A 111,054-nucleotide genomic window follows, 5' to 3' on the forward strand; every position below is an offset into this window, starting at 1 on the left:
TCAAAATGAAAGGACTGGTTATCAAAATGAATATTAACCAACTGGGAAATGGGACATGTCATATGTTATTATATACTAGCCCAGAAAATAACATTAAAACATTTTCCATCCCATGATTTATTTTTCCTTATATGTAGAGTACTTTTTTCTTCTAAACAAAACATGAAAGTCTAATCAAGGGGTGGGAATCTTGACCCTCACCTGATTTCTACAGCCTGCTCTAGATTTCACAGTTAAATCTAGAGCCTATCTGTTTTGGTCAGGGGTGTGACTATTTTTCTTTCCACTCTAGTCAACTTATAAATGCTAGAAAAGGCCTTAGCTTTGCTATTTGCTGGTATGAAATTGTTTGGGGAGCAAGTTTAGCCTACATTGAAAAAAGAGGCTTCTGGGGTTTTTTTCCTCAGTATGAGTTCGTCTCTGTTAGAAGCTTGTTGATATTATTAGTTTAGCTACCAGGAAATCTCCATGAATTATAAACAGACTTGACTTAGTAACTTGTTGCAAGAACTAAACAAGATTTGTTTACTTTGTATCCCGAGATCAAATCTTGATCACAAAACATCAGATCGGATCAAAATAAAGGTATTACTATCTACATGATCACCAGGTAGCTAAGAATATTTTTTTAAACATAAATCTTTATTCTGCACATTTTACTTTGTGACTCCCAGGAATTAGCTACTTTAAGCAAGGAAAAATAGCATAGCACAAGTTCTTTATATAGTCATTGCCTTCTTTACCCTATCTATTACAAGCTACTGCTTGCTATCCTGTGCTGCAAGCTTTAGAGAATTCAGCTGTATTCACCCGATGCCCCAATGGCATGGAACATACACATTTAAGTAATCAGAAATTTATACAGATGCTAATATTAAGGAGGCCTGGGGTCTGAAGCCCGTTCCAATGGACATATTAAATAACCATCATCTCAGTATTTTAAAGCTAGCTGAGATGTATTTTAGAAAGTTAATCACTTACTGTGCTTGCTAATATTATTAAAGATATTTTTTCATGTGAAAGCACAGGGGCCAAGAAAAAAATTTCTTATTGCTCAGTAAGGAGGTGAATAATGAAACAAAATATTTCATTTAACTTTCCCCTGAGAGAAATACCCTGGTAGTGTGCATGATCCTCCAGTAGCCAACACACTCTGAGGTGAAAAAGCTGTTCCTGATTCACAGCTGCTGTCCCAGCTCAAGTAGAAGGGATTTGTGCTTTTGGTGGTGGTGTTGAGTGAGAGTGCCAGATTTAAGCCTGCTATTAATGCAAGATGCCTATATACACACAGACTTGTTACATTTGCCCATAGAATATCTTGAACAGAATAACATTATTCTTAGATGCACAACTTTATGAACTAACATGTTTCTCTTTAAAAATAAAGATGGGTATTTGCTATGTGGAATTGGAGAATACATGCACTTACCTGGCTACTCCGCCTTTAGAGAAAGAGACCAGAGTGTTCTGTGACTAAGAGGAAGGGAGGCCAAGGAGCTGCTGAGCCAGATAACCAACATAACTGCACTCTCCCAGGAGATGGAATACATTGCAAGTGTGGAATCCAGTCCCTAGAGAACTAGGACCTTTCAGTGCCGTTCATATAAAACATGTAGGACTTTTTGTGGAAACAAGTAAATAAAAAACCTTTCCAGCTACTACATGGAGTAAAAATATTTTGCTAATTTAGCATAAAAATGAGAAATCACTTTGCCCAGATTTCATATAAAAACCACTTACGTCAGCTTATTTTTTTAAAAAGCATATTTTAAATCTGGCAGGTTTTCTACTGGAGTACTGTACATGATGTTTTAAAGAGCTTCTAACCAGAAGAGTCACTGTTACAGAGATAAAATTTACACTGTGTTTACATGCATACTGTTAACCACCTAGATTTGACACAGATAAAAACTAAGATGCTGGTCCTTATTTTGACAAACAAGACAGGTCTACATTTCAACCCACTTGATGTACAATAAATAAAATCTCAGTATTAGAAGAACAAAAATGTTAAAACAGATTTTGAAATCAAAATAAGGCAATGCAGAACTATCAGTGCAGAGAGAAGCAGGTTCCTATACCTCCTTTTCTAGAAGAAAGCAAGGTTGTCTAATAAATTAAAGGTTGAGATGCAGCAGGTATTTTAATTCCCATTTCATTTAAAAACAAATGGAGTACAAAGTAACAGATATCAGCTCTGTTTCCTCACTGAATGTACTAGTTCCTAATAAGACCAAAGGACTCTGTGAATTTGAGATATGATCAGAAGTCCACAAAAGCCAGTCTCATCTTCCATAAAAACTGCTACGTACTTAGGAAATCTAGACACTTCCACATTTTTTTCCGTGCTTCATTTAAACTTTTATCAGCAAGACTCTGCTTTTATAAATTACCTGACATATTCATAAACTGGTTTGGGAAAAACACAGAGGTTTTGGTACAATGAAGTTTAAGATCTTACATACACCTCAGAGTCTGGAGCTATGGCATTTCTCCAAAATAATTCACAGTTCCGCAGTTAATACAGTACTGCAAAATGGCACTAAAGTGCATAAGTATCTGAACGTTTGTTGGGCTAAAAAGGTGCTGTGCAAGCTGAAGCTACTGCTTTGCCATTATATACAAGATCATTTTTCTTTGGGGAGGGGGTACTAGTTCTGGAATGCCACTGATTTTAATTTTAATGGAGGATTGTCTACCTTTCACCTTTCTAAAAGATGTAAATGTCCCCTTTCTGACTCTTCTGTTTGTCAAGAACTGTAAAAGAGAAAACAGTACACTTTAAAAATGCATTTCAAGATAATTTACCAGAAATGGTATTTAAAAAAAAAAAAAGGCAGAATACATGGTACTCCAGACGAAAAGTGGACATGCTCTTTGTAACTAGCTATGGATCTCCTGCTCAAATGAACATGCTGTTCATTTTTATCAAAACATGAGTACTAAACTACCATAAAATAAAATACATACAGTACAGAACAATTAAAACTTTTTTGTACAGTAGTTACTTTTACATTAAACTTACCATCTTTTCAGATATGTTGAAACTTAGGACTCTAAACATGATTATTTCAAAGTATCATTTTTAACAATCTTGCACAGGCCCGACAATCAAAAACACGAAGCTTTGATTCAGATAGCTTAGCAGGTTTCACATACTTTGATAAGTAGGCTACTTTGAAATATGTTGGATGTGTTTTTCACTTACAAGTTTTATTTTTATCAAAAGACAGTTTGATAATTTATATTTAAATCTTTACATGAACTGTTTTTGTGCAATACCACTGCCCGTGTAGCTTGAGAAAACAAAATGTGTCTGGAACATTGGCTGTAGTCCACGTGTTGTCTATCTCTTAAAAAGGTAAGAGTCTAGGAAATCCAATGTGAGTGCATTTTAGTACAGGAAGTCAGTCCTAGAATAATTTTAATATTAAACAGGTACCGTTTCTACCACTGGTGATTTGATGCACTCTTCGTGCAGTCTGCTCTTTTCTGGGAGGTTTAGTGAATTCTCAGCAGGGTGCTCTTGTACATGACTCTCGCCATTCAAAGCTGCAACAAAGCCATCTTGAGAAGGACCTTTCAAGTATGAGTGAAATTCCACTTGAGGGTGACTTGGCCTATGCTCAGTATATAAACTGTTACACGGAGCACTGCTATCACCTTCAGAAGATGAGCAGCAAACAATCACTGAGGGGTTTGCAGAAGGGTAATGAGGGCTGCTAAAAGTTTCCTCTGTTTGCCGCGTGTAGTCAACAAACTGTTCTGAAGTCATGTTGTAAGGCACCAGAGAAAGACTACCGTTCTTGACAGCATCCCTTTCTGAGTAAGTCTCACTGATCTGGTTAGCAGTGCCAGCAACATGGTTCTCTATTTGGTAATACAGATTTGAAGAGTTAGTATAGTATGAGGCATTTTTAGAGTGGTTTTCATGCACAGCAGTTCCATCAGAGTAGCAAAGGACAGAAGGAAGAGGCACCATATCAGCATGGGAGCCCATGCTTTCTACAAAATCATCTGCTTTTTCTTCCTCCTCATCTTCCTCATCTTCCTCTTCCTCTTCATCATCATCTGATTCACTAGGGGCTAAACTCTGTGTGCTAGAATCTGTAACTCCACTACAAAAGCTACTCCCATCTTCCTCTTCCTCCTCTTCCCCTGGGCAGTCCAAGTCCTCAGCTGCCTGAGAATGCATAACTGCAGCCGGAGGTTCGGTTTCAATCTCAAAATTTTCTGCAATTGAATATTCAACTGGATGGGGTCCTGGACTCATAGAACTAGTGTGTGCACTTATCTCACTGTGGCAGCCGTTTAGTGCTGGAACTTGCTGCTCTCTATTTTTCTCCAATTCAAGTTTCATTATCGTGTGCAAAAAGTGAGTCCGTACACGGATCGGATTAAATTCAATTCTACCTGCTGTATTGCTACACCCTTCTTTAGTGCAACCGCATGGAAAAGACATACGATCCACCTTTTAAAAAAAAGAATACAGATTAACAATATGTAGCACAAGCCTGGTGATATGACAGAACCTAGACAGCCTAGAGAAATGAAATCATGAAGTGGGAGTCACCTTGAGAAGTACTTGTAAGAATAGTCGAAGGTAACAACAATGCGGAGGGTTAGCCCTGGCATTTAGCACTACTGCCAGGAACAGGGGTGCAGAGTAGGAAAAATATGTTTCTTTTCCATAGCTGAAAGCATTACACAGTGGAACAAAAAATAGGTAGTTTTTCTATTTATGGACCTGCTACAGCTTTACTTCACTTTGTGCTCAAATCCAGGCAAAAGCATTGCCAGAAAGAGTCGTAAATTTTGGTAAAAATCATGGAAACTAGAAACCTATTGAAACAAAAATGAGTTGTATATAAAAACCTTTATGAAGTTGCCAATGGGGACACCTGACCACAGAAAGCTGGGATAAAAACTCAAGTACATTTTCAAAGATATTCCAGTCAATTGTAGATGCAATCCTGTAAGCTCAACAGACTGTGGGCAGAACTTACATACCTAATAATAGCCATCTTAAACTTCTACAAATGTGACTGAATCCACAAGTTGGATAGTTCAATCAGATAGCTTAAGGTCTATGATTTTCATCTACACTGTAATACCTAAACATCAAATATGATGCAGGGGAGAACCATGTAACACAATCATCTAGTACATCTTCCCCACGTATGAAGATGAAAACAGGAACAGCAAAGAGAATGTATTATTTAAAATAGCAGAAAAAGTTTAGCTTGGATTTAAGAAATGATGAAAAATGCATTCAGGAAGAAATCAACTCAGCTGCATAACAGCAACTCAGGAGAATTAGTGGAAACATCTTTTAGGAAACATTTTGGGACATTTACAGCTCTACATAGGACACTATGCAAATGTACAATAAGAAATACCTTTTCAGTCTGCAGAGGAAAGACTACCTGCTATATTAGCAGATGCATTTTTTTTATTGCCTACATGCAAATTTATCATGCATGCATTTTAACTATCAATCATGCATGTTAAATAACGGATGGTACCACAGAGTTTCATTTACTGTTTCACAGTGAGTTTGGACTATAACGCTCATTTGGACAGTATACGAATTGTCTCTAAAATAAAAGGTAATATCCCTTCTGAAATCTGCAGGCTACTGATTCTTCTGTTGTCTGCATCTGCGTATTTAGATGAAGGCAAAAGAGGAATATGAGGAACAGAGTATTTGTATAAGAACAAAAAAAAAAAACAAAACCAAACCTGAACAATGTATGGGCCTAAACTAATCATGAAACAAAGAAAGATGTTTAAGGAGATTGTATTACACACTATATACTCTTAAATCTGGGCCTTAAAAACTCATTTGAGATCTGCAAGTGTTATCATTCAATAATTAACCTAATTAATTTCCAGTAGTTATAACTTTAACACACCCCCCCTCCTCCCCTTGACAGTTAAATAACAACAATAATATAGACCTTTACCTGACATTTTATGCCTGCAAGACTGCAAGTGCAAGTTTCTGGATCACAGAACACACGGCAGTCACAGCCACAATCCTCTCTGGACAGGCGGATGGCCCGCAGCTCGTGTTTTTCTTCCACATCAATCTTCTTCACTCCAGAAGCTCGCAGCAATGCCCTTCGTTTTTTTGTCGGCAGGGGTTGTAGAAAGAAGTACTCATCTACTTCAGTGTTGTCTAGATCAATATCATCATCAGAAATGTCATCCAGTGTCAGGGTATTAGCTTCTTCAGATTCCACTGTACCATTCTTTGTCATCTGTGGCACAGAACAATTAACACAGTCCTTAAACTATACTCATATATATATATATATAGGTGTCATAGACACAACTATGTGTAATGCATTCTATGTGGAAAAATGCTGCTTGTAAAAATGCCAGTAAGTTCCAGAATATGACTACAGATGGGGTGAAAAGGCAGTTCTTTCACATTTAGCATGTTGTCCGGGTTTTGCAGGGATAAAATTTATAGAATCACTTTTCTGTTACATTTTGTTTCAGTTTGTGGCCAGCTGTGGTACGGTGATCAAGGCCATTAGCAGTGAGAGCCAGGGCAGCTGACCCAGGCTGACCCACAGGTGTATTCTGTAACATTAACATCAGGGTCACTATAAATGGGAAAGCTGCTGGGGAGGGGAGGGACTCTTTGCTCTCTTCTCAACGGTTGTGATCCCTGGAGGAACTTGCCACCACTCTATGGGCTGAGTATAACTTTGTGTCTTTTGTATTAGCACTGATATTGGTTTTCTTATTTTATTAAATCTGTTTAAATTTCAACCCATGAGTGTCCCTCCTTTCCCAATTCCCTTTCTTAGCTGCAGAGGAGTCTTGGGTGATACAACAACTGGTTATTGTTTAGCCCTGGGTATGGGCTAAACAGAGACACATGTGAATTAAATACACATTTTTAGTTTCATGTTTGTCACGAAGCTAATTTTTTTTCTAAATTTCTAACTTCTTATCTGTTCTTTATGTCCTTTATCCTCTGTTGTTGTTTGCCAGATCTCACGCCTTTCTAAAATATTAATCTTTTCTATATTATTTCATAAGATAATTTTTGAGCCCTTAATTAATTCTAGTTCCTGTCTCTGGGCTCTTTGAAATGTTCTTCAATATCCCTTGTGAGATAGTAACTATACTACCAACACTTTCAGATTATGATGTGTCACAGATCTGTAAAATGGTGTATTTTATCTACTATTTGCTATCCTGTTCCTCTTCAGCCTGACAAGTTGTTTGATGTTTGTACAGCTGAGACCACAAAGCAGTATTTCCCCATAATCATTTGGGCAGATGCCTATATTTGCTTCTTGAGTTGACAATTTTAAGACTAGAAGTCACTTAATTTTGCCCCTTTTTACCTACATTACTTCATGTTTCTTTGCAATGTACTTCCTAGCGCTGATGCATATAGCTCTTCTGAAGTTCTTTCTAGTCCTCTTTGGTTCTGAAAATAACCCCTTTAGCTTTGTATTGTCATAGATTTTAGTACTTCACTAACCAGTCCAGATTATTCTTAGGTAATTAATGAATATATAAACTTACAAAAAAGGAAGCAAGTTGTTAACCTGTTATGGAGGATCTTGAGAAAAGTTTTTAGAGGATTTGTGCCCCTTTCCTAGGGATATGAATTTTTGAGCCTCTGTAGATACAAGTATTCTGGCACTACATTATTACTTATCTGCAGTCTAGCTCTCAAACCTTTCAAAAATTATTTCAAAATTAAATGGCCATGAGTATCAAGCACAAACATCCAGCGCCATTTTCATAAGATAGCATACTTCTGTACCATACTCCTGTAACTCATCTCGTATAGCAAGGAGTGTATATATTCAAGCAGAAAAGAAAAAAAAAAAAAATTACTGTTTCATTTTCCCATTTATATTAACAGTTTGTCCTTTCCACAATCTTTTGGATTGTAACTGTCACTTAAGGCATTATTGAATTACTCGATGGTGAACTCCTACTGACTGTTCACTCTTTTTTTTTTGATTGCACTTTTGTGTTTATAACAACTGTCTAAGACCATCACAGAAAAAAAATCCACCTTAATTATTCCTGATGTGTAAAGTCAAGTTAAAAGCAATACTCTTCCCTCTGAAGGAGAATAGTCTCAGTGTCATGACCGGTAGTCCTTACATACAGTGTACGTGTACATATTACACTGCGCAAAGAGAAATTCTCCTCAGATCAGTAATCATCCCTTCTTTGCAATTCAGCACCGTGTATTTAGTCCATGCAGAGGTGTTCCACCACTCCACTTTACAGGCATTATTGTTTCCTTCTCTTTTCAATGTGTTCTCAGTCTTTCTCCGTACTGCAGCCTTTGGAGTTTAGTGCTGTCATTTTATTTCATGTTTCAGTTTACTTACCGTGTCTGTTATCCCTATAACATTCAAATCCCTTTATGTGCATATACTTCTAGCTCTTTCTTCATCTTAAATGCAGGCATTTTCAAAATGTCCTCTCAAACTTCCTTCAGATTGTTTTCTTACTCTATTTTGTATTATTCATTTCACTTTACAGTGGCTAGGAAAAGAGGGGTAACAGCTCCCTAATCAGTTCTGCCTGGCTCTGGGACAATGGGGAGATTTACACCAGATATTTCAACATATTAGGTCAGTAAGTTAGGAAAGACAACATTACAAGTCAGCCTTTTTCTGTATAATCTACAGTGAGAGCCAGCTAAATCCAGGGAGTAATTAAATGCATCTGGAATTGGCTGTCTGAAGCTAGTGGGAGGGAAGACTCCACTGTACATGCAACTCAGTCCGAATGTTCAAATCCAGCATGGCATCCTTGAATTTTTTTTTTATATTTTTCATTTTTCTGTTAGCTAGGTACAACTAAGTACAGTGTATTATGTTTCTTTGTTTTTTTTTTAATATAATAGGAGAATTACCTGCCTAAGAATTCCGATTTTTCTAGTTTTAAATACACAAGGCTCAAATCACTCCTTAAGCAGATCACTGTTATTTAATTGCCTATCAGAATTTAAGTTTGAAACTGGGGAAGGAGAAGAATTCTAATCCCCGCTTCTGTCATTATTTTAGTATTTTATTCAATTACTATTTAATAAAAATTAAGCTTCAGAGCTCTTACCCAGGAGGTGAATGCTGTAACTGCTCATCTTACAAAGGCACCTACGGAACCATACCAAACCTGGCATGTATTTCTCCTCCTCCTCCTGCAAATCTTAACTGCTTCGCTACACAGTGGCAGAGCACTAAGGAATGGACTCCGGTCACGTGCTGAAGCCTGTGTGCACCCAGCAGGCTGCACAGCCAAATGCCTGGGCATCCAGTGGCATTAGACAGCAGTTTGCCACTTCAAAGCACCTTAGCTCCTGACTCCTTTGCGGGATGACTTCCTTGTTGTCTCCTCTGATTTTTTTTTTTCAATTTTGTCACACAAAGAACAAATGAAGTAATGAAATGAAAGATCTGAACGTTTCTCAAACAGTAGCTGGGTAACTACAAAGGGATAAATATGCTTCTCAAATACATTTTCCAATACAGAGCTTCAGGGGAACATTAAGTTCTCTTAACTGTCATAATATTGCTCATCTGAATTAAATGTGCTACATAGATGGGTAAAATTTCTCTCATAAAGCTAAAGGTTAATGTCATAACAACAGAACAAGGCAGGGGCAATGAATATGTGAAGCCTTTGGGTGAAATTCACTTCAACTCTGTAAAACGTGAAAAATTTAGCTTAGACACCTTTGCCTGCCCTAGCTGGAAATTATCCCTTGCCATTTCCCACAAAGGAAACAGACTGTGTCCACAGACCCAGCAGCCTTAACATCACACTAGGGTCATGCTAATCATTTTAATAGATCTTAATTTGAGAGGGCATTATGAGTAAGCAATAAGGACTATTCCAGCTAATTCGTTGTGCTTACTCATAGTGTTTTCTCAAATGACAATGTATTAAAGTAAAGCCTCCCTTGTACCTTCCATCTTGACAAGATGGCTTTTATGTCCGGATTGCCATTAGAATTTCCACACTGCTGCTAACAAGTGTTTATGCCACTGCCAGCAGTGCTTACACCAAAGTGCTGGTGCTAAATGGCTAAAGTGACTTGAAGATGATTTTTAAAGTCTTTATCTGCTTTTAATTAAGAGAAGTTTCTTATTTGGCTCTTCACTTTTAGCAAGTAAAATAATAAACAGTACCTAATATTATGGAGACTCAATTCCAATATATTCCTGTCTTTCTTTTTTTTTAACAAATTCTACAAGAGAGAATACTTTCTACCTACAGGTTTGCATATTTTAATCCAATGCAAAAAATTAAAAAACGTCTGAAATTAAAAACCACATGGAAAATGTTACTTTCTGTTTGCATAATGGTTTTCAAACAGAAAAATCTTTTTAAGCAAACTCTGCCCTGCTTCATTTTCTCATTTTCTTCATTTTTTTGTGTAGATTTACAGTGATTTTGATGCAAATCCTGATTAGCACATTTTCATTAAAGATCATAATTGCTGGTATGGTCACCTTAGAATGCTAGTGTTTCCTTTTTGTGTTCACTTAGAAACCATGTGAATGACCAAGCAGCTCTTCCATCTCTGTAATGGGAAATGAGCAAGGCCCAGTTGTCTTAAGCAAATAAAACATGCTCAGTGCTTTACAGTGACTCTTCACTAATTCAGTGAGTCCTGGATTTGCTTTTGGAGGGGGAGTGATTTTTATTTTATTCTTTCACCCCAAGTGTATAATCCAGGGATGCAACTAAGCTGAGTTTAGCAGACTAGTTCAAAAGGAAGTTTTCTGTTCCCTATGTTTTTATACATGCTCTAGAGTGAAGAGAAACATTTTACTCCAGTAAAAGATTTAACGCTAGTAAGATGTTACCATTTTTAAGCCACTCTCAGGATTCTGAAGACCTAACCACCATTTCTTAATATTTGAACAGAAACTCTGGAGGCAGCTTACCAGTCTCAGAACACGCTAGTAAACTATTCCCACATCAGCTGCTGAGGATCAATGAAAAAAGAATCCCACCACTGCTGAATTACGTGTAGGGGAAAGGACTTTTCCATTTGGTAAAGGAAACAATGAAAATTAGGACAGAGGGAGGAACGCAAATCAAGCTTTCCTTATTCACTGAATCCTTAGGAAGAGATTTTGCAGGACCTCAACAGTCACAGTAAAGATTATCATCCACTCAAACAAGTGACCAGGGAGATAGAAGAACATACAGTATTTGGAAGAGGAGCAGAAAGTAGAGTCTATGTCCCAAAAAAAGAGTGGGCTCGAGTGAAGTAAGTTTAATGAAGAAAGGTGATCCATCCCAGCCAAGAGGAGAATTATAAAAGCAGAAAGAGCCAAGCTCTGCTCCATACAGATGAAGGCTAAAAGGCCTCCTCCAATCTTTAGAGCTAAATAGGATCCATGATTTTTCTTGATTTACTTTCTAGCTATAAAAAGAAAAGTGAAATATTTGCATGCCTGATTATTCTTTACTCACTCCAGTGGGGATTCCTCTCTTTGAGCTGATTCCTGCAAGTCAGCCAAGGGATCTACACAGAGTCATTGGTTACTGTCCTGGTTTCATGGGATAAAATTTATAGAATCAAGTTTCTGTTAGATTTTTGTTTCAGTTTGTGGCCAGCCATGGTGATCAGGGCCATTATCAGCTAAACCCAGGGCAGCTGACCCAGGCTGGCCCACAGGTATATTATGTAACATTAACATCAGGTTCACTACAAAAAGGAAAGCTGCTGGGGAGAGGTGGGGCTGTTTTTGCTCTCCTCTCTTCTGGCCTTCCTCTTTCTCATTCCCAACAATTGGTATTCCTGGAACAACCTGCTGCAACTCTGTAGCTAAGTATAATTTTGTGTGTTTTGTATTATCATTGATATTGGTTTCTTTATTTTACTAAATCTGTTTAACCCACGAGTCTCCCTCCTTTTCCCAACTCCCTTCCTCGGTGAGGGAAGGGACATTCAGTGAGAAAAACTGTTACTGTTTAGCCCTGGGTGCGGGCTAAACGAAGACAGTTACACTGACACAGTTCACACTTAATGCTCTGAAGATCCTGTGATGCCAGATGTTTAGAGGTATAATCTCTATCTAGTGGTAGGTCACTAACACTCTAGCCTTTGGTTTCCAACCTGTCCAAATATCCGTCTTTAATTTGCCTTTGTCCCAAGAGATTTTATGTTAGTTTGTTTTCATTATGACGGTTCAAATTTTATGAACTATTTAAGAATCTATTCAGCTATTCAAACAAAAAAACAATTAGGAGACTGAAAAAAGTAATTACAATAGTAAGGGTCATCTACATTTCTTCAGGAGTTCAGATGTAGAACTCATGAACAAAGTTCATACTATGGGAAAAATGCTGGAAGGCATTTGTTAAACTTGGAGGGTGCCACTTTGCTCTGGACAACTGTAGCAGTATCTGAAACACAGATATATCACAAAAGAAGGGGCCATGGAGCACAGCAGTTCGGTTACAATTCTAAATATTGTTCACTTTTAATTACTGGATTCATCTGAAAAAGAGCCCAAAATACATATAATACAAGCCACTATACAGGAAGTGCTTCATCCACTACAAAAAGTAACAAAACCAGAAGTTTTGCCACCAGTTTTAAAGAGGCAGAAGGGACATTTCCAAGAACACAATCCCCTTCTCTATTCTCCTCTACGCAAATACAGAATTTCTTTGCTCTCCTCTGCTATATTTAAAAAGACAGCTTCAAAACTGTATCCAAGATTTGTTCTGACTAGCTCAACTGATACAGCCGGTTAATTTGTCTGACACATTTCTTCTTTAGCACAGACATCCTTTGGTGAAATATTAAAGATGCACTATCATATAAATTGGTACACAGAAAAAAAAAAGAAAACATTTTTAGTATTACTGTTTCTTACTTTTTGCCAAATTTGCTCAAGTTGACCAAGAAAAGAAACTGTTTCACGTTCTGTACTTTGGCTGTTACCATTCCCTTGTCTAACAGGGCACTGTGCAAGGGCTCTGAAGACTCATTCTCTTCCCGGCACTTCCAGACTTCTGCTGGACACCCTGTTCAAGGCTAACTTCCACCACTCTCTCCCTTTGTTTTCCTCTCTGTAGAAAACAGGGAGTAAACAACCACCTTCCTGTAAAGCACTTTGAGGTACATATCAATAAGAGCTACAGCAGCACTTGGTAACAGCGAACAAAAATATGTCTTCAGGAAAACAAAAAAAAAAAAAGAAAAATGCCATTGTTTTGATTGAAAATGGGGTTGGTAGAAAGGAAATGGTTTTGATTAACACACACACATTGGCCCATATAACGCTGCTCATTTAAATAAATAAGGCAGGGATCAAAGTCTTGAAAACTTTTTACCTTCAATTTTAGAGAATTGAGTTTTTCCTCCCTTAGATGCTCTCTTAACATCTCTCGGTGAAGCCTCTCCTGCTCCATCGCAAACTCTCCAAGAGTGTACTGGCGCACACTGTTGTGGCGAGTAGACATTCCCAGTGTGCTTCCCCCTTGGCTGGGAACGCTGGTGAAGCCTTGCCTTCTCGTGAAGTAATACACAGTAACACAGTTAAAATGGACATTTTTTGTTCTCTTCCGCTTCTCTCTCTTCAGGATTGAAGAAGCTAGAACAGATGCAGATGACAATATGAATGATAACTTTCAGTCATATAGCAAATTCATCACTTTTGTGTAGTTCCATTTACCTTAACGATACCTATGTAACCACCAAAGTTTAGAGGTGTGCAGTCTGAATGAGGAGATAACATTACAAATATTTACCGTATATGCAAACCTAGAAGCCATTACAAACCCCTACAATCACAAACACTATTGTCTAATTTAGAAGAGAAATTCTTGTCCAGGACAGTTGTGTTTTCCCATAACATTATAAAAACGTTTTATCCTTTTATCAAGGAAGCAAATAAATCCCAGCAAAAGGAACCTCTTTCACAGCGTCACCTCAAAGACAGTGATCCACTGACTTGCTCCTCTTCTTCAAAACCCTGCAAACAAAAGTGTTGCATATGACAGCAGTGAGGAGAACAGCAGAGCCATGTCTCTCACAGGCCTATGTACACTGTTACTGTGCTGTCAGCAAGGCTTAGCCATAGAGATCTGTAACTACATCTTTAAAGCATGGGGTCACATTGGCAGAAAAGATTCCTATCATCTCTTATAATCTAAAATGTGAGAAATTAGTGTTAGAAAAACTATAAAGGCAATATGTTTAGTGTTTCAGACTGTCTCAGAAATTCGTATCATCATCTCAGAATAATACAGGAATAATGCTCATTAACAATCAGAACCAATTCCTTTCTCTACCTTCATCCTTCTTTCTGCTGCTATCCACTGAATATATGTGGGTGTGTAAATATATTCTAATGTGTAGAATTTTGACAAAAAATTAAATCTAGTCTTTTTTAATTCTTTTCTGATTCCACTCACACTCGTGTGTTTTTCTTACACACATATGCAGTATCATATGAAATGGACTTGTTTAAAAACAAATGCCAAATTTTAACTGTTAAATATTGTTCTTCTTCCTACATTTAGTAACTCCTTCCAATGATACTGATCTATTGTTTCTCACTGGTAACAATGGTGAGCCTTTAGAGAAAAAAAAAAAAAAAAAAAAGACACAAATGTTAGAGAAAGACAAGAGATGCTCCTTGATTTTTAAGATGAGCAGCCTGATTTATTTGATTTATTGCAAAATGGCAATATGATGTTGAGAATGTAGATAATAAGTCATTGCTTTGCAATTTACAGGCAACAACTGGGCAGGTGTGAATGAGGGACCTAACTGCCAGAATTCACGCAGTAAAATGATTTAAAAGGTGCCTGACCACTCTTGAAAGACTTGGAACCATTCTGTAAGAGCAGTAAGAGCAACATGGTGTATGCCGCTCATCTAAAATTGCACCGTCTCTAGAGACTGGAAGCACTTGGCCTTCAGCCTTGGCTTCGTAACAGGTCTGGTTTATTGTCACAGTTAAAACATAGTTCATTCTCTAACATTATTATGTAGTGAAATATTAATCACCACAAATGTAAAAACCCCAAACTTTTACATGAAGTACTTCAGTCCAAAAAATAGCACAATCTACCTAACTACATGACAAAAAAAGTATATTAGAAAATACAATCCTGTAACCAAATTACAGGCAGTATGTGCTGCTGACGTAATCATAAAACTATTTGGGGCTCAGTAAAACATTGAAATAGTATTGTTTTTCCTGAATAGTGATAAGCAGCTAAAAGTACGGTTTGTTGTATAAATAACATGCACTTCTTCATCTATGCTGCAGGTTATGTTAGATTATAAATATAAAACATGTAAATAAGCTCAGGTCCTATATTACATGAGCACTTACACGCCCTCAGTGAGGGGCGTTCCGAAAAAGGTGTAGGAGGTACACAGAGGAATCAAAGGACAAATTCTGTTACATTAGGCATGTTTAAACTTACACCCATGTTTAAGCAAATCTCATATCAACAGAGCCTGTCAGAAATATTTATAGGAAGCTTTTAGTGGGGGAAGAAGGTTATTTTGTTAGGAGAGACTAGTTGATAGGGGTGTGTCGATTTTGTATGATATTAAATATTGTTTTAATGTACTGTTCTTTTTCATATATGCCGCAGTTTTGAAACAAAACTGTCTTTAATAAACCAAATTTTTAGAGTTTGGAAGATGGGGTAATGTTGATATTGTGACATTCTTTTGATTTAGCATGAAAGCAAATACTCCGAGTCAGAACCTTCACTGCCTATATGCCCTTACACGCAGGAAAGTGCACACTAAACAATCCTGCTCCGGCTGAAGGAGGTATCTAAACCATTCTGGGACGGATCCAATTTCTGACATAACAGTACTGATGTTATTTGGATGTCAACTGGATCTTACCTCTATTTCGGAAGAAATATTGACAGCTACTGAAGGACAAGCAGCTTTTTTACCAAGTAAAAGAACCAGCCACAAATGGAATGAGAGATAAAACTATAGTAAAATAGTAAAACTATAGTAAAAAGGAAAGAAAAGATAGAAGGTTAATCTTAAAAATATGTATATACTTCATGAGGAAACAGAAGGTAATTGCACCTGTAAATTGCACAAGCTAGCGAATGCCTTTGAATCTTCATCTGTTAACTTCAGTATCTACCACATAACGTCTACATTTACAGTAATTTATTTTAGACCTTAGCTGTGGAACTCCTGACATGGCTGCTTACTGGCAGGAATACCAAATGCTGCAATAAAAATGCTTCCATTTTTTTAAGTCCGTCAATCTCTTTATGGAAGTTGAATCACACTACTTTCTATACATAAAGAAACCAACCTTAAGTTTTATTCACATGCTACACACTAATATTATTAGTTAAATGAAGCCAGGTAGAAGACTGATCTAACTACTTCCAGCTGAAAAGAAGAATGTCATCTATGATAAAAACTAGATTACATGAATGAGCTTTTCCACTATGTGGATTTTTGGGGAGGGTTGGGGGTGCCCCTGTGTGTGCTGTTAAAATTTAGAACGTGAATTTCATACACTGCTCTACGTTTATGCCTGCAGGTTTGGTTGGCAGGCTCTCTCAGTAAGACTGTAGTTGTCATGAGCTGTCTTAAAAAGCCCATTAATGCATTTCTTCAACTTTTCGATCATTCTTAGCACTTTTAATAATTAAATTATCAGTGCCACACCATCAGAGTCGTTTGTTTGTTTTAATATATCACTGACAAAAACTGCATTAAAATAGAATTAAGCTGAACTTCAAGAAAATGCTGGCATACTGTAATTCCAACACCGCCAGCACTATAAATCCAGCACTATGTAACTGTATTGAAGACAGCGTGAGAGCTGACGTGCATTTGTTGTAAATGTCATTAAAGTTCATGGCTGTATTTATTAACGTTATAGTTCCTAGTCAGACAAATTATATAATAATCTGTGTAAGTAAACAAGCACGTAAACATTCAGAGCCCTCAGATTCCACGCGATTATTTTTTTCTGAAACACATCCTATCTTTTGGGTTTGCTTCTGTCTCACCCAAGAGCTCACTGAAGGGAAGAGCTAGGGCTCCGTGAATAACTACAGTCATCTCTTCTATGTTACCACTAGGAAGCAGTCAGAATATATTCATACTTATGAGAATGTTGTTCACAAGAACAGATCAGACAGGAACTGCAAAAGATTACAGGATTTTATTTGATTTCCCAAAAGCAGAGATTAGAGATGTCAGTAAGGGGACTGGAGAATTGCGACCACCTCAGTAACCAAGGACACGAAAGGAAACACAGTCAGCACTGCAAAGGCACTATGTTCTTGCTCTACTATAGCTCCTAAAATCTCTGAGCAGAGGGCTGCCTTAATGACACATCAAAAAAATTATTATTAGATATTGAATGGAAATGTTGAACATTTTCCAACATCAGGGACAAAGTGCTCTATAACTCATTCAGTCCTTTTGCTTCAAGTCAACCAGAACTCAGATTCTCAGATCATCTTATCAAGAGTCAGGGGCATATGTTATTTTGCATGCACTGTACCTTTAATAGTACATTCGAATCAGTTCTAATTACTGCTAAGGACACTGCTTAACTCAAGACAGAGCAGAAGGACATACAAAATACATATTTTCTGATATATCGGAAAGCATGAACATATGCCCAGACAGAATTTACTGACATTAATCAATTAGTAAACTCATTTCAGAATGAGGGACACAGGTTGTGCAAGGCTTGCATGCCTCTCTGGAGTCAGTTTCAAAAGTTTTGCAGGGAAACAAAAGCTTGTAACCTAAAAATTTATCCATAGAGAGTGTAAACACCACACTTTTCCAGAAGAGATCCAGTAACGGCTTCCTTGCTTGGCCAGTCTCAAAAAAATATTTACAAGCCATCTGCCTGTGCAACAAGCTGTATCAGCAGATGCCAGTATCACCTGTTCTGCGCAGAAAGGGTGATACTGACTCCAGGCAGAGCCTGCTAGGCAGGGGTGTGCTGCTTCGGCGGCTGCTGGACACACACTATCAATAGGAACTAGAAGGTGATTTTTGAAAATGAACGCCACCACGTTGGGTCTAGTAGCCCATGGCGAGTGAGGATGCCACAGGGAACAGGAATATTCATCATCACCTAAACCTGTCCTATAGATCACACATGATCTTTAACACATTTATATACTACAAGTCTGATACGTTCCATGGAAGGAAAAAAATACTCCATTCTCATGTATTTAGACAATTAATATAATTTTTAGTTCCATGTTTCAAGATGGAATTAAATATTTTTGACAGATACGTAAGTACTGTAATGCATAAAATATATCTGTTATCAGAGGGAAAGATGATACTGTTAAGAAAGTAATTACCACTACAGAACTCTCTCTCAGGTCACTATGTCTGAACAGGGTCTTTGGACACAGGTATCTTCAAACAGGACTGTCAGAATTCCTCATCTGAAATAATATCAACTTGCTGAAATTTTGGTTTTTGGCATTTGACATTTGAGTGGCTCAGTTTCTGGGTTTAGCAGAGCAGAGCCCAAGTTAATGCTTGCAAGTGGCTGCCGCCTTGTGGAGTCAAGCCAGGCCTCGCAGGCTTGTCAGCTCCTTGCCATGCAAAAGCAGGTGCTGCCGATTCAGGGCTGTATCTGGACACAGCACAGCCCCACCATGCAGCACTCGACCCGAGCTAACAGCCACAGCACAGGTCAGCTGCACCACAGACCATTTATGGCAAAACTGGCAATTGTCTGTAAACAGAAGCCCAAAAGAATTAAAGGAAAACTTTTAATAGCAAACAATTGTTTAACCCAAGCATGGTTAACACATCCTGGAAACACAACCTGCTCTTTGTGCTTACCCTTTTGCTAGTGTTGTTCATGATGTGCCTGCACACGCACACAGTAGGATGCATTTATTCATCTTTTTCTCAGTTATTAACCTCTCTCCCTCGTAACAATTCTCTTTATCCACAGCAGTTATAATTTATTTCATGACTACATATGATATTTCTGCCATTTCTCTTTATGCACCATTCCTGGATATGCACTTCTCTGGCTATTGAACATATGAGGGATCTCTAAGGTTTCCCAAATTTAAGAACACCTATATGGTGAGCCAGAGACCTGCGGAATGGCGCAATGCCTGAACGCTAGATACCAAGTTTTTTTATTATAGCCTTTCAGTTTTCAATATTCCAGTAAGGTCCTTTTTCAGTCATTGACTGCCGTACGGAATGGAGATAACTGTTCAGCAGTCATGCAAGAAATTGAGATTTCAGTGATTTATTCATAAGGCTGCACATCGACATGAAACAAGCTTTGTCTAATTCAAGACAACTTTTTTCTACACATTACCGCCCCCCCTCCCCCAGCCACCACTCCTCCAAATTACACAGGTTAAGGCCTGGCTCAGTAAGACGGTCTCACCTGGCCTGTGGTTTACTAGACACTGGGAGATCAACTGTCAAAAGATTAAAAATAGAATAAACACACAAACTAATTATGATTGTTTTCATAGGTTGTAAATTACACACATAGTTGAGGACCATCTCCTACATTGGGACACTAAGTCACAACTTTTATTACCATCATTTTTATCAAAATGGTTGCAATTTAAAATGGTAACATTTTATCTATCAAAACAAAAAGTACAATTTTTATCGCCCAGTGGCTAACAGTAATGGCATACAAGATGGTTTATGGATCCTTTTCCAGAAAGACTAAGTGTTCCTTAGACTTTTTTTTTTTTAAGCTTAGAGGTACTTCATCAAGTGCATCAAATGGATTTTTCCAGACACAGTGTCCCCCGTATGTCTGCATGAAACAGCAGTCCCCACTAATTCATTTTTCAAAGATACTCTAAAAATAAAACTTTCAAGTCAAAACTGAAGAAAGTACCAATGTAAAAAAAAATACAGCTACCATGAAAATAACAATAGCCATAAAAAATAAAACTGTTCCATAAAATAACTTCCATGGCTGCTGTTCTTTCTCGCCTAGGCTGCTAGGTGCACAAATCTCCGTCACAATGACGATTAATGGGAGGAGGGCAAATATTATGAATAGCAGTTTGACAATAAAACTTCCTTGTCAGATTCGTCCTGGATAAAGTATGTTGTACAAAGCATCGATCTGTGCTGGAGTTCTGTCACCAAACATAGCAAGTGAGGAAATGCTTTTTGGGTTTGGAAAGAGCTTCCTCGACAAAGAAGGTAAGAAAAATGAGAGCCATTCAAGTCATGTGAGGTTAGAGAATGAAGAAGGGCCTTTGGGCATCAGCAGTTAATAAAAGAGAATGAAGCAATTTATATGGCAGAAAAGTCTAGAGGAACGCGTGACTAGACAAGGGTGAAGAAAGACGTAGCAATATACAGATCTGTAACAAATCAGTGTCAATATTTTCATAATATATATTAATGTAATTAGAACACTATGGTCAGAGACTGTCTCCTTAGTGTTGTAGTTACATGGAACAAACCACCAAGTCCTGCTGCTAAATTAGTTTCAAGTAATGGTTGCGATCCTTATTCCTACCAACAGGCTCATAATTATAGGATTTTTTGCACTTATCCTCTGTATTGCAAATAAAATTTATTTTTCATTTTATCTATTATTGGGAGACTGAAGAATTTTATCACTAGCTCGTTTTCCACAGGTTATTCAAAGACATGTATCAGCACCCCTCTAACTTCGGAAATGGTGCGCCCTTCTTTTCTCTCCCTACCCTACACCAAGGTATTTTCAAAGCATGGAGGGGAAAGCTAGAAGCAGAGGAGATTCCTACTGACCTCTGCACGTGGGGGTAAGCTGTTTATCTGCCAGCCCTTCCCACCCACAGGAATCAACCACGTGAGGAAGTCCCCAGCCCAGAGAGGCCAGGGGGAAGACACTGGCAGGTGCCACCGGCACCCAACATCCCCAGCCTCTGCCTCCTCCCAAACCTGGTATAAAGTTCTGCAGCTGCAGATGCCCCTTCCTTCTCCACCTCAAGCTGTATTTTCTGCTCTCTCTCCTGAGAGTAACCATTATTTACCTATTTGTGAATTTTTGAAAAATGAAAGACACAACCCCCCCCAACTCTTTCACATTTGAAAAATTCAAGCTTTATCGTATTTATTCATAATAGATTTCTTATGTCTTCGTAACAGATGTCATCATGGGCCCCTCCAACTATCCAACTCCCAAATCCTAAGAAAAGTAATTTTCCAAAGGAGAAAATGAATATTTACACTAGCAGTCCAGAGTATCCTTATGAGAAACATCCGTGTCTCATTTGCATATGAATAAATTATAACGGATGAAATAGGCAAGCAACAGTACTAATGTGCTGGCAGACTGAAACCAAGTTTTCCTGAACTGCTCTCACATACATATAATGCACTATACAGCTGCACTTTTCATTCGCCTTTGAACATCCTCATTTTGTTCTCGGGGCGGCGGAGCTACAGCAGTGTGAAACCAGTGAAAGATGGAGCGTTTCCTTCTGTGCATTTAGCGGCCAGGACAGAACCTAACCCCCCCACCTGGGAAGAGACCCCCCTGTGGCTGGATTCATCTGTGAAATGCAAAGCCTGCTTCCTAGTTTTACAAAACCCTGATAGGAATGACATCTTGAGCCCATCACGTTTTTCAGACATTTTTTACTGATAAAACCGTTAGTTCTTTGATTATGAAATAATCTCAGTTCTGGCTGAACTCCAAGACATAAGCACTTTCTTCTGCTGTCTCAGCTATTCTCCTGATGTCAAAGACACATTAAAACAAAAGTGAACCATATGGCTACCTGGCAGATTACTAGCACTCTTGCATCAATGACGGCAAAGCAATTCATTGTCACCAGAGCAGAAACACTGTAGGCACATGAAAATTTCAAAAGGCTGGAAAAAACATGTATGAAGCAGCTTTTTGGATTAAAGCTCTATCTTAGACTGGAGGAAATGCTGCTCTTCTTATACTCTACTACCCATTTGTCCGCTCTTTACATACTCTTAGTGCCATATAAACCACTACAGCAAGAAGAATTAACACCATTCTCCACTTGCTCCACAACTTTCCCACGCAGTGTTTCATCAAGTCTACCACCACAGAACAGCAAGGCTTAATCCATCACGGTAATCCAGGTCAGAACATCACTTCTAAAAGCCAGCTCGCGTCGCAATCTTCACAGAAAACAAAAACTCGGGAAAAGGTCATATTCCAGAAATTGCTTCTACCTCTGTCTCCTAGCTCTCCTTCTATCCCACTGCCTCCCAAAAGATATTTTTCTAAGAGTCTCCATAGACTACACTTACAAATTTTAAACCCTTAATGATGAAACACTTTCCCTACATGCTAGAAATCCACATTAAGAGGAAATGCTGTGACATACAATATACCCTCCCAAAGAAGCCTGTGGGCTTGAGGGCACGGAGGTATTTTCTGAAATAAATACGAACCTGGAAGTCTTGAGGGGAACTGCATACTTGGAAAGGCGTAAATTGAGTAGCGGAAATTAGACAGGACAGGGACAATGCTGTGGAACAGCAACACCTACCCTAGTAGAATTTCACTGCTCTGTCCTTCTAGTACCTTCGTCTCGGGTAAAGCCAAAGCTAAATTCACCTCGCAGGAAGGGCTCGATGGGAATGCTTGCCTAATGCTACATTCGTTTATGCCACATTTGAAAAGGTTTTTGAAAAATACTAGCTCACAGACAAGTTTGACATGAATAGGAGAGGTTTTTCATTTGTACTTTAGTTAAACATTTTACCTCACTGTCACAGTTCTGTTTAAAATCTCACAGAAATGTTAAATTCTTGGGATGCATGTTAAAAGCTGGAATTTTACTGCTAAAATTTCCGTGAAAGCTTTAAGTTTACTTCCTCAGCACCCTGAATCTCCAGAATGCTTTTCTGTGACATCATCATACTAGTCCAGTTTCTCCATTCTGTAAATACAACCAGCCCGCGGGGAGAAGTGGAGATGGCCAACTGCGCTCTTCCTTACCACTTACCCTAAATGCCAGCTGCTGTTTCGTAGATGATTATTTCTGCCCTTGGCCCCAGCTTCGAACAGGGCGAGGAGGAAAGCCGCTACCACGGATCTTTGCAGGAACATCCACGCATAACAACTGTATTTGCTGAACTCTCCTAAGACACTACAGGCAATCCTTTGTCCCATCTTATGGGTGATTTCTGTGAACAGCCATTTCATACAAATACAACTACCCATTTAGCTGCCTGTGACTTTGCATTGGTAAACATATTTTGCATATCTGTCATGAACATCTTCAACAAAAAAATTTTGTTTATATGTTATCTAAGCCAACAAAAACATCATGTAAGGCAAAAACTGTCTATCTGTTTGTATAGACAGGAGAAAACTTTTCAAAAATATAGAAGCAGAATTAGTTGCACCAATCCTAAAAACCAGTTGGAGCCTGCCTCCTAACCCCTCTTCCCTTTTTTTTAAATCTCCCTCTATAATAGTCGTTATTCCAGATGAAGACGGCAGGCGAGATCCTGTCATGGCACAGCCTGCCCTGTCATTCTGTAGGGGTATTTAAGCAAAGACATTGCAATACATTTCACTGAGTTTCTTTGCATTTCTTGGTTTTTACTGCCCTGACGAGCTGACTTATTTTAAAATTAATCCTGAGAATCTCTCAACCTGTTTGCATTTCATAACATGAGTCAACAAATAACAAGAACATATTCCTCATTAACAAGGAATTTGCAAGCCTGGTTGCAGACAATATAAATAATTGCAAGATGCCATGAAAAAAGAATGCCTGCATTTAGCTACACCTTCTAAGTGTTCTCCCATAATAAGCCAGCATCACAGATTTAACTCAGAGAATCACAGAATGTTAGGGATTGGAAGGGACCTCGAAAGATCATCTAGTCCAATCCCCCTGCCGGAGCAGGATTACCTAGATCATGTCACACAGCAACGCGTCCAGGCGGGTTTTGAGTGTCTCCAGAGAAGGAGACTCCACCACCTCTCTGGGCAGCCTGTTCCAGTGTTCAGTCATCCTCACTGTAAAGAAGTTTTTCCTCATATTTATGTGGAACCTCCTCTGTTCCAGCTTGCACTCATTGCCCCTTGTCCTGGCAATGGATGTCACTGAGAAGAGCCTGGCTCCATCCTCATGACACTTGCCCTTTACATATTTATAAACATTAATGAGGTCACCCCTCAGTCTCCTCTTCTCCAAGCTAAAGAGACCCAGCTCCCTCAGCCTCTCCTCATAAGGGAGATGTTCCACTCCCTTAATCACCTTCGTGGCTCTGCGCTGGACTCTCTCTAGCAGTTCCCTGTCCTTCTTGAACTGAGGGGCCCAGAACTGGACACAATATTCCAGATGCGGCCTCACCAGGGCAGAGTAGAGGGGGAGGAGAACCTCTCTTGACCTGCTAACCACACCCCTTCTAATACACCCCAGGATGCCATTGGCCTTCTTGGCCACAAGGGCACATTGCTGGCTCATGGTCATCCTGTTGTCCACTAGGACCCCCAGGTCCCTTTCCCTTACGCTGCTCTCCAACAAACAGGTCTGTCCCCAACTTATACGGGTACACGGGGTTGTTCTTGCCCAGATGCAGGACTCTACACTTGCCCTTGCTATATTTCATTAAGTTTCTCCCCGCCCAACTCTCCAGCCTGTCTAGGTCCCTCTGAATGGCTGCGCAGCCTTCCGGTGTGTCAGCCACTCCTCCCAGTTTGGTGTCATCAGCGAACCTGCTGACAGTGCACTCTATTCCCTCATCCAAGTCATTAATGAATATATTGAATAGAACTGGTCCCAGTAACGACCCTTGAGGGACTCCACTAGATACAGGCCTCCTACTGGACTCTGTCCCATTGACCACCACTCTCTGGCTTCTTTCCTTCAGCCAGTTCACAATCCACCTCACTACCCGATCATCCAGACCACACTTCCTCAGTTTAGCTGCGAGGATGCTGTGGGAGACTGTGTCAAACTCATTTAGATTTCTATTGTTAACCAGCAATTAAACACACAGCTTAAGCTCAAAGCTCAGGAAATGCCTTGTGCTATTGACCTCACCACAAATAAAACTTTAACCTTCACATAAAGATAATTTAAGAGCAGCTAGACCTTCCTAAGGAATTCAAAAGATTTGATACCTTCTGCCAAGTTCTGCATGGCCACGTAGATGAGGCAATCTCAATATGTTAGTGACTCTAGAATATTCAGAACAGTACTTTTAAGGGTATAAGAAAAGAAGTGCAATGGGGATTTATTTGTATTTTCAAATTCCTTGTTATCTTCAACAGTAAAATCAAAAGATGGTGAGAGCATTTAGAGACCGAACGGTTTTCTCAGAACCCTTACTGACCAGCCATGTTCATAATGAACCTAAGGTGTCCAATACTTTTAAAGATGGTACCCTAATTAGCAAAATGACTTGACCTATGATTACAGCTGACTGCAGGATAACCCTGCTGAATGTTAATGTCAAGATACAGATAATTGATGGAGGATATCAGCTAGACTGGGCAATGGTTCTACCTCCTGTTAATCACCTTGTCAGATGAGCTGGTGCTGGAGATTTCACCTGCCTCTCCAGGTGAAGAAGAGAAGCCTCTGCAATAAAGGCATTACTCTGAAAGTTTCAACTACACTACACTGAAGTTAAAATGGCAGAGGAAAGCAGCAACTCCTCAAAGTATGTTTCTTAAGAGATGCATCTGTGATTATGTGGTATGGGGAGTTTTTGAGGTCTTCCCAGGTCTTTCAGTTGCATGCAATTCTGCAACTTAAATTTGGATATTTGTCTTTATCAGAAAGACAGATCAAGCATTTAGGGGCAGGTACCTCCACATGGCAGGAAGAATCCCCCACACCTGAGCTGAAGCATGGAACCCAGCACACACAATCGCAGGAACTGTCAGGGCGTTGGACTGACAGCCTCAATGGCAATTCCAAGGACAACTGGCTGTGGAGCTGATGAAACACAGCAGTGGGGTGCCCTAGCTCAACAGGGCAATGTAAAGGAGCTGAAATGGCATTGGGTGTGCTCTCACCCTGTATTCCATGTACCTCTAAGCAAAAAGGGAAAAAATATTCTTAGTCTGACTAATGCTGTATATGCATGCTTGGACTGCTACTTGAAGATGAACACCCCTCTTCCTGATATGGAGGAGGGGCCATGAAATGGGACAGGTACGTGGCCTGGTTAGTAATATGCTTTGGCATCCACTAAGGTAAATCTGCAGTGTGACTAATGGCCTGCTGAGTCAAACTGAAACGACCTCAATAGACTGAGAAAAGTAAGTAGAAAAGACAGGGATTATATCTGCCCGTGGTAATGAAGGCACACCATCACCGTTTGATAAGAGATTTAAAAATATGCAGATATATATACACACATACCTGACCAAGAAAATACCACATTTATTTATTTTTTGGTTATGAACCTGGTAGCAGTTGTCTATGCTTTATGGACTGTAATTTCACTTCCTGACTCAGAAAAATACGTCTGTCACTTAGGCTAGGGATTTTTTTTTTTTTATTGCTGTCTTAATTTATTTAAATGGATATCTTGTTAAACTCTGTACTTATCCCTGTGGAGTGGTCACAACAGAGAGCACTTAGGGACATCTCAGTCATGTATTTTCTGCCATCACACGACAGGGTTAATTGTTGAATTCAAAGCTATCTTCTGGTGGTTCTGCCACACCTGAATGATCCACAGCAGCTGTGGGCCTGATTCAGCTGGCAGGTTAAACCCACCTTAGGGCTAGTGGAGCGGGATAGCTGAAACGTTCTTATTTATCTGACCCAACACATATTGTTTCAAGAGTTGTGTAAATACTGAGATGCATCAGCTATTCTAGATAGATTAAATGCAAACTGGCTGCTTGCCGAAGCACTGGAAAAGTTGTAGCTACAAGTGATAAAAAAATTATCTCCTTGTCAGGTCAATTAGAACGGAAAAGTAAGAGTTAGAGGGCCACGTTAGGCTTTTTTTAAAATCTCACTCAAAGAATTAACATATAGATCTCAGTGTTGACTACAGGTCACCCACAACCCACCCATTTCCAGTCAGTAGAAGAGAGTTTATGCTGAACTTCAGATTTACTTATATGACAACAGACTGGAAGGAACACAGTACACAGGATCTGACAGCGTCTCACAAAAGAGAAAAGAAAATGGTACAAAGTGTCAGGAAAGGGCTTAGAAAGATAACCTACATCAAGGAGGTACTCAGGCATGCAACAGAGGCAAGGAACCTGGCCAGCCTTTCTTCTGCACTGGCTCTTTTCAGTCTGTTTACTGAAAAAGTCTCACAGAACTCTTCCTTTCCATATGCCCTTAAAAGTACAGATTCAAATATTCAACATAGGAAAGCTCTTATCTTTTATTTTGGGAGATTAATGTGTTTAAAGAACAAACAAAACGCCTTTCAATGTATACTGTTAACAGTTTCATTACTGTACAACACATCTGCACGTAGTTTTCAAGTTAGCATCACTTAGTAGCTCTGTAAGACACCCATATTCATGAGATAGATACAAACATCGACAATTTCCACATATTCTGCTTTGACAAGACAGGCCCAAGTACCTCAGTAGGATCAGTTCATTTTTTGTCACTTCCTAGAACTCAAAATATGCTTTTTCAAATAATACTGTTTAAAAAACCTAGACGTTAAAAAGATCTAAGTACATACAAAGAAAAGTGCTCCCGCCCTGAACAGCATCCAGCATCACATACATCACTGATGTCAACTGATACAAACCAAAATGAAAACAAATCCTAAAAAAATTCACCAATTGTCCAATTAAAACATTCTTTCCAGAACCAAAGCACATAAAGACTCAAGAAAATGTGAGAAGAACAAAACAAAATAAAAACGCAATCTCAACAAAACCCGTTTTTTCTAGAGGTAGTCAGTTATGAAGTTAAAAACATCTTTCAGCCTTTGTCAAGTAACTTCACTCCTTTGCATTTATTTTAAATATCAACATGACTAATTCTAATTGCAAACACATTAACTTCTACTATCATACACCATCATGAAGACTCGTCTTTTTAGTGCAGAGTTGCTCTTATACATAGCAGATGTGCCCACACTAGCTAAGTGTCTTTTCTAACACTGCTCAATTGGTAGAAGTCAATTGTATAAACATAAGTAACTGATATGCTTTAATATTAAGAAAGAAGAAGGTGGTGCAAAATCTCACTTGCAGCATTTTGACAATAAATTAACGAGATCTGACTTCCCCATCAGGTGCAACATGGAGTGTTCTTGGTAAAGTTACAAAATAATGATGCACACTGGATGAGGGTCTGGATGCAAGATGCAAGTAATTAGGTAGGGATAAAACCACCTTTCCATTCTGTAATTCATCTGAGTATCAACATCCTCTATTTTCTTACCAATAAAAAATTATCACCTTTATCAAGCTCCTGCAAGTATGCTGCACTACAGTAAGAGCAAAGCAGAATGTTAGACACTGAAAGATGCCACGTTCCAGTGGCATAGAAACTAGCCTCCAAAAGTCTTTTCCTTGAGGACCTGGAGATTTGCCTATTCAAATGCAGCACCAAAGCCACCTGTTCAATTATTTTCTTCCCAAACCAGCCTTATATAACACTGGGATTATTCTGTATTGATTTCTTGGAATTTAGGCGGCTGCATCTACATTAAAGACAATACTTTTTAAAAAGTAGTATCAATGCACATGCAGACAATTTACTCTTTCTATTTCCATATTGCCAACTGATATACATATATGTACTTAAAAAATGTAGTATGTACTATTTCTGTGTATGTGTATGTGTGAGTGCGTGCACAGATAAACACTTACTACTCTGGCCACAGATACCTCAGTTATATGGATCGTTAAACATAACATTGAAATGCTGTAGTTTCCCTTATAGATTTTATTCAAAAACTAAACTATCTATTGTCTCAACTACAACCAAAGCTTATTGTTACATGCATGTATCACAACTTCCAAGTTTCTCCCCTGAATTATGAGCCTTCTTTGTACTATCTGTGTATTCACAATAAAACTGCTGTCTTCTATGTGGGTGGCAATGACTGTTCAATGTAAAAGGACTGCTTTCAGTCTATGAGGAATAATCATCTAAGTCCTTAAACAGATGCAAAAATTAAAAGATCAGCATGCAGATAATATTGTCACCAAGCTATGTCTTAATCCTACCAAAGAGATTTACTGGGTTACTTACTTCTTTGTGTCATTTCAGTAAAATAGGTCCCCTATTTTTGCATCTTAAATATACCCCCTAGTATTGCATCTTAAATATACCACATCAAGATTGTTAAATGTAAACACACTGGAAAAGTTGTGCCTGTGTAACCCTTTGCACAGGAGTGTTCCATACTAGAGCAAAGAGGATTTGGACCCTCACATCCAAACACTAGCTCAAACTGCACAGCAGCATTTGGTAGACAAACCAGTTATAAGAACATTCATATCACATGCTACAAATATGATTTCCAGGCACAATCTAAACCACATAGTTATAAGGATCACATTGTGGATGGGCAGTGATGAGGAGCCTCACCTACTCCTTGGTGCACAGTCTTACGAAAACAGCTTTATAGCCACTAACTCCAGTAGGGAGATCTATACGCAACAGAGTTGAAGGAGGCAAACCCCTGCTTTTTAAAACATGCAGTTCACTATTAAAACAGTATAACCACCTAAAACTAACATCATAAACTACTAATACAAACCATACATTCATTCTTCCTAGATATATATGCTGCACACATAGCTTTGCTAAGTTAAAACCGAATTCTTATCTGTACATAAAACCATTGCCTAGTACAGAGACACCCTCACCTACACGAAGAATAGAAACTATTGCAATCGTCTCCCATACACGTTCCTGAATTCCAAATAAAAGAAAGCTTACTGTTTTCTTTGGAGAAGAACTCTCACCAATACAATACTGCAGATAGCTGACAGCTGTACTACACTTATTTAAGGAAAATAAACAAACTTACCTAAAGCACCTTCCCTACAGTACCTGTTTGAAATATCTTAAGCGCAACTCCCAATGTTAACTACAAACAGCTACATAATTCAAATAGCAAATAGGTAGGGGCTTCCAAGTGACTTCAAATTTTTACAATGACAAGTACTTTTACATAGTTAACCAGAAGGCAAAAGGGTGCAAGCTTGTTAAGTCATTCTGAGCAAGTCACAAACTGAACACCACAGGGAGCCTATCTGATCATCTGTTCAGTCTAAAATCATCACGTTTAACTAACCGTACAATTTATTTTGTTTTCAGGAACAGGAAGAATTCTTTAGACACACAACTTTAGTACTTACGGGTAAAATGATTAGAAGTGGATGGATTGACACTATCACCACTGTCAGCACTTTCACTGCTAGAAATGTCATCATCTGATTCCCGCAAAGAGGAACAAGGTGAGGAGCCATCAACTTCTTCAAACTTCCTCTTTAAACTTCCACTCATCGCTGCAATGCTGTCACATGCACCTGTAACAGGAACAGAGGCAATGAGGCACTGAAACTTCCAACAGCAGTACATGCAGTCATAATTTCCAAAGTAATTTTTACTTAGAAGTACCAACAAGTTGCCACTTCTAGTCTGGAATAACCACTTAGTATGAAATTAGATACAATTGATTAGGAGACAGTGAAGCCATGGGAAAGAAAAAAAACATCAAAAGTCATACTCTAACTTGTGCATGGAGATGGTTATTTTGCTAGATTAATGTGTAACAGATGCCTTTCAGGGAGTATTTTTCCCATTTTGATGTCAATAGCATCCCTGATTTCCAGGTTACATTGTGAAATTTCAAACAAGGAAAAAATGGAGGAGTTTCTTTTCAAACATCCTCACTTGGTGCCTCCCTTGGCTGCCACGGGAGGAAGAAACGTTCACAATCAGGGATTAAATTAAATAAGAAGAAATCATTCCGAACACTACAGTTCCCATTGCCAAATATACGTGATCTAACGGGTGTTCACATCACCCCTATAAGAAATCCATCTGATAATTCCAATATTACGGACAGATAAGACAATGAAGTCACAAAGACCATATACCAATTTAGGGCTCAATAAATGCCTGGAAATCAGAAATTCCCCACTCCAGTTAGAGACACCAACTGCCTCCCAAAGTCCCTCCTTCCCATATTAAGAAATGAGAGGCATAACATACTCCTGATGTTGAGTGGAAGATCTTAAGGCGAAGTATACAAGCAGAAATTTAGCATCAGAGGTAGAAATATAGCATGAACTGCATGTAATTAAGGAGAAAGTGTACCCTTAACTAACTGAGGAGACACCAAGGACAGATGAAGCTTGCTCAGAGGACACGCAGCTGCCACCACGCCGCCCGCAGCACTGCAGAGGCAAGCGGTGCTGATACTTACTCAGGCATAAAGTTTGACTAGGATTGATGACATGCCAGACTTGCCAAGTAGGAGACACAACCTAGCACTACGGACTTATCACAGGGTTCTGCCAAATGCTACCGAAATCAAGGAAAAAAAAATTGCATTCCTCACTGAAACAGAACTTTTTAAATCCCGGCAGCTTCCTTTAGGACTCATTAATTCTGAGCCAGCTGCATTCTGCTCCATCCAGGAAGCTGGACTAGATAACCTCCAGAGCCCCCTTCCAACCAACATTTCTATGGTTATATGTTTAAAAAATAATAAATCATAGAATCATAGAATCGTTTTGGTTGGAAAGGACCTTTAAGATCATCGAGTCCAACCGTTAACCTAACACCACCAAGTCCACCACTAAACAATATCCCTAAGCACCACATCTACTCGTCTTTTAAATACCTCCAGGGATGGTGACTCCACCACTTCCCTGAGCAGCCTGTTCCACTGCTTGATAACCCTTTCCATGAACCAGCCTGGTTGGGTGGTCTGTGGACTCCCACCATGATATCTGCCTTGTTGGCCTCCCCCCTGATCCTCACCCATAAACACTCGACCCTATCGTCACCATCCTCAAGCTCTAGACAGTCAAAACGCTCCCTAACATACAGGGCCACCCCACCACCTCTCCTACCTTGCCTATCCTTCTGAAGAGCTTATAACCATCCGTTGCAGCACTCCAGTTGTGTGAGTCATTCTACCATGTTTCCATGAAAGCAACTATGTCATAGTTTTCATGCTGCACAACGGCTTCCAGCTCCTCCTGTTTGCTGCCCATGCTGTGTGCATTGGTGTAGATGCACTTCAGCTGGGCTATTGACCCCGCTACCTTTGTGGGGGGAGAAGCCCTAATTCCTACATGACCATTATGGGGCACTTCCGCGGTTTCTAAATCATCACTAACCCTTGCGTCCCTGTTGCCACATGGCTCTCCATTCCCCGCCACCACTGAGCTGGCAGACCGAAGGACCTCACTAGCACACCACCCCTCAAACACTGGTGTGCCGCCCCCAGGCTTGTCTCTAGCAAGCCAGGTTTTATCCCCTTCCCCCTTCCATACTAGTTTAAAGCTCTTTCAATGAGCCCTGCTAACTCCTCCACATAGATCCTTTTCCCCCTTTGAGACAGGTGTACCCCATCTGCAGCCAGCAGGCCTCGTGTCATGTAGATGGACGTGTGATCGAAGAACCCAAAATCATGCCAGTAACACCAGTCTCAGAGCCAGGTATAGATCCCCTGGCTCTTCCTGTTTCTTCCTTCATCGCACCCTGCAACTGGAGGGATACAGGAGAACGCTACTTGTGCCCCTGACCCCTTAACCAGTTGACCCAAGGCCCTGAAGTCTCCCTTAATTGCCCTCTGACTTCTCGTAGCTACTTCCTCACTGCCAACCTGAAATATCAATAATGGATAATAATCTGAGGGCCTTACCAGGGTGGGAAGAATCTGTCAGGAAGCTAACATATGCTGGGCTAAATGACTACTAGTAAGACAAGTTTAAGGCAGAGACTCCGGTACTGGCCATACTGTCTAACAATTAGCACATTTCAGAGTTTTGGCGCAGACCACCTCGCACTCTCCTGGATAACGTGGGATGAGGCAGGTGCCAGAACCACTCCCAGCAGGCAGGCTGGATGAGGGCACCCGGGTTTTGGCACAGGACTGACAGTTTAGCCACCGTGGACAAGAACTGTACCCTGCCACTTGGCTGCAGAAGCCAGAGAACGCTGTCCGTAGCCTGCACTTTTTTTATCTTTTCAATTAATATAGAGGTAGTCTCAGTGATGTAGCTGCTACATTCTGACACTGTAAGCACAGCACTTCAGTAGATTGTCCAGTATCTTTGCTCACACTTTGTCTAGTACCAAGTAGCTTCAATGTCTCCTATGCATCCTATAGCTTCCTTCAAGCCCCAACAGCAGTTTCCTTCCTGGAAAAAACAAAGCAACGATGTGAAGAGGTTTACAACCAACTTTTGGCCTGATTTGAAGCTAGAACAGGACAAGGGTGGGTATACGAAGCAGAGAGCTACAAAAAAAAAAATTTAAAAAACCTGAAGGGCTCAGCAGGTTAGAGAGTCTGTAGGACTAATTCAAAATCATAATTCAGCAAACATCGAAGTCTGTCTATAGGAAATCCTGGGACTGAGGTTGCAAGAATATCATGGTTTCATCCCAGTGCAACAGAAAGTTAAGTTCTAATTACTTGTTTTGCTTTGCTGACAAAGCATTTTACATTGTCTGCCAGCTCCTAACCGCAGCAGGAGGGTGTTATGGGCAGGTTTAAACTTGCCTTTGTAAGTCAAAATTATTTAATTACAAGGACTAGAACAGAAGTTTTATAACAAGGGAGCTCATTCACCTCTTAGGAAGCAAAAGCTCTGAGAAGCACATACATGATTGCACCAAGTTTAATATCCTGTCTCCAGCAGTAGTCAGTATTTGACGGCTTCAGCGGAAAGCAATGGGATGAGAAATCCAGACACAACCACTGCAGATACATGGCTCTGCTTCTTCGTCCTTGCAGTCAATTTCCCCTAAGCATAAAGCTGAAATGTTGCTATACGACAGTGCACAGCCTCTTGTAAATTCATTTGACTTCCTCTCCTGAGGCAGTAAGTTTCATATTAGTTTACTGGGGGAAAAAAACCCACAACAAAACATCTCCTGAAACTATAGCCACAGACCCTTCAAAATCACACCAGTTTCAGTCTTTACGATACTTCGGACAGTACGCACCAGTGTCTAGCAGCATGCTGTTCTAGACATAACTCCACACATATAGGTACTCCCCACCAAGTCACTGAGGTCTTCTTGCTGTTCTGTAGTGATATTTCCGTTTCAATCGCCAATAGCGATTATATTACAAGGGAGGTGCAGTGCATCTGCTGATCCTGTACGGAATTAGGAAATGCCTTTGGACTTGGAGGCGTGTGCAGGGAGGGAATGGTGATGGACACACAAATGGAACCACAGCATCGAGTTACTCACCCCAAGGCTGAGGAGCCTGTCCGACTGCTGCAGTTGCCGGACAGCACCCGGTGTGTTCCTGCCTACACTCTCAATTTCACAGCTGTGCAACCCTTAACAGCCTGCCTCTGGGGAACTCCCCAAGGCAGCATCGCCTCTTGCTGACACTATTCCACTTCTAATGTAGTAACTGAAGTGTTCATCAGCCAGAACAAGGAAGAGAAAGTGAGCAAAAAAACGTGCAGGTCTGAAAACACTTGCGCACTCAGTGACTGTTCAGATTCTTCCCAATTCTGAGTTAATGATTCCCAGAACAAGACGTGGATTCCCACCAGAAGGTATCCAACTCTTGAGAGTAACATACAGGGAGCACTGGTCCCTGATACAGCAGTCTTCAGTGTGCTCTGGGAACTGGTGTCAGATTCCCTAGGGCTGGAAAAAAAAAGCAGAGGGAGTGATGTGCAATCTCGACAGGTATGCATTGCCACCCAACACAGTACGGCCACCACCAGTCACAGTTACACCTGCTCAGTCTACCCCCTGCAAGGGCACAGGGACACACAAATGGTTCATTACTGTCTGTTGACTGAGAAACAGCTGCTTTCATTTGAGAAACCAGTAACTTTTAAATTACTCCAATGCCCTTGTCTCTGACCAGTCCTCAAATCAAAACCCCTTTCCTAGAAGGCTCTGCCCACCTGTCACCAAACTGTCTTCTTCAAAGGCATCTGAGCTTTTTCAGTCTTACTTTCTCACTTTGAAGTTCCCCTAGCATAAAGGCTGCTTCTGCACATACCCAGAAGTTATAGAGATTTGCCTGAATAACTTCATGTCCAGGTCTTCCTGGGAGCCTGAAACTTGGTGTTCTTCCAAGCAAGGTGCCTAAGAACAAAGCGAAAATGGAACAGGAGCACAGAGCACATTGAGAAGGAAAAGGGATGGAACGGTTGGGCCAGGCCCAAACCCATGAGTGACTGTTTATGTACCCAAAGGCTGGTCAATACAGTAAAGCACTTGGCATGCTACCTGTGCACACTCTCTTTGGACTATGTATCTTGGCATTATTTTCTATACAGTGAAACAGTCTCCCCATAAGCAGAGGACTAGGGAGCTCTCTGCTAAGCTATAGCTTAGAGGCAGCAATTACTGGACAACAGATTCAGCTCTCCAGCATCCTGGTGAGTTCCTTAGCTGTTAAAACTACCGTGTAGATTACAGGAAACCCACTCAGCAGCAGATCTTTACGAGACAGATGTTTTCCTCAGGAAGAGTGACCTATGCTCTGTTCTTGAAAGGGAAGGTTTATGTGCCTGCCTTCAGGAGAGGGCACTGGACTGTGACTGCGGAGCATAGGGAGCTTTGATAGCAAACAGCTGAGCTGTGGCTCCATGCTTAAGGGTAACCACCCAGGCGTTGGGGATTAGAACATTTAACTCTCAAGCATGTAACCTCTAATTGCCTTGCTACTTATTTCATTAAGGGGACGTGACTTAGGGACTAATTGTGAAACCTTACCCAGAAGTAAAAGACCTGCGGTCCTCAATGACCGTAGCCTACCCTTACTAGAAAAAAAATTAAAAAAAAGTATTTCTGCTCAAAGAGAGTTGTTGGAAGGACAGGGTGTTTTACAGCCATCTCGACACTGCTAGGGAACACATGCTCCTCCCTACAGTATGTTACTGGACCTCTGCATCCGTAACCGAGCTCTGCTGGTACTGTAATTTTGCCTTGTCTTCAAACACAATGGGATTCTGATCAATTCTAAAACACTTTAAAAGGAAAAGTTTGAAAAACAAAGCAGATGTATTGAATAATAGCATCTCTGGGGGAATCATGGTCCGTTCATTTTCAAAATTCTTTTTTCTGAACATTGATCACTCTCCCCTTCAACAAAAGGCAATTGGATTCCTCTAATTTATCTTCTGGCCACTTTAAAATCAACTCAGCTCTCTTAACACCCTTAATTATGTCTTTAAAACATTAAGTTTGCATACCACAGCTAACGTAATGTCAAGATTACAATTTAAATATTTAGTCAGAAGTTCCCTATAAGGAAATATCCCTTATACTACACAATGCTTGCTTTAACTGAGAAAGCATTAACACTTGGAATTAGAGTGACACAGTATGTAGTTGTAGACTACACGCTTTCTTTCAAAAATATTTCCAGCCATTATGACTTCAAATGCGGAGGAAGTGAAGTGTAAGTGTCAACAATGAGACTGCCAAGGGGATGGTCAAAAGAAATGGCTACAACAATTTAAATGGCTAAATAAATATAGGCTAAAAGTCAAGTCAAGGGTAAAGACATAAATTCATACTGCCTCTGGCAGGAATCAATTATGCTGGCTACTCTGACCTCTAAATATGTTCTTCTGGAAAGGAGAACATTAAAAGCTTGCTCTTATTCTCTCACTTTTGCCCATTTTCTCTCACCTCCTTTGCAAGTTTCATACATACCTTCATATATGTCTAAACTTGGTAAAAATATTTAAGAAGTGAAAAGAGACAAACTTTTATCTGTGTTTAAAAATAATAATAATTTTTAAGAATCTTGCAACTACGGTGGTTGAAAAGCACTCTCAGTCCCAAGAACTTGAAGGAAAAGACTTGAAATTTTTAGTGGAGACATCTCTCAAATGTCAGAGATGTGCCTAAACAAGTGAAAATTTGCCTAAATTAGTCAGGTTTTGAAAATTACAATAAAGACTGAGTAACAGCACAATGGAAGCCGTAAAACTGGAGAGAAAAAAAAAAGATAAGAAGGGATTGAAGGCTTAAGAAAAAGGTTATAAAAAACCTCATTTCCTACAGAAGTTGGACTCTGATCTAGAACCAGTGAGTTTCAAGTTTCCTTCACTGTTTAAGAGAAATATAAATGAAATAGCAAAGCCACGTGCTGTCTTGATGACTGGAGGCCAGTTATAAACGCAGAGGTAAACAAAGCAGATATCAAAAAATATGGGTGTCCTTGAAGTTGAGCATTATCATGCAGCAGGTATTCATCTATGCTATGTATCTGAACATATAGCTAAGGATTTGCATTAGCTCAGCTCACTTTGAACAAGCCAGCACAATCAGCAGAAGCAGATCAGTTGTACTAACATACCCAGCTTCTCAGCAGAGCTAATTTGTGAAGCAGAATGATGCCCTGCTACAGTCAGACCATTTGCAGTACCCTTGTGAAATGTATTCTTAGCTTCAAAAGCCATCACCAAAGTGTAAATATACACTGCTTTGGAGATCAAAATAAATACACAGTAAAGGGTCATATGATTGCAAAAGTTATGCTATTTGCCAATTATTCATTGCTTAGCTATGCCAATTTTGTTGCTCTTCTAACATAGATTTTCATTTGTCACACACTGGTAAAATGTAATTACATATACATGTTTAATGGAGATGTTTAATATGCCTTTAAAAATACTGTTAGTAATAATTCATTGTATAGGTAGCATGAAAAGTGGTCTTAGCTTATTATGCACCAAATCCTGAGACATTACAGCACTGCCTGTGCACAGCCAGCAGCCATTTGCCTTTTCGTATTGCTGCAGTGTTATACAATAGGCATGCTCAGCACATTCTCTAATGGAGACTGTTTCAACTTAAGGTCCTTAATTCAGCGTTCAAATTCCAGCTTGGCAGATGATTTTGTCCAACTCAATGCCTTTGTCTTGTCACATACACCCAAGAAAAGGCACAGCTGCAGGAACACCTTCTCTTGTGCCTATACAAGCACTGACGCAGATCTGGGAGCTCCAGGAGCCTCTAGGTTCTCAGTGAGGCCTGATACTACAATGGTCAAATCACATTCCTCCAACTTCAATAACAAGTAATTTTAAACTTACAGCACGAGCTTGGTTCCTTGCATCCGACAACTTACAAACAACCAATCAAAAGATTTTGGGTTGATGGGCTTTTTATTTTTTCCTTTTTCTTCTCTTTTTTTTAAATACCAAACCCATAAAAATCTCCCATAATACCTTGTTTTCTCTTTGTAATAAATGTTAAAATTAGAAAGAACATCGTCAACACAATTCTCTAGTACCCTCACAGGGCTGTGTGCATTTTTAAGACACCAAATAAATATTTGGCACTGCTATCAGTAGCAACTTGGTGATAGACTGGCATCTCTGGTAGTCCAAAACACTTCTTGAAGAGTTTACTCTGTGGCTTTCTGCTGGGAAGCTGAAAGAAAATGGTAGAAACTAAGCAGCAGCTCAAAAATACCATAAAACCTACTATTTTCTTCAGCAGAAATATTTGAGGAAGAGTATATGAATCAGGTCCCTATAAACAAATACACTTTGGGTCAGCAGGAGCCAACATTCAATTACCACCAATGAAATGAATATAGCTCCACGGCATGAGAGTAAAATCATGACTTCATTCAAGGCTTGGCCTCAAGCAAAGCCAAAATTAGTAAAAAGATGTTTTAGTGCATCTTTCTCCCTGGAGAACAGAGTCAATAAACCTATTCGTACCGGAAAATATAAATTATTAACATCTACTGGAAGGCTGGGATGTTTTGAAACTATCTTCAAAAACAGTTTTATGGCTATAATAACTCAAGCTTTCTATCTAAATCAAGGACAATGTACAACCAACATATAATGTTACAATCTGCAGGTTTAATGCACAGTCAAGACAGTTCTAAGTAGGCATTCAGGCTCACAAAAAATGACACTTAAAAATAAAAGACATAAGATTAATATTTGTTTCTATTATTTGCTTTTTGACTTTTCACCATACATCGTGTATCTATTCAACCAGGAAAAACATGTTTCTTTAAAAAAACCCTAGAGATTTTTAGCAATATTATGAGTTCAACAATAAACACTGATGCAGGAAATTCACCAAAAAAACCCCTGTAAGATGCACAACAAATTACTGAATGCAGGAAATAGTGAATTCATACACTACAAAAACTGGTAAGATTCCTCCTGCCACTGACACACATGGAGTGTTGACAATTCACCTCCCTCTTCTAAGAACAGCACAAGGTAAAAATAAGCTACTCAGTTATCAGCTAGAAAATACAAGCAGAATTTAATTCCAAGTTTACGAAAAAAAAGATTCTGAGAAACCAACCGAACTTGGTTCTTTATCACAGAATCACAGAATGTTAGGGATTGGAAGGGACCTCGAAAGATCACCTAGTCCAATCCCCCTGCCGGAGCAGGATTGCCTAGATCATATCACACAGCAACGCGTCCAGGCGGGTTTTGAGTGTCTCCAGAGAAGGAGACTCCACCACCTCTCTGGGCAGCCTGTTCCAGTGTTCAGTCACCCTCACTGTAAAGAAGTTTTTCCTCAAATTTAAGTGGAACCTCCTGTGCTCCAGCTTGCACCCATTGCCCCTTGTCCTGTCAAGGGATGTCACTGAGAAGAGCCTGGCTCCATCCTCATGACACTTGCCCTTTACATATTTATAAACATTAATGAGGTCACCCCTCAGTCTCCTCTTCTCTAAGCTAAAGAGACCCAGCTCCCTCAGCCTCTCCTCATAAGGGAGATGTTCCACTCCCTTAATCATCTTCATGGTGCTGCGCTGGACTCTCTCTAGCAGTTCCCTGTCCTTCTTGAACTGAGGGGCCCAGAACTGGACACAATATTCCAGGTGTGGCCTCACCAGGGTGGAGTAGAGGGGGAGGAGAACCTCTCTTGACCTGCTAACCACACCCCTTCTAATACACCCCAGGATGCCATTGGCCTTCTTGGCCACAAGGGCACATTGCTGGCTCATGGTCATCCTGCTGTCCACTAGGACCCCCAGGTCCCTTTCCCTTACGCTGCTCTCCAACAAACAGGTCTGTCCCCAACTTATACGGGTACACGGGGTTGTTCTTGCCCAGATGCAGGACTCTACACTCGCCCTTGCTATATTTCATTAAGTTTCTCCCCGCCCAACTCTCCAGCCTGTCTAGGTCCCTCTGAATGGCTGCGCAGCCTTCCGGTGTGTCAGCCACTCCTCCCAGTTTGGTGTCATCAGCGAACTTGCTGACAGTGCACTCTAATCCCTCATCCAAGTCATTAATGAATATATTGAATAGAACTGGTCCCAGTAACGACCCTTGAGGGACTCCGCTAGATTCAGGCCTCCTACTGGACTCTGTCCCATTGACCACCACTCTCTGGCTTCTTTCCTTCAGCCAGTTCACAATCCACCTCACTACCCGATCATCCAGACCACACTTCCTCAGTTTAGCTGCGAGGATGCTGTGGAAGACTGCGTCAAACGCTTTACTGAAATCAAGATAGACCACATCCACAGCTTTACCATCATCTATCCACCAGGTTATGTCCTCATAAAAGGCTATCAAGTTGGTTAAGCATCACTTCCCCTTGGTGAAGCCATGTTGACTGCCCCTAATGATCCCCCTATCCTTGATGTGCCTAGAGACAGCACCAAGGACAAGTTGTTCCATCACCTTTCCAGGGATGGAGGTGAGGCTGACCGGTCTATAGTTACCCGGGTCCTCCTTCTTGCCCTTTTTGAAGACTGGAGTGACATTCGCTTTCCTCCAGTCCTCAGGCACCTCCCCCATTCCCCATGACTTAGCAAAGATGATGGAGAGTGGCCTAGCAATGACTTCCGCCAGCTCCCTCAGCACCCGCGGGTGCATCCCATCAGGGCCCATGGATTTATGGACGTCCAGATTGCTTAATTGGTCCCTGACCCAGCCCTCATCTACCAAGACAGACTCCTCCTCTGTCCTGACTTCTTCTGGGGCCTCAGGGGTCCGGGGCTCCTCAGGACAGCCTCCAACAGTATAGACAGAGGCAAAGAAGGCATTCAGTAACTCCGCCTTCTTTTTATCCTCTGTCTCCAGGGCCCCCACCTCATTCATCAGTGGGCCTACATTGCCTCTAGTGTTGGCTTTACCTGCAATGTATTTGAAGAAGCCCTTTCTGTTGTCCTTGACCTCTCTTGTAAGGTTTAATTCCAAGGAGGCCTTAGCTTTCCTAGTTGCCTCCCTACATCCTCTGACAACAGACTTATATTCCTCCCAAGTGGCCAGCCCCTCCTTCCATGATCTGTACACTCTCTTCTTACACTTGAGTTTGCCCAGCAGTTCCCTGTTCAACCATGCAGGTCTCCTGGTACCCTTCCTTGACTTCCTACCTGTTGGGATGCTCTGATCTTGAGCTCGGAAGAAGCAGTCCTTGAATGCTAACCAACTATCTTGGGCCCCCTTACCTTCTAGTACCCTGTCCCATGGGATTTCCCCTAGCAAGGCCAAAGTTGGCCCTACTGAAGTCCAGGGTTGTGATTCTGCTAGATATTCTGTTCCTGCCACATGAGATCCTGAACTCCACCATCTCATGGTCACTACAACCAAGGCTGCCCTCAACCTTCACCGCTTCAACCAGGCCCTCCTTGTTAGTGAGAGTAAGATCCAGCAATGCTCCTCTCCTAGTTGGCTCATCTACCATTTGCATCAGAAAGTTATCATCAATCCACTGGAGGAACCTCCTGGACTGAGGATGGCTGGCTGAGTAGGCCTTCCAGCAAATATCAGGGTAGTTGAAATCCCCCACAACAACCAGGCCCTGTAATTGTGAGACTGCTCTCAGCTGCCTGTAGAAGGCCTCATCAACCTCCTCGTCCTGATCCGGTGGCCTGTAATAGACACCCACAACAGTATCACCCCTGCCAGCCTGCCCCTTAATTCGTACCCACAAACTCTCAACTCGCTCCTGATCTGCCCCTGGACAGAACTCAATACATTCTAGTTGCTCACTCACATAAAGAGCAACTCCACCACCTCTCCTTAGTGGCCTGTCTTTCCTGAACAGGACATAGCCTTCCATGTCCACATTCCAGTCATGCGAGTTGTCCCACCAAGTCTCTGTAATTGCCACTAGATCATAACCCCCTGACCGAACACGGATTTCTAACTCCGATGGAGTTAGAGTTATGGATTTGCCTCTTCTGTATGGCATTACCTGAGGCACAGTAGGGGGTCTGGTTCACTGAGGCTCTTCCCCAGGGTCGGGGTGTTTAAGCATTCCTCTATGGGGTTAATTTGATAATCAGGGATTTAGTCATAGTGCAAATTTTTTTCACTGATGTGAAGTAACAGTCTCTCTCTTTTCCATCTCACCACCCATGTGCACAATACTTGAAGATCTATTACTTCTCTTTCAAGCTCAGCTGAAATGAGGTAACGGGTTAAAAAAAAAAGTAATAAGGAAAATATAATAGACATATCGGACAACATGATAGGCATAGAGAAAGCATAACTGCATAAGCCTAATTTTCAAAAGAAATCAGTCAAGAAGATCAAGTACACAAAGATTTCAAATTCCCAAATTTAGTGACCACACCACCACAGAACAAGATGGTTGATTTTTATGAAGATCGACAAACCATGCATAATCAATAAACTAAAACACTTCTCTGAAAGCCCCTAGTCTTCTCAGTAGTTTCAATAACTGACAATATCAAAAAGGCAGGATTTTTAAAGTGCATATTCAGTTACGGCCAATCTTTCCAATAGTAACTTCACACTTTTGGCCAGAAAAAATTACACATAGGACCTTACTCACCTGTGCGCATGCGCCTCTGTATACTCAACACAAAGGCACATGAAGGCAGGGTATGTGGTGTTATCACAAAATGAATGTGTAAAGCTACAGACCACAATAAGACTGACCTAAAATTAGATCCCGACTGTGTTAAAATTTAACATTGACTCTCTTCTGTTTTTTGTAATACTACTGAAAATTTGGAGTTTATGGCCATAGTGACTTGGCATCATAATAAACATGTCTAAAAATCCCTTTCAGTTCACTTAATAATTTAAAGCTGAAAACTCTTCCAGAAGGCTAACAGAAGAGCTGCAGGTCTAGTAATAAGTATGTTCCCATCTAATTCCCAAGGCACTCTTGTCACTGAGACACTGATGAATAGAAACTAAGCAGCTAGCCCATTCCCATAGCATTGCCTGACTTGTAAGCACCTTATGACCATTCAATGACACCTCAGCCAGAGGACTCTGCTGGGACAAAATTAATCATATGCCCTACGCTCTCCTGAAAAGCACTGCTGTGAAGGTATGTGGCTTCCACTTCCAACTGGAGGTATTTTTTTTATTTGATATATTTTATGATATTTTGCTTTATCAAATCTCTGATTATTTCATCTTTCCACACGAGCTGAGATGAGAAGGTTAATACCCTGCAATTTTCACTTTTCCATTTTATTGTTAAAACATATTTGTTTAGAAATAAAAGTGGATGAGGCGGGCACAATGGTAAACAACTGAGTGACTTAAATGAAAGCTACAAAGTTAAACCTTGAGCTATTCTGACAGTGAATGGTTCAATGAAGACTCTGGTACTACAAGAGAGCAAAACAATGGCAGCTCTGCAAGCACTCCGAGTCCCCAGAGTCATGGGTTTTCCCTCCCACCTCATAATAAAATATTTGAAGACAAAAATATTTGCTTGAGAATAGCCTGCCCAGCTGTCGCAGTTCACGTTGGAAGGAAGCAGTGCTATCATCTGTTGTCCACACCAAAAACATTAAATACCTTTTGTGGCTTTCAAGATGTTTTTTGTTTACCCTTTCACCCCCACACAAATGGCATTTACTAGAGATTGCTATCGCTTAGGAAATACAACTGAAAACACCTGCAGTCCAGCTTACTTTTTTAACATATTCATGCTACATTAAAAGGAGACTTTCTTCAATTATACTAAAGAACAGATCTTAATCACTGAGAAGTTCATTATCAAGTTCAGATCCCTATTAAAAAAAACCCAACCTCCTCCTGAAGTCACCGCAGTGCCAGCCTATGTCACCCTCCCAGAAGTACCACAGGTGGGAGATGCCCACGGGCACCGCAGAAGCCCTGGCCCTGCTCACAGGCACCCCAGGGAGATGGGTCTGAAAAAGCAGCCCTCTTCCCCCAGCAGGGCAACGCCAGCCCCGGTGCTGGTCTGCCAGCATTCCCTGCCACAGCTCGCGTGGGAGTGCGACAGCGGTCGCAGAGACACCACGGCAGTTCCTGCTGCTTTCAGCAGACAGCACTTTTATTGCAGGGTGCTGCAGATGCCGGGCCAGCTTCGGACCAGCCAGCTGAGGCACTGCCACCAGCACAGCTGCAGCAGCACAGGGCTCAGCACAGACCCATTTATCCTGATTTGCAGCACAGATGAAAAACATGACTTATTTATAGGCATGCACAGAAATTATTTACCAGTATGAAATTAATAAATGTAACATGACCCCAAATTCCTCTCGCTACCCTCAAAGGGGGAGCAGGCTACTGAAAGCTACAATTACCACAGAGGCTTATTTACTCTGCAGCCTTACCCTACATAACAGTATCACTTGACGGCATTTCCACATCAAAATCCAAGGACTACACGGGATGGTGAAGCTACAATCAGCACATGATGTTCCAGCTCCTGCCCACATCCCTCAGAAAGACTGATGAGGGCCAGGCTCCATACCATATAGCCCATATCTCCTACTTCACGCTAAACAATAAAATAAACATGCAAATCCCTATTGCTTATGAAAGAGCAGGATACTAACCAGCCCCAAACTGATTCAGTACATCAATTTAAATATTTCATGAAATGATTTATGAAGTAGTAACCAAAAGCCATCTATCTTTTCATGAGAAAGCCTAAAAGCAAGTGGCCCAATGCATTTCAGTGTTAAGTTTGAAGAAGTATCCTTGCTTGTATTTTTGCATTTACACATACAAACTGTGAAAAACTCAAGCAGCTCCTCTTCCTTTTATCTCTAATTTTGCTCTTAGAAAACTTAGATATTAAGTGGATTTTCCACCAAATTTTTATTGTGATATACATTTATGTTCCTTTTCCCATTTTCCCTACTTCACTGTGTGAAAAAAGATACAAAGAAATGAACTGAAGCAGAGGCCCCAGAAATGCAAACTTTTTTGGAGGGTGGGGGATAAGACTAGAGGAAGGGGAGTTATTGGAGAGAATTATATGTAAATCTGAAAGAGGAAAAAGCCCATAATTTTCTAGATTTTCCTTTCATTAGTAATTATTCACAACTCCCATTTATCACAGGATTCATTAGAATACTATATCCATATTTGTGGAGAGATGGAGAAATTAAAGTCATGCTATTTATCCCAGAGCTGTTTTAACCTAATAAATATTTTTGCCTTGTGTGCGTTTGTACGTACCTGCTTCACTTCAGCATGATCTTTCATCTGCTTGTTCACAGGGAAAAGAAAAACCCTAAACTTCAAGGTTCAGTTACTAGAAGTGCCCTTTAAGAGCAAGTAAGAGTTTTAGATGGCAGAATAATCTGTTGCTATTTCAGTGAAAATATTTAAGCTTTGGAATGAAATTCCAAAATTTGCCATTATGTACCCTAAATCATGACTTATATGTCTTCAATTAATACTAAACTTAAACTTTATTATTCAACTATTGCATCTGTCCAAATCAATGTGTTTTCCAAAAAAAGTAAACTCCTCTTTCCAATAAACAAATAAGACCAAATATCGAAGATACACAATAAACATTGTGCATGCTCAAACCAAAACATTACATGTCAGACTCAGGCTTCTCAGACCTAGAAGTAAATCATAACTAGCAGAATTAACACTGAACTTCAGTAATACAGGAGATCAGAACCATGTCTCTGTCTCCAAAATGTCTGATGCATGCAGAAAGGTTTAGATCTATTTATGGTACTGAAAGAAGCTCAACATCCAGCATTCAAATTGCAGCACAAAATATTTATCTAAACCATAGTTTCAATGGAGTTTAGATGGGGAAAAAAGTGTATTTCAGAATTACCATAACTTGGCAGCAACACAGAACACCTGTTTGCTTCACGAATTCTTCGGATTTTTTTCTTTAAAATTCTTTAATTAACTTTATACTGGGAGCACTTTACAACATGACGTGCCTAATCCACAAGAAAAACATTTGGTTCTTTATTTCCTGTGTGCATATATGCAAAAAGCACATATATTTCAAAGTTGTGATTCCATTACAACAGTGAGAATGCTGTTCCATAGGAATGTTCCTATTGTTACTTTAGTGCACAGTTATCTATGTACATACTTACTGTAAGTACTTAACTGCCTCATAAATCTAAATGTAAAATCTGCTGTACTCATTTTAGACAAATATGGTAATTATATGATAATCGCATGACTATATGCTGCTTTATTTTCTCCATTTAAATTACTGTAGAGTGACACGTTCAGTGTGTCTCATCCAATCTACTGCAGGTGTTACTACGATTTTACCAGTGTTCTCTGTTAAACAAATTGCTAGTTGCATAGGAGAAGTACAATGAAACAAATACTTTACCGCATCCTTTCAAATCTATTGTCTAAAACACGAACAAGCTTGTTCTCAGAGAGATGCCAAGCTGTGTCTGTTTTTTTACACAGGATTATTTTTAACGGGAGAAATGTTTTAATACAGTGATTGCAAAGCACCTTCACTTGGGTTTTAGTAATATTTATAACTGGAAAATCCAGCACTTAAAAGACACCAGATTTCTGGCTCTGGAAGAGGGCGGGCTAAGCAGCCCCCAGCCACAGACGAGCCACCCGCAGCCACTGGCAAGGGCAGCTCCTGCTCTGCCCAGCACCCAGCGAGCCGCGGGTCCGCACTGCTCCCCGCAGGGCCCCACAGCAGCCAGCAAGGTCCGAGCCCTGGCGCTCCGCAACCGCACACCGGTCGGGCCGAGGAGCACCCAAGCCGGTGGATGGCCGCGGGGGCACCGCACAACCGCCCGCCCGCCCGCAGCCCCGCCGCTCGCCACCCTACCTGCAAGCAGCGCCGGCCGCGGGCGGCGGAACAGCCCGGCGCCCCGCCCCCTCATTTACATGGACCCGCCCCCGCCGCAGGGCATGCCGGGTACAGCCCGCCGGGACGGCAGCCCGCGGGGGCGACGGCGCTCCCCCCCACCCCCCCTGCCGGCGGCGCGGCCGGGGCCGCGGGTCCCCACCGGTGCCAGGCGGCAGCGCCCGCTTCCACCGCCGGCCCCGCCCGAAAACGGGCGAGATCCAGCCCGCCGCAGCAGCTTCCAAGGAGCCCCAGAGCCGCCCCCGCTCTGCAGGCAGAGCCCGGGCTTCCCTTGCCTTTTTTCCTGTGCTGTCGTTGCCGAGGGTGGGCAGCGCGGGCGGAGCCGCCCGTGTAGCTGCTGCACGGCTGGGGTCGGTCACCCCCGCGAGCGAGCAGCGCGCACACAATAGTACAACTGTGCGGACAGAACGCGAGCGCAGCTACCAACAGGGGTGCGGTGCCTGCGCGTCAGCCCGCGGAACGGCTACGGGCCAGGCACCCCAACCCTACCCCTGCCTGGGGCGGGCCTGGGATTCATCACCCCGATTTACACAGCAACAAAATAAATGTTCTTCAACTATTCAAACCCGTATCTATAAAGAGCGTTTGTCAGTTTAAATAATAAGTTCACATGAAAATGACATCCTGCTCTCTACATTTTATATTTAATTCCCCGATCGCTTTTCAAGGGCTCAACGTCCCTACTGCCGAAATACTGTCCAAAAATCAACAGATCTATTTCTTTGAGGCACTGCCAGTATATCTAGTTCCTGGTTTCTGAGTGCTGGAGAAGAAAGAAAAACACTACTATATAGAGATTTATGGATAAAAACTTTTACACGGTTAATTTCTATGTGATGTGGTATGACAGAGAAATTAAATGTCTATCCTCTGTAAAACAAACACAGGCCACTAAAATCTTTGGAGGCAGTTTTCAAAAAATAAAATATTATGTTTAATTAACTAAGAACTACTATGAGAAATAAATAATTGCTTGAAAAAATAATAACATTTTGCATTAACATAAGAGTGAAATAAATGCAGAGGGTTATAATGTATCTTTCCTGTTTGTATACAGCTGCATTAAAAATAACACAAAACACCACTTTCAAAAAAATAATCTAAGAAAAATGTGGAGGGGAAAAAAAAACAAATGTAAGTGCACTGTTTGACATGCTCCAATGCTGTATTATTTTTAACCAAACACAGACACTACAAATTTCCTACTGAGAAAGAATTAGTCTCAAATACATAGCAGAATAATAGATTGTTGTTACTAAATATTTTATGATATCTGTAAATGATCCATCTAGCATAAATTTAATTTTACTTGCTATCTAGTTTTTCATGCACAAGTGAAGTCTGAATTGCATAGGAATAATAGTAAAAACATTTTTACAATGAATCTGATCACAGGACTTACACAATTTATTTAGCTTGGCATCACACTGATGTGCATCCTTCCAATCCCACCTTACAAAACACAAAAACCACTGGCTTTACTAATAATAAGGAAATACCAAAAATCCCGCTTATATTTAAAACACTGAAGTGCGTGAAGAATCTATAAAACAACTGACCTGTTCAAATTGTTGTTTTTCCAATCCATGCACTGTTTTTATTAATTAGGAACCACACCAGATTGATCATCATTTTATAACGTTTGACATATTCACTGTCTTCCTAGCTCCAGCAGAATCTTCTTAAATTTCCCAGCACTGTGTTTTATTGCTGGTACCATATGCTTTATTGTTCAGGCACAAGAGCTTCGCTCTGCACAAAGACTCATTACCTACTGCTTGCTGAGCAGCTTCAGGCTCACTGAGGCTGCCTGGGTGATCACATGGGAGTTTTGTCTGAGAAAGCCAGGCATGCCACTGATTTCACCGGCTATGGATATTTTTATCAGCTGAGGTCTACTATGAGGAAGGAATAACAAATTCTAAAGCTTCTTTAGCTCATTAAGACAGCAGTCGTTATGGAAATCCCCTCAACTTTTTTTTTTTAATTATTATTATTACTTCCATTATAACACAGGTTCAAGTAAAAATTCAAAAGAGTTGTTAAAAGTAATTTTTTCTTGCGGGGAGTGGCAAAAACCGTGCATTGTCTGCATCGCTCCACACACAGCGCACACTGAAATTAATATTCTGAAGAGGTAATATTTTGCCAACACTTAATCTGGCAGTGTTTATCCTTTATGTAGAGGACGAGCTTCTGAATGAAAAATTGTTCCTAAATAGCAGCCCCTTGATTTAAATTTGTCTCATCAGTCAAGGGCATTATCCTGTAATCTTTGGTCATAAAATTAGTTTTGCTGGTTTCAGTGAGACTACTCAGGTGAATAAGAATTGGCCATTTGAGCCAGGATTAGTCTCAAATCCAAATGACAAATCATATAGTACAATGAAGTCTAATCTCTTCTTGATAATAGCTGGTGATACTCAGGGTTTTTTTGCGTGTGGGGGGGGTGTTTGTTTGGTTTGGGTTTTGTTGAGGTTTTTTTTAAAGACAAAATTCTGAATTTAGATAACATTTTATATTGATTAAAAAATTAATATTTGGCTAAGCATTTTATACTGAAGTAAGTAAATATCTGCATTCAAAATTACAAAAGCACTTACATAAGAAGATAAATATTTAATGATTTTTTTCACTGATACATTATCAGTATTGGAATATTTGGAGATAGCTTAACTCCTACCCCAGAGTGAATTCTAAGAATATTCTAATTTAAAATTCTTAACATACAGCAAGTGATTAAAAATGAACATTCCTTCTCCACCCTGAAAACTGGTACTGAACACGTAATTAACCATAATATTAACATTGCAAAGATGCTGCTATTCTATGAAATAGTCAATTATCTCTGGAATAATTCATAGCATTTTGAAAACGTAAGATGGCAAAAAGAAATTGTTTTCTCATTAACATTCCACAAATGAAATACCTACTTAGTCTATTTAAGATCTCCCTCATTAGAATAAACGACAGCTTGTTGCTCATTGTTGGCATTATTCTGGTCCTATGGAAGTCAGTGGAAGTTTTGCCACTCATCTGCATGGAAGAAGGGACAAGCGTGACGAACAGAGATTCATGCGCTTTACTGTGTCGTCATGCAAATCAATGACAAAACTCCCCGTTTCTTTATTGTTCTCCACATCTTGCTCACCGTGTATTTTTGAGGTTTTCTAACAGTTGATATGTAGTCTCTACGATTACACTGAATTATAGAAGATGAGAAATAAAGGATTCAGAATTACCTGCAACTGAATCCAGTGATGAATATCTTCTAGACTCTCACATTCATTTTGTTTAATAAAAAATTCCATTATCAAGAATGAGTGTATTTTAAAGTGCCACCATTTTTATCCACCCAAAGACACAGACCAAGCAGATGGTTCGTGGCTGAGAACCTTCTACATCTCTTAAGCAGGAAACACTACCACGTATACATCAATGAGAAGAAACGAAAGCAGGCTAGATGGGTTGCTAACGAACAGCTGGTTTAGCTACAGCTATGCATTTTTTTTTCCCCTGGCAATATCATTCATGATGTCACGATGCTAGTGTAGGAAGACATAAACAAAAGGCAGGCATTTTTGCTGCAGTAGCACTAGGGGAAAAAAGAAAAACCAAATGTTTGACAGATGGAAAGAACAAAAACTGATCAGGAAAAGAGTACTATTGTCACATTTTCTGGGTGTCGTTAGATACGCTATGGAGCGCTTCTCAAATCCTGAAAGGACGTTAGAGGAAAACATGTTCAAGGACACGATACAGTTAAACGGGTTAGCAGGAAAGTGCTGTTTCTGCAGGAGACAATAGCAGCAAGCAGTCTTCATGCTGTACAAAAGGCAGCCTCAGTTAATCAGTTCTTCAAGGTTAGGAGGGGAGGCGGGGGGGGGAAGGAGGGAAGCTTCAATCCTCTGTAGTGGAATTTGGGATTTCCTAATTCTAACTTGACATTTTTAGGTAGCTAAATTATATTCCATCTCATACTCTCTTCTTACAGGTTTACTAAATAGAAGGAAGTCTTTGTCAGAGATGTTTTGTTGAATTTCTGCCCAAACATACTATTGAGGAAGTGCCTTTTTGCCACCGTGAAAGGAGTTAAAAGATCACCCAAGAGTTTCACAGTAGCCAGCACCCAGACCTCCCTTGTCACTCCATAGTAGGAAGAGCTCCAAATGAGACAATACTTTCTGGTACCCCTCCTGTAACAGACAGGACTTCTTCAAGAGAATCCAAATTCATGTCTCTCTGAAACAATCGTAGGAGAATGATATGCAAATGCTTAGCAGTCTCTTCCACCCAAGGTCTCCCAAGGGAGTCAAGGTAAGCAAGGGCTCTCCTCTAATGAAAGGTTCCTTGTGAATCCAAATGAAAACAGAATCAAGAACCTGCTGACAAATTGTAAATAAGGGTAAACTGTCAGATCCCACATCTACTTTGTAGGAAAAGCGATTCACAGGAACATTCTTATGTTTACCCATTCCACAGAAGCTATGGCAAAAGGGCACTGCTAAGGAAATTTTGACTCTGAATCATCTCCATCATTAGTCAGGAATAATTATGTAAAGCCTGGTTTATTCTACCCTATATGCATTTAAACTTGAGTACTTTTACACAGGTTATATGCACTGAAATACAGATCTTGCACAGAATTTAAAAAACAAACAAACAAACAAAAAACCAAAAAACACAACAGCCCCAAACCAGCCATATATAACAAAACAGACTAAGCCTATGATTTGAACTTCAAATCATTCCTACCTTATACAACTAAATTATTTTGTTAGATATTGAGCTCAATCTGCTGTTCAGTATCCTGTATCACAACTGGATGAATCGGATACGAATCAAAACAATTACTGGGACAGCACCATTCAATTTCATGGAATAAAAAGGAGCAACTTGCACTCAATGCCTTGTTATTCTAAAGGCCTGAATCCTGTACCTTGCAATAAAATACAAGAGCTCCTGTTTTTCCAAGTACACCAGAAATGGAACAACTTCCACACCAGCTGAGAAAGAGAAACTGCTGACACTCTCTTTTGCTGTCTAGTGTCAAAAACGATCTGAAGTCCAGAATTTATGAAATGTGTTCAGTGGACCATACATGCTCTACTCCAGCTCTTAGAAACAGCATGGTTTGCATGCCACGGTTTGCATTTTATGAACTACAGCAGCAGCAACTCCAAATGCCTCAGCAGTGGCTTTCAGGTTTGCAAGTAGATGGTTTGTGCTCATTCCCTTGGTAAGATCTATACACCTTGCCCATGCAAACTCCTCTAATTTGCACTCAGGATGAGGCATGGCTGCAAACTTCCCGTGGAACTCTACCATTACAGAAGAAGTTCTACAGAATTAAAAATGCACACCTATGAGAGAAAACGATGTAATATTGATTAAAGCTCTCCATCTGAAGTTACTGTCAGTAACACTGGGGTTCCACATATTTCTTTCTAGACCAAATATAATTTAATCAAATAAATTTCCTCACCCTGGCCCCAAATGTTTTGCTTTCTCTGGATACATCAAAGCCACAGCTAAACTATCTTCAAGTATTGCCACATTAACTACTCAGTTCCAAATACTGGGGCTTGATGGATTTCAATAGCCTGCCAGAAAGAATAACATACTTTGGGTTCCTGAATTACACAAATAAGAAAGAATGTACTCATTCCTAAATGATGTTTTCTGCAAAGAAATACAGTCATATTTTGAAATAAGAGTCTAGTCAGTGGAACACAGGAAAACAGACAAAATCTATTTGAAAGGTAAGAAGACATCCTCAGCTCAACATATGGACAGAGAAAGCAGCTTATACCTGAAGGACAGGCCCGTGAGAAGGTGTTCTGATTTCTGGCAGCTTGGCAATCTCATCTCCGGACTTCATACAGTGACCCCTAGCATGTCAGTGTAAGGCTGCCAGTATCACCCTTCACTCCTACTTCTGGCCCATTTGCCCTGTCATGTCAATTTGAAGGACATCGTGTATAGTTTCCTTTCTTTCTGACTCTTAAAAGGTATCTCATTGTCCAGAAGCAACTTCCTAAATCATGTGGTGCAAAGCAGCCACAGGGTAACAGTGAATTCTCTTTACACATACTGTGAAGCATACAACAGCATACCACTTCCTAATGATTTTTAGCTCTTGAAAACAACCTCATTTTTAATGATACATTCTTGCTACATCTTACAATACCTGCATTTTTCTAAGATAAAACAAACCTCCTCACCAGGGTGGTATCTCAGATGAAAGCGCACTTTCCTTTCAGAAAATACCACTGAATGGTACTATGCATTAGAAGAGTTACTGTATGCAAACAAAAATACTCCTCTGTAGTGAACATACATACAGGGTTTCTTCTTTCGCCACCTTTCTCAAAACTTCTGGTTAACCACCAAAACCAAAAAACATATTAACTTTGGCACACAAATTAACATCCTGAGAGGTGTATAGCAAGTGGCAAAAGAATCTTGACTGCTGTTGCATTAGATGATGTGAATAATGAAAGCAATTAATTTTGTGTTGCTGTAATGCTTCATACAGCCATCACTAGCCTTATGCAAGGTCTAGAATGCCAGCAGAGCATAGAGTTTCTCCAATAAAACAAAGTAAGTTCTATTTTAAAGAGCAAATTGCTTGTTACCTTGTTAAAAAAAGAAAGAAAATACTCAGAAGGTGGCAGATACTTTCAGAAGAGAGATTGCCTGTGCTGTCTTGTATGTGCTTCACAAGCCAGCTTTGCTCCAGCCAGTTTCCATGACAGCTCAGACATAGCAACATGATCCATGCCGGGGAGTAATTTAGAGCTACACAGAGCTATGCTTGGTGCGGTTAGAAATTGCAAGACATAAAACAGAAGAAACAAAGGTGCTTTTTTGTTTTTAATTAACTGACGTACTCCCTACTCCATCCCTTTTCTCTTGCTTGGTTACTAAGCACACCTTTTCTCATAGTACCATTTTCCAACTTACAAATTTCAGTTGGCTGTTGACCAGAAAAAGCTTAAAAATACATAAAGCTAAGAGATATTTGAAGCAAGCATGACAGCTAGTATTTTCTCCTTTTCTCCAACTATTTGGTTCTTCTAGTCCCCCTTATACCACAGTAAACGAAAAAGAAGTTCATTGAGTCAACACAGTTGAAACAGGACTAAAATCCAGTCAGGAGGATGCAGGCCATCTTTCCTTACTGGAGTTGTCAACAGAACTTTCTAAAGCACCACTGTAACCAGCAACATTGCCGCATTTCTCGCTTTCACAATTTCCATAGTGGAACAGGCAAGCTCTTTAGTTTTTATCTTCCACTGCAAGATGACTCTTTCATTGTTACAATCTTTGAATTTGTTCCTGTCTACCATAAAGACAAGTATTTTAAGTTGAGCAGAGACAGACATAAAAATATAACAGACACACATACAGATCTAAGCAGCAATATAAACAATTTTTTACATTTTATAGCAGTTGGCAGTTTATGAAGCATCCCAACTTACAACACAAGACATTTTTAATGCACTATTTAGAATAAAATAACATGGTGGACCTTCTATTCTTATGGACAAGCAAATACCTAAATTCTAAAATAAGGTGTCTGCCTTGAATTGCTAAACATCAGTTTAGGATCTCATTCCACGGGAAGTGAATCCACTGCCAACACTTCTTCCCACCTTTGTACATCCCACATACCACCTTAGATCTGTCATTTAAAGCTTAAAAGGACACTGAATTCTAGGTTGTAGGGTAACTTTTCACTGTTTCAAATAACCTTTAAAGCCCAGAAACTGATCCTCCTTTAATAATTCTGTCCATTTCCATTTGGCCAGCATTGATTTCTTTCCCTTATGTGTATCCAGCAGAGCTTGAAAATAATTTTTGTTTACTACTTTGTTTGTGTACCAGCATCACTGATAACACCAGCCCAGCACTGGGAATTTTATTGCTTATGTTGAGTCTTCTCTACCAGCAGAACACAACACATTTTTTCCCCCATATGTTCTATGACAGCAGACTACATTAAGAAAGTAAAAGTATTTTGCAGGAGATTCCCTTCCTCATACCCTAAAAACAGGGTAATGATTTCACTTCCCCTGCAATCAGTGTTAAAGAAATTAAATTAAAAATCCTATCATATATTTTAGCATCCAAAATAAATTTCATAGCATATATACAAGATTTTCACGAAGTTAAAACCTGAACCACTATACTCTTACAGCAAACTTTTTACTATGTCATTCTAAAGTTCTAAAGCTTGAGAAAGTAAGCCCCTCCAATTCAGAAATATGCTTTCTAAGGAACACTGACTGCCATTTCTTTAATACAGGAAGAAGAACAATTAGCAGTATTTCAATAACCACATTCATATTCGCAAATCATTGGACAGTTCTAGGATGCACTGGTATAAATCCATGACTTGAGTGATCAAAATGGACTGCTGATTTACAGTTTGATTACACAGTTTTCAACTGGTGTTCAAAGACACACAGAGTTTTCGGTCTAACTTTCCAGAAGTCCAAAGGATAACTGCAGTAGTCACATGCCCTGACACTGTGCAAGGATCAACATTTCTGCAACATGCTCCAGTTTGGAAGCTCTTTTGTAGAAGCGATAATCAAGTGACTGTTTTACCTAAGAGTTTACCTAAAAGGCATCAGGACTAAATAAAGACTTTTATTAGACCAATTTTATAGCCCAAATGTCTTTCAAGACTTCAGAAACCTTCATGATCTTTTTTTAATTAAACTGCTTCATACCTACCAGCTGCAGGACTTAATGTTTCAGTTAGATTTTTGTTCAAGGTATTAAGTAGATACACCTGCCACCCCAACTGAGTACAACAGCCATGGGTTGAGTATGTTAGGCTACAGTCCCTAAAGACTGCCGTTTTTTCAGCCTCTTATGTTGTGCTGGTGCACTTTCAGTGGAGGAAAGTATCTTTTTTTTTTTTTCTTTTTTAAATCATTATTTGACATCTTTTCCAGTGAACAGATTAAAAAAAAAATTAGATTTCCAACTAGGATTATATTCAAATACTTTGCATAAGGCTCACCAATTTATAGCACAGACAAAACTTCGACTGTAGGGACCACTAATATCACCTGGTAGGAAGCTGCATCATCTGACAGTTTCCTATGTTGCAGAAAAGAAGCGATTACTGCCTCAGTGTTATTTTTGGCACCCCTGCATTGAATGTGGCTTCTCAACCAGATTTATCCCTTTGGCCCAGCATCTTTAAGCACTGACTTTAATACTGTCTCTGTTACAATATTCTTCCTTTTAGGAACACGAGAACCCTGTTTATTTCTGCTATAGTAAGTGGAGATAATACTAGTCTTGTCAGTTACAGAGAAAGAGTGTAATCAATGTGCCTGTTTTGACCTTCCAGGTTACAGCAAAGGTGTAAGCTGACAGCACCAGCTGTCATTTGCTGTTAACAGACTTTTACCAGATCAACAGCTCCAAGCTCACAGAGGAACTCACCAGTTTTGTGACTGAAGAGCAGGAAGTCAAGGTCCTTGGCTGTCTCATTCCATCTGCTGGGGTGGGTGGATTTCAGTGACCCTACCACTGTTCTAGCTGCTGCCTGTAACTGCTCTCCTCCTGCCCCGAGTCCACTGTCAGTAGCAGTTACATAAGTCCCCAGGATACAGGATCATAAATGCTGACTTCAGCCATTTCAGGTTTCAAGAAGTATAAAGATTTGCCAGGGCTAACTGTTCTACTTTTCCAAAGCAAAATACCTTCTCACTGCCCTGGATGTCTTGGATTGAGAGACAGGAGTAGCCCTACTTAAATGCAGAAAACATATTTCATGTCATTTCCAATGGCAATGAGTTCATAACTGTGCACTGTGTATCCTGCAGTTTTCTTATTATCTTCAGTACTGTAAGAATCCCTGGAAAGTTGTCATATTTAGCTTGTAACATACTTAAACCAGCAAATTGGTACATACTCCATGCTGATCTTATTCTTTTCCTGCAGTTGCAAACAACTCTTAAAAAAATTACATTCATGATCATACTGGAACAGACACAGATCAACAATTGCTAGCCTTGTCGTGACAGCGCGTCAAGCAATGACAGAGGCAGAGTTTGCAGAGAAAAGCAGTATCTTTAAGTAGACAAGCTGAGATAACTAGAAGACTGAACCCTTTGAGGACATGAGAAAGGGGTCATACACACAAAAGCCTGTCTATTTTTCTAACTGTAGAAGTTAATCTAATTAAAAAATACTCATTTCCCCACAAACCTTGCCTGGTGGTTATCCTTAGATTATCATACCACAATAATGACAGCATTAACAGCCTTAAAAGCTACACGTAGCCTGACACATAGCCTTAAGAGGCTCTCTGATATATAGCCTTAGAAGCTAAATATCTTAAGCAGGAAACAAAGATGGATTCAAAGAGCTAGGATTGCAGAGAAAACAAAGAGATATCACTTATCGTAACAGTTATTTTTACATACCAACTGAAAATTTTATACACAATGATAAAGGTGAGTTGTACAAAAGAATATAAAAACCAGTTAAATACATTTGCAGGAACGGCTCCAAAACATTAGAAACAGCATAGGAGTTGAAAATTTTTAAAGTTACCAATATTAATGAATGCTGACAGGTAAGTGGAGAGGAAAAGACCAGTAAGAACTTGCCTCTATTTCAAGAGGCAGAGGCAAAGAATATACTTTTATAGCAGTAAAAAATGTGTGATGCTAAAAGGGATACAAAGAGATGCATCAGCACGTCAAAGTTACATCACCTTTGAAGCAGCATTAGATATACATGAGGAAGCAGTAAGAAAGCATTTGTTAAGGCCAGGATTTAGTGATACTTGAGGTGGAAAATGCTAAAAAGTCTGCATAAGATTTTTTTTGTTTCACAGCAGAGTTCAGTTAACTATCTTGGAGGAGAGACAAACTGCTCACTGGAAACTGATCTTATAGTAAAACTCTAAGAGGGATCTATCTATTGTTTGCATAGAAATCATAAAAGAACTTTTTTTTTCCAGATTAGCCAGAAGAAATACAAATGGAAATGTAAAGGCCACTAAAAATATAACCTGTATAGAAAGTTGTAGGATGAAGAAGGAAAAAACAAAGTGCCTTTTCAAAAATAAATTGAGTAGCAATTAGAGGAATAGAAGAACAAAGAGTGGAAAAAAGCACAGGCAAACCAACATTTCAGAAGATGAAATATGGTAAACTCTTGAAGATGAGTTGTGGAAGATGAGGCCAAAATGTTTATGTTGAGATCTAGGAAATACATTTGTATCTAATGTACGTATGCAGAAAATAAAGCATACGGGTCCTAAAGTAACTGAATGACAGAGTAAAGTAAATGAATGAGAACACCAGAAATACCATACTGTGATGTGGACTGCCAACATCTGCTAGGAACATAATTCTGTCTATTAAAAAAGTAATAAAAAGCAATTCCCTTGCATCCAAACCCTCCAGCAAACTCGGAAGGAAAATTCACAAAGTGTAACATGAAGATACGAAAGGTATCATGGCTACACAAAATCAGAGCATTTGGTGAAAATACACCAATGACCTCAGACTACTATGGATGGGGGTGGGGACAGCCAAAACCCAAAATACTACACAGGCTGACAGCTGAGTCAAATCTAGCCTGAACCAGAACTGGAGTGAAAATTCCTGCCTGTCCACACATGCAGTGTTTTGTTCAATCTAAGCATACAAACAGGGTGGCTCTGCTAGTGCTAGGAGCACTGGAACCCTCTATCCAACACCCAATCATCAGCCAAAGCCAAACCTTCAGAAAACAAAGCCAGAAATTCAGAGGCCCACATATACATCAAGAGTCACATACAATGTATGGCAATTTTTACTAGACAGCGAGTAACCCACAAGGACTCGCGTACAATTCAACAGTAGGAATAAAAACTAGCAACAAATAGCATACATTTGTGTGAGAGAAATATTACAAAGAAACAGCCAAGCACTTAGTAATTGCTACACAACTGTTCGTTTCACTATACAGGTGTTATACAGGCTGTCTGTCAGCCTGACCTCGGTGCCAGGCAAGGTGATGGAACAGATCATCCTGAGTGCCATTACACGGCACATGCAGGACAATCGGGGCATCGGGGCCAGCCAACATGGATTCATGAAAGGCAGGTCCTGCTTGACCAACCTGGTCTCCTTCTATGACCAAGTGACCCGCTTAGTCGATGAGGGCAGGGCTGTGGATGTAGTCTATCTAGACTTCAGTAAGGCATTCGACACTGTCTCCCACAGCATCCTCCTAGACAAACTGTCTCCCGGGGCTTGGATGGGTGGACTCTTAAATGGGTTAAAAACTGGCTGGATGGCCGAGCCCAGAGAGTGGTGGTGAATGGGGCAAAGTCCAACTGGCGGCCGGTCACTAGCGGTGTTCCCCAGGGCTCAGTTCTGGGGCCGGTGCTGTTCAATATCTTTATAGATGATCTAGATGTAGGGATTGAGTGCACCCTCAGCAAATTTGCAGATGACACGAAGCTGGGTGGGAGTGTCGATCTGCTGGAGGGTAGGAAGGCCCTACAGAGGGATCTGGACAGGTTACATAGATGGGCCGAGACCAACAGCATGAGGTTCAACAAGAACAAGTGCCGGGTCTTACACTTCAGCCACAACAACCCCATGCAGCTCTACAGGCTGGGGGAAGAGGGGTTAGAAAGCGGCCCGGCGGAAAGAGACCTGGGGGTGCTGATCGACAGCCGGCTAAACATGAGCCAGCAGTGTGCCCAGGTGGCCAAGAAGGCCAATGGCATCCTGGCCTCTATTAGGAATAGTGTAGCCAGCCGGTCTAGGGAAGTGATCGTCCCTCTGTACTCGGCACTGGTGAGGCCGCACCTTGAATACTGTGCCCAGTTCTGGGCCCTGCACTTCAAGAAAGATGTTGAGGCGTTGGAGCAAGTCCAGAGGAGGGCGACCAAGCTGGTGAAGGGTCTGGAGGGTCTGACCTACGAGGAACGGCTGAGGAGGCTGGGGTTGTTTAGCCTGGAGAAGAGGAGGCTCAGGGGTGACCTTATTGCAGTCTACAACTACTTGAAGGGAGGTTGTAGTGGAGTGGAAGTCGGCCTCTTCTCCCAGGCAGCTAGTGATAGGACAAGAGGACACAGCCTCAAGTTTCGCCAGGGGAGGTTCAGGTTGGACATTAGGAAGAATTTCTTTTCAGAAAGGGCTATTAGACATTGGAATGGGCTGCCCAGGGAGGTGGTGGAGTCACCATCTCTGGATGTGTTTAAGAAAAGACTGGACATGGCACTTAGTGCCATGGTCTAGTTGACAGGGTGTGTCAGGGCAACGGTTGGACTCGATGATCCCTGAGGTCTCTTCCAACCTGGTTGATTCTGTGATTCTGTTATTAATACATTAACTAATCATTATATTTAAAAACTTTTCTCTGGATTGTAAAATGGAAAACCTGTCTAACTGCTAGTATTAGACTGGCAGCAGAGACCTGAAATCAGTTTCCATAAAGAGTTAAAACCCCAAAAGCTATTTTTAATGAGTAATTTTGTAAGACCTCGAGCAGTTTAACTGTTCCATGCATAGCTTCTCCATATTAAAAAAAAAAAAAACCCTCAAACAACATTCTACTGTTACTTATCCCACAACTGCGCTCTTAGTGATTAAAAGGTATACTTCAAGACCACCAATTAGAGGGAATCTGTCTCATTCACAAGTCAAAATAATTAGAGGAAAAAAATGAATCAATTATTTTGCAATTGTCAAAAATAAAGTAAAAAAAAAAAAGGAAAATTATAGTGGCAAGTCTGAAAATTTAAGCCTGATATGAACTTTACAATTTTAGGTAACAGCAGTAAGTGGATGGGAAAGTACTGTTTCTTCTGATACAGGGTGATATCCTGTCACTTGAATTTACAAAAAAAAATCTTCAGATAGATAGGAAAAATTTAAACTATCTAGCATTATTTTAGTACACACAAAGCAGTTAAAAACCATTTATTTCTCTTCTCAAAGATAATCCCTACTAATTGCTCTAGTCATGGAAATACATTCTGTGGGAAAGGATAATGAAGACTACTTGTCAAATTGGTCATGTCATTATTTCGCTGCACAATCCAAACAGTATATAGCCTGACCCATTCCCAGCATGCTGAATATCAGCCTACAGAAAAGGACCCATGCATAAACCATTCTGACCTTTCTTGCTAGTTTCTTCTGACCTTTCTGACCTCATTAGACTGCTACAAAGAAAATAAAGGAGCTGCTGGGTACTCTTGATGGATTAGAAATAACAAGAATGTGTCTAGGACTTACTTAAGTATTAAACTGGACCACTGAATTATAATGCTTTTCAAACAATCAAAATGATAATAGGGATTATGATGAAGAAACAGAGGTAGGGAGAAATAGATTGTTAAAATATTTAAGTGTGAATAATATGCTTTTTTGAAATTGTTCATCAGTCTTGACCTTTTATTCTGCTGTAATTTTAGACAGTTGGATTTTTAAGGCCCCAATTGAGTGAGAACAGATATTAAAAAAAAATGGTCCCAGCACAGTTATTCTCATTAAGCATGAGTATAATTTAAGCACCTTGCTAAAAGAGGGCTTTAATCTCTTCTGGCCAGATTTATTTAATGAATTCTTCAAATTCCCAAAGGAAGGAAACTCTAGAGCCTGGAATACAAGCCTCTGAAGTCCCTGTGTCTCATTTCAAACACTACATCATATTATCAACAAAATCTGTATCTTCACAGACAAAAGGGTAGAGGTGCTATGAAAGTGCATATTCTTACATAATATATGCTTTCTCCAGTGGAATTACTTAGGATTTTTAAACAGGTTCCCAGTTCTGAAATAGACAACTCGTGCATTTTTACAGCTTACATAATAAGAAGTACAAAATGTGTAATCAATTTTGCTCTCTAAATACTGGGTTTTGGCACCCCCAGTAAAAAATTTTATTTTAGTCAGTACTGGTATCTGGGCAAAACTCTCAGAAAAGAAACCACAGCCCCACAACTTACAATACAAGCCCCTAATACTATGAGAGAAATTTTGCAGCAGTTGTTCTCAGAGTTGGAACAGGGGACACGTGCCTTTTTATCTTTTTATTCTGTATTTCTAACTTTTAGGAAGGAAAGTGCTATGAAGGAATTTATAGTTACATAAATCTTCCAAGTTTCCATATATTGTGATTTCTGATTAAAAACTCTCATACTGAACTGGAAAATATTTAAGGGAAGAGAACCATTTTTCTTTATATGCTTAACTACTCCTAAAAGAAGACACTAGTAGATAGGCTAACCTCAGCCAAAGGGTTCAGGCTTTATTATGCTATGCATTAAAATGCAGGCACTATCACATAAATCTAAATTATGTACTTTTTAAAAATAAGACTACGCCATTTGTTCCTGAAATATCCTGGGTTCAGTTGTCCTGCAGTTTTATAGATCCTAGAATGGGAAAACTGTTGCATTTGTGATAGCGGGGATCATCCCCTTCAGAAATTTATAGCCTTTGGTAAATCTCTGCATGTCTCAATCTCTCCTGTGCTAAGTGAGTACACATGCTAGCACCAAGCCAGCACCACTGAAGAGGCTTGGTGTATACTGCATTTGCACAGTAACCTTCACCAGGGTTTATCCCCAACAGCTAAAACATCTTAAAGCAGCCACTGGATCCAGATACTGTGATACAGGACATAGAGCTAAGTTAGATGGCATGGTGGTTAAAAAACAACTTAATCAGGTTTCTACTACAGATTTCACAGTCGCTGTATCTGGGCAGCTGTTCCAGCACAATTAGATTAGTGATTTATGCTGTCTCTCCACTGCCCCCCCATTTAAGACAGTGGATTCAGATTTGAATAGGTACATTTTTCACCCCTATTGCCATTCAGACCTTGTAAATGCAGAGTCATTTCAACAGTAGTAGATGGGTTTTGGTTTGGTTTTTGTTTTGGGGTTTGTTTGGTTGTTTTTTTGTGGTTCTTTTTTGCCTCTTGTTGCTAGCCAGAGATTGGGGTGTGGAGATAAATGGACAGGAACCTTGTGTTTGAACATAGGGAAAAAAAAGCCAAATTGTTATCAGCTAGCAATTCTTCCCTCTTATGTAGGGTAGAGACAAAACCTGTTTCATCAAAATTGTATTTGTCATCTTACAGGTATGCAGAAACTTCTATCATTTGTCTGTCCTGTAACTGAAAGAGAAATTCAAATCCAGTAACACACAGATAGGGGAAATCACTCCAGAAATGAAAAAATGGCTTTGCTTTATATATCAAAGTGTATACCCTAATACACTTGCTCTTTTGAGGCCATGATGACTGTTGACAATTTTGAGGGCTGATCCACAGGAAGAAATTAAGTGGAGGCTGTTATGACACTGTATGGGAAGGGAGGTGTAGAGGAGGTGTCCACAAAGTGTAGAAAAGAGAGGTTACTGCCTGGTGAAGTTGGCACAGAAGTGACAAGACACTTGAACTGGCAGACTGTAGTCTGTCATTAAATACCTGCAGAATAAGCACGTCTAAAGCTACTTTAAACTTAACTGGTAAACACAAAAGCCTTTGCAAAAACTTTTCATTGTAATTCTGTGCAGATTCCACCTATCTGATATTAAATTATTAATTTTCCCAGCTTGTCCTTGTTTTGGAATTTGCTTATTCCTGTGAATTAGCTACAGCAGTTAACCTGCTGTTTGAAAAGTGCACAGAACAAAATTCCCCTTCACAAAAGGAAGGGCAAGGAGAAAAACACATCCAAAAAATAGATAACTTCTGTTATCATGTTATTTATTTATGCTATTATCTCATGTATTAGATAGGTTACTTATGTTACTTACTAAAGGAAGCCTGGAAAAGGAAACCCCTTTCAATTGATCTCTTACATCGTCCAGAAACCTAATTCCGAGTACCAGAGGGAGAAGCGGGGAGGGGGTGCTCTTATCCTTCCTCCACATCTCAAATCAGAACAATATGACAAAAGCCTGGCTTCACACTGCAGGATTACGACAGCATTCATAACCAGGAATTTGCAGTAGGGCAGTAACTGTCTTCCAGTGTCTGATGATGACGCAGAATTTTAGGTGTAATTGTATCAAGTTTTGCAAGTTCAGTAACATTTAGGCATCTAAGAAATTAATTCCAGAAATCTTACGCATGTTTGCATGCCTACTGAAATAAATGAAGCCTTTTGTTTATTAAAAAGGCAATTTTTAAACAAATCTAAGATTCTTATCAAATCACATGGTAAATCAAGAATCACATGCTCTCCTCTTATATGCATTATTGTAATTAGAAAAATTGGTAGGGAGAAAGCTGTTTTCTTATCTAAATGTTTATCCATGGCAATGAATGAGAACACAAACTCCAGTACCCAGTGGCTGTGTGTTGCTAGCAAGCAGGAGGACTAGGAGTCCAGACTGCTACAGGAATCAGGGGCTCCTCTGTGAGGGCTGCTTAAGGTCCTTTTCTTTATCCACAGATTTGGAACTGAGGGAAAGGCTCTCCCGGGTATTACCTGTACAAAAGCAGATAACAATCCTTATTCTTTGTAAATGTTTTGCAAGCAACTCCAAAAGTTCAACTCACTGAGTCGGCGACACAGATTTTCCATGTAAAATGGTAGCATGGGACCTTACCTATCACGTGCAACTGCATTTCACAAACTGTGCCCCTGTTCGCATTTGGTCTAGATTGCTTTGCAGGATTTTTCTTTTTTCTTATTTCCATTTTCAATAGAACAATAAATGCTAAAATATGAGAAGTAGGATCAGGGCAAGTATTATCTAGCAAACTGAGGTTACGTTAGACACTGGTTCCTTTGCAGTACCTCTGAGCTCTAAAATATTACTCTTACCAAGAAAAGATTGAACAATATGACACAACGTTATTTTACATAAATTTGATAAAAGTACACAACTGAATGACAAGCCTTTATTCTATTAAAAAGTAATGAGGCTTAGATTCCTAAATCATGTACTTTTAAGAAATCCTAATACATTTTTCCTTTGATATAAATATTAAAGATTTGAATTAAAATAAATTTTAATATAAAATTCTGTTAGTATGTTGACAGAACAGAACCTCATAGCACTTAGTGCATTGCTTTTGGTGATCTTCAGTGTTATGCTCTGGAGAAACAATTCAAAGGACTCTCTATGTTTGCACACCTATTAATTGCCAAACCTCTTTACAGTTTTGTTACTGCTAGCTAGTCTTGGCCAAGCCTCCTCTGACCTCTAAAACCCATTAAGAGTTAATGAAATCGGGGGCGAGGAGGAGGGGCAGGGGGTGCAAAAAGGGGGGAAAAAAATTCACCAGAACCCTGAAAAGAAAGTTACACATACAGCATTATCGTGTAGATACTAAGCCCCATTTTCAAAAGTTTTTCTTCAATAATGACTATATGATTAAGCCTTATGTTGCAAGATTTATTTATATACCATAATTCAAAAACAGTTGAAGTTATTATTATACTGCAACACAAACATAACATGCTTCTGAAGATTTTCTCAAAATTTTACATATATATCCCATCTGTGTAGAGAAAGGCACAAATTAACAGTGAGCTATTCAGCTTGCCTTAATGTAAATTACTTGCTACTTGAAAATTCCCCACAACCCCTCTCTCTGAGGCAGCCACGAAAGAAATATTGGCCTATTACCTTTCTAAACCACATTTTTAATTGCACCCAGCAGTGGAACAACGGTAACACCAAGGATCATTTGAAAAGTTTTCCTGCAGCATTTACCAGCCTAACTTAATGGAGCACCTCTTAAGTCAGCAGTACTGTTTTCTGGGATTTTTTTTTTCATTATAGTTCCACCTTACTGCACGCTAAGCACAAAAGTAAGAGGAACACACTTCATATCATTTGAGTATAGCAAAAGGAAAATATTTCAGTATCAGAAGCGTTATTCTTTCTTAAATGAATATTATGTGAAAATTCTAATGAATTCATCTTCACTGATACACTAAAGATGAGAGAAGTTGGGCCAAGTGAGCCTTCAATAAGCAGTGTGCATCCTCCACTGCAGAAACTCATCAGATAATCAAGATCAGACACAACAATCTAAAGCTTAAGCTACTGAAAGAGAATCAACTGCCAACTGCCTTCAGTAACGTGTGATAAGGATAATCCAAGTAAGGTAAAAAGAAATCATATAAAAAGTTATTTGAGTCAGGCTACAAAAACATTCAACAAGGTAAACAGGAAAAGGAGATCAGTAACTCTGTGGTCACAGAACATTGCCCTACACGTGCACGTCCACATGACACTGTACATAAGCATCATACTAGTACATTTAGACCCACAGTCTTGTTATATATCAAGCATTTTAAATTACTTTGTGATGTTATTAAAATATTACACTGATCACACGCAGTTCTCCGAACACATTTACTACTTGAGATGCGTTGGCTAGTTTTTTTGTGGTTGAATAGATCACAGCCACTACTTCTAGTGTTTGGAAAAAATAAATCACATAATGATGTGACAAATTAAAATACAAGCTTTGAAAGTACCTCTTCAGATAACTTTGTGTTTCCTTTTCCAAAATATTAAACAGCTTGTACTTTTGCATGCAAGTGAAGAAAGATGCAAGTATGTGATAATTAATTATTTACAAACACAGTCAACAAGTTAGGAACACTTTTCCTGTACAAGTCTAATTACATTGGAAGCTGCTGATGTGTACTAATCCAAGAGCTTTTAGCATGAATTTTAAGCATTTTTAAACATAAAGTTGCAGCTGAAAATTGGAATTTTTTACTAAAGTTGTTCTAAAATTGCTAATAAGATCTCTGCAGAGATGTAAAATATAACATCATGTTTTGTACTGTCAAATAGTATAAAATTGAAATTGGGCCTGCATAATTGCATAGATATATGCACATGAATAACTGCTACTGTACTATTGACCTTGTGATCTTAAAGAACACCAGTTTCTCTCAGGAGATTTTTAGACCTCTGAAATCATGTTTTCGGTCTGTAGACATTTCCTTAATCTGTCCTTAGAAAAAATGAAATTCATGTCTCATTACTGATAAAATGGTACCAACAAACTTTTGGAATTTCTATCAAAATATTAGCGATGCCTTATGCACACTCCCAGAAGAAACAGAAAATTCAGTTTCTTTGCAATGACTCCAATCACCATATTAGGGGAAAAAAAGTCAGAACAGCACGAGTCACATGTATGAGTAAGCCACAGAAGTTATTTTACCAAAATATTTAATTATTGCAAGCAATCATTGACTAAGTTACAAAACATTTTATATTTCAGAGGAGCAGACCTGACTTTTTAGTACAAATGGTCATACAACCTTTGAGCACATAGCCAGTATGCACATTTGGTTTGTGGTACACATGAGCTACTTCAGCTCTGGCACAACAGGGAGTCTGAAAACCTCCGTGGCTTTCACAAAACAGAACAAAATTCAGTAACAGCAAGGACAATTAAACATTAATCCTGCTTACCAAGGCAGGTGACAGACTTGCCATCTGTTGAAGTCCTTAAAGCAAGGTTTGATATCTTTCTAAAAGACATTTTTGGATATAGTTTTTGAAAAACACGTCTGATCCATATTACACACTTGTGGACGTAGCTGTGGTAAAGGGAGAAGGGACTGGTGGCATAAGCCAGCGACAGCTCTGGCTTTGCCATCACAGATGCCTGTTTGTGTCACTTTCCATTCTGGCCCTGAACACTCGTGATCCTGCATTAAAATAACGTCAGAATCTTATCTTGGTTCAGTATTTGAGCTCAACTTGCAGAGGATCAGAAAGGAATATTCACTTCAACATTTCTGAAGTTAGAATCTGGTTTCTACACTTTGACTGATCATTTTTCACCTTCTTCTGAGGCACTGAAAATTGAGCACAGCTGGAGACAGGCTTATGGCCAGAAGCAGTAGAGAAACACTTCAAATGTGCCTGGAAGGTATTTTGTGCTCACAGCTAGTTTGTAACAACATGATTACAAAGCAGCCTTGGGAGAGACTCCTGGTAGACCTCTGGTGATTTTCACACCCTCCTTCAGCACAGGCCATCACTCTCTGGGCACACAACTCCTACACGCTGTCTTTGCTATGACCTTGAGCATCAGTGGTGCAACACTTGCTATTGTGCATTCTCTATTTAAGGCATGCTTAAGATTTTTTAGGATCAAAATAATTTGCCAAAACAAAGTTTTTGATCATGATACAGGAAGTTTAGGTGATAATTAAAGTTTGCATCATAAAGGCAAACAAAATTAACTCCCAAAAGCATTTAGTACTGGCTGTTTTACACAAGTAATTAATATTTCTTGCCAATACTACTGCTGCTGTTTGCATGTATCACAGTGTAGGCAGATGGATACAGTGTGCACGACTCAAGCTTTCTGGAGCAAGAAAGAAGGTAACAAATGAAAACTGTTTTATTTTTGAGGTATGCAAACAAGTGAGTTGGTAGCTAATCTAATAACACACGACTGAAGTGATGAAGCATAGTATACCATGCAGCGTAGATCAAATTGAGCAGGCTCTATGAACTTCAGGGCGATAAACAGGGCTATAAAAGATGCATGGGCAGAGAAGAGAAAGTGGGAAATACAGGAGAAATGAGGAGGTGGTTCCATTACCAGCTGCAGGATGCATATGATCTCGTACATGTGAACAGTGAGGAAGGACTGCAAATATGGGCAGTTATGGATCTGTATAGTCACACCTCAGCCCCTAGAAGTCCCACCAAATGTCATGATAGACTCTAATGGCTATAGGAGAGGCTTTCAGTAATGAGCAGGTGGTCCATAAAGTAATGAGGGAAAATATATTTGGTCCCAAACAAGTCTATTTTAGCTCTTCTCTGTCCTTAATTTCTGTTAAACTAAAGATTCCTTCACACTACAAAGTACAAGAAACAATTCACAGTAGAACAGGGTTTTTATCTAAATACCAACAAAGCCACTCAAATAAAAAAAAAAAACAAACAAAAAAACACCAAAACAAAAAACATTAAATGTAAATCCTTTCTCCAAGAACCTGCTTTAACGAAATTTTACAAAAATCCAGGTCTGGCTCATCTGAAAGCCGAAGTTCTAGACAAATCACATTCAGTGATTTCTTTAGGCATGAGCTCTAGCCCAACACTTACTCTCTGTGTTAATCTCATTGTGAGAAATGTATATTTCAAAAAAACAACTCAAGCTTTATTTCATATGTCACACATTGTCCTCTCTTCTGGCTGCTCTTTTCTCTAAGCATGTCTGCGGTATATTCTCATTTTTTGAGAAAATTCTCACTTCCTTAAAGGCAATGACAAGCCAGAAGCATTTCTGATGCTTACTCAAAGTCCAATAGTTTCAGTAACTTTATTCATACAGTAGCCTACTGACTTGTATTACAAGTCAGTAATTGACATTAATCAAATAGATAAATTCACAAGGATGAGCCTTTCCACTGCAAGCCATTATAGACCATACACTGGTAGCTATATAAATAATACATTATTATAATGCACATTGTAATTAATTAAATTGTGTTACCTTCTTCCTAAGAACATACAATTAGACATGACAGCAAAGGTAACAATTTCTACTAATTTTAAATAGTAGCGTAACAATGAAATGGTATCTCTGCTCCAAGATTTTTGTATCCATTCCACACTAATCACTCAAAACTAAGAATACTACTTGAGTAAAGCAATGTGAAAACATGAAAAACCGTAGTAGAAATCTATAGGTGTGCTTCATTTTAAAAAAAAAAAATAAATCACAGGAACTTTATCACTTTTTGGTAAAATGTAGGTCACGTACAGTTTCCATAGTAACCACTGCTGAACTATAGCTCTACAGATGACCACTGCCTATGGCTGCTTTCTTTGCTAGCAGGTGATGTACAAATACAGCCCTGCCTCAGTTAAAATAAGAAAGAGCTAAAGAAGTGCTTGGAATTGCCATTAGTTTACTTCCAAACATAACTCCTGCTTTAACATTTTCAAAAGTATCCCCTAATATCCTTGTGTAGATAAACTACTCAGCTAACCGGTTGGAAACACACAAAAACTAATTTTCAGTACTAAAAATCTACCCTTTGTCTGCATCTCAAGCCTGGAGTCTCCAAAATGGAGACAATCAACTTCTTCTGAAGTTGCAAATAAGAAAAACATTTATACAGAGCTACCCACTAAACATCAGTAATACAGAAGTTCAGAAAGCACTCGGATTAGGTTAAGCTGTCTTTGATATGCACACAGCGAGCTCTGCGATGGTGTATTCGGTACATTCATTGCAAGTGGGAGTTAATGAGTTGGCATATTATTATTTTGCACACAAGCACACAGTGAAACCCAGTCATGTAACAAGGCTGGATCCACGGATAATAACAGTTAAAGCCTCACTTGGGAGGAAGTGGTATAGTCTTCACTCAGTCTGATGGTGAAAATCCCTTTCTCACCACTATTACTCTGGGGCACACCTAGTTGATGATGAATTCATTACAATACAAAAGACTCCATGTTACAAAAAGACTCTAATTGGCTTTGATAATGAACTGGGAAATAATAGGACAAGTCAACATCCTTGACAACTGCTAACTGGTTTTCCCCTTTAGAACAGAGTCATTTCACTATTATGTGAGTTCAGACTAAACCAGCTACTCATCTGTTTTTTTACAAGCATTATGAAAACTCTGAACTACAAGCTTCGAGGTCTCGATGCTGCCCACACACTTTAATGCTATTAGCGCTACAAATACATTGCAGTAGGGTAGCATCAGTATTCACATACACAATCAAAACACCAAAAATGCTACATTCTTTAGTGAACAGAATAATAATAATCAATAGTGTTGTATAGCAGCAATGAAGAATCACGTCCCCTCACTTGCTTTAAACACTTGCAAGCTCAAAACCACTGGTAGATCAACACACGACACCACAGCAAGGGCACTGGGAAGCCAAACAGACAAGCTGACATGGAAAAGAGAAAGTTTGAGAAAGCTGTCTGGTTTCCGTTAGAGCTTTACCAAAAATCAAACAATCCATGTAGCTGTTTTTACTTCACTAAACTGGCAAATTCCAAAGTAGTAATAGTTTGCATACATTCTCCTAACTGGAGCTGCTGAAAATGTTACTACGGTATTTTGGGGGGGTTTGATACTCAGTTTCTTTATATTCCTTGTAAGGGTCAGGATTTTCAATACACTTCATGCTTGGTGCACACCAGTGGACTGCCATGAGCACCAGGACATCTCAGCAAACAGCAAGACTATAATACATGTGGGAGATGAAGCTGGTCTACAGAGGAAGAAGAAAGCAAGAAGCCAATACAGCCTCCAGAAGGCAGAACACTTTTCTTTTTCCCTAATGTTTCAATCAAAGTTTCTTAATTTTTTCATCACAGGTCAGTAATTTCCATGGATCTATTCCTCCCTAAAGTTCTACATTTACTTTATATGCTTGCTGTCTTCTAAGAATGTAAATTATCTGAGGAAGGAAGTCTGTATTTTCTGTATGCAGATACAGGCCTTCATCTTAAGCAGGTCTGAGTCTAGGCCCAATAGGGCCAAAAAGCCCTAGTACAATACAAATGACATAATAAAAATCAGAATATAAAACTCTTTATCACTGAAGGCTGATAATACTGAAAACACAGAAAAGAAGATACAGTTGCATCTTGTAAACATTAAAACAGTTTCATCATAAAGCACCAAGATAAAACTCCTAAGTTCATCTGCCTGTTAATGCTGCTTTGCAAGCAGAACTACTAATCTATTAAAAAACCCAAAACCAAACAAAAACCACACCAAAACCCAAATCACACAGAAGGCTTTCCCAGCACACTGACAGAGATTTAAGATCTCTTACAGCATGGTCACACAAACAGATTTGGAAGCGTTAACAACTGACAGGGAAAAAAACCTATGAGCAGGAAAAAAGCCAGTGGATGGAAGGAACCTCTAAAAGAAGATCCACTACCAGTAGAAACTGCGTCTTTATGTCACTGTCCTTTTGGAGTTAACTCCTCTCAGTCGTGCCTACTGCTAAATCAATTGCTTGTGTGAGCCAAGAACAGCAGAGCAGCGTTCAGCAAGGAGAAAACACTACCCAATGGCTCATGTATTGAGGGTGGTACACACTGAAATTATAAAGTTTACAGTAATGGACAATAAGACAATATAATTTGTTAAAAGCACTAATTCAGCTTTAAATTTCAAAACATCTTTAAAGTCATCTTTAAAGACTGCTAGTAAAAGCTGTAAACCAGGATAAAATGCAGATTATGTACTAAATGTATGAAACAAAACATGGCACCAGATAAGAAGAGAGGATACCATAAGAGTCTTTCTGAAGCTTCATTTGCTCTGTAAGAGCACAGAAAGTAAATTCAAAGAAATCTGCTGAAGGGCCACTGGGACCAGTGTTAGGATAGAGCAGTCTTGAGAAAGCAAGCATGAAGAAATTTTTTCAGACAAAAAGGAAGTCATTAGAAGTTATAAACTGGTTACAGAAAAATCCACTTTTCCCTCCTTTATGATTTGATTCATCAATGTTTCCCTACAGAAGCTAATGTAATGGTATCAGGCCACCCAGAGCTTTCACGGTATCCAGATGTTGTCAGAATGCTGCTTCATGTCTGAAGAGCAGGACAGCTACTTTTAGTACCCAAGACATCTAAGGTTTTTACCCTTAGAAACACATTTTAAAATTCAGATATTATTTGCCAAAGACCATGGAGCAAGCCTTCACTAAAATAAAGCCCATCTACATCCCAACCTTATGATTTCTCCTGAAAAGGACGTTGGGTAAGACTAGTTCAAATCTAAGCTAGAAGTTAGCTGAAAAGAACTTCTGAAAGGATTTTAAAGTCTGTGGGCTTAGGTACATTCCTCTTGATAAAGAAAGCCGTGGTTATCATGATTTTGTGTTTCTAAAATTGCATACACATGTCACAGGTGAGAAAAAAGAAACTTCACATTCTATGTCTATAAATTAGACTGTAAACTTATTAAAATTATTTTGCATATTGTAATAGCATCTAAAGACAACTGCTATAAAAAAGTCTCACACGAGTAGCTAAGACTCAATATTGTATACTACTCTAATTGTGAATCTAATTTTTATTCTGCATCACAAATCAAGGACAAAATCCAACCACCATATTTAATTTTCAGCAAATCTCACAGACAAGAGCCGATCAGCAAACATATTTTTATACATTGTGCTAGCGTCATTCTGAACTAGGGATCCCAGATTTGCCCACAAAAGATGGTTCCAGACCCACTGACATATTCCTGAATACGGACCAGGATTTACACATATGTTCTCAGTGCAAGGTGCTTTAACTAATAAATGCAGAATAAATCCTGAACTGCTATAGAATCCCAATCAACATTACCCAGTAATTTTCTAATGTGTTTTTGAAATATGTTCCATACACATCAATGTAGTGAGTCACTTTCACTAAGAATTTGCAAACTGCTGGAGCATTAAATTCCTTTGATCTTGATAAGCCAGCTCATTCTCATTCTGTTCATTAGCCCTCCCTCTTTTCCCAGTTATGAGCCAGCCAATCTGTAGCCCTTTCTGCAAACTGACATATTTACCAAGTAAAATCTGTTACCACTGCTTTCTTGCTCTTACTGAAAAACACCCTGTTGCTTGTCAAGCTCCTCTTGTCTCAGGGAACTTCCTTCTCTTTTCCTTCATAAATTACATAGTCAACAAGCCATCTTCCCACCCTGATAAGCTCTTTGTTAGCTCCTCTCTGTGTTTCCCCAGTAACCACTAATTGTTCACCTGTGCATTCTGACCTCTCTTTTCTCTCATAATGCACCAAGTCATGTTCTTGTTACTCTCTCTCTTTTTTTTACTCACGCCTGATGAAATTCCTTCATTAATTCCCAAATACCATTTTGCTGATGACTTGCAAAAATGGCCAAAATATCTCGGAAAACAATTCGGTGTATTGCTTTGAGCCATGTCTTGATAAATACATTTCTTTAAGGGTTAACATGGGAATGTAAATATCTGCATGATTTGAAAAATAAGAATATCTTAAATTATAAGTATAAATTATCATTCCTTTTCCAGAAAGTTATTCAGCAGCTATAATAGGGCTATTTTCTCATCTGTTCTATCTGAAAAATCAGTGTATGTGGAGTCTGCCACGAACAGTTATCCACATTTAGGCAGCAATTCAATTACAATACTGATTAGCAAAAAGCATCTTGATGTTTTCACTCTACTCCTTTGATGGAAAAATACTGTACAGTCCAAAAAAATCTTTTAGCACTTTATTCTTTACCAATCAGAAAAATCACGGTTGTCATAGAGACTGTAAAAACTGAAGTCAGTCATGACATAACAACAGGATAATGGAAAATGTCTGCTGGCTCAGGTTTTCATGCTGGAAGTGCTTCAGTGAATTTAACTAGGGAGTCAAGCAGTTCCCCAAATCTAACACAGACTCTTATAACAACAGGTGTTATTATTGTTTTTAATAATCCAGTTATGGTCTCGAAAGTAATAGTATTTATTACTCCTGCTCTACACATTGGCTACATTAACGGCAAACGGACTCTTCCCAGAACATTCACTACAAGCCTCCGGTTAAGGGGACAGAATTTCTTTGATTACATGACTGAGATATCCTGGAGGGACTTTTGGTCGGTGTTCTCAGCATTCCTGAGATCCCATTTTTGGCACTTTAAACCAAGGCAAATCACTTTAAAAATCTATACTGCCGTTAGTTTCTCTCTCTTGCACGTATTATTCAGAAAAAGAATTATAATCTGCAGGCCTCTGCCCAACCCAAGGTGGCCAAGCTACACACCAAACATTATTTCCAGTTCTTTCCTTATGACACGAAACTCAGTAAAATAAAACTCTACTCTTCACTAACAAAGGCTACAAGAGCCTTTCACTCTCCACCTCCCAGAGCCAAACCACAGAGCAACTCCATACACCAGAGTTCTTCCCGCCTTTTACCGGAACCACCTGACACTTCCCCATTACGGACTCAGAGGACTGACTTACTGCAACCATTTGCCCTTTAAGCAGAGATCATCCTGCTGAGAAGAAAATAATCATAATACACAGAAATATTGTTGGGCTAGCCTCACTGCGGGCAAGCAAACTGAGTAGCTTAATCATGAATAATCCGAAGAGCAGCAATGTGGATGTGGAAGTATTCAGAACTTTAAAAAAAAAAAATCTCAGAAGCTCTGAATTGAATTTTATGGAGAAATATAAGCAACGTTTTTTGTTTCCAGCTAGTTTCCTTAAGACATATTTTCACTGTAGCTTTAAATTATTCTTTCAAATAAGTAGGTACACATATTTTTGGATAGAGTGCAAACAGGTACTGTTGTTGCCTATGCTTTCCTAGAATTGTCTTAAATATAAAACTGTTTTATCGTGATTGCATCTAGCAGTTTCCAGACCTGTTAAAGAACCTCACTGACTGCCCCCCCCACACACACCCCCTCGCTTAAGAATTATATTTAAGGGCAGCGGTGAGCACAGTTGGTCTGTAACATGCTTCAGCAATCCACAGAAGGTTAACTGACATAAATTAGAGAAACTTTCTAGTTGTACCTGAAAAAGTCTGGGCCAGCACAAATTCACCTGTCAACTTCCCTAACCATGAATTTAGAAAAAAGTTCTGATTTAAAACAAAGTGAAATCCTAATTCCAGTAAAATCACTAGCAAACAATCCATGAGTGAAATAGTAAACTTTCTTCAAGGAACAAAGAAACAACCACAAATCGCCTCTCCTTAACGAGAATGGCATGAATTAATTTGTTTCCTGCATATATAATGCAGGCTTCTTACTAGAAAGTGCATGCCTGATTAACACAAATCCCTAAACCTTAGCGGGAGAGAGACAGATACATTTCTTCAGTTACCATGGCTGGGACCCTAGTCAACAATATGTATAAAACCCTGTGGTTTCTCACTCTTCCATTCTGTGGCATTCTGGCACAAGCTTTACATTTAAAATATAACTCAACATTTCTGTATGCCATTAGCACATTCACTGCATTTGCACGTGTACATGTATACAAACGCATACATATGCTTTTTCAAATTACATATATATACACACATATATAGTTGTGCTTTTTTCAAGCTACAAATATATGCACACGTGTACACATGCACACAGACCTATATTTTTCTTTATTTACTAAAAAAGGCACATTCATTTCCATGGATGCCATTGAGGAAATGAAAAGCAATATAATGCTACTGTAATCATTTAACTGATGTGGATAAAGATTAATGTAAAATGTTGAGTATTAATTATTAACAATAGTCTTAATCTACATGCAGCTTATGAGATACAGTTATAATATTACATTCCACTATCAAAAAGAATTACGTGTACTGACAGGGATTACCGGAGCTCATGGCATAGTAGAGGGGTTTTTAGACTGCTCTTGTGTGTCTCAGCAGTCCCTTGGAGGAGCAATGAATCTGCAATGTATTGATAAAGAAGAGTGTGAAGAATTTATACGAATCTTTTTAGATTTTTCTGAACAGCCGAGTGGCTTTGGGCACACAGTAGGAGCCCAGACTTAAGGGAACATGCATACAGAATAAACACACTACTGCATAAAGAGGGCTGAGGAGGAAAGAATTTGACACTGATCGCAGATGAGGCTAGAGCAAACACGTCTTACATACTCTAAAAGCCTGCTGTTATGCATATAACATATGCTAGTAAGGATATAATTACTGCAACAGCAAGACATGTTTTGCCAGGTATTCAAACATTACTCAACCCAACCCTGCAACTTTCTCACACAAATTATCTTTATTTGCAAATATTCTTATTGACTTCCATTTTACATCTAGAGATTTTGGACTGTTAATAAATTTGTCATTTGGTTTTTGCAGAAGCCAGTAACTAATAGAAAATAACAACAGCAACAGAGGACAGGAATCTGAAAACCACTACTACCAGTATCCGATTGAAAAGAAACGAGTTCCAATACAAAATATGCAATTCCAGATCCTCTGAAAAACCTTTAGGAAGTAGGAATCTGTTGCAGTAATAATTCCAATAAACCCATTCTCCCCAGAAAAATATAAAAGTATACTTCCAAAAAACAACAGGTGCTAGTAAAATTGGGAAAATAAAACTGTTATATAGGTATTGCCAAATTTTCTTTTGAGATAACAAACAGGAAAATAGCAAGAAGTTCCTCAGCTAATTTACATGAAATATTACATTTTCTTGGTCTATAGGTCTGATTCTTCACCATTCTATATGAACACCACTATAAAAAGAAGTAGATGTGGCTTCTATTTTGACACGGCTAAATTGTGCAAGATTCAACTATGGAAAGTCAAGGTCCTTAAATTCAGTCTTTGTTGTTTATTTCTGCTTTACGAAAACACTTGAACTTGTTTAATTACTTTGTGATTTATAAAGTCTGCTGTTGCAGCAGTCAAGGAAGTTTTGTTTGGGTTTTTTTTTTCCCACGAAAATCTTACAAAATACTTACCTAGACTGAGCTGCATTTAAAAAGTACTGCCATTGCCTACAGAAACATGAGCAAATAGGTTGTGGCTTTGTCAAGAATAAAACAATGAAAGAGAAAAAAAAAACCTCAAAACCAAAAAACACGTAAAAATGGAAAACAAATGAAAGCTAAGCAAAATAAATATATCTGCATCATGCCCTGAAGCCCATTCAGTAGACAAAAGCACTGGCAGACTGCCAAGTGGAAGAAATTCCAGGCTGAAAATCCCATCACTGAATTTGGAGAGTTCAAGTTCAAGAGCCTCAAACACAATCAAAGCAGGGTAATGAGTTCAGGAGGGGACATCTCACATCTAGCTGTGTCTCAAATCAGCCCAGTCTTTGTTCTTCCCACTATCACTCTAAATTCAGCAAGAAGCCTACAGAAAACCTGGGCTTTTCAAAACCACTCAGTACAGTATCAAATCAGAACACAGGATGTACACACACATTTGGCAGTGGAAAGCAGCAAATAGATCCCACAGCTAACAGAGACTTAAGCTAGTAAATTGATGAAGCAAAACAGTTCCCTACAGACTTATCAGAACAGGCCCAGAAGTAGTCTAGTTGAGGTTTCACAGCATTGTATAAACTGCTTCTGGACACATGCTTGCTGCTACCACTCTCTGCTTACCAGTGAACTGGCTTCCGGAACAAGAACAAACAGTGCTACTTCAGCTCTCTCTAAATCTCTGATGCACACAAGCCATAAAACCACAAAATATTCAGGTTGGAAAGGACTTCAGCAGGTCTCTAGTCCAGCCTTCTGCTCAAAGCAAGGTCAGCTAAAATATCAGACCACACTGCTCACAGCTTTAGCCAGTCAGGTATCGAGAATGTGCAAGGACAGAGACTACACAGCCTCTTAGCAACCTGTGCCAGTGCCTGGCTGTCCTCATGGTGAAAAGTTTCTCCTTACATTCAGATGGAACATCTGTCATTTCAACCTACAGTCATTATCTCTCACCGTCGCATCACAGATCACTGGGAAGAGCCTGCCTACATTCTGCATAAGCTCCTCATAGGTACTGCACGGTTTCTACCAGGTTCCCCCACAGCCTTTCCTTCTCCAGGCTGAACAATGTCAGGTCCCTCAGCCCGTCCTCACAGGGCGAATGCTCCAGACCCCTCAGGACCTTGGTGTCCCTCTGGCTGAACTTGCTCCACTTTATCAATGTCTTTCTTGCATTGAAGGGGCCAAACCTGGACACAATATTCTAGGTACATTGTAATGAGTGCTGAGCTGAGAAGGACAGTCACTTCCCTCGCTTTGCTCGCTGTGCTTGTGTTCATGCAGCCCAGGAGGCTGTTGCCCTTCTTGGCTGCCAGAGCACACTGCTGGCTCACCTCCACCTTGCTGCCTGTCCGCCAAGGCCCCCAGTGCCTTTTCTGCAGAACTCCTTCCCAGTCAGTCAGCTCCCAGCCTGTATCACGGCAAGGGGCTCCTCCTTCCCAGGTACACAACTCTGCATTTGTATTTGCTGAATTTTCTGTGTCTCCTGTCAGCCCATTCCTCCAGCCTGCCTAGGTCCCTCTGAATGGTGGCTTTTCCTTTAAGGGCATCAACTATTCCCCTCAATGTGGTTCTCTGCAAACTTGATGCAAGTCACTCTGTCACCTCCTTCAGGTGATAGATAGAGATGTTAAGCAGGACAGGTTTCAGGACTGTCTCGGGTGGTACCCCCTCGAGGCACAGTACAACCCCTTCACCACCACCCTCAGCTGAACACCCAAGTCCTCAGTGTGCTTTTGAAAAGTCCACTCAAAGAGAAGGTGGTACAGAAAGGTCCTTTACCCACAGAAGCTTTTTTCCTTTTCAGGTAAGGAACTACACTAACCCTGCTGCCAGCTGTAATTCACAAATAGCTCCAGCCTAGCTTTATTAGACAGACAAAAAAAAAAAAAATGGAGACACCCTTCTAGCTGCTACATACGAACTGTCAGATAAAGTCCAGATCACTTACTGCTACTCATTTACATACATGGTTTACTGCAGATACGAGGCTTTATGTAGATTCCACGAATTATGCAAGTTTAGTAACTGATAACCTCAACCTGAGAAGTCAAAAGAAAAATATGCTGTAATGTAAATATTCATGTTCAGCTGGTTGAGTGGGAACAAGAAAAGGATTTCTGTTCTTCAAAGTGTCTCATGGAGACATCAAATATGAATCTAACATCTTCTGAGGGAGAATTACACATTTTTTCCTCTGTTTACTCCTGTAACGCATGGAAGAAAAGGACTGAGGGCTGTGTGCTTGCTTCGGCTTAGGTGGCAGGATGAATGATCAGAGGGATCAGCGATTTTGTCGCAGATCATGCAGGCTGCTCTCAACTCTGAACAGACAGTGTCAAGCAGAAGCATCAGCCTTCAAGCTTTGTTACTGCCAATTTTCCCTCTTCCCCCAAATCATCACCCAAAATGGAAGGTGTTCTCCTATATATTTAAAACATTTCACACTATGTAGATGTAAATGATACAGTATAAAAGTGGAGTTTCCTCTGAAACTCACTCTGACATAGAATTTTTTACATAAACAACAACTACCAGAGGAAATAGTTCTTTTTTAAAAAAGTACTTCCTCACAGTGTTAACATTTAAATGTAATAAAACAGAAAAATGCTTCAAAATAAAAGCAGATAGCCTACACCGTATTTCTTCCAAGTAAAAAGAACCTTTCTTAGCTTGTATGAAAAGGAGTATCATGTCTTACACACCACTTAAGTACTTACGGGTAAAATGATTAGAAGTGGATGGATGGACATTACTTCCACTGTCAGCACTTCCACTGCTAGAAATGTCATCATCTGATTCCCACACACAGGAACAAGGTGAGGAGCCATCAGCTTCTTCAAACTTCCTCTTTAAAATTCTGCTCATTGCTGCAATGCTGTCACATGCACCTGTAACAGGAACAGAGGCAATAAGGAACTGAAACACCTGCCTGCTGTCCAGGTCTTCAAATTCATTTGTCATGGAGGAGTTCATATATCAATCAGATACTACTACCCGTAGCTAAATGGCTCCTTACCAAGAGTTTTAAACAACTTTTCCTGGAAGGAGACAAAAATACTTATAATCAGTATATTCATCATCTCACTGACTTTCTTACAGGCAGTCTTTTCTTCTTAAGACAGAAGGTAACTGCTACCCTTATTCTACCCGCGCAGACAAAATTCTATAACCAATTTCATGCATCAAAAAATATAAATATTTGAGTTATGCAGCAAATTTGGGCCAAGCATGAAGTATATATAATCCAACATAATTCAGTAGAAATGAGTCTTTATACAACCCTTAAAAACTTACTTGGCACCAAGAAACATTACATGACAAAAAACAGTGTTCACTAGTAAATATAGTTCAGAAAGAAAATGTTCTCTCTTTTGATTTATTTAAAAGGTCTGATTTATGTAGTATGCTACTATCAAATGCCCACATTCTCTATTAGATTTGAGGGCACCAGATACTTCACATCTTTTCATGCCAGGCCCCGCGAACAAAGTTCTGGCTCATTTTGTCATTTTAATTTATGCAGAAGTTTCTTGCAGAGCTTTTGTGCAATTCAGATATGAGTGCTGGCACACACGTAGACTATTTCCATTCACACAAATAAAGTATCAAGGCAATAAACCTTGCTTCCTAATAACACTGCCCAACAAAGCCAGAGTCATGTTGAACATTCCTTATTGTTTCCCTTTCATATATAACAGCTGATCGTCTTATCTCCATTTATGGAATACCAAGCAGAAAAAGATCAAAATATTTTTAAAGCATTTCCTAGATCATTTTAATGCAACTGATAGGCTGAAACAATTTTTTCGCTCTCTTTAATTAAAACAAGATCTTAAAGTTTACTGTCACCATCATTATTGATTTTACTGAAGACTGAAAATTAATGCTAAGATCTTCATTTAAAAGTTACAGATAATATCTACTCTCTAACTACACTAATCAGCGGAACGTTGCTGTAAATAGCTGGGGAAAAAAGGCTGCTGTTTGATGCTTTCAAGCATATAGCATCAAAAATTCTCATTCTTCCAAATGCCACTTGCCTTCAGCTTGTTAAGCTGCCAATTCAATTAATTTTATAACAAAGTTGATCTCCCCCTGTAAGTTTCATTCTACCTTTATGGATGTGTCTAATTTAGAGGAAAGATTTCAGTATAGATATGGAATGACGACATAATGCTAAGAAGAGATGCTGAATAAGATGATCTTCAGCACCAAACTTGTTTGTAGGCAGAGCACACTAAAAATTAAATAACGAATATATTAGGCTTTAATACTGTCAGTCACACGAACAACTTTATTGCATATGCCTGTCATGATGTTCTCAGCTTGTTTTACTATTTATGAAAAAACTGTTTTCCTGAAAGGGATTTCTTCAGGCTAAAGACATGACTTAAACAGAACATGCTTAGATCTCAACCTTTGCCCTTTTGTCCAAAAACGAGTTACTACTATAAACTGCAAAGAAAGCATTGTATTTTTATTCTGAGGACAAGGAAAGGAGCACGTAGCACAGCTTTGTAATAACCTTTGCAAAAAATTTAAGAATACATGAAATTGTCAAGCAACCTTTAATAAAATCACATTTACAAAAAAAAAAAAAAAAAAAAAAAAGGAGGGAGAAAAGAACGAAAACAACACACACTGAAAACCCACAATAATAGAGAGGGGGCAGAACCCCCCTCAAAAAACAGGTTCAGGAACAACTCCTCTGAACAACTCCTCTGTCCCCCACATCCTTGATGTATCTCCTGCCAACCACCTTTTCCACTGCCTCCTGCAGTGCTTACAGCACTGGAATTGTGAAATCACCATGATTTCCATGGCAACAGCCTGAAATATCAAAACCACAGGATTATAGCTTGACTGCAGAAGAGGGTAAAGAAGCAGCTGGAGTGTGAGAAAGAAAATGCTTACACTCAAACATCTCAGCAAAGACAGTGAGACACGGGCTTACAAAAAGTTCCTCATACAAGTGAGGCCTAGGTCAAACCCATGTCCGAGCCCATGAATTGCACCCATGAAGTTTCAGGTCCAAAGAACTTCAGTCATAACTGCACTGCAAGGCAAACCTAATAACTGCAGTCATCACTAGTGTGCAGACTCTCAGAGAGCAAGAACTAATTTCATAGCCTGAGATTATTTCCAGACAAAAGCCCTTTTGTCAGACATTGTCTTCTGCCAGTATACCACACAGTGACTAGATGACTAACATGCATCTTGTACATCAGTAAAGTCGTTCCAGATAGCGAGAGTCTCAATAGCCACAGCTGTTTACAGCTAGTAGCAGAAAACAAATATTTTTCACACCAAAGGGTTTTAAATTTGCTTCCATTTAGCATAGCCTACATTTGCATGAAGTGTCATAACCTGGTATCAGCAAAGCCATTTCATTAAGATTTATCTAATGAACCATAATAAATGATCCCCAGGATCCTTGGAAGTGGCATACAGGTTAGCTCTACAGCCAGCTAGCCGATCAAGATAAGCCAGGAGGTATGGGAATATTGCAGAACCCGAGTATCACCACAACACATAAAGAAGGCATAGCTATCCATTATATATATTTAGCATCACTGTTGCCCAGTTTTTGTTCTGAATCTGTTCTAGGAAGATTATCAAGAAGGTTGGTTGACAAAATTTAGGCGTTGCCTGAGAGCTGTCGATTTTAGTCTCTCTCCTATCAACTCTCCCCAGGAAAACGCTGCACAGGGGAAAGGAGACACTTCCATTACTCAAGAGCTTGGCTATCACAGAGACAGATTAAAGAGTATCTAAAACTGTTTGTACACACTATGTACCAGCAGGAGATCCTTTTAGAATAACATCTGTATAAACAGCTGCCACTCCATAAGCCAACATTCTTCAGAGGCACATCTGCACAGTAGCGCATAAGGCACGTTCTGATACATTTACATAGGCATCCTCTAATACCTGAGTAAGAGCCACATCTCCAGGAACTAGGAGATGATAAGCATAGTGACACACAACCCAATACTGTTTATGAAAGCACCATTTTGCACTCTCTGTTAATGATGTGGTATATTCCAGTGGAAGACTGACCAACAGGAATAAGCAACAGTCAAACTTCTAACTGCAACGAGACCACGAAGTTTGTGGTATCTCTAAAGGTTCCTTAAGTCCAGAATCAGGAAACCAGGACAGGGAACTCAAACTGAATTGTCATTCTTTTTCCTGCACCATAGCTACAACTAAATCAGTAATTTCAGATTTTGGGGAATCAAACTGAAGCAACTGCAGTCACAAAGAAATCCGAATCCAACCTCATCTGAACTGAAGACTGTACAGGTTTAGGGGACAAGGCACCCAAGACTTACACAAGTCAAACTTTCAATACATGAATGAAAAGTAAAACTATAAATAAACCCTGTATTGGATAACAGGAATCATAAGGGTAATATAACTGCACAGTAGTACAATTTTGCTAACACAAAAGTCACTTATGACATGCAAGACAGTACATCATATAGGATGGGAATAATTTCAAACACACAGAAGTACTACAGTAATATGTGTATTCTGAAGAAAAATGAGCAAATGTGCATATTTCTGCATAGAATCCAGTACACAAAAGTCCATGACTGACTATAGGAACCAAACAACATCACATGACCAAGAAAAACAAATGCAGAGAGTGGTGAGTCAATATTCTTGGACTTCTAGTAAGACACCAGTGAGGTCCGTCCTTCAGAGGCAAACACTGAAAAACAACCACCAGCTACAGTTAGAGATCTGCTACATCAAACTGTTAGTTTAGGTGAAAAAGGGAGAAAGTTGGCTTGAAAAGTTCAATTAGAAACAGGCCTTTCTGGATTGTTATTAAATAGCTGTCTAGTAGCTAAGATTGATTTGGAGCAGCATCCTGCTGATTCACACAACTGAGCAACAAGCAGGCACTGGAAGCTTTCCCATTTGTTGATGTATCCTTCATAACAAAAAGACCTCGCACAGCGATGTGTACATCATCCTCTGCCATGCTCCTCACCATGCTAACGTGGCATTAATCCACAGCAAAGCAAAACAAAGTTGAAACAGAGGGAACGGTATTAAAGCAAGGAAAATCAGCTACACATATTGTTGTGAGCTGTAGGTCAAACACCAATTGCCTGACACAGTTAAGGATTCTTCAAGGAAATGACAACTTGCCACAGCAGAAGCATATGATAGATGTGGGCTGGGAGAAGGATATATCTTTCTTAAACAGCACCCCATCCATTTTTCCTCCTTGCTTTCCTAGTTTTCCTCCACCCTGAGGAAACTACTCCCACAAAGATATCATTTAACCAATTCTCTAGCTGCAGGTACGCTGACTGGTGAAGCAGGTCCTCAAAGCTCCATGGCAACAGGCTTTGCCTTGCTACGATGCCAGATAATTGGCAGGGACCATACATTTAAAAAGTTCAGAGGCAACATGTTATTACTAGAAGACAAAAATCCCATGTAAATGTGGGGGATATATTTAAAACAGTCACAATACTACCTGGAACCTACAAAGTCAAATAATGTAAAAGCCTGGCTGGATTCATTTTCTCTTGTACCTGAAAAGGCTGAAAATTTTAGAAAACCATAGTAACAATCTCATTACCTGCTTTCTAAAGGGCTGCTGCATCTCCAAATCCCCGTGAAAAGCCCAAAAAGAGCAGTGTTAGAACTACTGAGTGAGTGGAGGGGTGACAATGCATTACCTGTGCTCCCAGAAGATGCTTCTTCTCCATAACATACACTGCCAAACTTGCTCTACAAAACATAACTTGAAGTTGCCACATCCTCAGTGTTTCACTGACACCCATGGACAGAAAAAAAGTAAAACAAAAACGTAACCCACAAAACAAAAGCACCAGGACCACATTGCACAGGCACTATAGGGAGAGGTAGAAGCATTTCTCCTAACTTGCACTTCAGCTGTTGCTTTCAAATGTGCTAAAAGATACTAATAAAACAGACAACAAGCTGCAATATGGAAATAGGGAATTGACAAAATCTTTGTGCAGTGACAAAGACAAATCCAAAGACATTTTCACCCTAGTCAAAATCTTCAAATAAATGACTGGCTTGCAAAATTCATCACTATAGTATTGTCTCAGTTTAGCCAGCACCCAGGGCTAAACAATTACCAGTTGTTCTATCACGCAAGACCCGTCCCCAGTTGAGAAAGGGAATTGGGAAAAGGAGGGAGACTCATGGGTTGAAATTTAAACAGATTTAATAAAATAAGAAAACCGGCATCAATACTAATGCTAATACGAAATACACAAAGTTATACATGGCCCATAGAGTAGTGGTGAAATGCTCCAGGGATGGCAACCATTGAGGGGGAAAAGAGACACAAGACCAGAGGTGACATCACATGAACATGACATTTACGGTACAGAACACACCTGTGGGCCAGCCTGTGTCAGCTGCCCTGGCTTTCGCTTCTCATAGCTTTAGCACCTGGCTAACTCAAAACTGCTAATGGCCTTGATCACCGTACCACGGCTGGCCACACACTAAAACAAAATGTAACAGAAAATTGATTCTATTATTTCATCCCAGAGAAAGCAGGACAAGTATACAGCTCAGACAACATCACATGGGAAATTGAACAGGTATGGAACATACCTGTGAAGACAAACATCGAGTATGTACCATATGCAGTAAGCATAACAAAACAGATATGAAATAATAAAATAGGACCCTGCCTCAGATGATATATCTTCATGATTTAGAGCAAAGCTTCACTATAGGAATCAGTTATTGACTAAATCTCAGGAAAAACAAGAGAAAAAGTCCAAGAACACACTGGCATTGGGGGGGAATCCAGTTAATTGCTTCTTTCATTCATTTATGAAACCTTATTTTGTACTAATTCCTTCTTGAGAGTTGATCACATACCATGATAAAATCTACTTGGATAAAAATTCTTATCTGAAAACAAAAATAAAAATAAAAAGGCAGGCACCAAACCAAGACTTGACCTATGAGTCACACTGTGTTTTGCCTTGTCTTAAATGTATCAACTGAAAGTACAAAAAAACTTAGACAAAGTCTGTAGTAGCAATAGAGATTTGCTTCCAAACAAAAAACACTTCTATGCAAATGACTGCAAATAGGAGGATGCAGAAAACAGATGTTACACATAAAACATTACTGCAAAGTACTCATCACAAACAACTCCCACCCACTGGCCAGTCAGCATGTACTATAACATGCAAGGGAGACTTAGCAAATAATTTCACAGTTAAACCATGAATATTGATGCTCACAAGCAGAGATGTTTGCATTATTGTTGTGATTAATGTTCTTTTTGAATTTAGGTCTTTTTCTTAGCTTGCAAACAAAGCTTGATTTTCTAAAAGACATTTTTCTTACTTTCTGAATAAACGTCAGCAGCAGAGATGGTCATAAACTAATCAAGGTGTTTGCTTGGTTCCACATACTGCACTTCATTATTTTGCTCTTTGTGTAACTGACAGTTTTAAATGGAGGGGAGGGGTGGGAAGAGTCAAAACCAAAAGCATCTCAGTGACAACATCCCTCACACAAAGAATATCATTTGCTTATGAAAATGACTATTCATGTAAAGGACTGCATTAATGCAGACAAAAATCCATTTGCATGAATGCTTGCAAACAGTGAGCAACAGAGGTACATGAACATGAATCAAACAGCTGTTGAGAACTCAAATTAATGTTTGCAATACATGTTTTGCTGTATTTGGCAGCTCTAATCACAAGTACCAGTTGCCAGAGGTAGGCTCTGATAGTTTCACTGCTACAATCTGTAAAAATTAAAAACACATAGCAAGCTAATTCCACTTAAGAGACTGCTCTGTATAGGCACAGGGAATACCATTAGTATAATCTTACTCGTAAATTTGTGCTTACAGCACTGGTCAAGTTACGCAGACGTAAACTACGAGAAGTCTTTCTCTGCTTGTTTGCTTCAGTCTAGCTAAATCCATAGCAGTATGTTAATCCTGCAGGGTAAGGCTGCGCAATTCAACTTGGGGAATCTGTTCTGGCATCGCAAGCCAAATCCTGCCACATCTGCTCTTTGCAGGGTTTCTATACCATCACTTTACAGCGCCCCTGATTTCACACTTGAGTACTAATCCACTAATCTTCTAGACTGCCTACACATTGTTGTACGCTCTAACACACGCCAACCAGCTCCACTGGCAATGAATTTAGAACACAGAAAGGATGTTGGCATATGCTCATCTCCTGTCTCCACAAGCAGTACAGATGGAATGGTGGCAGATCTGGCTCCCTTAGTCCTACAGGAGCATCTCATAAGGTCCTACATGCACCAAGCATGTAAATATCCCCCTCTACATCATCCAAATATAAAACTCCCGCATACAGCAGCAGTGAAACAGCCTTTGGATTCCCAAGTTCAATTCTTAGCTACATCAACTGATGTCAACAGTTAATTGAAACGCTCGTATAATTCGGCCAACAGAAGAAAATTCCAGGCTAGTTCTAAGTCTTCTCTCAGCATGCTCCCCAGAGAGCAAAATGAGATGAGTGAGAGGCAGTGGTAATTCAACCAGGTATCCAGGAGCTTAGCATTCAGGTCTCCAATGATGAAGGTGCAACCTGGTAGAAGGGGATTCAGAGGCATTCAGAGAGAGGGCTTTCCTGTCAAGATAAGATTTGCCCACACAAGCTGTTTAGTTTGAGCTTGTGTTTCATTTATAATAATTTTCTAAGCTTGCTGCAGCAAGAACTGCTTCTACAAGAGTGAAAGATGCATAAATGACACTAAGTCCTAGAGGCAAACAGGAGATTCAGGAGAAAGTCATGCTGAAGCTCAGGTTCATAATGCTCAACCTCTGTCTAAGTTATCTAGAACACTTCTAGCTGGTCCTATCATGAAGTCCATTCCAAAGTCTTCAGGCAACACTGCTGAAGACCTGGTATTGGCTACTTCTCTTCAAGGTTTTAAGCTTTGATGATGAAGTTTCATCAATTAAAATCTCTTTACCCAAAATCTCCGTGAAAGATTTTCTCTTGCTTTTGTTTGAAGAAAAAAAAAAAATACAGTGCAATGTATTTGGCCTCCACTACAGAAGTATCTGTATCGCAGAAGAAATTTTTAAGTTTTTATGTGGGCTCCCAGAAAAGACTTATTACTTTTTAGACTGTATTGCAGGACTGCTTGCAGCAGAGTCTGGCCAGAGATGTCACAACTCTTCCTAAAATTGAAATGTGCAAACAGGAAAACACTGCCACCAGTCCTACTGACTTCTAGAGATGCACAGCCTTTTAGAGAAGAGTGAGCATGCAGGTGATGGGAAGAACTGGTCCATCTGCTCTATGGCAGACAGCATACTAACAACACATCCTTATTGCACCTCTTTGAAAAAGGAGAGAGAACATTTGGCTTGCTTCGCCCCTCCCCAGCAACTGGAGCAAGGTTCTGAGACTGGCAGTAGTATTTTCAGCATGTTTTTGGCACAGCGGCTTTGCGTTATGCTGCCTCCAGCTACAAGAATGGCAGTAGGGTCCATCTCTGTAGTGGAGATCGGAAATGCGATCAGTTTACAGAGTGCTGGAAATAAGTGGTCTTTAATATGAATTTTGCCCAGACTAGCCCAGCTAGTAATATTAATTGGCATGCTCCGACCTGTCTTCATACTATTGTAGTACTAATCTTCTACACTGTTCTTTTATGAACACTGATCTCGTGCGCTGCCTGCGGAGGAACTGCACAACATGGTAGGATATCTTGTATATCTCAGTATGCTCCTACCAAAGTAGAGCATGGTCAAGACTGGTGTATGCCAGAGGGGTCTTCACACCTCTACAGCCCTGATACATGTTACTTAGCTCCCTGTTGCATGCTACTTAACACACAACCTGGCTGCTCATTCACCTTTGCTGGCAGAGCAAGCATGAATTCAACAGCTCTCAGGGTTAGCCATTCTCTTCTCTGAAATCTGTAGTGTTTAACAGAGTTTCAAAAAACAAACAAAAAAAACCCAAAAAAATCCCACAAAAAAAACCCAACACCCCCAAAACCAGGACGTCTGAATTCCAAAAAGTGCAATATGAACTTGTGACACAAAAATGCACTGGAACATACTTGCAAATGTAACTCTGAACTAGGGTTTCCTCTTCTATCTGAAAAGACAGGAGAAAACTCTTCCAGCGTAATGGTTTTTGTATGGAGGGGTGTGCGCGTGTGTCTGAGGGGGGATAGGGGAGCGTACATGCAAATTTTAGATAACAAAGGACCATATCCTTCATACGTTGCTCTTGCCATAACTATTGACCGTAATGGTACTACTTATATGTGACAAGATAAAACATGTCTAATTTTAGATTAGAGTTTAGAAACAAGACGAATGGATAGTTTGGGGTTTTTTTGGGAGAGTGATAAATGTGGTAAGATAGTCTGTCTTCACCTACGTGGTCTAATATTAGCTGTATAGCACAGAACTCTCTTTCTTCAGGCATCAACAAATAATACTGAGAATTGCTGGAAACACCTAGCCTGGTAGAAACCTTAGCTCATCTGCCTGCAACGTGTTATAAAAAAAAAAAAAAAAACAAAACAAAAAAAAACCCAAAAAAGCAGTATTTTCGCCATGTTATCATCATTATCTTCCACAACCTAGACATAATGACAGGCAAAGTGCAACAAACTTTACTATTTTGAGCAGATGAGAACTTCTGCTTCTATATCCAGAAATCAAAGGATTCACGTCAAATTGGCACAACTTGACTACTGCTGTAAAACACACAGATGCTACTTCCAGCAACTTATCACACCTTTACTTCCTCAAATAATGTTTAGATTTACTTACCATGTCCACAGAATCTTAAATTACATACTATAGGAAATGGGTTTTTAAAGCAACCCAGGTTTGCTCATCTTAATACAAAACAAATTATTCTCAATAAGAAGGTCTGCTATGATTAAATTTTATTGTCCTCATAGAGAAGTTCCTATAATCCATTTAATAATCTGCCTGATTAATATGTTAATAGTCTCTTACAGAATGAAAGATACCAGATCCTTTCCTCTTACTCATTTCAATTAATTAAAACTAAGTATTCAACTTTTACTTTAAATGACCTTTGGTACTTGTGTTGTCAGCTAAAAAAGGATTTTAGTATTAATTTGCAGAGGATTAATTATTTATATGTGCAACAATACCTTGTAATATTTTAATGTTGCCTTTGAGACACTGTAGAACAGAAAAAATGCCTTGTTCAATAATGGAAAATTAATCAGCAATTTTGATCTATGCTACAACAAATCACATGTATACTAAGAAAATAAAAGAATAAAAGAGGTATATTTAGCCCACCATGCAGCACTGAGGAAACGTCTGTCATTTGTTCTGTTTTCTGGGCACAAGGAGGAAGCCATCCAATGCAAATGAAGGAGAGATCAAAAAAATAGAAGTGGTATTTTTCATATATACTGAATACTACCTAACAACAAAAGAAGCTGTGATATGTAGAGAGAATAAATAATAAAGAACTGGTTAAAAAAAAAGTAGTGGCTACACTTAATGGAAAATAATTCTTTAAAGGATGAAATTTCTTAGTAATGCTAAGTAATGTAATGCTATTTCTTGCTTACAAGTTCTTTCGTAATTTAGGTTTTGGCTTTTGTTTAAGGTAATTTGACTTTAAATGGTTTGTGTGGAATTTCAGTCACCTACACATAAAACTGATAAGGAAGCATTCACTAAAGATTCTACAATAAATAAAAGAAAAAGACACTATTTTATTTACAAATTAACTCACAGAGGCAGGGCTTAACATACTCTTCCTACCATTGACGTAACTGAGAATAAGCCTGTATCCTCAAATATTACACAACACATACTTGTACCACCACCATGAACTTTTTTTGCCAACTTTCTACCTGCTTTCAAGTTCTTTGTCTATCCTACCTCCCACTCACATACTCCCATCTCAGTAGGGTCTGCAGCCAAGGCTAATGAGTTCTTTCATTTCCACCGAGCTGGTGAGTGCTGGCAGCAGCTGATAGGGAATATTGGACAGAAAATGCAAATCTGTAGTTCACGTAGAATACCTGAATCATAGGGAACTTTAAAACTAGTGACACAGAGTAGTTTTATTCAGTATCTTTCATGCTGTCATTATTAAGCAGTAGATATTTTTAGCCACCAAAAGCCAAATCCATCTGCAGCAGCGGCGTTTCCAAGGAGACAGAATAATTTAAATACATGTGGAACTAGATCTCTGTTTTCATCAACTCCTCTCTGTTACTGGAGCTGCTTTGAGTCAGATTTCTCATTTGAGGAGGGAAAGAAGAGTGATTGGAATACAGAGATTTGAGATTGTGATTTAACAGTTGTGCTTATGCTTTCAGATACACATCCATTCCCTACAAACAATGTTAGGATGCAACTCATCTATTTTTCCGTCAGTATTATTTACCAGCGTTCACATTCCAGTATAAAAAAAGATACAGTTCATCAGTCTTTTAGAATAATTTTGTGAATCACTGCCATTTGCTGTAAATTTTTAATTTTTTTGATTCATTTTTTGTTTGGCAAACATATCAGGCTCTATTCTCTGAAGAAACAGTGAGGAGAAAAGGACACCACTCCAAATACTTGCAGCTGGTAAGGTATATAAATAAGCGGACAGAGGCCACAAAGCTTCCTCCAGTCCTCTTTAGTACTCAGTAAGAGTTTTATTTACTTTGTCCAGTTTTTCTTTAATAACATCAACTTTTTAATAATTTTGTGTCTCCTCTAAGGGAATTCACTCTCAGTGAATACAACAAAAATGGATACATGCATTTTCTGATTTTAATCTCTGAAATCTATTAAAACTAAATTCCAGTATTTTAGCTTTATAAATATATTTTATGACTATATACACTCTAAAAACAAGCAAAAAGCTTCTAATCTTTTCCTTCATTTCAGTGCTATATAAATGGACTGTGACAACTAAATAATTCCATTATTATATTTTCAATGCAGTATAAAAATGAACAATTAACTGAAAACTGTTTGTCACAAAATAACATTCCTAGTTTTTCTATCAAGGGATTAATTTAGTATACAGCATTCAAAAGACATGGACAAGTGTCACGAGAATTAACAACTGCTTTATATTATTTTAAAAAGGAACTTCTTCCACAAAACATATATACTGATAATTGCTTATAGATCAGATATTTCTTAATAATATATTACAATTAGCTTCAAGAAATTCCAGAAAAGAGGTCACATTAGAAATATATAGTGGTTACTTAATTATCTTAAAGGAGCTACTCCAGATACTCAAGAGATTAAATACACCAAATATATAGTTATCTAAAACAAATTACTTCCCACCATAGTGCTATTTCAATCACTAATGTGAAGTAATGCAAATGTCTGATTGCTTTAAAATATATATATACACACACATTGGCAACAATTTATAATCACAATTCACTTATTTCAATGAAGATTTCTGCTTCAAACCAGCAAAATAGGATCCTGTAGTATAACAATTATTTGCCACATGTAAAATGTAGAAACAGTCAATAGAGAGTTGACACATTGAAATCCCTGCCCCAGTGAGGCAAATATCAAAATCTCCAACTCTTTCAGTGGGGCCAGGACTTCTGCCTGTAGTCCTATATCCTCAAATAATGTGGCCTGATAAACAAATCTATTTTCTGTACCAAGCAAGTTATTTGCTACTTGCTATCCCCAGTGTCTGTGAACTAAGAGCTGCTGATAATATGTAAACGCAGCAGAACAGGTTTCATACAAGCTATTTCAACAGTTTATTAAAACTGGTATGCAACTGCTGTAGGTACTGTAAGATTTGTCTGTCTTGTACACGTAATCTAATTACATGCATCATGTTTTTTTCTTTATAACAAAGATAATTTTATGACTGAAGTGCAAACCACATTCATTCCAAACCTAAAAATAATGCAAAAATCCACAAAAACCCTTTAAGAGTTGCTCTGAGGAGCCATTCTTGCCATATGTTCAACACTAAATAAAACACATACAGTTTAATAGCGGTTCATTTGTAAGTCCTTTTCCTATGCAAGCTCACCGAAAACATTTTTAGATCTTCCAGCACTATTTTCCTGCTGGTAGCATACATTGTATTTTCAATGGTGAGTACTTCCATCACACAAAAGACCTCTCTTCCTGCAGCTTACTGAACAACTTCAGCATCAATCAGATGCAATGCCTATACTGTCACATGAGAAAGTTGTCAGATAGCATCAGGCATGCCTATGATTTCACTGTTTATGGATCTCACATCGGTTGAAACCTCCTAGGCAGGAGAAATAACCCGAAAAGCTGCTTCACCGTCATTAATGAGGAACAAACAACAAGATGCTTGCACATGCATTTTTTATACCCAAGAAATATTGTGGCAAGGATCAAGAATAGCTATTCAGAACAGGATTTTTTTTCACCCTTACCTGTAAATCGGGCTTCTGTGTTTCAGCTCCGTCAGTGCAGACTGAAAGGTTTACTCCTCCTTTTTCCATCCATCAGACAGCAGTCATCCAATAACTGAAGTCATCCTGGCATCCTCTGGAACATGCTCTCTCCCTTATTTCCCACTCCCCACCCCCATCTGCATGCTAGAAAAATGGGAAAACAGCAAGAAGAAAACAAAACAAAAAAGCACATCTAAAAGCAACCTTTAATGAGCTACTTAGTAATCAGTGAGGACATTCTGTACTGGAAGGTAATGACAAAATTTAAAGACAAGAAAAAAATTAAGTCTCTCTATTAATAACCTTCAGCCCCACTAGTGAATAGCAATTCTCCCTTTCAGCTCCTTTTGTAAGGAAAAAAACAAGCAAACAGCTGTAGGAACACAGTTATTACCTGTATACCTTCTCTGAGACTGACTCGGCTATCCAGATCTTCAGTGAAGAGTGCTGCCGTGGATTTAAGAAATTTTGTGATTATCAAAATAACAGTGGTGCTTTCATACAAAGCAAGAGTCTGAAATCTCAATGCAAATTAGAATAATTCAGAGATGGATGCCAGTAATTTCCTACTAAATACATCTTCTTTCTGTTTGAGGCAGTATTTATAAAATACCTGAAAGACAAAAATTACTAGATACTTTTTCTTGAAGTTCTACCTATATAAAGCTTTACCTGTACAACAGGTGCATGTGCATTTATTTTACTGTATTTAAAATACAGTAAAATTGCCAAAATCCAATGTGCTACGTGAACTTTGTCCACACAAAACTTTCTACCTAAACAAGAATTCAAATGCAAAAAATGACTGGGTGAACAATTTTCAATTTGTGTGCCTCAAATATACTATTAAGTCTATTTGTAGCCTCTTAAATCTAGTTGAAAAAATGTTTTCCAAGATCAGGGAATTTTTATTTTCTATATATCCATGTAAGTCAGGTATTAGCTCAGCTGAAGACAACAGCATCAGATTTATTTTATGACAGTTTAATTAAAATTAAAATCAAGAATGAGTCTTCAGTCTTAGCTAAGGTAATGTTTGCTGCCACATCAAAGCATCTGTACTCCAGGATTTCCCCTTGAAAGGAAACTGTTAAGCAGTAGAAGCTGACAAATACCTTTGTGTTTACAAATTTCAATTTTCAGCTATGGCTTTCCAATAAAATTAACTGTGAATTCCTTTAAATAAGAGCATCTGTCCTCTTCACTGAATTATTGATCTTTAACCACAGCAAGACTATACCAATTAGCATAGTTTCATTATAAAGTAATAGCTGTTTTAGCTTCTGAAAAAATTAGCTGTCAGTCTTATCATAACGAACTGCCAGGGGATCCTGTGCAGAACATTCAGATTCTGTCTTAACAAGTGAAGTAGGTGTCTTTTTAACCAAATTACCTCAGTTTAGCATAAAACCTCTTCCTAGATGCCTAGAAAAATGGAAATCCATTCCTGCAAGCATTAAAAAACTAAAACAACTATTAGGTTTCAAATCTAGGCAATCAATAGAGTTTTCTTTAGTGAGAACATGTGGGGAACACTGAAGAAAATCTAAACAGACATTTTGCCCTGATAAGCGACTGGCTGGAAGGCATCTTCAACTTTATTTTCTTTTTTTTATCTTCAGAAAGGAATTTGGAGTTGAGCACCAAGGCTTCACCTCTCAACCAGCCTGACTGCTGAGGGAGAATTGCAGTCTCATAACTGGATTTAATAAAAATCTTTTCAATAAAGATGCAAGGTGCAACACTGTTCCAGCCCTGAAGCACTACTAGAATACCTAATCACAGAGAAATGGGCAGTACAAACAAGGAAATCAGAATGCCTTGCAAAATCTACTATGAAAAAAGGAGATTAACAACAAAAAACCCAACACCTCTAAAATAGTCCCAGAATGAAGCAACTCTAATACGAATAGTCAGGGTTTCTAAAATAAAACACAAATAGCCTTGCTACAAAAAATTATTATCACGAATAGGCTGATGTTTGCCCGCACTTTCCAACCGCTGCACACTCAAGCCTCCCGAGCAGAACAGCGTCTGTGCAATGTCTGTAACCTACACCTGCCAGTTTCTTCAGAATTCTACACATCATCAGACAGTCCTTGGGAAATTTGCCGTGCTTTGCACAGCAAAAATTAAGTCATTTACTTGATAAACACATTTTAAGTATACGAAATTCACCTCTGCTAGTGAATGCCCTTCCGGCGCCGACGACATGCCCTTGTGTGGGGTGGGGGGTTTGGCTGCCTGGGCACCAGGCCAGCTCACAGGCAGCGCAGCAGGTGGCCGTGGGAGAGCCATGGGCCTGCCCAGCCTGCACCAGGACGTTGCCTTTAAACTCAGCCTCTTGCCCTCGGCCCCTGCCCAAGCTACGCTACCACTCTGCCGCAGCCATGCGCGGGCCTGGCCAGGCACTCCCTTGACCCGGCCCCTGAGGCTGACCTCAGACCTGCCTCTGCCCTGCACACTGGACCGCGGGGCTCCTGACCCAGCCTGGCAGCCCTGCCCAGGCTTAACCTCTTGGCACCGTTGGGTTGCCCTCGCCTTCTGGCTCACCTGCCCTTTCCAAGCCGCCTGCTGCCCTGGCCACCCTCCTTCCTTAATTTGAAGCTGCTGCCATTGCAAGGAAATTACTTATGATTTATGACTGAAAACAAATGGAGAATTGAGGTTTCTTTCTCACAAATGGGGGACAGATGCCATCATCTACTAGCCTTAGAAATCTCTCAAAGCATGTAGGATTCCAGCAGTCCAAGGTTTAAATAGTGAGAAGCTATCAAATAGGACGTGTGTGATACAGCTTCCATGAGTCTCTGAACAAAGCAGAACTCCGCAGTCAGAAATAGCAACGTATTAAAATGCAGAAGCCATACAACAAGCTATACTGGCTTCAATGCCCTACTGACTGCATTTAATGAAGCCTGAAGGGATGACTGTTCAGCTTGGAGAAGAAGCTGGATAATTATGGGCAATGCACAGTGAAAACACGTCACCCTATAGTTTGAAAATTGAAACTGCTTCAGGAAAGAATAGGACTACTATACCACAGCATTCATACATTTTCACTCTTTAATAGAACCTAGAAGACTCTGCCATCTCTGAAGCAATTGTGCTGAACAGTATTTGTTCCAGTTCAAAACAGTAACAAACCAAACTGTTTTTATATGGCATGCGAGGATGCTAGAAAGTGACCATACTGGTCAGTGGATCTGATGCTTGAATACATGTTACTTTAGGAGGAATTATCTACCAAGGAGCTGTAAAAACTGTTCTAAGATGGTGAGGGGGGGAAAAAACAAACAAAAAAAGGACTGCACTGCTTGTCGTGCAGCTGAAGGCTGAAAGCGAGGTGTGTTAGTTCCTCCTTAGTTTTAAGAGAAACAGTACTGCAGCACCTGTTATAGTAGTAAGTTTTTCTTTACTCCTTGATAAACAAAACCAGGCAAAACCAAAACAAATTCTCCTTTCCTCATAAATGCATATATATAGCTTGTGAAAAAAACAAACAAACAAACAAACCCAACAAACCAAAACTAGAAACCTCCATGAAAATAGTGCCAGGTGGGAACAAATCTCAGGGCAAAACTGAGAAACACATTCAAGGCAGACTAATTTTCACCTCTTAGAAATGCAAGTTACATAAATTTCAACTTCCTCAGACTCCCACCCACTTACCAATATCCACTTATATTCCTTCAATCAACTCAAAAGTACAGTCTTCCACCTTCAGTGAAATCAAAAGGGGTATAATAAATGACACAAAAGAGAGAAAAGGTAAGCAAAGAACTTCTGCTCAAAAGTATACACAGATTTCCATTAATTCATCTGTGACTATCTGATAAAGGAGACTTCTAGCATGGCAATTATTTCCAATTTTGCTTATTTACATACCAACAACTAAGTCAGGTAAGTTCTTCCCAAAATCTGGAATCAACTTCTCATAACTCAATAACAGTACACAAGCCTGAAACGTCAGAATTTAAAAACAAGTTTCTTCTGAACCATAATGTAGACTTCATGACTGAGAGGCAAAATTAAGCAAACCCGAACAAGTTTACTAACCCAGTTTTTATTAGCTGTAAAAAAAATTCTTGGTTTTCAGCCATATCTGCTCCAGTGAGGAGCATAATGCTGGCACAGCATGGTAAGAAAAAAGATGAGGTACTACCCCTTTGGAAGGAACACAGACACAGACTGACAGCTAGGTCAGGGAGGAATACCACTTTTCACTGCTATGACAGGCACCTTATGAGATTTTACTTAGTCACCACAGCCGAGTACCTGAAAGATTAATAAGGGTTCTTTTTCTTTCTGCTTATTTTGCAGGTTAGGCAAGTTTCTTCTTTTATTTATGTTCCTTCTTCCTCTACTAATGCACTGACTTGACGAAACCTTTTTGAGTCTGATTTTGAGTCAATCCAGTTCTGACCTAGCTGGCAATTATGCATAGAGATGCCTGAAAAAAAAATACACTTCCATGTATCCCAGATTGCCTGGAAATTTTAATTCTTTTATTAATAATTACTATAATAAATACCAAAGATCATACATGGAAAGTATAAGATATATTTCTGCTCCCCCCTCTCTTTTAGGGCTATGAATAAGGAATTTTATTGATGAAAGAACTACAACATCAGTCTTTAATACCTGTATTTCTGTCATGGGATCAAAGTTTCTATTCAAAAGCAAGCATTGTTTACATGGAATGCTCATGGTAATTGATTCCCACAGATGATGTAACTGAACATGCATTTAGAGAAAATGCTTGAAATTTTGTTTGAGAGATCATAGATGCATGTGTGTATTCACTCACTCTTGGAAGTTTATTAAATAACAAACAGATATCATAAATATTTTTCCTTTTTTGACAGTTTTTAGTAGCTCTTTCAGAAATCTTCATTGCAGAGAGTGCTAGAACATAATAAAAGGTCCAAAAACATAAATGTGTGAAGCCAAATATCCTGAGCCTAAGCAGCTACACTGCAGTTATTTACAAACATCTAGTTCAAACAGCAAAGGTGGAAAAACATTAAGAACAGGGAGAACACCAAAATACACTTCTGACAAACATTTGATGCTGACCCCAAGTTAGGACTGCTGGCATCTCTCATTTTTCAAAGATTAAAATTAAAAATCAACTTAATTTGTATTTGATAAATTATGCCCTGTGTGCTACCATCCTGATTTCAACCATATGCACAGTGTCCTAGCCCTCTTAATTTGTTTTTTTCCCCTACAGCTTTCTGCTCTCTCCACTCAGCCCAGCTTCATGCATGACTCTGCAGCTACCCTGTCCTCAGCCTCACATACTGGTCACATTCACTTAAAAGCAGCCTTATAGGCAGGCACAGTTAATATTGGGGGGTGCCCACAATCAGTCTACATACATTACTAGAGAGCTCACGAGGCTACACTAATATCTGAAAGCCACTCTTCTTCTGTATCAGATTTTGGATTTTCTCCACAACTGTATGCCAAACAGTGATCAAAGAGAAGGGACCAAGTGGTGAATCTGGTCCTCAAGTACATTATAAAAGCATAAAACATATTTTTTCATAACCTAAATTCTGGTTTAAAAAAACTCTAACATTGGTTTACATTTCTACCAATACAAGTACTACATTTTTAAATACACTTGTGCAAAATTTAATTCCCAAAGTCACTGAAGGAGTTCCTCCTTTACCCCATGCATGCTTTTAAGAAAGGCCATGCACTGTTGCTATTGATACTACTCACTGTTTCTCCCCAGTGCTGCTAACTCACGGCTCACCAAACCAGACAGAGAAAGAGAGCATCTGAGGTGATCATAAGGACATGTAATTAATCAGTACTTACCAGCCTTTCAATACTAGCGCTTTCTTGGAGCCATTCTTTCACCTGTTCCATTAACATTTTTTCTAGTATGTATTTTTTTTTTAAACCATAATTGGCTCTTTAAGGTAAAATTCACCATTGTACATACAACAAACATAAGAACTTATGCATCACATAGGCACTGGGTAAAGACCTTTAATCTTAACAGATGATCAGTACAGCAGTAAATTAAGCTATTCAATGAAAAGTAAACAAATACAAAGCTTGTAAGCAGCAGAGCTATTAAAAAAAAAAAAAAAAAGGAAAAGCCCTGAATAAATTATATGAAAGATCAGTTGCCTTTCCAGAAATTCAGTGAGTGCATGATTTGTCATGCTCCTTGCAACAAGAAGCTTACTTTTTTGCTCTTTCATAGCTAAGGTGGAGTTCAAAATGTTGGTGTGTGGTTTTGCTGATAAATTAAAATTTACTCATTCCCCAAGTGACGTGAACTTCAGCCGCACCAAAGAAAACAGTGTTCTGCAAACAATCCACCTGTATCTTCACACACAGATTTGCAAAAGAGTTCTTGAAGAACACTCGCTGGGGAGGGAACAGGAATCTAGTCCCTATTTCCAAAACAATCTTGTGAACCAGAAAGCCCAGATATCCCTCTGCACAAGTGAATGACCCAACACGCCCCTTTTCGTCCAACAGCACCAAAAAGACAGACCCCCTGCTTAGCACTATCTTCCCCAAATTATTTTCTAGCTTGTCAATTATGTTACATTTCTGCAAGATGCAGGTGTGGATTTGAACACTTCCAGGCTGAGGAAAGAACAGTAACCAAGTCTCTCACTTTCTTAGGAAGTGCTCTCAACTACAGTAAACAAGTACATGTCTATCATTGGTAAAAGAGAAAACCCTATTAGGTAAAGAGTCCCCCCACAGAAGAGGGATCAGTCCTTTGGATTCTCAGTGCACGCAGCTGCCTATACGGTAAAGAAGGTCAGAAATTCGGACACCCTACTGTGCTAGTATGTTCATTTCAGCAAGGTGGAATGCAGGATGACTGAATTTCTCTTTGCATATTTTGCACAGACACAAGCTCTATTTTCTATGCTAAAACCACAGTATGTACTACTTTAAAAGCTGCAGTTGCAGAGAACCATCAAATGTATTTCCTGAGTTGCAAATGCCTTTTTAATCACCTTCAGTGCAGCAGTAGGCCTGCAAGTAAACGCTTAGCAGAATCATGAATTTCAAAGGAACCATACCAACAGAATGTCAGGGTTGGCAATGAAAAGCAGGACAGTAGAAAGCAAGCACCAGGAATTATTTTAAACAAATTTCTTGAGACATGTCAAACAAGGGAAGAGAAAAGATTTTGTCACTGGGCAAAGAGATCTCTTTTCAGACAGATCAACTGCTGAAGAGAGGTCCTGGAAGAATCACAAAGTTGTCATTAAAACCAAAAGTCAGCATTTCTTACACATAAATTATTAAGCCTTAGTTAGGAACAATTTTTAAGACAGTGACGGAATCTGCTCTGTTTTGCATCATTGTGAATAGATAATTCTGGTGAATTGTATCTGGTAATGAGCAACTGAAGCTGGAGAATGGGCTTCATTCAATGTGCAGAGACACAAAGTCAGAGTCACACAATGAGAAGTCACTCAAGCTCTCCTATTTTTAGAACTTGTTACACGTGTTTATTCAGTATGTTTGTGTAAGGGAGTGGTGTATGTTAGACAACGGTCTTTTAATTTCTACAGTCTTCCTACCGTATCTCTTACAGACCTTCTCATACAAGCTCAATCAGAATTTGTCTTAAAATCCAGATAGGCAGGTAGCTGTGTCCCACAATGAGAGATGCAGTGCTTAAATGTCATTGCATGATGTAACCAGAAGGACAGCAGGGTGGAAGAAGTATGCCTTTGTCTGATGATCAGACAGTTTCTATCTGACAGTTAAGTGGTATGAATAAACAAAGATGGCACCAAAGATAAGACTGTATAAGACTCATCCAGCTACAACAATAGGGAAAATACTGAAGGTTGGCCATTGAACAATCCCATCAGTGTTTCTGCTACATACTGAATATGTAGCAACATAGTGTTAAGCATGAGTGTAAAAATGTGTACTTGTAACTAAACTAACTTACCTATTAGCATGAGTACTAACACTTCCATTAGTGTAGCAGGGAATAGTGCTAAAAAAGGTCTCACTTCTAGATTAGATACAAAGGGTAACATGTAAATGTTTTTACCATTCACTAAGTGCTATGGATTAAAATATAGTAGGAAAAGTTCAGTATGAACTGGAAGATACAGGAGAGCCATTTCAAATACTTGCTTTTATCAAGTGAATGACTATTTTTGCTATTTTAACCTACTAATGTACAGTTCTCACTGAATACTTTCACGTACAAGACAGAAAAAAAAACATTTTGCAACAATTTAAAATTCTAGGTGAATGCTGGTCACTCTATACAGATTGAAAAGATACATTCCATAATCACCTATCACTAGAATTAGGCTAAATATTATGAATTTAGATCTGCTTAAAAATAATAAAAAAAATTAATATTGAGATGCAAGTAATACAAGATATTCTAATAAACATGGTATTTCGTTCTAGTGATATGATAAAGGAAAAGAACAAGAAGATTTTCTTACAGAAGAACAGGCAATTTTAGCTATGCTCATGGGGTTTTCATCCACTTCGACTGACGTTTACAGACTTGACCTTTCACATCTGTTAAGGAAAACAAATAGTTTTGCAAATAATTTAGTGAATGTGTTTGTGTTACAGATAATGTATCACTATGAAAACTATAATTCTTCCTCATCTTAACAGGAATTTTAGTCACACCCAGGATCCCCAGCAGTATCATGTAGGGTGTTTGATCAGTAATATACCAGATATTGACAAGAAAGCTAGAGAATGATCAACACATGGGCTATTCTAAGTCTTCAAATTACCTTAAGCACAAAATCTGTTGTGGTTTGTTTTTTTTAAAATCAGCATTTTTATCAAACTGCTCCTAAGAACAAGACTGAATTAACTACTTTTAATCATTATTCTTAAATTTAATCCACGCTACATTCTGGAGACAAAAGTAAGAATTTTCTTTAAAATCCCTATTCATAAGGGAGGCACCACAATCATCAAAGAACTTCTCCCAAGAACATCAGTTCAGCGTGATGATGCACTGACACCTAGTGAATACTTGCAGTTAAGAAGTCCTGTTGCTCACCTTCTCATTGCCCAGGCAGGACAAATGCTATCAATATATTCATGCTGACAAGATGTTTCACATATGGACTATGTTTCCCTTCTTCTAATTAGAGAGACATTAGAATGTGCAGTATTTCTTGTGCACAAGCATGAGAACACACATACAGTATGCATTATCTGACCTCAAAAAATGTGTATGTCCCTGTAAATGAGTCACTACCTCATTTTATTTTTCATCCATGATGACAGCCTAGTGACTAGTGCACTGTATGTCAATGAGACCAACCAGACAAACAAGTTCTTAGAGACGAGATGTATTTCACAAACCTCAATTTCCACTCAGGGAGTCAGCTGGCTCCACACACTGCACAATTGTTTGTTTCTATTATGTAGCAGATGGTGATGGAGATGATCTGAAAAGCCCTTAAACGTGATCGGCACATGCTGAGGAACAGTGGTAACTGCAACCAGAGGATTTATAGCTGAGAGCAATCTGGGGTCAGTGATTATGTCATCGCATTGTCACTCCTCCTAATGCGTCTCAACAGAGACACAGAAGCTAGCTGTTTGACCTATTCATCCAGCTGCATGCAGAATCACCAGCCTCACATCCTTGCCATATGCAATGGAAAATATCTGACATTGCAACTCACAACTCTTCTTGTTCTTTAATTGCATTTAAGGGATCCCCTCTCCTAAACTTTGCACATTTCTCAGGCATAAAGCCCAAGCCAGCAACTATCTTTTCTCTCGATTTTTCATGGACTGCTACACAAATTATTCAGTGAAAAACTGCACTGCCTAGTATTACAAGCAAAGCCAGAAAAACAAATATCAAAATAAACCTTCAAGCTCTTACAAATGGGTTGAGGTTGTGTTGGGAAGCATGGGAGGAGGTGGTATGCAATATACTGCCAGATGCTATCAATCACCATAAATCTTCGCAAACACATGTTCAAAATTCCAATTTTTATACCCCAGCTTTCTTGAATTCCCAAATAGAAGGATGCCCCAAAATCACATACAGCATTCTCAGTGACAGACTACTGCAGGGTGCAAGCTTTTTTCAACATTAGCACTGAACTGATTTGAAAGTTGTTTTTCACAAGAAGGATGTCACAGACATCTAAGCTATGTGCACTTACCGTGTTCAGTCCATCTCCTAGAAGGCCATGGAAGGGGGGGGAGGAAATTAGTCATTTCAGAGCTTCTAGCTTCACTTTAAAAAACTGGTACTGTCGCACACATCAATGTATCCAGGGTATTAATGCCTTGGTATGGGTGTGAAGCTCAATATCTCTCTCACATATATGTAAGTTATTTTGTCACAGCTATGACATACACAGGTGATAGCATTAGTGAAAAATCTTTTACAAACGACTATTTGGATGAAGTTATTACCTAAATACTAAGTTTCCCTACTCCTGTACAATACTTCTCCGGAGAACTGCATGTCTTTGGATGAACAGCTTCAGTTGCAGAGATCAATGCAGTGTTTTTTCATTTTCATGATTCCATAAAAATCCTACATGTGTGTGTGGTGATGGTGTCAGGGGGAGACAGAGTTCTCCCAGTCCCAACCACATGAAGAACAGCAGGTCACCGGCAGCAGACTTTACTTTCCAAATTTGTTTTTAATGCATCTCTAAATTGCCTTTCAGATGTCACAAAGATATCTTTCTTAGTTGTACTATTCAGAAGGTTTTACAACATTAACAGTAATTGCCAAGTTTACCTATGCTGTTTGTTTCAGTAACTACATTATTCCCACTTTCTTTTTTACCAGTTACAAAAAAAAACAAACCTAATGGGGGGAACTCGACAAATGTGAAGTATCTGCTTCTTTGGAACTAGCACTCAATCAGAAAAACAACAATAACAGAGAAAACCTACCTAGTTTAGAAAAAATGACCCATGCCTAAGCATAGTTACTCTATCAAGGCTTCTCCTATAACTATTTGTTCCAGGATACATCCCAAACATCCCACACCACCCATGTATTCATCTGAGAAGGTGAGGGACAGACACATATACACACACAAAAACACACAAGATTATTGACACTGTTAACAAATTTTAGTTTGTGAATAAGGTACAGTATTTTGAGATTCTCTCGTTAAAATCTGTAAGTCCATTTAAAAAGTATTTTATGAATGCATCTTGGAAACAAGCCCAAGCCAAAGTAAACATTAGCAGAAGCCAGTGCAAATTCTGAGCAACTTTAACTCTCATTACTTTTTATACACATATACAGTATTCACAATATATACACATCCAAATTTATATGCATATACACGGCCTCCTGTTTGTCAAGACTCCACCTGGAAGATGACACATTGTCCATGCTATCACTACAGTAAGCCTTTACAAATTTTCCACCATCTCTTATACTACGTCAAAAATTAGAACTGGTAACTGTCTTCTTGACAAACTGGAATTCACATTCATGTGTAATCTTACGGGCAAAGCACAGATTATTAAGGGGAGGGACAGGAAGCGGGGACAGCAGGGTGCCTAACCAGCTTTTACAAATCAAAATTTCTTTTGTAATAAAGGAAATTCATATCCCCTCAAACCATATACAGCATTCTGCTTTGCAGATCAAAAATCCTTGTTGCCATGGGAACTCCAAAAAAGCCAGCCATGACAAAGCAAGGCTATAGCAGAAACATGTTTGCTGGGAAATTACCAGTAGTCCAGGTTTTCATATCAAAAATGCTTGGGTATTTTCAACCTGAAAACAAAATGCTTCCTCAAATCTTACTTCCAAACTCTCCTTCCACAAATATTTTGCAAATTTTCACTAAAACCTGCTCACATGTATATTGTCTATACACAATAAGGTAAGCAAATTAGTGTTTACAATGTGCTATATACAATGCAAAAATACCGAATTGTTTATATGTCTTTTCCAGATATACTCGGTACAAAGTGCACACTAATGATTTACATTGCTCAGTCCATCTACACATAGGACAATAAATAGATCTTTAAAAAAAAAAAAAAATACTATAGCACTTGATGGGAAGCACACAAAAAAGAAGAATATTGCACAGACAGACTGTATAAAGCAAGATTTATAATGCAATTGTTTAAAACAATATTTCAAGGTTAGGTATACATTCAATTTACCCTTTGTACCTGTATCTCACTAGGTAACAAAAATTAACATTCTAAATATTAATTACTAAAATGAAATATCATGCCTTTTGAGAAGGCTGTTGGCACTTCAAAGCAAAGTGAAAAATCCGTGTCAAACCTAGAGTCATGCAATTCCCATCTGAACACAAACAGTTTCCAGAAGCGCGAATTAAAAAAAAACACCACACTGATCAAAGGATCCATGTAACAACATGGAACTCATACTATCAAACATACCCTTTTCAGCACCCCATTATAATCTTATAGAGGTGCTAGGTTTATTTTCCTGTCAAACATGTATACAATATAAAATGTCTTGAGAACACCATATGAAAAGCAGTACAGAGAAATGCTGTTAAAATGATGTGACCTCTAGGCCATATGCTGATTTGTAACACAACAATGAAGTTGCGAAGAGCCCTGTAGAAAACAGTTCTGCAGAACAGTATCTGCAAAACTTGCTTTTGCACGTCAAAGCAGTCTCAATATATATTTTAAATACATTTTTCTGTAAACGTTATAACTACTTAAGTATCAGATTATGACAAACTACTTTAAAACAAAACCTTGTAAACTAAGTACAAGTCTCATCAGCAGACTGGTTCATGGCTCCAGGTGTCTCTGCAGAACCATTAATTAGGAAATATATTCTTTTTTATCTGTTCTAACAACACTTGCTTATCAGACAGCACATTATACAGAACATAGTACCACTGAAACCAATTAGTTCTGATTAACTCTTCATTTCATCCCCCTCCCTGGAGCACAGATTAGGGCAGCTACCTACAAGTTCGCCGTGCCCACTCTCCTTTGTGACCTCGCCTGTACACCCTGGCACAAGTCTTGTGAAATGCCTGGACAAATCATCAAATAACTGAGGACATTCAGAGTAATGGAAGGCACTTCCAAGGGAGAGTGCACTGACCTGGGAAATGCAACAGGCTGCTTTTTTTTTTTTCTACCTGGCAAAGCCATACCGTAAACAGGATGATGGTGGTTGGAGAGGGGAGGGGGTGATACCTGGATCTTTATTATGGCTTGCAAAAATTACAAATGTATTTAAATTAGGCTCAAGAGTCAAGCAATTTACAACAACAAAATGAAACAGTTAAGTGTGCAATACTTCTAAAGGTAAAATTTTATATTCATAATAGCATGGCATTATTCATTTGACAACTTTTTAGAATTAGCAAAAATACAAGCGGCTTTTCCTCAGAGGTGACTGGTGAAGAAAAACAGCTGGGGAGTAAGAAAGTAATTAATATAATACAACAAAGTATACTACAAATAATAAAAAAATGCAGGAAAACATTTAATCTTCTACATCATTTTATCTGCACATATCAGTCCTTCACTTAACACAGCATTTATGTAATGAGTCATTATTTCAGTAGTACGGATGCTCCGCGTTTCTCAGATTCATACAAATGTTAGGCAGACATCTGCACTGCCAGGGACATCCAACTTGCTGTTCCTCTGGCTCACTGTTTCTCTAAATAAGTCACCATCAACCACCTGTAGAAGATTCCCCTATTTATATTTAGCTGTTTAGAAAAGAACTCAAACCACAGTTCAGCCTCATTCACCCCTCTCTCCACTTCAAACAGATCAATGCTGTAACATCAGTGCTGTAACACCCGTCTGTGGCTAAAGGGAGCTGCTACTTCTACCACTCTACTACCAGTGAGACAAATACCAAACCACGCTGTGTTCTGATCTGTAGCCTCTCTAGAAGGCCATTTGTTTCCAAACTACAACAATTTACAATAGTGACTGCGTGTTGTAACAACACAATTACAACCTCCTGCAGTTGCTTATTGCTTACTTCCCCCCAGCTGTTGCTATGCAATCACAAAGGCAGGAAAGAATTTTAAATTGTTATTAGAATGACCTAACAGAATCCAAAATCTAAACAGCAAGGCACAAGGCATATAACTAATAAATTCACAGTAAGGTAACATTGCATGCTGCAAACACTTCCCAGTCTACTACACAAGTAAGGGTCCCCCCAGAGCGAAGAAGCCGGCCTACATTCGAGTGCTTTATATTCCAGAAATCCAAGGCTACCTAACTCAAATTACAAATAGATTTCTCTAGGTTCAACCAAACTTACACCACATACTGCAGAAAGTTCTATTTATTTCATGATAAAAGCCGCACAGATCTAAAGAGTTCCATCTAAAATATCCAAGAACATTTTAAAATAAAGGATGCTTAGTCGCAAAGATAAGCAGAAACAATCTCTGTGAGCTCTCTGGTTTTCCTGCTCTTTATTGCATTCTCTATCTTAAACGATAGATGAGATGAGGGACTCGCCCTCAACTAGTGAGGTATGTTGCTGGGCTAGCCTGAACTACGCTTCATACAATAAACACAAAAATAACATATTAAAACAAAAACCACAGTTAAGAACAGGCACACAGAAAGGGCAGACCTTTCCTTATAGTCAATTTTTAAAAGCGGTATTTTAGAGATCACAATTACTATAGCTTGCTTTCCTCTGACAAGACTCAACAGCACAGAAGTCGTCCTGGCGTCACCCTAGGGTATGTCACTAGCATCTTTGCCCTTATGTCTTTCATTTACTTTACCACTTCCCACAGTAAATACATTAAAATTTACAAACTTCTTAGAGCTTTAATTTTTCCACACGTACAATTTCTCCAGTCTGCACGCTGATGAAACAAAGGTGACAGATGTGGATTGTTTGTGGTGGACTTTAGTTAACAGATCTTCCCCCAGTAAAACACACCCTCATTCAGACCACTGCAAAGTCCAGTGGGTACAATTCACAAGTATGAGTGAAAGAACATGGGAAACTGAGCATGTCTTTCATCCTGAATCAACCTGTTTATTCTTTAGCTCTACTAGTCCGTGCCAGCCACTGCCCCTGCCCAACAGCTTGTCTTTCCTGCCTACTTCCATCAGAAGGTAGTTCAGGTAAAGAAAGAACTGTTGGTGTCTGTTGCTCCAGAGTTTGCTGCGCTGAGCAGATTCAGAACTTAGTTTCTCACACAGGACTAGCACAGTCTTGCAGCAGAACAGGATTTATCCAGAATCACAGAGTACACAGAAACCCCATGAAATGTTTCCCATTTATTCCGGTATCCCAGCAGACAGCTGGGGCTACACCTGCTATCACCAGCCACCCTCACAGCGCTCTGCCACCACCTGTGCAGCGAGGCGGGCAGGCTCGGGTGCCCACCTGCACGCAGCACTCCCATTCCCCAGACGGGCCCAGCACTGCAAACCCACATCCACCAAGGGGCTCTGAGCCGCTACGTGCAGCTGGGAGCGAAGGTGCTGGGGCATCTGCAGGGCCTGGGGACAGCTAAAACCCACGGAGCCCTAGAGGGGTGCCGCAGGCCACCTCGCCTCACCCCTGTACGGCTCAGGTGTCAGAAACACCAGGAACGGCAGTTTTCCAGGCGAGTATCCAGTAAGTCTTTGCTTTGCAGACATCTGCTCTCTCTGGGCATCTTACAAACCCACGTACTAGCGGAGTTTGTTCTCCTCCTCACTAAGAAACACCCAGCTCCGGGGGCACCTTTGCTCCACAGCCTCCTCTGCGGTTACAAACACCCAACGCGCTGTCGGGTCCTCACCTGAAAAAGCGGTATTTCGGCTAATCCTGCGGCCGCCCAGGTTCATCGGTCCTACGCTGGCCGTTATGCGTTACACAAGTAACGGGAACGCCTGGCCCTCTCCCCTCCACCGCCAGCGGAGGCCCTGCACCCGGCGCTTCCCGAGCTCTGGGGCTGGGTGACACCGAGGGGCCCCGAAGGCCGCTGCCTCCCCCGCGCCGCCCGCACCTGCCGCCGGCTGGGGCCGCCGCTCGCCACCTTCCCGCGCCGCCCTCACTAGCCGTTGGGCCGGGGCCGCCGCGCGCCGCCCTCGCCCGCCGTCGGGCCGGGGCCGCTCGCAGACGTGCCGCGCGGCCACCGCCTCGCGCCCGGAGCTCGCGGGCTCCCCTGCGCAGCCGGCAGCCCTCGGCCTGCCGGCAGCCCGCCTCACGCGCCGCCTCACCGCCCGCCACCGGCCCGCCTTCCCCGCGCTCCCCTTACCTGTCCCCGGCGGCTGCAGACGCGGGCGGGTCCCGAGGCACCCGATGGCGTCCGGGCTCGGAGCGGGCGCTCGCTACCTGCCCGCCGGGCAGACAGCCCCCACTCGCCGCTCCATGCCGCGCCGCGCCTGCCGTGCGAGCGGAGGACGGGGCGGTGCTGGCCGGGGCGCACCGCGCGGAGCGGCCGGGGAGCGGCGCTGTGCCGCAAGGCGGCGCGAGCTGCGTCGCGGCAGGCAGCGAGGGGGAGGGGCGGTGCGACCGTCCGGTCTGTGTCGCTCGCCTCAGCGGGGGCTCCGTGTCCGGGCCGGCAGGGGCCGAGGGGGCCTCACGGAGCTGCGGCCTCACACACAGCAGCAAGGGACAGGCTGATGGGGCTACTTGAACCCTCGTTTCTCGCGGACCTCAACCCGGTCCCCATTGCCGCAGAGGCCGGGGGAGGGGGCGGCGGGGGACCTTCTGTAACCATAAAGTGCAGGAGATCTCTGCGGTGAATAAACCTGTGCATAAATGGTTTTCAGTGTGTTCGCAGGTGTTTTTAGTAGATCTACAGATATGTTAAAAAAAGGGGGGGAGGGAACCCAAGCAAAAACATACCTGCTTGTCTGTTTTGAGGTAGTCAATTATTTTTTTGATTTGTACTAGTCTTCTGTTAAGTATAAATCCCCGCAAGAAGCA

General features: G+C 39.7%; 1 protein-coding gene across 1 annotated transcript; it reads right to left on the reverse strand.

Moving 5' to 3' along the window:
* Window positions 1-3,111: 3,111 nt before the first annotated feature.
* Window positions 3,112-80,558, reverse strand: CSRNP3 (cysteine and serine rich nuclear protein 3). The gene is made up of 5 exons (XM_068407941.1): window positions 80,411-80,558; window positions 30,312-30,482; window positions 13,354-13,613; window positions 5,967-6,263; window positions 3,112-4,471 (listed from the first exon to the last, which is right to left on the reverse strand). The coding sequence occupies exons 1-5, from the start codon at window positions 80,556-80,558 to the stop codon at window positions 3,431-3,433; spliced, it is 1,917 nt and encodes a 638-aa protein (XP_068264042.1). The 3' UTR covers window positions 3,112-3,430.
* Window positions 80,559-111,054: the final 30,496 nt, after the last annotated feature.

This window comes from Nyctibius grandis, chromosome 9 (assembly GCF_013368605.1).
Source record: "Nyctibius grandis isolate bNycGra1 chromosome 9, bNycGra1.pri, whole genome shotgun sequence".
NCBI classification, from domain to species: Eukaryota; Metazoa; Chordata; class Aves; order Nyctibiiformes; family Nyctibiidae; genus Nyctibius; species Nyctibius grandis.

What these genes read in the sequence shown, in the direction of transcription:
- CSRNP3 (XM_068407941.1), bottom strand. Translation starts at nt 80,558, where the DNA reads ATGAGCAGAATTTTAAAGAGGAAGTTTGAAGAAGCTGATGGCTCCTCA. An exon ending in TCAATTCTCTAAAATTGAAG is followed by an intron (nt 6,264 to 13,353) that starts GTAAAAAGTTTT and finishes TCTGTGCCACAG; the next exon opens with ATGACAAAGAATGGTACAGT. An exon ending in TTGCAGGCATAAAATGTCAG is followed by an intron (nt 4,472 to 5,966) that starts GTAAAGGTCTAT and finishes TTTTTTTAAAAG; the next exon opens with GTGGATCGTATGTCTTTTCC.